Below are 144,179 nucleotides of genomic sequence, written 5' to 3'. Positions count from 1 at the left end.
GAAACTTCTACCGGGAGCCATTTGTTCCACAGCTCCCGCAATCACAGTTCTTCTGTGTTGAAAACCATAAAAAGACACAAAAGGAACAATGCAAACGGCTAACCTTTTGTCTCTCAGTCGCACAGGTCTGGTTTTCACCACTGACGGTGAGGCTATTGCTCTGAACAGCCGAGCAGATTTCCCTATTTAGCTGAAAATATGGATTCCTCATCCACCACCACCCGGGGCTAAACCAATTCCACCAGAGCCGGTCCCCGAGCCGACGGCTGGAATGAAAACAGGGCAGGAGACCAACTCCTATGCCCGCTGCAGGGGCATCCAGCTCCGATCCTGACCTGATATAACCTGCCTGCATGGAGCTCCCCCGAGGCTTTGCTGCATCCTGCTTCACCCACTTTATCAAGACCTAATTTCATTCCGTTATACACACACACACGGTGAGGAGGCCACGCTACGCTTTAAGGGAGGTGAAAGAGGTTTGTTTGTGAGCCAGGAAGCGTCTTCGGGGCATGCTAACGAAACCTCCGGAGGACTGATTTTAAAAGACTTAAATCTATATTTACTCTATGTGGGCTTTGTTTTATTACAGGATCACTTCTGTAAAGAACCTAGAAATTCTTTTTATTTTTCCATGAAGCCAAAGGAAACTCTTCTCAAGCCAGAACAACAAGCTGCAAATACTATTGTATACACGACACATTTTTTTTTTTAATCAATATTTTGATTTGTAGACTTAAGAAATGGGTCTAATGATATTTTTTTTGTTCTTTTCGTCAACAAAAATCAGTGGACGCAGCATCGAGGTCTGAAAAATAAGAGCCGATGCGGAAGTGCCATAAACTGCAATACCCCCGAAGACCACTAGGTGCGGGCTTTAAAAAGTCTACGGCTTCATAGACTGCCATTCAACTTCACTCGTGAAATACAAAGTCAATACATTTTTTTTCCACAAATCCTTTTGGTGTCGTTCTCTAAAGTCACTCCTTCTTATTAGTATTCAGGCTGTCCATATAAAAATAAACCCGTCATTAACTAGATATTAGGCCTCAAATAGAAGTGTTTTTGGGGGCGTGTCTCTTTGATTGACAAGCCGGTGGTGCAATCATGTTTCCGCTTTAGGTGGGCGGACGTAGTTTTCCAAATCAGATGGAGTCTGATCCATCGTTCGCTCCTCCCCAGCTCGCCCAAATATGGTCACTTTCTGGCTCCAAAATAGCAAGATGGCGACGGCCGAGGCTTCAATACAGCAGTTCACAAACCAATGGGTGACGTCACTGTTGGACGTTGCTTGGTCCTACTACTGTAAACACTAGCTAGAGCCCCATACATGTATTTATTCGCAGCTGAAAGTAGTCCCCAACAAAAACAATACTTACTCCCCTTCACTGACTCGGTTTTAGCTGCTTGGCTTCTGGTATCGTTCAATAATATTCATGCAGAGCAGATTCTGACAGCCTTTAATATAAAAAAAATATATATATTGTGTTTTTTTTAACTGTGATGTTTTATACGCGCAAACAATTTACTGCCGTTCCCCGGCACCTTGCTCCATTCCTCCCATAAATTCAGTGTTGTTGTTTGGGACTCGCCTGCGGACAAGCCCATGCCGTGTTTATTTTGTTGGTCTGCTTGGCACGCTGGAACAATAGCAGGTTTATCGGCAGAATTTCCTTCTCTCGTATGATGCAGTTCTGCAGCTGTAGCCACAAATGGCCACGTCCTGTTATAATAACAAGTCTGCTGAGCCGTTCTCTCACATGTCACTGCCATCCTCCCCTCGCCTGTTTTCAGCCTGCTGAGGCGTTTACTGTACATCACTGTCACGCTGAGGCTGGATTCGTCTGTCATTTGGGATGCATCATTCCCATTATGAAATGACCTGATTTTGTTCAGAGCTATGAATACGATTTAAGCTTGTCGACCGCAGGCCTTTTTTTTCTTTTTTTTTTTTTTGTCTTCGTGGTGTTTTTTTAGGGCAAGACAACAATACTGAAGCCTTTATTTCACTTTTTAAAATGTTTTTTTTTCTCCTCCCCGTCTCACCTCAGACTGGAGCTCCCCTCTCTTCTTACTCTTGTTTTTTTTTTGTGCGAGTTGATGGCAGCTGCATTTCATCCTGACAGCTCTGTGGAGGTATGGTACAGTAATACCACCACACCCTGCAGTTAGCTCAGGCCAACACAACAAAAAAAACTCCATTTGGGGATTATACTGTACAGGATGTAGTTGACTCCAAACAACAGGGTTAGTCTTTCACTCTCCGTGTTTGTTTGCCTTTGTAAGTCTCCAGTGAATGAACACAGGGGCAACCTGATTCCTTTTAATGCCCTGATAAATGTCAGTGGATGAATGTTTAAGTGCATCTCAAAGTAATTCTGAGGGAAATGTATGTTTGGATGCTGCGTGTAGAAATGAGATAAAAAAAAAACAGAGAAATCAGTCAGCAGCTTCTTTTACACAAAACACTGAACTGAAAATACAGCAGATCACAAATGTGTCTTTGTTAATAGTGACCCCACATGGAGTATGACATACTGCTATATGAAATGTACTGGTGACTGTACTAGTATAGCATGGTATACTGGTATGGAGAAGAGCATATTTGCACAGCACCAAAAAACACATCCTAACTTTTTTTTGTTTTTTTTTTGTTAAAGTTTGATTGTTTTTGTTTTTTTTGGTGTCCGTTGAAAAATGAATGTGCTGCAGAGAAATCTGGCTGAAGTTCAGGCTGATGACTGACACACAGCTTGAGTTGTCTGTTGCTCTGCCATCTAACGAGGCCCTCCAACTGATGCTACTCATTGAAATACATGGGAAAGCTTTCCGTCTCTGTTTGAATGGTCTTTAGATGAAAATGTACTGTGACTGGTCCAAAATATCACGAGTGGTTATGTTTCTACTTCGAACCGTCTGCTATAATATTTGTTACTCATAAAGCTGTTGGTGAAGTTAACTGTGATTACGAGGAGAGACGTTTTATATAATTAAGGGTACGACCAAGAGGCAACCAACAGTGACGTCATCTTTTGGTTTGACACCAAAATGACTTGTAGAACATTTTTTATTGACTTTGTATTTCACAAGGCAAGGTGAATGGGAGTCTATGGAGCCAGAGCCTTTTTGGAGCTGACCCCTAGTGGCCATTGGTGGTATTGAAGTTTAAAGCACTTCCGCTTTGGCTTCACTTCTCAGACCTGGAAGCTACATCCACTTTTATACACAGTCTATGGGTACGACAGGAGCTTAATTATATCTCTTTCACTGCAGCCATTCTTGTTGTTTTCTTATTCACTCCGTGGCCTCATGTTCAGGTTTCTAACTTCAACCATGTTGATGGATTTGGAATAAATTGGAAAACAATCTAATACACTGAGCTGTATTTGCTTATGTTGCCTATAGTATACAGCCAGTTTAACTTCAGATAGACTAGACATCAGACATCGTAAAGATGAAACCACCTTTGTTCCACGTCTGCTCGGCCCATCTCACCACGTCAAACCCAGATACGAGCTGTTCAAGGAGCAGAGAAATGGGTCATGGCAGCTGCTTCCTAACCAGGCGAGCGCATCTCGGCGAAGCCCAGCCAGACTGCATTCCCACCGGCACGACTACCTCAAGCCTTTTCCACTGCTGCTACATTTAGAGCTCTGACAATGTGATGCCTTTGAAACCTATATCCTCTGCTTTGTCACAGAAAATCAATGAAATATTGGCCAGAGCTTTAACAGGAGGTCTGTTGGGATTCGTACCTGCTGCCCTGCTGTTCACACATCCGTCTCTGTAGAACAGATGCAGCTTTGTTATATTGAGCTGTCAGGATGTCTCCACATGAGACACAAAATGTCAAGGTTTGTTCTTCACTTATTGACTATTTATTCCTGCTATTTTTTTTTTGCCAGCAGGGCATGCCACACCTCATAATTCTTTATGTTTCTTATCATTTTAAAAGTGCACATTTTACCATGTCAAACCAAGCTTGAAATTAACTCGCGTCCCAGCAAACAAAGACGCTCAAATTTTCACCCCGTCCTGTATTCTGGCAGAGACTGTGGTTTCTTTGTGTGGGCAGCAGCTGATTGACAGCAAACACAGTGAAACATAATGAAGTGCACGGACTTAAAAGAGAAACCAAATGGAGGCTTCGTTCCTTATTGTGATGAATGGAAGGGAGGGAATTGATGAGTCCTACTGTGCGGGAATAAATGGTTGGCTGCAACTATTATTTTCAATATCAGTTGATCTGCTGATAGTCTGGTCTGTAAAATGTCCGAAAATAGTGGATAATACGAGCTCATGCAGCCCAAATTAACTCATTAAATGTCTTGTTTAGTCTGAAAACTGCCTAAAACCCAAAGAGGATCATTTTGTTATCACATAAGACAAAGAAAAACAGGAAACTACCAAATTTTGAAACTAGAATCAGGAATTGTTTTGCTTTTTTGTTTGAAAAATAAGTGAAATGTAAAACTAAAATTATAAAAAGACCTTTTATTTGTACAATATCAAATTTACAATCATATAAAAGTGAAACAAATAGGTAATTGCTCTTGGTTAATTTCATCACTGCTACAAAGTAAAGATCAGCCTTTTGTTTCAAATTATTGGGAAACAACTGCAGTTTTGCTTCAACTTGTTGGAGTGATGTCATTGGGTTGGTTTCGGATTCATTCTTGCTCATGCTGTCTAGCCTGTAGACAAAATACGTGTAGTCAACGTAGTCCACTATTGTTTTTTCACTGGGAAATCCCTTGAGCCTCGGGCGAAGGCTTGGCTATTCAGGTGCTTAGTCTTTATTCAGACAACGTAGGTCAATAAACACATTTTTACTTTCAGTCTGTCAACGTACAGGTGATGTGAACTGTGTTTGATGATGCAACATAGTGTTACATCAGTGCCCTCCTTCTGGATCATAAAGATAAATCCTTGGTCCAGTTAATTCAAGGTTCAATGTGTACACAGGAGCAGCTGTCTGTTTACATCTGAACTAAGGCGCCTCTCCAACCTGCGTGTCTTATTTAGGAAACATCCAAAGCTTGTTTCAGTGTAAACGACAGCAGAACAGTTTATGTCTTGCTGCAGTTCACTGATTCAGACCCGATCTTTAAAAGTCCAAAAATTCAAAATAAAATCTTAACAGGTCATGTCAGTGAACATCAGATGTCAGAAATAGATTCGATTAGAGTTGGAAATGAGCAAAATAAACTTTTGTTTTTATTACAAATTTAAACTTCTTGACATAAAAATGTTCCTCGTTATTGTGTCAGTGTAATATTCTAGTAACACCAAGCTTTTTCCTTGAAGACATTATTAAACCACCAAAAAACACTTTATACGAGTGAAATTACAATATAAATAATCCAATCAAACTTGAGCTTCCTTCGCCTCCGATTTCTGTTAACGGCAGCAAATGTGTCACAACTTGTAAACTCTGAGCTTTCTGAAAGTTTGGAGGTTCGGCGGAGTGACATGAAGCTGCGTTCCTAGACTCTTCTCATGAACGGAGAATTTGAATTCGTATTCAAAGTACAAAAAGGAAAACAGTATTTTGCGGCTTATATCAGCGTGTGAACAGTTTGATTCTTTCTGTGCACTTTTGCTCTTTAGTTTTTTTAGCTTTTGAAAGTATAAATACTCTTTACTCTGTAAATAAGATGTTCAGATGACAATGAATTGATATTTTTTTTTATTTATACATTTTGATAACATATTGAAATGTGATTTTAAGGTAGTTTCACGTCATAAAATCACATGAAATTCACTAGTCAGGGGCGACTCTGCTAGGCTAGGCTAGTCAGCTTTTAGCTCGTCAGATTTTCAAAGGACTTTTCTTTCTACTGCATGATTTGAGATTTACAGGAGCTTTTGTCTTTTTTACGTGGTGTAACGTGAATTACCCAGAAATCAGAGTATCGATTATTATTATTTAAAAATTCTACGAAATGAGAAAATGAGAGGTGAATTGATTTGATCTGAATCGCTCACACAGGCTGACAGTTTTGACCAAATGTTTTCCCGTTGTTCTCGCTCTGTACGGTGGTGAGAGTATTAGCCTTAGAAAACTCATACATGTCTGTACTCCCGTTCCCACTGTGAGGAATGTGTTTCATTGACGGGTCGTTTTTTTTACTGCAGAACAAAACCTAAGAAAAAGCCAGCTGGTTTTGTTTTTCGCCCTCTTTTGTCACGTACGAGGAGCCTATAGAAATCCTGCTGTAAGATGAATTAACAAGCTCGTTTCCCATGTTCTCCTCTGCCCTCCCTCCCTGCAGCCCGTTAAGCAAGCACAAGCAGCACTTACAGAGGGAAACCAAGAATCTCGATGTTCATCCAGAACGAGTTCATGCTGGAAACCAGTGTGCCGCTTCGGAGGTAGCGTAGTAATCCACGGCGTGGCTTTGTGCCTGGTGGTGGGGGTGTGTGGTATCGGTGTTTTTGTAGGAGGAAGAAATTATGCGGCGGAGGCTCCGCCGGTTAATTGAAGCCTTTGAATTTTTGATTCGTAGGTATGATGTGCAAAAGATTTCGAGGTATACTTACTGCGCTAGTGCTTATTTTCAATTTTATTCTCAAGATGAACTGATTGTAAAAGTTACGTTTCGGTCTGGTTTTAGTCGATCAGAGGTTACAAAGGAATACAGTTAGGTTGAGCACCACAGCAGTGGAAACTTTGGATGATATAATAGCAAAATTGTAGATTAGGTACACATTAGGGATGGAAATTTCAAACGATTTTCCTAACCGATAATCGGTCATGGAAATTTGGCCGTTTTCTCATATATTTTTTCTTGATAGAATTTGGTTAGAATTACAATTTTGACCTGTTGAAAATGCTGATCGAAAACTCAGGGGATTGCCAAGGTTTATCTGATTGATCCTCAAGAGGAAAGGATTATCTGTTCCAAATTTCATGCCGATTCCATCCAGTGTTTTTCTCGATAGCGCAAGATAGAGGATGCTGGAGGAGAAGGTAGAGGATGAAGTCATTGGGACTCATCCTTTGGTTTGGGTACACTGAATCTCTGTACCAAATTTCATGGCAATTAAAACCAATAGATGTTGAGATATTTCAGTCTGGACTGAAGCGGTGGGCCAACCGACAGACGAACCCCGCCATCCCCAGAGCCATGCTGATAGCGAGGCTAAACATCTGGTGTTTCACAGCTGGTGGGTGTTACCAACAGACTGACTCCACAAGAAGGTCAGTGTCTGTTCAACCTTTTTGTGGAAACCCACTCTGATCTACGACGGTAACTCACTCTCGGCCAGTCACAGTCAGGATGAGTCTTACATGGAGGTGTTAAAGCTTCACTTCCAGAAATCCACTTTCTTAATACTGCCTTGTTTCGGATCTGGTCTCTGGTGTTACAATAGCTAACACCTGTTTGTGTATGTATAAGTACACACACACACACACACACACACACACACACACACACACACACACGCACACGCACACACATACACACACACACAAAACCCACAAAACCCACAAACCAAGACCCTGCATGTCTGCATCTCCACCGGAAAATAAAACATCCCCATTGTGCTGAACTGTAGGATTCCTCCTTTATATCCAGAACCAGACTTTTGGTGCGGTGCCAGAGGGGCTCATTAAGTCCCTCAAAGGTTGTAAATCCACTACATGCATTGTCAGCAATGATATAGGGGGAAATACAGAGGTGGTTAAATTATGACTCAGACTTCTGAACCTCATAAGCCAACTATCCAAATGTAAACCAAAACAAAAATTGCTCAATATCTCGTTTTTCTTATCAGTCTAAAATCGCAGTTAAACTAAAAGGGGTTTGGGTTATGTGGTGCTATGTTCCTGGATGTAGGTTTATGCGTGGCTCTAAATCACTGTCTTCTAGGAGAAAGGAGCATCTCTTAGGTGGAAAAAATATGTCTGTCAGTCGTTGGAGCGCAGTCCTGTCCAACTCCGCCGAAGTTGACAGTGCGTTTCGCAGCAGATGGATGATGAAGCTGAGTGGGTGAAATACTGAGAGAAGCAGCAGCAGCAGCAGCAGCAGCAGCAGCAGCAGTAGTGTTGGCATTGAGACCGAAATGTCTGATGGTAAAAACACCTGTTGAACTCATCTGAACTGAGCTGAAGACCAGCTGTGTGTCAAACAGTAATCCATCCGTTTCACTACATTTTGACAAGGACAGGAATTTGACATATTTTTGACATCTTTGAACGTGATATACATCTGCGCTCACTCAGTGACCCAAAAATGATGAATATATTACTATAGTAACAGGGAAAAACATTTAAGTTATCAAATAATAGTAGGAGCTTGTGAATAGCATCCAAGATGAAGATAAATTATTAATTAACGAACACAAATGTGACTGCCCTCAGATTGGCCTAACAAGACTCTGACCCTTAAAAGTTGAGTATTCCAGTGACCAGCATCTTTGCCACAGTCAAAGTTTTATATATGACATTTATTATTTCGCTCTACTTATTATTAATACATATAATTTTGAGCATTAAAGTTCAATCTACTTTTATAATGGTGGTTTGACATAGAAATTTGAACTTACAAGCTGTTAAGAAGGTTTTCCGGAGCTTTTGACTGTATTTCACTTTCTTCTTCAGCAGATAAACTTTGATAATTTGTTGGAGATATTTCAAATGTCCATAGAGTGTAATACAGTTGTCCTAACCTATCACCTTGACAACTGAAGCATGAGGAATTTGTCCACTGAACACAGCTGTGAGAATAAGCTTATTTTTCAAAATGTATCTGGTTTTATTTGTGTTTCTAATCATTTTTGTTACATGTGATTTCTTTTATTGTCTACATAAATCATACATATTGTATATTCGCACAATAAGCAGTCTGATATCTGCACCGTATTGATGAGTAGTGAGGACGAACGAGGGTTGAATATTGGTGATAAAAACGTAACTGCGCATTTCTGTTTCATCGGCGGGATTACTTCTCTCACTATCTAAAAGTGAGGTGAATTAGATGAAGACCGGTCGGTAAAGGTCACGGATTAAACGACCCGGGCTGCTAAAGCTGCAGCTACTCGTCCAGCATGTGCAGCAGGAAGCTGACAAGCCTGAACCTGATGTGGCCCTTTGCGGTAAACCCGGTGTCAGACGTGGGAGCTGAAAGGTGATCTCCCCGTGTGCTCTGATCCCGTCAGCCGGGATTGAGGACAGGGGAGTGTCCGGTTTCCAGTGTTTCATGCAGGACAGAACGTACCGAGGCCTCTCCGCTCCGAGGTTCTGTGGGAAAACGGGAACAAAATGCAACGGCCTCACCCCCAGCGGAGAGCGCAACCCGAGATTTAACCACTTAAAGCACAAGAGAGATCAGGTGTCCGCCACCTTGTTAAAAGAAGTCCTCGGGGACAGTAGTGGGAACACAATGAGTGAGCATGACATATGCCACTGTGCGCCTCAATGAGATGTTGACTCATGTAGCCACAGGAGAGAAAAGAAGGTTGATCAGGTGGTGAGCAACATGGCCGCGTCCTTTTATGACTCCTATACACAGAGGCATCAAAACTATGGGGCATTGTGATCATAGATGGATTACTGAGCGAGTCCCCGGGGCGTAAATGATCAGGGAGGCCCCTGGGCTTCACCTACAAAAAGGCACTGAGATAAATGCAAAAAGAAAATATGAATACGAAACGGTACAAAAAGTGCACAAAGATACCTTAAACCACCACAACGAGACACAAAAACTATACAAAATGATGTAGAACGACTGCAAAGAGATGCACAAACAACCACAAAGACACCGAAAGCGACTTCAAAGAGACAGAAAACAACCGCAACAGCGATTTAATGCAAAATGACGAGCAAGAGATACCAAACAAGTTGCAAAATGAGTTTGTTTGCAGTCGTTTTGTGTCTCTTTCAGTTTGCGTTCTTGTCGAGTTGTAGAGGGAAGTGGGTCCTTTACGTGTTTAGTCCTCGGCCGTTGGTTTATAATCCAGTTACGATCATAAAAACACAAACAAAACAAAAATCGAATTCTTTCTCAACACTTCCTGACCACAGGGAAAGATATTCTTCAATATGCTTCGGCACAAACAGAAAACAGAACCACGAGAACACTGAAATCATCCGCGAACCAACAACAACAAAAAAAAGTAAAAATATAAATTAAAAAAAAAGTTAAAAAAAAGTAAAACACGTTGACGCGCCGCTCTCCAATTGAATCGGTGGCGTCGTGCGAAGACTTCGGACGGAACGGTTTGAACACGCAGCAAACCGCGCTGTGAAAATCACAGAAAATCCCCCCCCGGCGGGCCCCGCCGACCCGACCCCCCCCCCCCCCCCCCCGACCTCCTCCCACCACCACGACCCCCACACGACCTTTACTCTCAACTCGTATCTCACTCTCGCTCGGTCTTTCGGGACGCTCCCGGAGGATTCGGGCCTCAGACGGTCTGACAGCGCGACGTGTTCTCAGAGCTGCCGAGGGACCGCGAGCCGACAGGAGAGCGTGTTTTCTCAAGGCCACGTCTCCCGTTAGAAAAAACACCACATTTGTTCTTTCTGTGCCTCGGGGGAGTTCGGTCGATGCTTCAGACGAGCAACTCCGGCTCCGACGTCACTCACGTGGTAAATCTGGCACAGCTCTGCGGACGGTGAATGCACTTTGTTTACTCTTGAGATTTGCACCCGGATGAGGTTTAAATCTTTTGTTTTTTTTTAATGTGTCCCGCTGAGAAGTTCACGCCACAACAAGTCGGAGGAAGAGACTGATAGATGGTGTTCGGTAATGCGCTCGCTGCCCTTTTGTTTGATCAGTTCTTCTAATTAAAGGTCAGCATGTTAACGGGCTCATTGAACAAACATTTGTGTTTGCTTTAAAGCTGCACTTCGCATAGCATCGGCCTCGGTGACAAGCGATGATTGCTTTTACCCACAATCGCCAAATCAGCCGCGTTGCAATGCTTTGAGCCGGGGATATAGTTGTTTCTAAAGGACTCGTGGTGAAATGTGATGGGACTTAGATGAGCTACTTTGATGTCTAAGAAAGGAAACTTGAACCAGGAGGCTTAGCTTAGCATAAAGACTGAAAATAGGGAAATATGTCTGTCTAACCATGATCACGTCCGAAGTTAGAAATCCACTCACCTGCAAATGTAAAGGCCTGAACCTGCTCCTCATGAGTACGCCAATCTACACGCCCTACAAACTACCCAAGAGGGATTTCACAATTTGTTGTGTTATGTTGCGCGTCGCCTGGTCAATTGTAAGTGCGATCTGAGCGTCGCAGCTGCCGTTGCTACCGCATTGAAGAGTTGACCTTTTAACAAGGATGTTAACCGGTTCCACGCAGCTTCAACTCAAACGCGCGCACTCTCCATTCAGGCAGGATTTTGACGAATCTTTTATGGCCTTGTATGCTGTTTATTTGCTCACACGCAGGCAGTAAAATGAAACGACAATGTCATCAGGGAGATGAATAAATGCAGCGCTAATTTTTACTCATCGCGTCGTTTCGGTCTCTTCTCTCTGATGTGATGCTTTGGCCGTCGCTCCTTTTCCTACATTAACTTTGCAGACGTGCGTTACCTCAACCTCCAGCGTTCGGTTCACTGCTCGAAGACTGCCACTTACTCCAGCAGACGCTACACATGTGCAGTTCATCATTTGACAGGAGGCGAGCCAGGGCTTCAGTCGGAGATTTACTGGGTCTAGTTTGTAGTCTTCGGGGATTTGATGTGGAGCGGCATGTGCATGGAAACGGCCTGAGAAAGAGCAGCGATCTCAGTGGGGTAACTGTTGGAAATATTCAGTGATGGAGGAGGATCAGGAGATGTCAGAAGAAGAGAAATGGTTATTGAGAGACTCATGTCTTTTCTTTTCCATCTTTCCTGTTGGTTCATCCAACTAAGATGAGTCCAAACACCGACACAATCCAACACAAAAGGAGGCAGCAAAGGAGAAAAAAAAACACAAAGATTCTCAGAGTTGTTATTGTGGAAGATAAAAGATAATTATAAGATAATATTAGCTAATATTCACCATTTGAACCAAATTGAAGCTGTAACTAGTTATTTTATTTTTTTAGCATTTTCATTTTCTGTTGAGCAACTATTAATAAACAAACTATTTCAGCTCTATAATCAATAAGCTTTGACAACATGTCCAAAAATGATTGTTGAAAATGATGCTGATCCTTTTTAGATTATGTCATTATAGTAATTATACATGCATACATGGCGAAGTAAGTGTGTTTCAAATTCTTCTTGTGATTTTGGATTTATAAACAGAATTCACTGAAGCATTACATCCAACATGAATAAATAATAAGAATAAAGTGTCCGAGAATGCTAATTGTTATTATACTCATTTTGATTTAGCGATGTGGAATTCTTTAATCAGCCTGATTTTGACGCATTGCCATTGTTTTTTTTGTGGTTTTTTTATGTCTTTATAAATCGCTCTCCGAATGGAGCAGCAAAAGTGGGAGACGCAGACAAAGAGAATCCGCTGCCTGTCGATTCCCGTCACCTTCGGTCTCTTCGGGTGGAGAGACGGAGAACTTGTTGACCATTGAGACCACCCACGGGCTCGTGTCATCACAGCGCCTCAGGGGATTATCCCAGCGCTCTGTTGTGTTTGCGTGTGTGGGCGAGGGACACAGACAGAAAAAGAAAAGGTGGAGAGGGAGATTTCGGTAAGGGTGTAAAACCAAAACCAAAATGTAGATGACGAGCTGTTACACTCAAAATCCTTTCTGGTTTAATTTACCAAACATTGTTTGATGATGATAATGGTGACGTGGCGAACAAACAACACGAATACGACGTAATGAGAAGAAATTGGGTCTGAATAGCTGCAGCGTCTGCGATGCTGAGCCTCGGTGGGACAGAAGAAGCAGCAGAGGAAGCGGCGTTGGTTCCAGGAGCCGCCGTCTCCGTCTGACCTCAAGGACTGTCTGTGGTTCCACCTGAAAAAGCACAAAAGCAGCCGTTAGGCCTTACAGCCGGACTCCCAGACAGGCCTGTCTAAACACGGACACACACATATGTTGGCTGTATTAGTAAAAGTCGAGACGTAAGTGACCTCAATGATAAACAACAGGAAGTATGATGAACACGCCTCGAGTCAATAACACGTGTTTCTCCTAAAAACCCGGTGAAACCAACTTGTCAGAAAATAATCTCGAATCGATCAGTTGTTGTCGTTACGAGCAGCTCATTTTTGTTGATCTTAATTTAGTCAACATCAGCTTTACTTTCGCCGCAGTAACATCCTTTTGGAAATCAATTATAACTTTCCTCATGTCTTGTTGTCCAACTTTAAATCTCTAAAATGACATCAGGTAAAGTCCCCCCTCGTATGGCGCTGTGATTTATGCGTGATTGCAGTGCCGGCATCTGTTTTGGAGGGAAACGTCTGTGTGGAATTTGAAATCATTATCACACCCGTCTGTTAAAAAACAATGATGTAACTCTCAATTACCGAAGGTTTACTTTGACAAAGACAGCCTAATGACTAGTTAATGAACTTTGCTCTTTGGGAAAACAATTAATTTCTAAAAGAAAATGGAATAAAAAAAATAAAACCAAAATTATGATTTTTTTTTTTTTTTTTTTTTTTTTTTAGATGAATAGAAAATAATGTCCCAAAGTATTTATTCCAGATGATGCTATTAGCAGTGCAAAGTTATAATTATTTCTACCATTTGCATTTCAAATTCAATTCCCTCTCACGGAAGACAGATTACTTTCACCTCCCTTTTCCTTTTCCCTGTCACAGTGGAAGTAATTCCACGTTTCGTTTCACAGACGGAGAGATAATAACATGCAAATTAGTTCCTCAGAGCGGGAGAAGAAAAAAAAACAAAAACATGATGAGGAACAGATAGCAGGAATTTCTTCTTATTAACTCTCCCGATAATTCAGGAGACTGATGAGTTTATTTTTCTGTGGCAGATGGAGACAGAAGAATTATTCTCATCCAAATTGTTTTAATACACAGTTCGGGAATCATTAAGTAAATAATGAAATAGCTGCATGTCAGTATTCTCCAGTGAATTGGTCAAAATTGCATTTAGAAAGATATGTCTGCTTTTTTTAGATAAGGTTTCATGTTTAATTTTAACTTCAAAACCAAATGATAATGTTTATTCTGCTTCAGCAACGGAAAAAGTTTGTCAAATAGATTGTAATCACATTTATTGTACAGTCGTTCTCTCATTTGAGCTTTTTACACCGACGTCAACTGTCTGCTCTCACGTACTGACTGTTTTTCGGTGTTTACATACTGTCATTCAACAGCTGCAGAAAAGGATACATAAACGAACGTATGAATAAATATTAGAAATAATTGTTAATAGATTACGATGAAATCATGGCTATTCATGAATTTGCTCGCCTAATGCGTGAATTTGCTGTGAATTGTTATATATGATATACTTCACATGTAGCTCCAACCTTCCTCTAACTGTCACAGTACAAACTTTCAAAATACATGTTTTTTACAGTTAGACAGGAGTTTATGGATCAATAAATGTTTAGAATTTTCTGTCCTGTCATCAACCAAACTAACTGCTGTGCTTCCTAATTGCGGACATATTTTTTTTTAGGAAATATGCATATTGGAAATAAATTGGAATTAACCTGAAAGTTGAGTTTGTAGCTGCGATTTTCAGCATGAAGTACACTGAATTTTTCTTCAGATAATCTTTCTCATCAAGTTTTTATTTCTTATATTTGCACATTTAAAAATTCATTTTAGATTTTCTCCTACGTAATTTTATATATATTATAAATACATGTATTATGTATTACTTCTTATGTACTCGCATATCAATTTTAAAAGTAAAAAAGTCAAGGACTTTATATTTGATTAATGGCTTTTATTATATTTTACATCCAAATTAAAAAAATAGAGTACATCTGAATGTCCTTTGTGTGTCCCTGTTGAACTGACCATAATCCTCTTGACATCATCCAGATCCAGCTATGATGGACATGATGTGTTGCATGTGTGCCTCAAGACTTCTGGTGGCTTTAGTCTTCGATGCACCGAGCAGAGAAACCCGCACACACTGCTGGGCAGCGCGCTGATGACATCAGGAACGCAGCTGGTTTCAGGTTCAGACAGGAAATAACGCGTTAATGATTGGCCGTAATTGAAAAATTACACCATTTCTAGCAGGGGCACACTCAGGTTAGAGGGTGAATGACGTACGAGCACACGACCCAGTTTTTTCTAACACAAGTCACCTGCTCATCGCGGACTGAAATAGCTCGGGCAGGCAGACTGGGCTGGATAATTAGGCCTGTTTTTAATAAACAGTGACTGAAGATGTCTCTGCTGCCAAGCCTGCTCTACATGGATGAATGTCCTTTTTCCATCTTCTGTAAAGCTCGGGCCCACCAAGACTTACAAGGAACAGTATATGCCCTTCACATCCACCCCAATAACACCCCCCCCATCTCCTCTTTACTTCACTGCCTGCCTCGCCTCTCATCACATCAGCGCCGGGCACTTAGTGAACCGGTTTTAAGGCTTTGCCGTATGTTTATCCAATCATATTTCCCTGCCACGACCACAAAGCCGGGCTCCCTCGCAGTGTCCAGTTTAATTTTCCATGGGGCCATGCTGGTGAAAGCTCTGTGGCTTGGGGTCCAGGAGTGTCATGGAGTTAAGATGTGCTGCCTGGCTGGGGCACCAGGAGGGTGGATCCATCTCTGAATGTGAGGGAGGGGGGCGATTTTCAATGGCAAACCTGTCATTACGGGCATCTGGGTAGATAGTTATTGCTCTGGTGCTGTATTAAACATGACGCTGCTACCGTGTTAAACCTGGTAACTCCAAATTTAAACTTTTTTGTGGACATTTCTCTTCTTTTAATAGATGGGCCGAAGGTTGGAGGTTGTTTTTAATTTATTGTTGTGTTTTTTTGATGGCTTCGGTCGTTAATGTGCGGTGGCTGAGAAAGCGTAACGCCTTTAAAACACCATAGTATGCATATACAAGTGAACGTAGCTGGAAAGTGAAGCCAGTGCGGACTTGCTTTAAACTGCAATACCACCGAGGGCCACTAGGGGTCGGTTCTAAAGAGGCTCCGGCTCTATAGACACCCGTTCAACTTCTCTCATGAAATACAAAGTCAAGAAATTTGTTTCACAAGTTATTATGGCTTCATTTGATAAATTCAGTGAAGTCCATCTGAAAATAATCACATCATTAATTAGATATTAGACCTCAAAAAGCGGTGTGTTTGGGGGCGTGTCTCTTTGCTTGACGGGCCTGTGGTGCAGGCAGGTCTGGAGTGTTTTTGATGCGTGACTGTACGATAGTTAGACCTCTCCTTCAACTCAGGCTTTAAAAAGTACCACCAGGAACCTATAAATGGTGTAACAAGTGCGTATGCTTCTTCTTCTTTGGTCTATAGTCAAGCGCCTTTTCTTAGTGCTTGAAAAGTTGACCTGTGTAAGTGAAAAAAGGGTTTCAGCAGCAGCGATAATGTACAAACTCTCCAAACACACTTCCTGCTTTCTGCTGGCAGCTCCTTCTGAGTAACTGTGCAGGAAGAGATGAGAGCTTGGCCGGCTTCCAGGGAGGCTCCTGGCCCACGTCCCACCAGCTGAGGTCTCGCCCTGTGACGAGGTTCAGAGACCCAAATACTTCATTCCTCAGAACCCGAGTCACTCCCTGATGTCCCGCTCTGGTCGGCCTGACTCAGATGAGGACAAACACAAACATATATGAAGACAAACTCACAGTGAGTCAGTCTCTTTCTCTCTCTCTCTCTCTCTCTGTGGCAGCGTCTTCACCCGACCGGCTGCCATCCACATCAGCTTTTAAGCGTGGTGACCCTGGGATCAGGCCTGCATGCCTTCCCCTTTAGCTCAGCCCAGATCAAGAAAATACTCTGCATTCTGGGGGCTTTGAAATGGGGCAACTCTGCTAAACATATCAGATGTTGAAGCAGGCGTTTTTTTTTTTTTTTTTAAATGCAGAAGACTTTCTCTTTCTCAAACAAAAAAAACCCAACTATTTTCCAACCCCGTTTCAGCCCCTGGTATTCTACCTTCCTGGCCAAACTGGCCCACTGTGCCCAATGAGTGTTTCTAATACTCTCAGAGGGAGACTGTAAAAGCCTGGTATGCCTTGTCCTTTGTGTGTGATCCCATTATGCCTTCAAGTTCTGGCTGAGGTATCCATAGGTGCTTTGTGCTCTTTGCTGACGAAAGACACAGAGGGTCTGTAAGCGAGCGAGCAGCCACCAGAGACACAGGTAGCGCAGATGGAAGAAGCAGCCACCCTTTCCAGGTCTCCCTTCCTCCTCATTTGAAGCTCCACCGCCGAACTGTGACCCATCAAGTCGCTCAGCCGAGATGCACGGTGGCCCCCACCTGGGCTACGACCGCATGCATACAGATAAAGTGCATACAGATAAAGTGCAAACTGAGAAGGGAGCATCTGTTGTACATCTGAACCCTCATGAAATGTTTAAAAGAAAAGTGACGGGGGAAAAAAAAGAAAAAAGAAAAGGAGCTAAAGACATGAATTCACAAAGATCCATTTTCCTCTGGAGGAAGTTATTTTGACTGACAGCAAAATGTGTGCTTGTGCTGTTTAGGTACTATAAACATGTGGAGCTCAGGAGAGCAGATAGGAAATGTTTGGTAAACACAGGATTAAAATGAATCGTCTGCCTTGGATCAAAAAAAGAAGTTAATCTTCTTATTCTCTGAAACAGTAATAAAGACAATATGTCAAGAGAAAAGAACACAGAGCTTCTCAAACCATAAAACCTTAATGATTTGAGGGTTATTCTGTCACAGATTTATCCATCCCTGTCTTTCAGATATTATGTTTCTTTAGAGCTGAATGGCTGCAGCAAATACTCTTTGACGGTAATATGACAGCGACTGACCTATATTTTCTATCAGCAGGATGAGGAAACATATTTGATACTAAACTTAACAATAGTGTGTTTACAGGCAAGGTCGCCAGATTGTTCAGACTTGCACCGGAGTATCCACATGTCATGACTGCGTTATTAGTCAACCTTTTTATTTTTACGGTAAAGATCACGGTCTGTTTTAAAGTCACAATCTCGAACATTTTTGTTTCGTTTCTCTTTGGCGCCCCCTGTGGTGACAAGCGGTAACTGCAGGTGTCCCCAGATATCCAAACAAGTCAGTTGGCAGTTGAGGAAGGAGCCTGTTGCGTTAGCTCCGCCCACCTTTTCTGACAGAGCAACCAACTTCTGGTTGATGGAAACGTTTGTAATACTGTAAATCCAACTTTCACCAGTGTGCCAGAACTACTGTTGTTTACCTCATCCAGCGATACAAAGTGACTTCACAGACGTTTATTTAAATCAATTCACAGTTTAAACCACAATCTTCCTCTAACCTTAACCAGATTTTGTTGCCTAAATCTAATAACAAACAGGACTCTGAAAATGACAGTCATTTGTTTTCGATGCCCTCCATCCACCCCGACCTCCCCCTGCCAACTCCAGTTCATAAATGTAGCGCTTCATTTAAAACCCTGATGATATGGAAAACATCGACCTCGCTAGGTGCGAAGATTGGTTCCTTAGGTTGTGACAAATGAAACTCGGTAGTAGAAATACTGAGTCATGTTGTTGACTACTTGTTCTGCTCATATGTCTTCTAGCATATAAAAAAAAAACACCACATGGACACCACATGTTAACTCTGTGAAAAACCTCATTTTCATTGGAGGCATCTTTAAAGAAGCACACTCATGCAAAGAATACTTAGTACAAGGCCTAACGTCTGTTGAACATCAGGGGATTTGTCCTCATTAAATAGACCTTTGAACAGATTATTTCTCAGCAGTGTTTTGGATTTGTGACTTAAACAATTGAATTTAAAAGGCAGAATTTGCTTAATCACAAATGACCCAAATCACATGTTGAGCTCAGATGCTCCCACACAAAAGGACCCTGACACATGTGTTACTGCTACTCTCCATCTGTTATGAAACACTGGGACTACTATTTATAGTACGGGGCTCATTGCAACTAATAATAGTTCCCAGCATTTGTATAACTTTTTTCATAACCTGAGGACATTGAAAAAAATGTATTATTTTAACTCATCGTACAATAAAGGTTCTCTTAATTTGATCTGCTTGGAGAAAAGAAGCAGGAAATATTTCGGTGTCAACAGATCCAAACCGAGTGATGTTTTGTTGTTTGTCCTCGCTTGTGTATCCATGTTGTTGGCCGTGCCCTGTAATTTGCAGCTGCAGACTGGCACCGCTCGGCACCCAATGACATCAACTCTCTGGCCACGAAACCCGAAGATGTTTACCCGGCAGCGCTCGCTCATTCAGCACCACAAAGACGAGATGTGCTCTTTACTTCTCCCCTCTGACTGTTTGTGCAGGTATTGGGTAATTCTAGGGATAGTTGAGTTACGCAACGAGGCTTGTATAGCAGCCTTATATGGAGGTAACTTGGTGGGGGTGTTTGTCTAGTTCGTACATGCCTCTAGGACGCCTAAAACAGTGCTGAATTGAGATCCAGGTAACAAAAGAGTCTACTGTTGTGAGTTTTTATTATGCCTAAATGTGCACTGGGGTCTCATAAAATACAGACACGACAGTGTAATTTGACCTCAGAAGTAGATACCTTCCTCCAAGACAACAAACAAAATATCCTCAAAAGCATCCATTTACTGCACGGCAGAATAAAAATGTGACTCTCCGTGCTTCATACATTTAGGTTTCTGTTTCTCCAGATTAATGGCGTCACCTCAAATGAAGGCTGAAATAAAAACCCTTCATTGTGACTTTCAGATGAAAGGCAGCATGATTTAGTCTTTATTCTCGAATCTGATTTTTCTACACATTTGTACATTTAGTAACTAGATCTGCACTAGATCATTACTCACATCCACACCTCGCTGCTCCCCTCTGCTCTCTTGACTTGTCTTTAATAATTAACAGGACTGTTTTCTTTGTTCCTGCTTGAGCAAATCCTGTCTCACCTGGAATGAGTCTCTGCCTGCACCTGCCCCGGGACTGACTCTTTGGATCAAACTGTCCAGGCATGAAACAAAATATGATCAGAGGTTTTAACGGGAAATTAAATCATTCGGAGAAATATTTAACTTCCAGCACATCTGTTTCTGTAAAAGCAAATAGTTGTACGTTTCTGAGGAACTGGAGAACGATTTTAAGTACACGAACAAATCCACTCTACACACTAGAAATTCCTCAGACAGAAGAAATGGAGATTTACAGAGTGGTCTAGTCAAAGCTTCAGATTTGAACAACAAGAAATGATTTCTGCTAAAGGGGGCCAATACTGAAGCCAAGGATGTACTCAAAAAATACCACATCTATTGGTGTTTTTGTTATAATTAAATACTTGTACATGTTAATTTGTATGGTGGTTGTGCTCAAGTATATCACCATTTAAAAGAGGATCAAATGTTTGCTTTTCCACATATATATAAAAAAAGCCAACAATTTTGACAGGGCTTATTTTTTCTTTACTTATTTGATCTATTTAGAAGTTATATATAAAAAAAAAAAAAAAAAAAAAAAACATTGCCGTATTGTTTGTGTAATGCAGGAGAGAGTTAAATAATAGGAGTATGTAATGTATGTATATATGATTTGATTGTTAAAATATTTAAAAGCTTATTCATTGTTCTGCTGGACTTTCTCGAGTGTTGCACAAACCAAAATAACGTTAATAATAGTTAATAACTCTGAGACATGAGAATTTTCACGCCAGAATTGTGAATAGCTCGTTTTTACATGAACTATAACGGCGTGCAGAAATGGGTTGCTATGACATTTGGACATGAAGTTATTTCTGTAGGAGGGACATTTGTTATTCTGGCATGCCAACTTTTTTTTTTTTTTTAGCTAACATTAGAGCCAGATAGCACTCAGCTAAATCCATTATTTTTAGACATTTGTTGTGTTTTTTTTTGGTTTATGAAGGTCGTGAAAAACGACACCTCCCCGGAAAGTCTTCACATACTGAGTATTGGCGCTATTAGGCATTTTGTTGCTGGATAAGTTGGTTACGTTTGCGAGGTTTTGACTGGATAATTGCTGTCTGAGGGCTGGGGTCAGCAAACACACCACTATATGTGACTGGGCGTGTTTTTAACTGCGTTTCAGCTGAATTTTATAAGAAACATTTAGGTAAACTGCCTGATTGCATCCATGTGTGATTTGGGAATGAGCAGAGCACATTATGGGAAACACCAAAATGACATCAGCTCTCTGAGGGGAACAAGTTTTATTTTGTCTGCTGAATCTTAAGGATGATTCATCACGGGTTGTTTTTTTGTTTTTTGACTTAATGAATTCGGAGGGATACTTGCAGTACAGCTGAGTATAAATACTTCCATGGAAGTGGTAAGTTGTACTCTGACTAGAGAAGCTGCACACCCACAGCATGAATGACAACTCCTCCTCTTAATAGAAAAGGCAGACCGGACGTTGTCTGACGGAGACTCTCTTCAGGCTTATCTGTGAAGATGACATCTCTGAGACAGCGAGACAGCTGAGGCTTTTATCAAGAGTTGACATTGAATAAAAAAAATAAAAAATAAAAAAAACCACCTTTCGGTGACCTCTCAGTTCAGGAAAAAGACCGTGTATTTATCATTATACCTAAAATATAAGCAAATACAGTCACCGTATGAAGAAAACTATTTAAGTTTCATCTCCACAGTATATTACTGCACACGTGTATTTTATTTTTTTCATGTAGAACAACTATTCGGCTTCGGCTATATTTTTCTTTCTGCTTTTGTTTTCTTTTTGGGATATTGTAGACTATATTTCTCTCCTCTTTATGTGCCATTTACTTTCATTTTAAGGCCATGAACCAACCTTTCTTTAAAAAATTCAACATTAATCAAATTGTGGTATTTTTTCAAATGTTTAAATTACAGTTTGATCTCTAATTATGTCAAATTTACATAATTGGATTAATTTGTTGGACATGAAAAATGTGTATCTCTAGAGATAGTTGTGTTGTTCGTTTGGTCCAGAATGAAATATAGAAACAATTTGCTGTAAAAAAAATTTGTCAGGACATTCATGTTCTCCAAAGGATGAACTGCAATCAGTTGATGTCCAACTCTTTATATCGCACTAGCATTGGATCAAAATTTCACTTGGTCAGTACTTTTGCTTCTGGACTTTTTAAAAAAAAATGGTTATGTGTATCGCAAAACTATAATGTGCCTCTGGAGCCGTAACTGAAAATCTGGAACCACGTGAACCGGTGTTGACCGGAGCTTGTCTTTGTGATGGAGAAATTGAAGTCTTTCAGAGGTACAAATAGAGAGCACAATATCAGGCTACTCACAAAGCCACCTAAGTACCTGTGTTTGTCTAGTGTGCATTGAGTCCATCCAGTTGATAAGAGTGACACATTCTTCGCCGGTGATACGGGTGCCGCTGAGGTATTTGTCGTCTAAATCACGCTCATCTCCTGTCTGAGGCCTCCATAACAAAAAACATGTGGGCTTTTATCTCGGCGTCTTTGTTGATAATTCAAGAGGTTTTTTTTTTTTTTGTCAGAAACTGTAGATGTCTAATCAGCGGAAATTGTAAACGCTTCAGTCATTTGTTGAGGCTGCCGCCGTTAAACCGACACAGGCCACTGCTCTTCATAGCTTACCTGGACTTTGAAAAGAGCTGTGATGGAAACAGGCTAGATTGCCGCAGCGTAATCTTCACAGCGGGTTTATATGGGTCATTGTGTCTCCGGTTCTACGGCAGGATCTGTAAAGCCAGATCCCAGACGCTGATAGGGCTACTGGGACTGGAGGGTTTTTGGCTGCTCGGCTGACTCAAAACGTGCCGGGAACATTTATGCTTCTGGAAAGTATGGTGTTAAGCTTGTCTGCATCACCCACATACCGCTGGCATCCCTCCCTCTGCTCTTTCCCCCTCTCTCCAGACGAGTTATAGTGGCCCTGGGATGGATACAGGCCTCATGGGGGGAGTTAAGTTAAAATAAGTGAAGTTTCAGATTCTGGCTGCTCCGTTGTATGAACGCTGGCTGCACTGCAGTTTACGGCCTGGAAATCAAACATGCTGCATTTGATGCAACATGCTGCTTTTTTTTGTTTTCTGTTTTCAGTTCATATTTTTTTTAATTTATTTTGGTTTGTCGGTTGATCCGGCACTTTGGTCGAGACTGCTTTTTCTACAGATTCATGGTCCCCAGAAGTTAAACCCTCCTGGCTTTTCTGTTGCCACCGTGATGGTTTCATTATTTTGTGTTTAATAATACGCATCAAGAGCTGTTGCAATAGCAACAGCAAATATTTTAAGGCTAAACATCTGCTTATTATCAGTCATTATGAGCGTGTCAGCATTGAGTTCCAGCAACAGCTGATGTTTTTTTTTTACTTCCGCCTAATCAAATCTGCAAATAAGAGAGTAAATAAAAGCCTTATAACAATGAGTCAGTAAGGAATGATGTCACTGAACCTGTTTGAAAAATTCTTAGCTGCTAGTCTACCAAATTGAATGCAACAAAAATGTAATCTATTTTAAACACATCAGTATAAGCAGCCACTTTATTGAATGTGCCACACTTGGCATACCTTAAAAAAAAATGGCAGCAGATGCAGCCTGAACCACATACAGGGACCTCCAGGGTAGGGAAGGTTAAATAAATACACTTTCCTACCAATTATCTTCTATTAATTGTTCAGCTTCTGGCCTCCCGTTAAAATGATTTAAGCAGTTTTTAAGTTGCAACTCCTCCGTTTGCCACCACAACAACGTGTTGTTCTTTTGGCAATAAAAAAAAACATTAAAGCAAAAAGTTATTAATGAGGACAAGTAAATTAAACGTCTCTAGTAGTGATTTACCCCCCCGTCCCCCTCCCCGTCCCCCTCCCACACATTGACCAAAACAGAAAGTCTGTGGCCTGAGGGAGGGTTTCTTCAATGAGAGACCAGATCCGCCCATGTGCTGAACATGAAGCGGCTCGTCACCTCTCATGACTCACCCTGTTAGCTCAACATTTCAAGTCAGTAGTGAATGTTTGGTCGTCTTTCATCAGAACTACAGCGCCTGCAGCTATGTGGAAGTCAGTCCGGGCTTCCCACAGTTGAACAGCCTCATGGTCACTCAACACTTTTTTTTTGTGACCCTTCAAAGAGATGAAATCCCTCTCATCCCGTCCAACCACTCGCCATAATAAATAAACCCTTCTAATACATAGCTGCTAATATATTGTCGTCGTTTTTTTTTGTTATTGTTCTCCAGGATACAAAAGAAACTGAAAACAACATCTTAAAGAGAAAAAAAGGTTATTTTAAAGGATAAGAGCTCCAGTAGCGGCATCACGTCTTCATAAGACTTGAGTTTTCACGGGGAAATAAATCGGGATGAAGTCAGCTGCGTCCTCAGGGCACATTTTGTCAGATGCAGGTGTAGCCTGCTGGTTGCGGTCAAGCGCCGGCTTTCTCAGGTGCAGCTATTTTCATGTAGAGCCAAAGAGAGATCAAAACCCCCTCGTTCGCTCCCCCGATATAACCCGTGCCAACTTCAAACGCAGTCCTTGTTTAAACTGCGATTGTGAACACCTGCTTTTAGAGAGCCATCAAAAGGTGAGATACAATAACTGCGCTTGTGATCCTCTGGGAACTCCTTGTTCGCGCTACAAAGGGGAATCGGAGTGTCTGCCCCAGTGAACTCTGCTTGACTTCACGTTTGTGTACCAAGAGCTGCACCCAACAATAGAGGCTCAGTGTGCTTTCCTTACTCTTGTTTGGTGTGGAGTTGGTACTGCTGGGGATCGGGTTCACACGGACTTTATAAGATAGATGATAGATCCGAAACCGAAAATAAAATCCATCTCACCAAAGCACATAACAGATGTTCACTGTGAACGTGTTGAAATCACCCACGCCTACATTAAATACTGAGATGAAAGATTGAGCAGTCTCTCAACCTAAAATGGAACTTCGGATCAGAGAGTATTGAATATTGAATGCCTCTTTTATTGAAAGTATTTGAACTTGTTTAGTTATTTCCTTAAAAGGACAAGAATCCAAGCTCTGTTAAAGGCTAATTTACGGTTTCCGAAGATTCAGTTTTACAAAAAATACGGACTTGCCGCGTGCTTCTGTACATTTTACAACGTCGTACTCGCACACGCTCGACAGATGCTCGCCATAAACATGATGGCGACTCGCTGGTGGGAGAAGAAGAGCCGCTTTGTTTGTTGTGTTTGGTTTGACAACAGGAAAAATGTCAAAAAGAGAAAACTGTGTGCAACTGCTTAACAAGAACAGGACAGAGGGACTGGAAGAAAAACATCATGACATGCAGATGGGTTTTTTTCTGGCACATTTTCTGTGCAGACATCCTTCACGGTCTTAAATTTCAAACTGCTTGTGAACCCTCTCTGACCTGAGAAGTTTACATCACAAACAAACGGACAAAGAAAACATCACATTTGTCCTTAACTTCAGGTCTGCAAGGATTTTTTGGGGGGGTAATTTGTCACCAAAACGGCCTGAAATGAATCAGTCAACCGACGTCGGGACCTTTTATTTATTATTATTTTAAAGGAATAGTTTGACATTTTGAGTACTTATTTGCTTACTTGCAGTGAATTAGAAATGAAGATCGATACCACCTTCATACGTGTACAGGCGATAGTCAGCTTAGCCTAACGTGATGTCCAGAAACAGGGCTTCAAACAGCTAGCCTGCCTTCAAGCACCCGTAAAGCTCGCTCCTTAACACCTTATATCTCATCTGTACAAAAACCCTGTGTAAAAATGCCGATTCAACATTTTCCAGTGGTTGATGTCAGACAATTCCTCAGGCAGGTGTTTTAGCTTCCAGTAGTCTTCGCCACTTGTTATTTGTATGTTTATTTTATTTTTTTTGTACGTATTAAATGAACCACATCATAATCAGTTCATTTGTGAGCTCTAAATGCCGATAGAAAGATTTCTTGCCTTCAAAAAGAGCCAGGCTAGTTGTTTCCATTTGTTTTCAGTCTTTATGCTAAGCTAAGCTAACCAGCTGCTGGCTCCAACTACAGAGACGGCCTTTATCTGTAATATGTACCACGTTCTTTCCTTTGGGTTTGTTTTTATGCCTGGATGGACTTGCTTCAAATTACCCCCCTGAGGATCTTGGTAAGCAGAATATATATCCACTTAATTTTGATTGTCATTTATTTAAAAAAAAAAAAAAAAAGCAAAACGATGTTCACTTAAAGATGAAGACAGAAACAACTGGAAGACGATTGCACGTCTAATAGTAAAGCAGCAGCACTTTGAGTCATCACGCAGCCGGTTGGTGACAGGGATGTCAGCCAAATGAGGGGACTTTTACCGATGACTCACCTGAGTCAAGGCCATCAGCCCGAGGGAGGCTGAGGAGCAAAGAGAAAAACACGCTGAGAGAAAGGATGGCAGAAAGATGAAAAGGTTCAAGGGGAGGGGGGGGGATGTCTCACCTCGCAGATTCAGTTACACGACAGCAAAAATCAGCACAATGGACTCTATATACGTGAGGTCAAAAAGAAAAGCAACCTTTGGATCTTGGGTCCAAAATGCTGCAGGTCCTCAACAGAACCTCGAGCTGACTGAATGAATCTGACCCGGGATACGGTAACGTCTCATGTTGCCCCCCCCCCCCCCCCCCCCCGCCCCAACGAAAATCCCCACCTGAGACAAAAACATTCGTCAAAGCCTCTCGTGTGAGAAGGGGATTCATGTGGCCTCTCCTCACTTTTCAAAAAGCAGAGACTGCCAGTTCAAACGTACGCAGTGACAGATGTGTGAGAGAATGACAGCTCGTCAAACAGTCTTTTACTAAACTCCTCTCATAAAGCCAAGAAGAGAGAAGTCCAACACTGTGACTTAATGTCCTTCTAACCCACTGACCTTTTGTGAGTTTGTTTAGTACATATCTAAATATGGATATGACTGCTGGAAAAGAAAACCCAGCTCTGTTATGGAAAACTACTCAGTATTATAAAAAAAAAAAAAATGGGGGAAGGAACCCCCCTAGTGGCCAAACGGGGGAATCGTCACACTGATCAAAGCAAGCAGATTTCTAATTGAAATAATATTTCAAAGGAGGGAGATGTTAAACATGACATTTGAATCTGTCTGCTGCCTTATTCTCTGAGGATCATTCATCATGTTTCTGACCTGATTCTGGTTTGACCTTTATTTCAGCATCCAGCCACAGTTCATTAAAATCTACTCGACTGCATTTGATGTGTTAATAGCTTGTTTGTTTCCCACGTGCTCCTCCAGCGTGTTCTCCTGGAGATGAAATTAAAATTATTTTTTATTTTTCACAGCTGGTGTTTGTGGTTATTAGCTGACGGGAAACTAAAAGGCGAAAGCCGCAGAGTCTTTTGTTCTCAGATCCGTGCACGGAGACAGATCACATCAATTCAAAGATGCAGCAAGCTGTGGGGGAGTCAAAGGACTCTTTCATCCCACTGCCATGACCACCGATGCGTCCGCTCCGTCATATCCCCCTCCCACGTGTAGCTCCGCCTCTCTCAGCACGGTTCACTTTACAGGCTGACCCTCCACGGCGGTCGATGGGACCAACAGAAGAGCAGCTTCCAACAATAAGACAAATCCAGATCTCATTTTCCTCCCTGTGTTATGAATATGATATCAATTAAACAAAGAAGCTGTATTTTATATAAAGACAAGACGCGAGATGAAAAAGAGACAAACAAGGACAATCTTCTGCTACTGAGTAAATATGGTGGTTTTTCTTGAGTGAACTTTGCACTGTGCCCACAAACCTGCACATACATTAGTACATTTACTCATTTTCCACCCCGGAGGTCCGTGTTTTTGGATGAAGCTGTGTCTGTAATTAAAATCTGACGCCAGTTTTCAAAGCGTGACATATTTAATGAAAAAGCCTCCTAACATTACTGTGATTAAAATGGATGCTGCGTTTGTTCTCCTTCGTTTCTGTTCCATCAAATTTAGTCGAGCTGCAGTTGATAATTTTTGGAACAGGTTCAATGACGTTCGTGTCACTGACTCATTGTTATTAAGGCTGTTATTTACTTTCCAATTTACAATTTTGATAAGGCAGATAATGAGTTGCCCGTTTTGGTTTGTCAAATCTCCCTCTGGTCTGGAGATAAAGATGAGGATATTTATTTTAATTTTACAAAGTTATCCATTGAGCCCAGTGCAGTTCAATTTATTCACATAGCTGAGCTCCACCCAAACCAGCCGAATAAGCTTCCTTTATGTGATTAATAACAAACTGATACTCTTCACACACATTTTGTATCTCAAAAGCTTAAATTCAACAGCATGTGCATGCTTCTATCTCTATGTATTTCTTGACGTTTTCAATTGAAAGAGCTTAAAGGGTTAAGTGTAAATCTGAGGTACTTTTACTGGAATTATTTTCTTTTCATGCCACTTCATGTTTATACTCCTCCACAGTTCAAATTTTGTACTTCTTTTTTCTGAAAAAAAAAACAGGTGGAAAACTCCATCTGCTGATGAAGACCGTGTGATGTGATCGAAAGCAGGTATTTAATGGACGTTGAGGTGAGAGTTGAGTCAGTTGCTGTTTCTAAATTGAAGAAAAAGCTTTGACTGTGTATTATTTTCTGTTTAATTAGTCATCCCCAGTGGCCATCAGACCTTCAGTGTTAATTTATTCTGTGGATATGATTCATCGGATATTTCACTATACAATCCCAAAGAGCACCAGCACTTTAATTTGAATACTTTAATGCCTGCAGGGACATGTTTTAACATTTGTTATTGGATATGTTTTGGCTGTGAGGTCATTCAGAGAATTATATTTTGTATCTTTCCATTGGTGGAAACTTTAAAATGATCCATCACAACATGTGGACACTATCATGACCAAGACTTCTCTGGTTAAATGAACACTGACAGTGTTGCTGTGAAGCAGCCAAGAGGTAAATAGGTTTTCTGAAGAATTTCATGGTGGGCAATTTCGTGCACTGGTGCTGGATTTTGTTTAAGAAGTCTGGGAAACTACCAGAAGCAAAGGTTGACATTTGCTTTTCAAACCAAACACTGTCTTCAGTGACTCGTTGCTGTCTTGTCTGCCCGTTTCCCCCCAAAGATATTCACGTATATAAGAACTTGATACTGCTTTCTTGGTGGCTTTTACACTTACAGATACATTTCAGTTACATGGAACAACTTATGAGTAACTGATGAGTCACTGAATCACAATATAAAGGAAAGACTTATCATCTCCAATGTGTGATTCATGGTTACAGGAAGGGACATAGCGGCTTCTGGTGACCACAAGGAGAGATGGCTGATACAATAGAGTGAATCCCTAAAAACAACACCAATGTTTTAAAGTCTAAAGAAGTTGTGAGAAAACACGTTTGTTTTTTTTCATCTTTCTAAAACATCACACCTGAACTTTTTTTTTACTCAGACTTGTCAGTGTCTTTCGAGCAGAGTGAGGCAAGAGGATATATAAAAAAAGAACAACAACAAAAAAAAGGCTGTGATAAAACCGGAAGGAAACTAGTGTGAGTATTTCACCAACACTTTGCAGTGGTCTTATGGTGGTGTATTTATCCGAGCATATACAGATGAAACATGCACACATGATTTAAGATCATACCAGTAATCTATCAGGTTTTAACTCAAATCCCGCAGACACCGCAGTGAAACATTCTGCTTTTACCTTCTACGTTTATGAAGATCCATTAGTTTTTTTTTCAACATCCATATTGTATGATATTATATAAGCAGAGGTTTTGAGTGTAATGCATCACAGGGGAATGCAAAGATTATGCAACCCTGCAAAAACCTGATAAAGAAACAGAATCCTATTAAACAGAAATTATGGAAGAAAATGGCTTCCAGGCATGTAGAAAACTTTGTTTAAAAATCTCTTCTATTTCAAAAATGCTAAGCAAAAGCATCAAATGTACAGAAGCCCTTCTGTATTCCCTCTTATTGTCTCTCTACAGCAACAACAGCTGAACACGTGAGAGTGCCTGAATTCCCTCGTGATCCAGCAGTCTATTAAATGGCACTAATTTTTGCATTTAGAGACAAATCCACAGACTCAAAAGGTGTCAAATGTCAGCCGTTTCCTCGCCCGCCTCATACCTCTGAACTGGGACAGTTCTTCTTAAAATACTGCGCTCCTCAGAGAAATGTGCCAGAACATTCAGTGTCTACATAACACCCAGGTTCCCTCCCGGCCTCCCCATATCCAATTTTTTTTTATTATTATTATGTACTTTCTGGCACTGCACCGTGCGAGACAAAGATGTAAGTCTTCACATTATTTAAGATAGATTTGATCTGTTCTCAGATACTGGGCCTGTCAGGGCATCTCACACTGTTTGTCTGTAGTTTTACTGTATTCTCACCCCTATAAATTTAAAAGTTTGGATTTAATTCAATATTTAGTCTTACTATAGTTCAGTTTAGACCTTTGGTAAGTCATGTTATGTCTTTTTTACCCTCTAAATCTGCCACTAATACTCACTACTCCTTTGTTCATACCCTATCATATTATTTATTACATCAGGCGTTTTGGGGTGACGTGGCAGGAGCCAATCAGCGCCACGGAAAGGTCCTGCATCCGTCCGTCGTCTTGGGCAACGCCCGTGTAGTGGCTGTCACTTACCGTCATGTATTTCCAATGTAGATAAAAAAAAAAAAAAATTAAAAAAAATAGTAAAAAAATAAAATAAACATTACATACGTATTTATTCCAATTTTGTGTAAACGTATGTAATGTCATATAATATCTGCAGTCGTGGTCTTCAGTCCTGATTGGCTGAGTTACCCTCGAAAGCTCGTGCCACCCTTTGTCGCCTAGCAACCATGTTGTTTGGTTTCTGATTAGCAGATAACGGTTTACAGTAAAAAAATAAATAAATAAATAAATTAAAAAAAATACAATTAAATCAAGTTTTTTTCTACATCAGCTACAGGTACAAATGTGTTATTTAAGGTAGTACTTTTAAGATACTCGCGTGTTTTGGTGTTTGATTTCATCTCTAAATAATCACTCTGAGTGAGACGTAACGTTGCTACGTAACAGCTCCGTCGTACCCATCCTATCCACTGCGCACATTTTCTGCGCAAACGCCGCCGTCCTGTCTTTTGTTCCCCATTCATGAAGCGACTTGAGGAGCCCGGAGAGGTGTCGCCGTGAACTGTAACACCCTCCTCCTCCACCCTTCTCCACCCACCCTCCACAAAAAGGGGACTGCTGGCCCTTTAAAGGGTTACGCAGCAGGGCCAGCCGATGTAGGACGAGCCGACGACCGCGCGTCTGCCCGCCCGCCTGCCCGCCCGCTGCCATCCCCATCATGGCCTCCGCACAGCCGCCACCGACACCGCCGAGGATGAACCGACCAGCCAGCGGCCCTTCCCTTCCCGGAGCGGAGACGGACGTCAAGCCGAAGCAGAGGCACCGGTAGAGGCGAGCCTGCGCCGGGGGAGAGCCGCCTCACATCCCATGCCACCCCGGTCTCCTCCATGCCTTCGTCTAAAGCCAAGTACAGCTATTCGATAAAGAGGGGCGCGAACCCGGGAGGCGGCGACGGCGGCGGCGGCGGAAACATGACAACGAACAGGGATTATTCTGTCAATCTGTCGGTGCAGCAAGTGCTGAGCCTTTGGGTGCAAGGCACGACGCTGCAGCACTTCACAGGTATGGAGGGAGGGGGCGGGGGGGGGGGGGGGGGATGAAAGGTGTCGTTATTCTGCTGTTTTCATGTGTTCACAGAGAAAAAAAAAAAAAAGTCATCACCATCAGCATGGCATGCCCCCCCCCACCAACCCCCTCTCCCTCCCTCCCCCCTCCCATCGGTAGAGTTGTGCAGCCTGAAACGGCCGCTGTCTCAGGCGCGTCCATTTTAAAGCAGAATAAACCTGGACGTGTGATATTTCTGCTCACATGCAGGATGGGCAGAGCTGGGGGAGGAGGGGAGGGGAGGGGAGGGGAGGAGAGGGAGGGCATCTGTGCCACCCCACACCCCTCCTGCCTCCACAGCCGGTGGATAGATGATGCTGCTGCCCCCCCCCCCCCCACAACCAAAAATGCCCCTCCTCTGTTCAGGCGTGCAGGGGTCAGTGGCTGGCATGAAAAATAATCACAGCATGCGGCTAATTAATCTTTCTGCTGTGTGAATGCGTAGTAAATGAGTGTTGTCCCTCCTTCATCCCTCCTCCTCCTCCTCCCTTTTGTCTTGCAGTCCAGTAATCAAGGGGCAATTAGAGGCAGCATCCTCCGAGCAGGGTGTCTGCCTGGGACGAGCAAGACTAGAAATAGTGAGGATGAAGTTAAACCCGTGTTTTTCTTAATGCACTTTTGAATGGTAGTTTGCGTGCGGGATGCTGTAGACGAGCGGCTGGAGCATCACGATGGGCGGAAAGCTCGCTTGCACTCGGTGTGTTCACTTGCGGATGCAGACGATAGTGCTCGAGCTGTAGATCCGGGCGAAGGCGATGCGCACCTCACGTTGTGAAAGGTCAAAATATGGTCAGTCAAGTTCTCGAACTGAATTTTTGGGAACAAGAAAAAAAAAAGCCCTACGCGGGCACTTTTATCTTTCCCTCTGCAGGCGGGCTGAACTTCCTCAGCAGGAATTTGACACAACAAAATGTATATCTGGCATCAGTAAAAAAAACAAAAAAACAACTGAAAAAAAACAACTAGTGTCATTGTTTTCTTACTGCTAAAAAAAAAATAATTAAATCTCGTGGTGGAACAAAAAGAAGGGTCTACACAGAAACAACAGGATTCGTCTGTTTGCATAAACACAAGATTACAGAAGTTGTTGAATTCCTCCTGAGAGCGAAGCAGAGCCGGACATGTGGCCATAGCCGAGTTGGCACAGACCCGAGAAACACATCAAGCCAGACCGAGGAGAAGAAGAAGAAGAAGAAGAAGAAAAAAAAAAAGAGGTAGTTAATGATGCTGACTCAGCAGGAAGCTGCAGCGCTTGTAGAAGTTTACGGAAGGCGAGCTGCTGCTGCAGCAGCGAGCGTTGAGAGCTGCGAGGGGGCTGGCGCAGAACCGGGTTTGCAGAACTGCCACCGGACCCCGCGGTTCACCAGCCAGGTGAAAAACGCCCTCCTCTGACATTGGAGAAGGTCAGGAGGGGGGGAGGGGGAGGGGGGAGTGTGGGAGCCTCGAACAAGTGCAAGAGACTCCACAAAACAAATGTAAACTTCTAAGATACACCGAGCCCCCGTCTGGCCTTTCTTTCAGGCCCCCCCCCCCCCCGGGGGGGCGGGGGGGGGGGAGTTGCTTAAACAAATGGACTTCCTGTTTATGAGATGTGAGTTTCAGCAGTTTCACTTCAGCCAACTATGAAAAGAACATATTTAAATATGAGTAAGCGGTGTGCAATAGGAAACAGATTTTTTTTTTTATGTGCACGCGTTCTTTATTTTGCACACTTTTGTGGCACCGCCCAGCTACATGTAAGAAAATTGATCGGCGAAATGTATTTGTGGGAACAATATCAACCTGGGTAACACGAGGAGGAGCCAGAAGAAATAACTTGGCCTGAGTCTGGGTGCTGAAACTCAACCAGGTGTGTATCTTGCCCACGTTCAGATCTGTAGTCGGTGTAATTGTGGCTAAATGGACCGTTTCTCTGCCAAAATTCACAACACGAAATAACCCATTTTACTGCCTTTCAGCTCGACATTTTAGGTATTCATAAGAAAATGTTACGTTTCTGTTTAACTCGGCCGCTCCTTATAGCCCGGGAAAAGAATTCAGTTGCTTTAATTAGTTATAAAAAAAAAAAAAAGTACCTTTTAGTACTGTGTTGACATCCTCCATCACAAGTGGAAGTATTATTTCAGTAAAATGCAGTTAAAAGGATCAAAGTGAAAGCATTTATACTGTAGTGTAATGGATATTTATATATATATATATATATATTACATTAAATAGGATTTCACCGTCACTTAGCGGTTTGAAGTCCTTTATATGCAGTTCGGTATTTTAGCTTTGTGGTAGAAGAAACAGGTTTTGCTTCACCTTTCATATTTTTTTTTTTTTTTTTTTGCCGCTTTTGTGACATATTTGGTGATATGGACCTCTTTAAGCCTCAAACGGTTATTTATTGAAACCGCCAGAGAAGTTTAGAGAGGAAAGGTTTCTTTGGTGGAACTGAAAAAAGGAGCCAAAACCATTCTGAAGCACCGGTGAAATCGTTAACAGTGAAATTGAAACACTTATAATGCGCTATGTTATAAAAATGAACGGAGAGGAGCAGCAGCATATAGAGTCAGAAAATGGAAATACCCGACGAGGGTTGGAGTTAGTGGCTGTCGTGTTTGTCTTCGCCGCCGGGCGACGGAGCAGCCCGGGATGTTTCTGGGCGAATCCTCGGTCTCCGTGAACACAAACGCACATTATATGTTCATATATAAATATGTTTTATTACAGAAAAGTCAAAAACAACTATAAATGTTGTCAATAAAAAAATAAAAAAAATCGCTTTTTATTTTGAACGACAATTTTGAGAAAGGGAAAAACAAAAAAAAAGGGGGGAAGATCAGAAAAAAAAAAATCAAGTTGCAGGGATTGTTTTTATTTTTTATTTATCATTCAGACAAAAACACATTTATTTAATTTATAAAAAAAAACAAAAACGTGAATATTTCTGCAGCCTCTGTTGGTGCTGTCGTTGGTCTCATCTCAGGATTCAAATGTATGCACACGGTGAAACTTCGTGGTTCAGTCAACTGTCACCAACCGGGAAACGGGTTCGGGTCAAAGGTCGCCGTCTGGTGGAAAAACCTCCACGAATGATTCACCTGCGCTCCCTTGAGCTCGGGAACGTTCACAATCGACATCACGTCGGCGACTCCGTCGTCACGGTGCAGATTTTGTCGTCGTTCGTTTAACGAGTCGAACCGGGCAAATGTTCATTTTTAGTGAAGTAAGTTTATTGGCGACGTTGTCTTGACGCGTCTGTGGTTTTTATTTCGCCGATACCGCAGACCGCGACGTCGGCGCTCCTCGTCTTCACCAAACCCCGCTGAGAGTAGGTCGGGTCGTCCCAGACGATCACGAACCTCGGATCGGTCTCCCTGTACTTCCTGTACGCCTCCCCGCCGTCTCTCCTGTCCCCCTCGTCCCGTCACACGCAGACCTTCCCTCTTCATCGTCTCGGCAGAAAGACGGCAGCGGGGTGTGACGGTGCGCGAAGACAAAGGGCCGTTGTGTCACGGCGCCGTCGCGTCCCTCTCCGCCCGGATCGATGACAACTCGCGGAACAACCGGGTTGAACGGAGACGGCGAAGAGCTCCCGCTCGGAGCCTCCGGCGACGAGGAAAACGCTCGCGAGCAGAAGTCGGTCTTTCACGTGTTCACGCCACGCGACGATGTCACGTCCCCCCCTTCCCCTCCCCTCCCCTCCCCTCCCCACCCACCCCGTCCGCGTCCGCGTCCCGTCGTCCAAAACAAAGCCGGCTCGGTCCCTCGCTCTGGATCCCCGCGCGCCTTCGGGTCGCTCGTTTCTTCTCTTTCTTCTTGCGGCGGTCTCGCGGCCAGCTGGCTTCTTCTTCTGGCTCCCACGGTGCCGGCGGTTCGAAGAAAGGCCCCCTCGCTGGCACGGGCCGAACCTCCTCACACAATGTCGGCCTGTGGCGAGGAGAGGAAGAGGAAGAGGAGGAGGAGGAGGAGGAGGAAGAGGAGAGGGATTCGGGATGCCGTTTGCTCTTATTGTCTCTTAATTTCCAGTGAGATGAGGTTATTAAGGCGGCGCGGCGCGGCGCGGCACGGCGCGGGCCCTGCAGGATGCTCGACGGGCTTCGGCCGAGATAACGTTCGCGGTCGATGGAAACTAATTAGATGATTTTTAACAGCAGTTTGGTAACTGAGCAATTTCAGCGTCTCCGGTGTTAAAAACTGAGAGAGCGCAGCACGATGCAGCCGCCGCACCTTGTTAACGGCTCCTTTATTTATTTATTTATTTATTTATTTTAATCTCTGCGATCTCATCTTTTCACATCCGGCACCGTTAAAAAAAACAACAACAAAAAAAAAACTGCGATTTATAAAATGACGAATCCGCAGCGCCGGCCGAAGACGCTCACGTCGCCTATCGCTTCGGACGAGGTTTTCCCATCTCCTGCTTTTAATGCGTCGCTCGTCGCGAATGTCGGTCGGGAGCGGCTCCGTACATCTTCGCCTCGGGTCCGTCGCCGCGGTCGGCCGCCTCCCCGACGAGCCCCCGACGGCTCGGGCGACGGCCGCTGTAGATTGAAATCCTCCCTCGCCTCCGTTAGACGTGCGTCTCCGGCGGCGTCTCGGCGGTTTGTGATCAAACACCTGTAGTGTGCACATCTGTAATGTGCACATCTGTAAAATGAAAAAAAAAAAAAAAGGTTTTTTTTTTTTTTTTTTTTTACCCCCCCCCTCCGCTGGTAAAACCTTGACGATGTCATCAGGGATATTCAGGTCGGATCTCCAGCGCCACAGAGGACATTATACAAACCCGGGACTCGTCAATGAGAGAATCAAACATTTATATGCTAGAAATCGCCAGAAATGCTAAAAAAAACAAAAACAACAACCTGTAAATATTCAACCTGCAGGACGGGAGCTGCGTTTGAGGGGTTTGTTTTTTTCCAGGCCGTGTGTGACGGGTTGTCGTGTCTGTCTCCCCCCCGTCAGAGATGTGGTACTGGGTGTTCCTGTGGTGTCTCTTCTCCTCGCTCTTCGTCCACGGGGCGGTGGGGCTGCTCATGTTGGTCATGCTGCAGCGCCACAAGCGAGGCCGCCTCATCACCCTGGTGCTGGTCAGCGTGGGTTTCCTGGCCTCCCTCGCCGGCGGCGTCATCACCAGTAAGTCCGGTTACTCTTCCTTTTGTTTTCTGTTCCATCTTTTTTTTTTTTTTTTTTTTGGTCTGTGTGCCTTTTCAGATTGACTGCAGCAGCATTCAGCGAGCTGGAAGAAGACGGGAGGTGACGGGGGAGGTGGGGGAGGCGGAGGGGGGGGGGGGAGGAGCTGTGTGTTACCTCCTGTCAACCAGAGGAAGACAGGAGCTGACAGACAACACGGAGGAAGGAGACGCGGAACATTTCAGACTTTATTTCTTCACCTTCCCGTTTTGTTTCCGCAGCTTCAGGAAGCGTCGGCGATATTGTTTTTGTGCCTCTGTAGAAAAATCCAATTATGTTCCGACTGTAGGTTCTTTCAGAAAATGTATTCACCCCACGGAAAAAAAAGAACCAGCGAAAGCAGCGTGTGGGCCTACTGACTGCACTCACAGCTGTAACGAAAGCGGCACGACCACTCGGAGACAACATAAATAACCTTCATTATCTGGGAGATGTCACTAAATTTCCATAGTTCTCTCTGGCAAATATAATATCAGAAAAATTAGTCAATTAAATGATTGTAATTAAACATGACCTCTTTTTGGTTTTTTTAAGTTATATTATGTGCTGACAGAGTGAACAGGATTGACGGCAGCACACCGCTGCTGCTATCACAGACTGTTTTATCAGAACAGACGTCGTCTCCGGGTCCGAAGTCGTTCACAGCTTCGGTTTTCTTCACCGCGTGCCTGGACGCGATTCCTCGGCTTGGCGTTCGCTCAGCCGCCCTGAAGGGCCGACCGATCGGCGACCCAGTGTCTGTGGTTGAGCGCGTTCATCCCGCCCCTCCCTCCCTGTAATTGGACAGTTTGATATTAAAAAAAATAAATAAATCAATAAAAGCAGAATAAACGCTCAGTGCGTTTGAATATAAAAGCGCAGCCCCGTTAAAAAAAACGATTTAAAAAAAAAAAAAAAATAAATACGTTGGTGGACACGTGTCTTCAGTAGTTGCAGTGGTGGCTGAGTGTTAAAATGAACCCGAGGTCGACACCCGGTAGGATGCAACGACTGTGAATGATTCCCTGCGGAGCCAGGCTCAGAGGTCCTTTTAAAGGTGCAGTACCACTGCGGGCCACTAGGGGGAGGAAGGGGGTGTCTCCTAAAATCCTCCGGCTGCATTAGAGTCCCATTCAAATGGCATCAACTCCTCCCTGTACGTGTCCCACTGTTTTATAACAGACAAAACACGTCTTTTAAAAACAAACCCTGCAGAAAATGTGGTAAAAACATGGAGGTATTCTGCAGTGATTAGATTTACTTGTTCAATGTTGCCTGCTCTCTGCTCACCTTTTTCTTTTTTTTATTTGTCTTATTTTATTTTTTCATTTTTTTTGAAACCCATTCCCCAGTTGCGGATGCTGCAGGTGTTATTTAAGCCCGAGTGTGATCCCGGGGTCTGTAAATAGAGCTGATCACATCGTAGCGTACGGCAGCAGCTCTCCAGGGCTCGCCGGATGAATCACGCTGCATCACAGATGCGAGCGGGCCCCCCCCCCCCTCACCCCCCTCCAAAAAATAAATAGAAAGACACTTTATTATTAATGTGCAGCAATCAGGGAGAGCAGACTATTGACTGTGTCGCCCTCTGTGTGTACGCCGGCCCGGCTCAAAGTCAGAGCGGGTTTGGAGAGAGCGGAGGCAGCAGTCTCAGCCGAGTAGAGGCGAAGGAAAGGTCATGTAGCGTCGAGGAAAATGTCAACCTCCAAAGCCCCCCCCCGAATACTTCAAGTACGTTTCTGTAACATTAAACATTCATGAGTCACATTTAAAAGACTTGTTTTTTTTTGTTTTTTTTTTAGTTTTTATAATGGGACGCATTTCTTTCTAAAACAGATGTGTGTTCAGATTTGATTGAGTTGATTCAGGGTGTTTTTTTGTTTTTTTTGGGCACAAATTGCAGCGAAGAGTTTCAAAGTGCTTTAATGTCTTTTTACGAGCTGCGTGTGCTGACAGGCGGAACAAAATAATTGTCTATAAATAATTGTCTTCTGTTGAGTTAGCGGCAGAAAATTGCATTTAATTTGGTACAAAGAGAATAAAGAGGGATCTTAATTAAAGAATACAAATTTGACACTTCTTTTTTTCTTTAAAAGAAATGGGAGAACATTTTTTTTTTAAATGGCAGAATTAGAACTGCGCTGTTTTTACTAGAAACGTTTTAAAATGCTGCTAAATCTTTTCCGAATGCTGAATAACCATAAGTGTCCTAAATAAGGCAGGAAATTGCATGTTCACAGGGAGCCATCGGTCCTGATACCCAGGTGCCAGTTTATTAGGTACACTTAGCTAAAACTACTGCAGACTAATGAAACCGCCTGCAATAAATCCTTCTTTTATTTTAGGTTATTATAGTCTGATTAGAAATCCCCCCCTCACCCCCCCCCCCCAAAAAAAAAGTTGCTGTCTGTTTCCATGGCGACGGGCCAAACGGCACACCGTGAGGACGGGAGGTCGGCACAGTACGAGGCGGCGTGGGGACGCGCACCGGGGCTCCTCCGTCTTCTAACATTCACACACAGAAGAATCCTTGTCTGCCGGCGGGACGCTGCGCTGATGGACGTGTTCGTCCTCTCGGCTCCTGACAGCGGTGACGGTGACGGGCCGTGACAGACAGCTCTGTTTGCTCGGTGTGTATTAACGCTGGCAATGTGTGTGTGTGTGTGTGTGTGTGTGTGTTTGTTTTTTCTCCCTCAGGCGCGGCGGTGGCGGGCGTTTACCGCGTGGCCGGGAAGGACATGGCACCGCTGGAGGCTCTGGTGTTCGGCGTGGGCCAGACCACCTTCTCCGTCGTCATATCCTTCTCACGCATCCTCGCAACTCTGTGAGGGGGAAGAAAAAAAACCCAAACCCCTCTCGACGAGGTTGAACGGCAGACGCCGACACGAGAGCGGATGAATCGAGCCAATCAGAGACTTCGAGCCCGCTCGCGGCGGCGGCGGCGGCCCGCGGCTTTTGTGTGGAGGAGAGGAGGCAGAGATGCTCCGGACCTTTGGGGGCTGGATGCAGGACAGAGCGCCCCCCAGTGTCTCTGCACTGTCACTGCCGCAGTCACAGCTCAGAGGGAACTCCATGCGAGGCCGGTTGTCTTGGTGTCAGAGACTCATCCTCAGCTCCTGGACTTGAAAGCCATGTTTCTGCGTTACATCAGTCCTTCGTGCCAAAAGCCTTCTCTGGGACATCCCGACGCCTTCGTGGCCACTGACTCTCGAAGGCTTTCTGTTGCACTCGTGGGGGAAGAGCGGGGAAAAAAAAAAAGTAAAAAAAAAAAAAAAAAAAAATCTATTTTTTTGAAATAGGGAAACAAAAGTGTCGACCTCGTAATCACGACGTGACGACCTGCTTCGGTGATCCGCACCAGAACAAAAGCGGATCGACGGTGGGTGTTTTCGGGAGTCGCGATCCCGACAGCAAAAACAGCTTCTCCGTCAGCATTCGACGGCCGCCTCGCGTCCAGGTCTGCACGCAGATTATCGCCGTCATTCCCTTTTCCTGAAACGGCTGAAAAGCTGCAGCGTCCGACCCGCGAGCGGGACGGAGCTTTTGAATTTTTGCACTTTGTAAAAACGTTGGCTGAAATCAAGTGAAGAAGAAAACGCAAAAACATCAGCGCTGCGTTTGACCTGTCTCCACGAAATGTTGATTTACTGTGTGCCGACGGGATTAGCTTAGCTTAGCATAAAGACTGGAAACAAGGGGAAACGGCTAGCCTGGCTCCGCCCGAAGGTAAAAAAAAAAAACATTAACGAAGCATATTTAACGATCCAGTTCAGATTTTTTTTTGTTTAAATCTATTCTTGATCAGTCCGAGATTAACGAGCGGACAATCTCCCCTCGCTCTGCTTTGCCGGCACACTTTTAGCTCCGCCCCTTTGTGAAACACGCAGATATCAGAGGACAGAAACTGGATTTATTGTGTGCCAACGGGATAAACCAGAGACTCTCACACTGAGCGCAAAAACGACAAACATTTGGTCGGCCAAATACCGCGACTTCACGTTCAAATGAGAAGCCCACCCGGTTTCACGCAGGTTCCACCCGTTCCACGCAGGTTCCACCCGTTCCACGCAGGTTCCACCCGTTCCACGCAGGTTCCACCCGTTTCCGGTCTTTATGCTAAGCTAAGCGAGCCGCCACCACCTGACTCCGGCTTCACATTCACGTCAACCCGCTCGTCTCAACTCTCCGCAAAACTTTCTGCAACAAAAGCCGATCGGTGTTGCGTCGGAAGAGTCCTTTTGAAATCGGACGGAGTGCAGACGGGGGGGTTTAGTTTTCCTCGAGCCGGTTGGATTTCAGGTTTTAAAAAGGACGGTGTTGTTTTTGCTGCTCGAGAATCGGCGCCGACGTGTTTCCGGACAAACTCTTTCCGTGTCTGCGAGTCCTGAAAGTGCAGCTCTGCTGTAGTGACGCCGGGATCGAGGCCTCCTCGGCCTCCTCGGCCCACCGCCGGTCGCTACCCTCGTCTGCACTGCTTACGAGTACAAACCCCCCACCCCACCCACCCCACCCCCCGTGGAGAGACGTCCCTCTTCTCCCCTCGCACCGATTTCTGCTGCTCAGATCGCCATTATTTTTCTATGGCTCCCCTCTTCCTCGCTGTTTTGTTTTATCAACCCGTGTTCCTTAAAGTTTAACTTTGCACGTTGCACCGAATTTAATCTGCCTTGTTTTTAGCGCGGTGTGCGACGACGATACCGCTCCGGTGTGATCCGACGTAAACGCGGTAATTACACGCAGACGTCAGTGAAAACACGCTGAAACTGTGTGAAGAATGTGCTTGAAGCTACTGTATTTACTCTTCACTGATAGGCCCCTTAATTCTTCCCCAAACTTAACCCCGGCGGAGAGGAGTTAGGGTTGAAATGCCAAAGTATCACTCACATCTTTTAGCTTTATTCATCCTTTATTTATTTTTAATTTTTTTTTAATTTAATTGACATTACAGACAGAATTGAGTTGTTTTATTTAGTTTTTTTTTTTTAGGAACATTTGCACTTTGGTATCCAGATAGTTGATGTGAATTTAACAAAAAAAAGAAAAAAAAAAAAAAAAAGAAGAAGAAGCCTTTTTGTGACATTTAGTGTGTGTGTGTGTGTGTGTGTGTGTGTGTGTGTGTGTGTGTGTGTGTGTGTGTGTGTGTTTTGAGGTTTTTAATGGCTCTAAAAATAAATTATGTAATTGACTCAGCTCACCTTCAGTACCAGCTCAGCACACAGGGGGGCGATATTGCACTGAGAAGAAGCGGCAGCAGGAGCCTGAATGCCTGAAAGATGATTGTGGAATTAGGAAATGTTGAAAGTGCTTCGGTTTAACACAGATATGTGACAGAAAGAAGAAAAGAAAAAAAAAAGGTTCGTGTGAAATTGACCATTTAGAAAAGTCACCTGAAGCTCTGCACATCGTCTGCACCGCCCGTTTGAATGTTTTCAGCTCAATTTTTCAGGGACCAAAAAAAAAAAAAAAGAAAAAGAAAATGTGAGTGTTTTCCGATGACTCACCTGCTGTCACGGCGGTGAAATCTCTGTGAAACCGTGTATGTGGGGCAGTTTCTGCATGTTTGTTTGTGCGCGTGACTCATAGGAGACGACGTTGTTGTTGTTGTTGTTGTTTCCGTGTTCGGTGTCGATCTGTGCGGTTGTGTGCATGTGAGTAGGATAACAGGATTTATTTTCTCTCATCATGTTGGGGGCGACGGTGGAGGTGGGGGTGGAGGTGGGGGGGGGGGGGTTCTTTTAAAGTGTCAAAAGGGGACGAGGACCTAATTGTGAGATGGTGTCACATTTATTTGAACTTGACTGGAGTTGTTTGGAGGAGTGCACGCATCCAGAGCTGTATATAGCCACAGTGTTCACACCCAGTGCGCCAAGATATCAGTCATGATGAATATTGTTTTGCGCCCCCCCCCCCCACCTCCCTCCCTCCCTCCCCCACCACCACCCACCTGCTCCAGGTTCCTTGATTCAGCAGCCGTGTGACCGTGAGTGTGCGTGCGCCGCAATATCTGAGGTGACACCCAGCGACTAACAATCCCCTGTAGACTTAAAACAAAATTAAAACAAAATAAAAAAAATACCATCTGCACTGCAGCCAGACGCCCGGCTCAATAATCCCGTCACTTTCATAGGCTCGCGACTGAAGGTGCCTATCAGTCTTAACTGTCGTCCAAATGCCACATACGCCCCCCCCCCCTTCCCCGCGCCCTCCGCCTCACCCCCCCACCCCCACCCCGCCCCTCCTACGGACACATCCCGCTGTGATTGGATGTGCAGTGCAGCTCAAGATAACGTGTGAATGGACTATATACGGACAATCCAACAAGAGACAATGTTGTACAAAAACCCAAAGTGGCACTTGTAGAATAATGTACATGATGTTCTTTTTTTAATTTTGTACCAGCCAAACTGCTGATATTTATAACTATTGCCTATTTATGTACAAACTGTTCTCCTGTACATACTCAAACAGTCGGTTGAAATAAAAAACATCTTTTGCAGTATAAACGCCAAGGGGTGATGTTTCCCGTCTCCAGCGCCCTATCTGCTTTATCTCCCGCTAAACAGCAGCAGCAGCGGGGACTCGTCTGTCTTTTTGAATCCGTCCTTCCCACCAGGAGTCCAAAGGATCCCCCGGTGATGACGAGGAAGACGCTCGTCCCCACGTTCGGCCGGTCCGTCTTCCTCGGTGCCCCTCGTGGTCTCACTCTCCCTCCGGATTTATGGCTTTTCATTCAGATGCTCTTCTTCCTCGCCTCACCTTTTCCATTCATTACCAGAAAACCGTCTTTCAGATATTTTTGTTGTTGTTGTTTTTTCTTTGGAAAGAAATGCACGAACTCCGTAAAGGCTGGAAATACTGCTGTGTAGTGTGGAGCCAATCCGATGTTTAAAATCAGTAACGAAGGTGACCGTGGCTTTTAATCAACCTAAAAGGGAGGAAAGCTGCAGATGTTTTAAACCGCTCATTATTATCATTCTCCATAAACAACTGCATTTTTGGAGGTTTTATCATATTCAAAAACTCATGAAAGTTGGTACACCCGTCTCTCCCGGCAAAAAATGTTGTATTTTAGTGGAGTTGCGAGTGGGCGTGGCCAAATGGCTCGCCAGCGCGCCCCAAACAGATGCCCCTGCGGCTCTATTTACCTACATGCACGAAATTCGGTGGACGCGTGTATCACACTTAGACGTACAAAAAAGTTACATTGCACCATTATGTCAACTCAACAGGAAGTCCGCCATTTTGAATTTAGTCGCCATTTTTGGCGATTCGCACATGTTGTACTTTAACGAACTCCTCCTTCAGATTTTGTCGCACCGACTTGAAATTGAGTCTGTGCCCTCTTAACATGTTTGGAATTAAAAGTTATCAAAATAATTTGTTTTCTTCGATCGGTGTGCCCGTGGCGTGGCGGGCAAAAAGTGACCCAAAAGTCATGCTATGGTATGTTGTTCAAAAAATGACCGGCATTTTCAAAGTCAAAAATGACTTATGACAAAGGGGGGAATCGAACCCCAAACCTTTTACTAAAAGGCAGCAGTGCTAACCACTGTGCCACCAACTTCCCAGGTGATGGGCTGCATTGTGAAAAATCTTTGGCTCACTGCAACCTATAACTCCACCGTCCACAAATATTCATTCAAATGCGACCAAAATTGCCGCAGACATTCTTTAGATAGTAGATATACGTGTTTTCAAGGGGGTCTGCAGTGATATTAAATATCTTCCTGTAATGTGTTGTGATGCAAAACTTTTTCAATTTCTCCAAACATTTCAACTTCACTAAAAGTTGAATCACCATCAACAGGTGAAATCTGAACCATTAATATCAACCTTGGTGAAGTAGAATCTTTTACCTGTTGAGTTAACCAGACTGTCGGTTGAGTCGCTGGAAGCTCTGAGTGAACTCCGTGAAACACTTTCTCCTGCCGCGATTTGTCCTTCGCCACCGAAGATAGTCCAGCGGTCTACGACGCCGACTCCAAGCTGAAAACAACCTCATGAAGACACGGGTTCGAGCCCCGCCGAGGTAACACACGGTTCACGATTTACCCGCCGAGGTAACACGCACGGTTCACGGTTTACCCGCCGAGGTAACATTCACAGTTTACCCGCCGAGGTAACACGCACGGTTCACGGTTTACCCGCCGAGGTAACGTTCACGGTTTACCCGCCGAGGTAACACGCACGGTTCACGGTTTACCCGCCGAGGTAACATTCACGGTTTACCCGCCGAGGTAACACGCACGGTTTACTGTGGGCGAGTCCCCTTAATAAACAGAGAGCGAGTCCCTCTAAGGGTAAGCCACACAGATCTGGGTTTGTACTTGCAGTCATACTAATACCAAACCAAAGGTCAACAACAATGCAAAACAAAAATAGGAGTCCAAAAGTGACTTTTTTTTTTTTTTTTTTTTTTTTTTTTTCATATTTCAGACATGATAGAGTATGACACAGAGGTGTTAGAGCAGTTGCTGCACAGTGAGAAGTAACTTGAGGCATGCATGTCAGCTCAGGAAAAGGTCATACTCCAAAAAGTCATGAAAAGTCATCCAAAATATCCAAAGTATGTCGTCCAAAATATTCAGTCATGTTTGGACAGTTTCGAATGCACTTTTCTGGTACTCAGAGTCCACGGCATGTCACCAAACTCGTCAGCGTGGATGTATTTAAGCACACAAAATAGCAAGTGTCCATCTAATTTAACATGAATATCATTAAATAAAACTGCCACCGTCCACTCTATTTTCAACATCTGAAATTGTGGAATTTAAAATCACACATTTGGGGTTGCTGCTGTGTTTTCCTGCTAACTGTTAAAAAAAAGAAGAAAAAAAAGGAATATGATCCAAAAACAATGTCAATTGCAAGCCAATGCTTAAAATGTTTGTGTCGTTGCTGTACTCTTTAGTTTAACCATTGCAGGACACGCAATCCATATTATTGCCGGAGAACTTTGTCTGAAGCCGGGTCTCGGACCTGCAGTTGCTTCAGCCGTTTCAATGCGAAGAAGAGGCCGAATTGTGCCATGCCCTCACTGATGACGATGACTCAGGTGACGCCCTAAAGGTTTTATGCTTCTTTTTTTTTTCTAAGGATACGTAGAAGTCACGCTGTCCTAAGCAGAGGATGAAGTCAAACTGTTTTAATCTAGACATTCCTGTTTTAGTTTTGGTAGATGTTCCAGCTGCGCATGAATGTTTGAGTCCTTCCCTGTGAAACTACTGGCCCTTTCTAAGGAGAAGAAACCATGCTGTGCAGCTGAGAAGGCCTCCAACAGAGTCAACATTGGACTGGCTTTGAGATGGAGAGCGCTAAGACCTGCTAAAGGACTCCAACTTCATGCGGAACGAGCTTCTGCCCCTTAATTTGTAAGTACATTTACGGGTACACAACATTACATGTCTGTTTTCATTAGTGATCTGCTCGAGTAGGTGATAATGTCAACTAACTTGCTGCTGTTGATATAAATTTGCTAATACAAATGTCTCCATTGCTTGTTAGCTGGCTGCCAGCATTGCCATTGAATATATCACAGCAATGCCAGCATAGTTAATAATTGTGGTTGTACAGTTGTTGTTGTTTTTTTTTACTGGTAAGCTCTCATTTTAAAAGGCTGGTTGTAAATGAACCTGCATTACTGATTTCACAAGCCTCGTCATATTCTTGTCATAATATCCATGCCTTTGGTCAGCTGTTTGTTATATTAAAATGTCAAATTACTAACACTGAGCTATATTGTAAAAACAGGGCAGTAAATGTAAATACTTCCAATACAGTACAGCAAAATGGGCCCAAAAGGTAGCTAAGCATAACTAACACGAGTGACTACTATTGTACAGTTAGAACAAAGGAATGGTGAAAAAGAGGCTGCAGCAATTGCTGCGTGTATTTTCTACTTTCTTCACAATCTGTCAGTGAGCTGCAGCAGGTATTGGTTTGGTTGTGTAGTCGCCTTTTATAGAGCTTGACGAGCATGTTTTCTTTTGACCCAGCATGAGGACCCGCTGCCCAGACTGACCCCTGAAGACTTGGCCCGCTGCCACCCATCCCCTCGGCAAGCCACCGAAGAGCTTGCCAAGAATCAACTCGGAAGAGGTTGATCTGCCTCATTTCATCACGATGTTCTCATCAACAGCTTACGGCTACAACTAAAGACGGAAAAGAACTGTTTTCTGGGAACAACACCCACCTAACCACGTGCGCATGCACGCCTCCATTTTGCACGGACTTGCACACCGGCTTCAAGACAAGCATATTGTAGTAATTGCTGCTCTAAGTGTTATCTTGTTTGAGTAGGGAGTTGTAAACAGGATCCCGGGCAACCATCGTAATGTTTAGTAGAGTTGTGCTTTGTTAAACTATTAACCTCTGACTGTCAAAATCATCACCGACCACATTTTTTACAGAATTTGTTAATAATACCTCAACTTTTATTCCATATGGCGATAAATGCCGTCTGGTCTCGTTCTGCCAAGTTTAATTCCAAGGGTAGAGCTTGTGTTCAAATTTAGCGTTTCACTTCGGTCAGTTCTTTGGGAGGCCTCCCAAGCAGGGGTATTTAATCTTGCCCCTGCAAAGCGTTATCGTTAGGATATAGTTGTCGACTGGTGACAACATTCAGTGACGAGTCGATGTTTTGGTCATTTTCTTACCAGGTGGGAGGGTTTTGGGGGGAGGGTTGGTTCTTAGGAGAGACAACTCGGATAGCTCGAATAATGCTGAAGCAGCTTTTATGACACCCGGTTTTGGGTATATTAATATTCCTTGCAGTGGTGAGAATGACAACAGTAATGATCGTTCATGGTGGATGATATGGCCAAGAATTTGGATCAAGATATTTAAGATTCTGTTTGTTTCATGACATCTTTTTAATATATACTTTTTTTTTTCCTTTTTAGTTTTCTATGCTTCCGTAAAGCACTTTGAACTACCCTGTTTTTATTGTATGCGGCAGATGGCCGCCCACCTCCGAACCGGGTTGGGCCGGAGGTTCCTTTCTCTTCAAAAGGGAGTTTTTCTCTCTCCGCTGTCGCTCATGTGGGAAAATGTTAAATTGTTGAGTTTCTGAGCTGCTGCTTCTGTTTGAGCTACTGGTTGCATTAACTTGATTAAATGACACATTTTGAAGATAATAAGAAAAAAAAAGAAAAAAAAAAAAAAAAAAAAGATCAAGATACAGGATTGGATCCTTCATTATATCCGATCTCGAGGTCCTCCAAAATATTTTGATTTAAAAGGTGGTATTCAATCAGAGTAATACGATCTGAACGGCCGAGTGGTAGGAATGAGGGAGGTTAATTGGGTTCCAACAGCTTCGTTTTTGCATCGAGGGTCCCAAGCAGGTTAATCCAGATGTTTAGTATCTGTCACTAACAGTGTATTTGCTTATCCTTGTAAAATTTTGTTCAATATTATGTTATGTAGATTAATTTTTGACTTCATGTTCCCTCAGTCAGTATTTTAACCTCTGTAGTTTCTTTTCACAGCCGAAGCTTAGTTCACCGTCTCTTCCTGCCTGTTAGTTTTAAGTTGTTTTTAGAACTAAGCTTTCCTGGGTTGGTAAAGATCTGAGCCTTTATTTAATATTAAGAAATAATAGGAAGGTAACATACCAGTCTAAAGTAAAACAACTGATCACAAAGTCGATTTCTGAGATTTTATTAGGATTCAAATAGGGCAACATACATCCATAATAATAATAATAATAATCATAATGTGCTGCTTATTAAAAGGCTGTGTACAGTATGAGGAGGTCATGCTTTGGTGCCCTGTAATGGTAGAAACTCGCTAAGATGAATGGAAATAACTGGCTGCCACTGAGAGGAACGAGCTGAAACCAACTTATTTTTATTAATTTTTTACATCCACAAGAAGGTGGTAATTCAAATGACACCTTGATAACATGAAGTTGTACTTGTTTTCAGCGAGGAAAATCACATTTGGTGAAGAGTGAATAGAGGTTTGTAAAATCAGGCCTCAAAAACTGAACTTATTTGTCGGGGTGACTGTTTACGTTCTCGCTCCGTTTGTGTAATCAGAGGCTGCACCAGGCCGGCGTTGTCAAAGCTTTAATCATCATTGTGTCTTCGGATCTGTCGTCTCCTCGTCTCCTGCTGGCAGATGGAGGTCATCGTTCGCTGTACGTGCCCCTCCTGCAGAAACCATTCTTGGAGAAGCTGAAGTCGTGTTTTGTCTTCCCCGAAGGCTCGAGGAAGTTGGCTGTTTTCATTTGGTGGTATGATACCTAAAAAAAGCTTTCCAGTACGTGATGCCTTGCGGTCGTGCAGACAGAGGCAGCAACTCCTGAAACCTTTAGACTGTAGCCGGGACTCCAACGCACAATAGGGCATTCTCCTATCTGATTTGACATTTGGTTGCTGGTCCAGCCGTGTGATGTGCTTGAAAGTTTTTTTGGGGGGGGGGATTATGTGTCCATACCTCTTCACAGACAGCTGCTGCAGAGTGTAATGTATTTATAATGCTGCGACGAGGAGGAGGAGGAGGAGGAAGAGGAGGAGGAGGAGGAGGAGGGGTATGAATAACTGTGAGGGAATTTAATCAGTGTTCTTGTGGACTCGGAAGGACAAAGGTTTTGAGTTGTTATCACCTTGTTTTTTGTTATTTTATTCTTTAATGGCAGAGAGCAGAGCCTCTGGTTTCCATTCATCAGCAGCTATCTGGACGCTCGTTTTATAACCCGTCAAGGAGAGAAGCTGAGCCGAGCTGATAAGAGGTCAGCGGCCGCTGCGAAGGCAGGAAGTGTTTCATAAGAGGCCAGGGAATGTGGCTTTGGTATTTGAGAGTGTTTGATGGATGTTTGGTAAACTGTGCAGCAGAAACAATGATGTTTACGCTCTTAAACAACCTTAAATCCCATTGAAACACTGTAATTCGTGAATCCTGCATGGATGCATTAGAGTACAAATTTCAGATACTTGATACCCGTTTCCTACTAATTAATACGTCTACATCAGTTTATTTCAGTAAATATGGTAATTACACTTTGATTTTACAAGTATAGCTGCCAGTTACAACAAATTAATATTATACAAAAAAAACAAAAAAACGAGGAGTTTATCAAACCTGATGTTTTCTTATAGACTTTTCACTTGGCAAGAAATTAATCTGCAACAATTCTGTTAAATCTAAAGTCTTTTTTAGTTTTAGTTTTTTCCAATTCTGTGACTGAGTCTACATGTGACCGAGCTTTTCGTATCTGGGGCCGACGCTATATGCAGAACATGATATCACAGTAAAGTTGACCTTTGACCTTTTGGATATAAAACCTCATCACTTCACCATTTTATCCTGTTGGACATTTGTTTGAAACGTTGCCATAATTAGCACATGAATTATTGAGTTATGGCCACAAAGGTGTTTTGCCACCATGGCCTTTGAACTCTGGATTATATTCAGTTCATCCCGGAGTAGAATTGAGTGTTTGTGCCAAATGTGAAAAAAAAAAAAAAAATCCTCCCAAATATTTCCTGAGATTGTGTTTACAAGAATGGGAAAGACTTGAGGTCGCAGTGAAACTCTGACCTTTGACCAACAAAATGTAATCTACGACTTTTTGATGACAAGTGAACATTTGTGCCAGATTTGAAGACATTCCTTCGCTGTGTTCCAGAGATATCGCGCTCACGAGCAAAAGTTAACGTGAGCTGACAAAAGACCTTGACCTTTGACCTCCAACGTTTAATCAGCTCGTCCTTGGGACCAAGTGAACAGTTGTGCCAAATTTGAAAAAAAAAAAAAAAAAAAAAAAAAAAATGACTTCACCTCCAGAGAACGGGACAGACGGATGGGAGAGAGGTGAAGTTACATCTACGGTGACCTTGACCAATGACCCCCAAAATCGAATCAAGTTCATCCAGTTGTCTGCACACAGTGCAATGCAGACACACACGTACCGGTACATAAAGATGACTGTATGTTGTTCATAATTTGCCGCGGCTGCTTCGCATGTCATGTTATTTAATGATGAAACCAAACTGCCTCCTTCATGCCGACCACCGAGCCACTCGCTGCTATTGTCTTATTGTTTCCTCCTCAGGAAATACTCAAGAGTTGAGCGCGAGCCCAGGCGAGGGGATGCATGCACGCTTTGAAAAAAAACAAAAAAAAACACCCCTCCGACAATGGCTGGCTGCGGGCCAAGTCTTTTGACCCGGCGGATCACTTCACATTATTGACCTTGCCTTTGTGCTCGCTGACTTGACTCCAGTTGCTCATAATGTACAGTATATAAAGCGCAGACAGCAGACAAACAGAGAATGAGGTCCGTCTCCATCGGAGGCCCGGCCCGCTGTCAGAGCAGCGCCGGCCGTCTGAGTGGAGCTGTGATCTCTGTCTGGGTTTCCTTCGAGACGGATTCTCCTGGACCGTAATATCCTAAACATGGAACGTATTCCCCTGCAGTGTCAACACAATGAAACCTGCCATGGGGAGTGTTTACAATCAAAGGAATACCAAAAATGTGCTTTACTCCCTCGCAGTTTTCCAGTCGTTCTAAATTTAGGTTTCTTGGTGTAATTTCAAAGAGACGAGTCACAGTTTTTTAGCCTGATAAAGATCCTTTTGATGGATTTATCAGAGCGAAACAGCAGCCGGAGGCTGTAGATGACGGCGATAAAGGTTTTTTTTTCATTTTCTAAATTAAAATGGATGTTTGAGATATTCAAAATAAATAAAATATGGACACAGCTGTATTAGTGCCAGTTCAAACTAATCAAAGATGTCAGTTGAAGCGTTGGCTGAAGCGTAACCACCTACAGCAGCTGGACTAAACTGAAGGGAGCTGAAGTGTCATCTGAGAAAAGACACTCTACTTTTCAGGTTATAAATTGAGTGGAAGAGTCAGTTAAAGTGCAAGTTTGGAAAGGAGTTGACATGCTGATAAAAGAGAAACAGAAATGGGAGTTAAAGCCTCAACTTTTAAATACTGAACGGAGATGACGTGTCGGCTGAAGTGGAAATAACAGATTCTAGAGGCAAAGTAATCTTCAAGTATTTTAAGTAATCAGATTACAGGAAGTTTTCACCTTGTCTTGTCTTTGGGACAGTTTTTCACCCTCCTCTTCTGATTTTATACGAAATGAAAATGATGAGGAGGAGAAGGCTTTTTCTTTGCCTCCATTGTTCAGCAGAGCCCCCCCCCCCCACCTCCCTTCTTCTCCTTTTCGTGACAAACAATGATGGATGCCCCCTCCGCCCCCCCCCTCCTCCACTCCCCCCACCCCCTCCATCCTCCGCTGGGTTTCTCCTTCGTCGATGATTAGGTTCTGATGAGGGACTATTGTCCCGACCAGCAGTGGTCGCGTGCGAGAGACAGAGTGACGAACTTACAGTAACACCCCTGATTCTCTGTCTCCAGCACCAGACAGGAAGGACTCTGAGCTGTGATGAATGACCGGGAAACGCTGAAAATCCCTAAATATGTATATGCTTTTTAAAAATAGAGCAGGGACTTCGTGGACCCAAAGGTCCTCCGTGCCCCGCTGATCTTTGGGCCTTTTACGCCCATTTTAATCCGATTTTCTGAGGAAAGCCTTGTTTCTTTAAGTTTTCACCTGCATGTTGTGACGTGTATGTGAGCAAAAACCGATCTTTATTGCAGCCTGCCATTTAAAAAAACAACAACCCTGTAATCAAAAAAAAAAAAGACTTACTTTGAACTAATCTCAAACCCACAGTGTGTAAATTGGTCTCCAAACTTTATGATGTTAAACTTGACAAAAAAATTCACAATTTTTTTTTTTTATTGAGTGCCAAAAGGTAGCTGAATTGTTAGTAACTAAACTTCCTAAATAACTCGGATAAAAGTAGATAAAGATTAGTAGATTAAAACAAACATGGAGAAAGAATGAATGATTCGACACACTTCCATCAAGTCTATATTGTTCTTGTGCTTCATCGGGTAAAGTTGCTCATCAGCTTTTATGACAAACCAGAGACAACTGGAGACCTTAAGATATATCTCATCATATTTAAACTTCAGTAGCATTAATCTATGGGCTGTATTGACACTAAAAATACAGATTATCACCAGACATCCTTTCAGATTTGTTGGCAACATGCACATTCAGACAATAATAAGACCCTGTTTGACACATCACATGTCATTCTCCGTGAAATCCACCAGAGGGCGGCATCGCTCAGCTCACCGTGCGGCTGCAGGCTGTCCAGCTCCGACTCCAATCACCGGCTGGGATCCCCGCAGCGTTTCATCCTCTGAGCCGCAGGGACTGACGACGGAGTCACAGGAACCTATCACTCATTTAAAGCGGTCAATATCCAATCTGAGCGGCGATTATCCCCTTTAAATCGAGGCATTAGCCCTTTGGCACAGTTGGACGGACGGCTGTTTCCACGTCTGACGTCGCACGGTAAAAAATAAACGGCGGGGCAGGTTCCTGCAGAAGTGGGTCACTGTTTAATGTCATTATTTCGATTTATTTACACTCGTTCACGCCTGTGAGTTTACCTTGTAAAGATGCGTTTCAACATTAAAGTAACGTCCGTGTAAAGCAGAAGGTCTGGCCGCACGCAGCGTGTGACTGACAGGTGATTTATCTGCACCCACTTGTCCTGCGCGGCCCTCCCGAGGGGCTGCTGTCCATCCCGGCTGACGGGTGGAGACAGGCGGAGCACACCTGGACGGGCCCCCCGTCTGTCACGCCTACAGAAATGGAGCCACAGACAGTTCAGAGTCGGCAACTCACCTGAACTGCATGCAACCCCGACAAATCTTCACGGTTCGAAGGCGGACGCCCCAAAATTTGTGTCGCCAATTCGGTTCCCGAGTTACGGTGCTAAATAATGGCCAGGAAAGTGTTTTTGCTGAACGTTGTCATGTCGCAGTGAAGTTGACCTTTTGACCTTTTGAACATGAAATATCCAAAAGGTCCATTTGGTCCAATTGGACAGTTGTGTGAAATGTGGTCATTATTAGCGTATAAATTCTTGACTCATGACCACCAATGTCTTATGTGAGGTTACAGTGACCTTTGACCTTTGACCACCCTTGAACATTTGAGACTTCTTCCAGCATCTATATGCTGTCGTTCGACGCTTCATCTGTTTGTTTGTTTGTTTGTTTGTTTGTGATCAGACTGATGGTTCGATTAGTTGATCAAATTTCTCAGCATCTCTGATCTTTTGGCCTCCTGAGAAAGAAAGAAAAAAAAAAAGCCTGAATCAGATCTGTGCGGATAAATTAAACCAAAAACGAATTTTTTTTACGCGACATCTGCTCAAACAATAAACGGTTTATGCTCCTCTTGTTCTCATACAATACTTTATGGACTCGCTTTCCTCACTGAGCTTTTCCTGTCTGGCAATTGAACCGTCAAACATCCTCCATCTTTAGGATTAAATCTGCCCCGAACGTCTCGTCTCTTGCCGTCTCCGCTTCCTCTCCTCAGATGGACGGAAGCGACTCCGGTGTCGTGATAAGAATCTCCATCAGACGCGACGAGTGTCTTTGAAGGCGACACGTTTTCTCACGGTGCGATGATGAGACGGGGCATGTCTCGCGGCTCGGATGGCATCGTGCTGCACGCCGGGGCGAGCGTGCCGGGGTGCTTCTCGAGATACCGGACACGAAGGGGAGGGGTGTACGGTGTAACGAACATATCACACAAACAACTTTATATGTCGTAATGTGACGTAATGTCAGCACGTAACTGCAATTTACGAGTCTGCAGCCGGAGATTCATTAGCCAGGAGGACACGTGAGAAGACCTCTGACCCCTCCGACATGGCCGTCGCTGTTTTGAGTCTATTTTGCAGTTGTCCTGTCTGTAGTTGTTTTGAGGCCATTTTGTTTTCGCTGATAGTCATTTCAAGCCTCTTTGTCGGCGTTTTTCATGAGCTCTCAGTTGTTTTTACGTCTCTTCGGGTCGATATCTTGTTGTTTTTGTGCCTTTGTGAGGTCACTTTGAGATTTTCGTGGTTTTTTTTACCCTTTCTGGAAATATTATGCTTCTTGTGATCAGTTTGCTGCATCTTCTGGTTGTTTTGTACCTACTTGTTGTTGTTTTGCATCTCTTTGTGGTCATTTCGTGTCTCTGTGTTCATTTGGTGAAATGGTGGTCATTTTGCATTTCCATACAATTGTTTCGCACTTGTGTTGTCTAGTTGCATCCCTTTGTTTTTTTTGTTTTTTTACTTATTTATAGTTGTTTACTTCTCATGGTCATTTTGCATCTCTTTCGGCTCATTCAGCTTCTCTTTCTGGTCATTTTGATACTTGCCTTCAGTTGTTTTGCGTGTCCATCTGGTTGTTCTGCACCTATCGTTTGTCTTTTTGTACCTATTTATAGTCGTTTTGTGTCCCGTGGTCATTTTGCGTCTCTGTGATCTTTCGGTACTTATTTATAGTCGTCTCGCCTCTCTTTCTGGTCATTTTGTGTCTCCGGGGGTCGCCACCCCTTTGACTCCACCTCTGCTGAGAAAAATGCCACTGACGAGTCAGTCCCGTCCTCAAGATGGCGCGGACAATGGTCGGACCCTATCGGACCCCTCCAGACCTGCCCAGCCGGCCCTCAGTCTTCCTGCCAGGCCCGGGCCGTGACATTTTGATTGAGCACACGGGGTCGGTGGCGGTAACCGGCCACCGCTGAGATGTCGCTGCTGATTTGGGCTTTGTCTGCCACCCTGTGACTTTGACTTGGCAAAGGGGAGGGACAGGGGCACTTTCATCCCGGCCATTACTCTCAGTCCACCGACCAGGACGCTGACCTTTCTGCCAGTGTTGGTTTGGAAGTAAATGCCAATTAGCGCAGTTGTACTGAGCAGGAATGTGACAGCGATGTGCTGGCAGGTGCGAGTTGAGCCTGCAGGTTTGCTGAGCTCGGGATGAGAGGGTTTCAGGCAGGTGTAGCGTTACGTAATAAAACATAATGCTGGATTTGTGCTGACTGCAGTCTCTTTAAATAGTGACTCTGCACCACGTCTGATCAGTTGTTGTCAGAGACGGTGAGGGGAGGGAACGGAGTGTCCTGTCATGTGTTCGAGCCACATTTTCTATCAGACAAAACAAGAGTCATTTCACTGCAGAGGAGGAGACAATAATATGTTTACAAGTAAAGGTCGTCGCAGGTGTTTACGCATATTTGTGTAAAATGTACAGGATTCCTGATTCCATTCAAAAATGGTTTAGACTCTGTCCAAGAGAGAACACGCGTGTCAAAAAAGGTTAAATGTCATTCGGCGTTTGTAAACATTTCGATTTATAGTGTCAGAGGAAATAACCCTGACGATGTCGTAATGTTTCCATCAGTTTGGACATTTTTAAGAAAGTTCGAAGCCTAAAAGACTTGTTGAGTTGTTACTTGCTTCTGCATGTAATGAATATTTTCAGGAAAGGTTTAAATAAGATATTGTGCTGCAATACAGGATCTGCAGGATGCATGTTTCAGAACTTATGATTGTTCAAACGTGAGACTGGAACCTCATTAATTTATATCAATATTTGACCTTTATAGAGGAAATTGTGCTCAATTGAAGTGAAGGCAAACTGGAACAAATGCAGGTGAAGAAAAAAAGAGAAAAAAATGTTTAGGCTGCAATTGGCTAAAACTGTTTTAACTATTTGAAGCATTTTTGCCTAAAAAGCCAAACGTGTTTTAGTCTAACTAACTTTCTCAGGCCTGCTTAAAGATACCAATTTGTACAAAAATACATACATTTTATCCAAAGTCTTGTTTATTCTGGAAAAGATCAAAGATGTTCTCTTATTATTCTCATTATTTTACACCGCAGGATTTGTTTATGAGAGAATTTGATCTTACAGGAGGCTGATTAACGTCATGTTTTAATTTATTTTCATCCTCATTCTGCGAGAAAGCGTCCCTGTTGTCACTCAGAAGAAGATGCAGCGATATTATAACAACACGTTACAGTTGGGAAATGTCTGAACTAATACTCTTTTTCTTCTGTTGTTCTTCTTAGAAATGGTTGGTGGGTGGGTGGGCAGATTGTGGGGTAAAAATAAAGAGCAAAGAGAATGAGTCACCGTTCCCTCAATCCCAGTCTGGATATAAATACATCCACATAGACACGCGTACATGCATACGCTGCTCCACGCGTGGCTGACATTACATAAGCTGCAGCGTGGGAGGTGTGATGCGAGGCATGTATAATTCACCGATGTGGGACTGAACTGAGGGGTAGCTCTCGCACCCCGGCGAGCCCCCCCGAACACATCGCCACGGTTTTTTGGGTTGAATTTGACGCTCGATTCTGAGTGGACGAACCTCGGAGCGTTAAATCAGCGTGAACTGACAGACGAGCCGGAGGCTTCAAACGGCCGTTATCAAACATAACTGAAAGTCAGGAGAAGGATCAGATTGTCACAAATGTGGAAACGAGGGCATGTGCTGAGTAATCGTGGAGTAGGAGGAGGATAGTGTTACTTCATTCTGTTATATTCAGTTATAAACCACATGAGCCGATTTTGGTTTTTTTTGAGAGAAGCAGAAATAAACTCAGAGCACGACACCGACATATGATCACATATTAGGTGAATATAGGGAACTTACTTAGCAACAGTGTTCACGTGGAGTCGTGTCCGTGTCCAATAATTACTTTCTTTTTGTTCTGTTTTGGTCTCCGCCAACCCCTGAGGGAAATATCTTCTTTTGCCTCTAAATGCTCTGCAGTCTTCGGTGTGCGCTCGGATGCATAGAGAAATAACAAATGTGCACGTGCTCAGGTGCTGCTGATGATCAAGCGATGAAACGTGAAATACTTAATTGCGAAGTTTTTAGCTTCCACCTGCTTCGTACACGTCACAGTACTGTGACAACAGGAACAGCCTCTGAACTTTGGGATCCCACCTTTGTAAATATAGCCTAAATTGCTTCGAATATATAAAACGTATGTAATGCATATGTAATAACATTCCTTATGAAAAATGATTTCATCCAAACCACGTGGTTTTTGGTGCTTTTTTAAAAAAAAAATAACGACACACACGGCAAATTTCCATTTGATTGGAAGCTGCAGCCATTAAAAGTCTTCAGACATTTCACTTTTCATGTACACTCACTCACCACTCTATTAGGAACACCAATACATAAGCTCTGCCATAAATCCTCCTCTTCATAACTTTACATTTTACAGTTCTGTCAGAAAGTTGGACAGAGCAGCATTTCATTGAAAAGTGTTCCTAATATTTTGCCTCCCACCTCATGTATGTTAATAAAAAGACAAAATATTTGGAGCACTCCATAATATAATGCATTGTGGAACGCCACCACCCATTGGTACCTCAAATATAAAACCTTTCACACAATGTCGTCAAAATCTGAAGATATTTAGTTGAGAGTAGAAGTAGAATTTGTGGCACGGCCGTTGTATCCGATTACACAGGTGTTCCTAATAAAGTGCTCAGTGAGTACATACGATACTTTCACGCAGAGTGAAACGCTGATAAACTGTACCGATGCTTTTGATGCCTTCATGTAAAAATAGCTTTAATTGGTGAATCCGGTGGATCCGGTATTAAACACGCTGGATCGCATGCTGAATCTGGTCTTAACCTATTTAGTTACATGGCAGGGGCTGAAAAACAGGCAGATTCATGTCAAGAACGTACGCAGAGATATTACACAGATTGAAGTAAATGAAAAATAATCTGAGGAGTTTTTGTGCAAAAAGTTAACAGATGTTCCATATTTTCTTTGTAAATAAATTGGGTTATTTTTGCTATAAATTCAACTGACAATCATCTCCTTGTGAGCATTACAAAAAAAAAAATTGAGACATGCTGTTATTATTTATTAATATTAATTCACACAGAAAACTCAGTTGTACAAAGTGCTGGTCTGAGCGTGCTTTTTTTTGTCCACAGGGGGCATGAGAGAGCTGCAGGTCACTCCTTCACAGTAAACTACAGCCCCACACATTACACCGTTTACATGACCCAGGATGTATGTGACACCTTCCTGAGGCAGTTTAAATTTTCACCGAGAAGATCGTGGCAGTTTTTTTTTAAAATTTTTATAACTCGCCTGTCTGTCAAAGAGAAAAAGAGTTGAAAGGCAGAGCCGCTGCCAGCAGTGGTATCCAGAGAGCAGTAAAGACGTGGGAGAGCAGCACCGGGGAAAGCCTCTATTTGATTTTGATTACAGCTAATATCCTTAAACGGCGTTAAGCCCCGTGTTTCCAGTCCTCAGCTTCTCAAAATGTTTGAGTGATTAATTAGCAGTGAAAAATAAAGACTGCAGAAGGAGAGAAAGACGTGTTGCTATACATTCACGGGTGTAAATTTGATGAGGAAACTTTGCACGCAGTTTGATTCCTTTGAAGTAAAACGTGAATAAACAATAGAATTTACCGTAATACAGTTTGACACGAAGGAAAGTATTTTGAGCCTCCTGCGTGACCCTGACATTCAGAATTAACCGACTTTCAACACCCTTTTTGGGGAAATACTTCATTTCATACGGCGCCGACAGACAGTTTTACTTCCTCATTACGAGAATGTAAATGTTAACGTGACGGTGAAAGAGTGAAGGAACAAAATAATGGATCTAAAAACAACTCGACTACATAAAACGAAACAAAACGCGAACACGCAGTAGAGTAGTAGTTTTAGATTCATGATGTCTGCAGTTTGATAAGATTAAAAAAAAAAAAAGAACGAAGCCGGTTTTATGTTGAGCCTTTAGCTTCATATTTCACTTCTGAATCAATCGATTGGAACTCATCGGCTATCGATTTGAAGACGACGGGTTTCTGGGAAAAATGGTCAATATTTTGGGGGGTTCTGGTAAAGCCAGCGGATATATAGACTAAGACTTTCTGTCCCACGCGTAGGTCGTAGTTTACAGTCCGATAAGCATCTTGAGAAACAAGCGTGGAGTTGAGAGGGACCTGTGCAGCGTTTCCAGACTAATAGTCGCAGGCAAGAAAACTGAACCTGGAAGCAACAGTCTGCAAACAACAGACTAAAAATCACGTCCCGTTGGCTCCAGATTTAGATTCTCATGCAGATATCCGTTTATGGGGGATGTATGAATTATTTGTTTACACGACAACAACAGATAATTTACCAACGTTTCCGATGCGCTCACAAACTCACAAAAATATGATCCAAGTTGTAACAAACTGGAATTATCTTTTAATTTGACACACATGTCCAATCTGTGTGGGTCTGTGCGCAAATTGCGTCGCACAAAGATCCGATCTCGGACTCGAGCGGTTTTTCTTTCCGACCCTGAGAACGATTAATGAATCAATAAATTGTATGGTGGAGGTTTCCCTAACACACTGACCCCCGGGTCTCTCTGCTTCAGGTGCCGTAGTGCTTTGATGTTCCCGAGGGCCCACGCTCACAGAGACAGCAGAGGGTCATTAAGCGCTGTGTGTAACCCATAAATCAGCTGATGTACGAGGTACCGGGGGGGGGGGGGGGGGGGACGTATCCGGCTCCCCCTCGCCTCCTCGACTTAATGTCGCATTTTCCGAGCAGACCCAGCGTGTTTCTTTGTTTCCTGCTCTTTTTCTTTTCCAGAGAAGCGTCTAAAAGTAGCCACAGCTAATCCTCATCTTCCTGGAAATGTTTTCCAGCCATTCGGAGGTCGAGCAACGAGCACATGTAGGACTTCAATTTAATAGCCAGTGTGTCAGAAATGTTTGGTACACGATGAAATGTGTCATTAAATATTGAATTCAAAAACGTCGTGGATACGTTTTTCGGAACGTATTTATTTACAAGTGCACGGGGAAAAATGATTTTCAATTGAAAATTGAGAATATGCCGGTTTTTAAATAGCCTTTTTTTTTTTTTTTACTTTCACTTCAGTTTTTCCAGAAGTCACTTTATTTTAGTTAGTTATGTAATTATTTCCTTTAAAAACTATCAGAATCAGTCAAATCCTGCAACAGAGGCATGTTGCGCTCACCCTTCATATATTCAAACCGTTATGTTATAAAGGTTATGAATTAAAATGGGATGATCCACAGAAATGACTTGTCAGGAAATATTTAAATGTAGCCTACAAACTGCTACTCATAACTGCTCAGTCCTGAACAAACTAAACTAGACAGAACTGTAAAAGAAATGGTGAATAGATAACACAAATAACTATTAGATTATATTTCACTGAGCTGATCACCTAATGCTAATAATAATAATAATAGCTCAGTTGGCATAGCCACAATAAGCTGACAACCAATCGGAAAAGCTCATGTCAGCATGTGACCTGTTTTGACTGAGGTGTAAGAAGAAAAAAAAACAGTTGACATATATATTAACTTGAAAAAGTACAGAACGTCTTAAATAATAAGCGACTAAAATTAGAGAAAAACACTAGTTAAAGCACATGCTGGTTCACATTAATGGATATTTCCTCTTTTGAAACAACTTTCTCCACGTGTGAATATAAATAAAACATATTTTAAAGAGAATTGTTGATTTTTTTTTTTTTTTTTTAATTTTACCCATGAACTTCCAGGTGGGATAAAGTTGCATCGCTCTCTGAACCAACTGGCAGAGCTGATGTCACGGCATCGGTTAATTTAGCATGATTCAATATTTGAACTGCTAACTCTGAAACATAAATTTCAGATTTAGTGCAGATATAAATAAAAACAAAGTCATAAAAGTCATACAAATCTCTGCTGTTTTCAAGCATCACTGTTAGAATACAAGTTTGTTTTGGTTCCACGCATCTAATGTAATGCAGCTACTTCCTTTATTTCTTTTCTACTCCCTTACGAATGATTTTTATTTATTTATTTATGTTCCTCTCTCAAAACACTGTATATTTGCTGTCATCTGAGGAGACACTTGAAGCATTTTCCCTCATTAGTCCAGGCCGGCCTTCCCAGCAGCAGCTGGGATTTTTCCGTCCGCGGTAACGGAAATGTTGACACAACACCGGGCTTATCCTGCAAAAACTTTCTGATATTTCAGAATCCAAGATTCCAGTCTGGCCTCCCTTGTCCCTCGTCCCTCGTCCCTCGTCCCTCATCCCTCGTCCCACGTCCAGCCGGGGCGATGCCGTCGAGATGTCGTCACGGCCTCGGCTCGGTGTCGTGCACCGGTCTCCAGGTTCGTGTCTGCAGCTGACTGGAAACTCTGCATGACTGTGGTGATTCACTGGCGGTGATTCAACGGAGGGCAACAAAATCCCAGAGAAGAAGGAGGATGTTGGCCGCGCTTTAAAGACCGGCTTTAAAAACACTTGATTCTTTTTTCCTCTGGACTATATGTGGGTCACAAGGGAACGTTTAAAAAAAAAAAAGGGGGGAATTTATTTTTCCCAAAAGCTCATTTTGTAGGGCACTAAAATGGGGACAAATACAGAGTTTTACCTCGGCGATGCCTCTTCCGAGCAGGTCTGCGTTTAAAGCCGGCGGCGGACGGAGTGACTTTTTCTCACCGGGGATCAGCGCGGGGCGTCAAATCTGCCTCTTGACGCAGCCCGCCGCATCCTTCCGCCTCTTCTCTGCCGATTAAACATCAAATCCAAACACCGCGCGATGCTCAAAGTCAGCCTCGGGAAGGACCTCACCGTGAGTGGATTTTTTTTTTTTTTTTTAAACCAAGATGGTTTACACAAACCCTTAAAAATAGGCCTTCACGTCAGCTGTTTGGTGCTGCTTACGTCTGGAGCTGAAACGACGGCAGACTTTTTTTTTTTTTTGAAGCGTTTCAATCGTCTCCGCCGCCGAGTTTGACACAATATTTGACGTGCGCCCTCTGCTCAAGTTTTTAGGTTCGTGGGGAAAATCGCAAATGAACACTTACAAGTGTTCACCAAAAAAAAAAAAAAAAGGTGCGTAACTCGGATGCTGATTTTGATCGAGTTGCGTAACTTGGGAAACTTTCTCCCAAAGTTGATTGTTTTCTACTCCGTGCATGCCGCCGTGCTTTTATTTGTGCACAACAGGAACAGTCTTGGAAACCTTTTGATTGCCCGCGTGTTTTTTTTGTTTTTTTTTTCCGATTTGAAGGAGCCTTCAGAGGTTTATCCAGCACAACTTGTTGTGACCCCCAAACATGCATATCTTGGTGGCACAACAAGATTTTGTCTCGTCTAAGATAGGCAGTGAGTTACAGACAAACGACAGACAGACAGCACCAAAATGTGCCGGATCATTCGATTTAATGCAACACAATTGTCTTGGGGGGGGGGGGGGGGGGGGGGAGGAGGGGAGGGCAGGGGAGGGCAGGGGAGGGAGGGTCACCAGTTGATTGATCAGTTCGCTGGCAGATGCAGCGGCGGGGTAAGACACTGGACCAGGAAGTGGGTTCGATGAACTGTCAGATGGCGCATGAATGGCGCTTTGAGACGGCGTCGAGAGCTGAGAGAGCACTCAGCGCTGCACCTATCAACACAAAGAGGCAGCTCTTGTGTGGGGAAAGCCTGGTTGTTGTTATTCCACGGCGGTGGAAGGCAGGAGTGCCTCCCTGACCTTGAATTCATCTCATCGAGCTGATTGCTCACACAACGTAATGAAAGTGACTCACGCGGGCTGCCATTCAGTCGCTGACAGCGTGTACATTGTACCGGCTGAGGGCTTACATCACGGTTTATTGTTGCCTGTGCCTCAGACGAAAAGGCATAAACAACGGGATCGTTTCTGCGCGGGTAGTAAAAATGGTAGTCAATGTTTAATTTGCGTATCAAACGACGCCGGGGTGAGCCATCGTCAGCGAAGATGTAGCCCCTCCTGGCGACTGTAAAATATCTCTTTGGAGCAACATTTGTGGCCAGCAGAGAGAAGCCATCTCGTTAACAGTGCGTATCGGGGAGCGTTAAATCAACCGGCCGAGTCATGTGGCCGGAGAACGTCCTGTTGCTTGAGCTGTGTGTGCGTGAGTGTGTGTGTGTGTGTGTGTGTGTGTGTGTGTGTGTGTGTGTGTGTGTGTGTTTGGGGGGCGGTGGTGGTGGGAAGAGGGGGGGAGTCTTGTCGTCGCCACAGCAACAGCCTCAGTTATGTAACATCATATGGTGTGGTGTAAACAAAGCATCCAGCAATGTGTACACCCCGCCTTTTTTTTTTTTTTTTTTTTTTTTTTTTTTTTATCAGAGCTGCAGGAGAATATACGGAAACAGACATTTTGCTCCAACCGGTGCACAGCAGGCTGTTTCTGCCTCTCCGCACCCCGATGGAAAACAAAACATCCTTTATGGACACAAGTTACATTGAGACCACGTTGACATTATTGCCTCATAATTTACCTTTTACAACCATGCAGGGGCAGCTCTAATTGAAAATCCTGAAATATAGTTTGTGAGGGAGGCGGGCGCCTGTTTGCATTCTGCTTCTGGTCTCTGTAACGGTGTTTAAAATGGGAGACCGTCCGATGTGATACGTTAACAAGGCAAAGCTTATCTCCACAGGACAGCTTGGGTGCCAAAACCATTGTACTGTATTTATAAAAGGTGTTTATGGCCGTTTTGTGGCATATCTGCGGCAATAGAAAAAAAAAAAAAAAAGGGGGGGGGGGGGAATGACAGGACGCCGCCCTATAAATACTTCAGCAGCATCAATCTTTACCCAAACGCCTCACTGTGCGCCAAGAGAAATAGGACACTCAGGCATTCCCTCATGAATACTCTCTTTCTTTGGAAGGTCGCGTTAAATAAATATCTATTTTTGATATGAAGGGAAACAATGATAGAAAAACAGCTCAAGGAACCCCATGAACATCGGTTACAGAGGGACACAAACAGCAGTGCCTTCCCTTCACATAAGAGCCTATTGTTCAGGAGGACAGTTCTGCTGGGCAGCTGTGCTTATTTTCTAGAACCACCCCAGGATATTAATAGCTGTGCTGTCATTCACTGCTGTAGGGGTAGTGGAAGAAGTCCCCTTCTTTTAATATGATTAAGCTGCCATCATGCTGCACTGTCAGAGGTCGAACTGATACGGCAGAGTGTGTCAGGAGTCATGAAAAAGACAAAAGATGCATGTTTGACTCTTCAGACCTCCCCGGCGTCTCTGAGCGGACTCTCAGATATACGTTGTAAAAGGGGGTCAAATTATTACAATCAGCTCACTCTTTTCCATCAGACCTTCATTTTGGATTGAGATAAACTCCCCCCAAATAAAGAAAAAGCGAAGGAAAACTCCCAATAATTCAGTTAAAATACTACGAGAAGCATCTTGAAACATTTGAAGGCTTTCGATAAAAGAGAGCTTGAAAACCGAATGTTACTGTTATTAAAGTCTTGGATGAAACAAAAGGAAAAAAGAAAAAAAAAAGAAAGAAAAGAACTCAGGTCTCTGCAACAGCCATGGAAAGAAGGAAAAACATTTTTTATGTTATGTAAATCGAAGAAAAAGGCGTTGGTGATATCTTTAAATGTCAGATCATCAAAATTTGAGTTCACGGAGGTCTTTTTTTTTTTCCACAGCAAAAATTGCAACGGTAAGCTTTTCTTTCTGACTCCCAACAGTATCTTAAGATGTTTCACAATGCAAAAGGCACATCATCGGCTAACTATTTTATCATTAGGAGGAAGAGGTAACACTATTGAGGACAGCCGACCTGTGGAAAAGGTGTATATAAAGTAGTATACTTTACTTTAGAGCAACAATAAGCAGTATCATTAGCTTAAGTTTAGCTGCATAAAATCTGCTAAAGCTCTGCAGACTTTTCAGCTGTTGTTTTGACCAGCAATGATAAACCAGCTTTTCATTACATCTGTTTGACATTTAAGTTTAAGGCCAAACATTTTCACAAGTTTTGATGATAAATCTGCCACCCCACTCACTGCAATATGCGTCACGGCAGCAGTTTTCAGAGGGGTCCTTCTCATTCAACAACAGGGGGAACGTGACCTTTTAAAATGTTCAGTTTGGACGGCCGTAGACGTCGTTAATCTCCGTGTTCAAAGATGTTTGGGCTGTTTGGTTCCTTCCAGTTAGTTATGTAACCGTGGTAACCCAAGTAGCCCATCCCAGCTCAATGCGACACGAAAACACAGTGATTTTGAAAATTCCTACGTTTCACAATTAACCGATTCAAAGTGACTTTCAAGCTGACGTTAGCGGCAGCTTGTGGTCTTCAGCTGTTATTGGCAACTAAGTTATTTTTCTTATCCAGACAATAACACAACAGCGCTGAAATAAGTCCCGAAAAACAGGAGATGAGGAGATTTACTATGAAGGGTCAAAAGTCTGCGAGTGTTAAAGTAATCAATAAATTGGCTCGCTGGCCTGTGTTAGAAAACCACTTCCGCTCATATTTTCTTGTTCAAATATTGCTATGTTGAATCATAAGTGATTTACTGGTAATGACCTCTTTAAATAGAATAACCAGAACACATAAATGCGCTTCTGTGGACATTTGAATAATGAATTTGAACTTTTGAATGCCATGAGATTATGAAACTGTGCCCCCACAGAAAAGCTGAGTATGATGCCACAGTAACCACAGAGCAAACAGTTTCTCAGGTGTGATCATTTGCTGCACTCACGAGAAGCCTACGTTCAGTTGAATATCACCGGCCCGGCAGTGGAAATTAATTCAGGATGTATTATTTGTTGAGGATTTGAATTATTTAGAAAGAATATCCACATCACCTCTCCCTCCCCGCTCAGGCTCCATTACTATAAATCTAAAGACCCTTCCAGAGCAGTACCGCATTTCTGCTGATCCTTCGAGGCACAAATGGGACCGAGTCCAGCGCCGACAACAGAAAACTCTGATTTGATCTGTGCTCTGCGTTGACTTTGGCTGACGGAGGGGCAGCTGAGGGCTCGATTAATAAACAATTGTTCTACTCTTGGCATTACTTTGGCTCAAACCAAACAAGCTGTCTTCTCAGGAAAAATGTGGTTACGCAAACACAGACAAGTTTGAGCAGCTATCCTTGTTTGGGCATTGCATTGACTTCCATTCATTGCGAACAGCCTGACCTTCACCATAAGCAGTTCAGGACCTCGGAGATGACATCTTACCTCATCAGGACCAGGATTTGGTTCCCGTAAGAACTAACGATCCCAACAAGGTCAGTGTATATACCGGAAAAGGTGACACACAGACGCACACACAGACACCCTGCTCTGCAAAAACAAAAAAACATCTCTGTTTTTATGTGGGTGTGCAGACGGCAGTCACAGTTAAAAACAAGAAGAGCTTCTGCAACAACAGCTGCCGTTTTAGGCGAGGTTAATTGCCAAAAGGCCTCGTTGCATTGAAAGAAAGAAACTGGATCATCTTTATTTACATGAAGTCCAAAACAACCCTCATTCACGGAAAATAAATCCCCCAAAAGGACAGAATATCCGCATCGATGTTCAGATCTCTGACTGGGAAAAGACAACAACTCGTTCTTGTTCTTGCACAAAAAAAAAAAAAAAAAAAAAGTTCCACTATTCAAATGTGCCATTTTAAGTTGTTGCAGTTGAAACAGGTGAGTCATAAAGCTCAACTGAGCCAGGAGTCCCACTCTGCAGTCTGCAGGAAGCCTGTGATATGGTGGTGGGCGGCTGTCACACAATAACTTATTAATGGGTAGATTTGCCTCACTGCAGCAAAGTTTCTTCGGGTGACGGCGTGTTTCTCAAAGACAGTTTTGCAGCAACTGCAGCTCCTGACTTGATGTGAAAAATTAGTTCAGGCTGCTGTTTCATTGAAAAAAAAAAAAAAAAAAAAAAAAAAATCCAGCCAAATCTGTTCTAGCAATAGAAACAAACTCCAATGTAAATTAACTGTGTTTATTTTCCTTCAATAAACTGGCAGTGTGACGATTATGAGATGCTTTCGTGCACATCACGTCGTCGTTGCTCCACGAATACATTTCTGCACAGGCAGCTTGGTCGGAGGGTGAAATCTCTCGATTTATTTACACATTTATCTGAGAGCTATTTCTGACTCTGGGGGTAAAAAATAGCATGACCTTTTAAGGTCGGTGATGTGTCATAGCTGGACTGGACCAAGTCAGGCTCACTGTGGTCGTATAGATCCGTGGAATACAGACACGGGATAAAAAACATAAAATAAAAAAAATAACAACCCCGGTGCACCGCTGCACAGCCTTCTGCTGCAGACAACTCAATTAGATCATTAAAATATATCGTTTCAATCAGCCTGATTTGAACCGTTTTTAAAAGCACATCATGTTATGTTACGGGCCTTTTTCTGCAGTTGAGTGGGCTGAGAACCCGATATTGTTTCATGGTATTTTTCACATGCTTATTAAAGGAAACTTAGCATGCAGTAAAAAAAAAAAAAAAAAAAAAAATTCCCCCCATGCTGGCAGCTTTTCTTGTCACTAGTTTTAAGACAACGGCCTGAGTTGTTTGCTGCTACTTGTGGAAAATGTGAGTTAAAGCGGGGGGGAAACTCAAAAGTCAGTGTGACTGTTTAAAGGTCATTTGAAGCACAACCCAGAGTTAACCCTGCATGTGGTTGATACTAAAATAATTTTACCTGTTAAGATGATAGATAGATAGACAGACAGATAGACAGACTTTATTAAACCCTCAAAGGGCCATTTTGTTTTTGCTACAGCAGCATATACAGGTACGAGGCAAAGACATAAAAATGACAGAATAAAAAATAAAAGTAGTAAAAAATATTATGCATAAAAAAAAATAAAAGTTAAAATAGTTGTGATGACAGGATTCACCACAATCCTCTCTGGTCCTGTCAATTTCTGCTGTCCAAAAAAAAAAGCAAAAAATAAAATGCTTTTAAAGCAATTTTAGGATGTTTCAGCCTTTAACGAGCATTTATTAATTTAATCCTCTTTTAGCCTCCGACTGTCTGCAGGCTACCTGCCAGCTGCTCCACAGATTGACAGGTAAGAAAACAAATACAAGATGAACCAACTTTCATACCAACTGTGCTCATGTAATGCTGACGGTTTTAATGGTTTTCAGCATCTGAAATGGCTGTTTTAAAAAAATAATAATAACAATAATTATTATTATTTACAGTTCTTGGGCTTTTAAGATGTTGCTGCAGCTAACTAGTCTAAATTGCTCAGCACTGTTTCACAATGGATGTTGGAACTTTTCAAACAAATACTGAAAATAAGTCCTGGTTTGAGAATAAGATTGAAGGTGACAACTCTTTAGAGATGTTTGTGATCAGTACTCACAGTTACTGCTTTATACAAATGAAGGGGGAAGTTAAATGTTTTGACTTTTATGCAAATTAATTATAGATCACTGGATAATCAATTGCTTGACAGGTGATATATTAGCACATTAACTGGGATTACAAAGTGGGTAAAGAGGACAACTGCTCAGTTTTAACATAGCAGAGTATTTTATATCAGATCTGTTTTTACGCCTCCAGGTCTTGAAGAGGAACATCAGCGGTTTACAGGAGCTCATTGTCTTCGTTTCATCTAGTTGTTTTAAAGTTTTTTGTAATTTTTTTTTAGAGTATCCAGTAACACAGAAAACCTCAGGCAAGCTCGCACTAAAGCACTCTGACTGTTATTATCAGTACATCTGACAGTTGTTTTCTTTGATAATTAAATGATTGTCCAGAGTGCCTGAAAATAGTGAAGTATGCCTATTATTATACCCCAGAGTTCAGATGTTTTACTTCTTAAAGGGAAAAACAGTTGGACATATTTAATTTTAATTCATGTAAACTATTTGTCAAGTGTTTAAGAAGAAAAAAAAAATCACAAAAAGTATAAATTAATATGAAACATAAATAATAGAACTTCCATTTTATTTGACTATAATCGGACATGTTTTATTGTCTCAATGTTTATGATGCTTTTTAAAAATGTTATTGATCTTTTCTTTCTTTTTTTTTGGGGGGGGGGGGGGGTTATGAGATAAATAATATTTCAATTATCAACATTTTATATGTTTACAATGACGAAATGAACCTGATGTCCCACAATTTTAGTGACCTAAATTTTAAAAGGGAGATTTCCCTTGGGAATTATTAAACTATAAGATAATAAAAGCACTCGGATTGTTCCTGGGAAACCTAAATCAGAGTCTGTATACCTTTAAATAGCGTTTTTATTATTTATTAACTTCAGTAATTTAGGACGTGGTGCTTTGGGATGACAAATCCCATAAAAAAAAAAGCCTCTCCCAGGGAGTTGAATTGCACATATTTCAGAGGTTTTTTTTTTTTTTTTTTTTTTGCCTCTGGTGGAGGCCACGGTTCGTCCATCTTTGTTGTTTACCGACACAGGCAGCGGTCCCGGAGCTTGAAGGCCCACTGCAAGGTCTCTGCTGCGGGTTTGTGCATGGGGAAGCCCGGTCTGTAGTGGCGGAGGGGCACAACGTGACCTGACAACAAGGAACCTCCGGGAAAACCGTCAGTCCTAAACTATGTGCAGAGGAGAAGCTAGGTGGGGGTCCCGCAGGGGGGGTTCACGACAACCGACACAACCCGCGCCTCCTCGCCGGGCGACCACAGACGAGTCTTCCGGGGGAGAGCGGAGGGAGGGAGGGGGGGAATTTGAAGCTTAACCGATACGGATCGACACCGGGGTGAGGTTTTAGCTCCGGTGTCGGTGCGAGCAGGCGTCGGGCCTGCGGTAGGTACGCGGCCGTCGGGAGCCCCCCGCCGTCCGGGGAGGACACCCCGTGGCTGGGAGGCGGAGACGGGACCCCCGCTGACGTCAGTGGGCCTGACTGTTTCCTGCAATAGAAAGTGAGAGAGAAGGTGAAGAGAGAAAACAGAGCTGAACCCCCTGCTGACACTGAAAGGTGTGTTACAACCCCTGACACCAGCTGCACCCGCACCTGTGAGTAGCAACACGGACACTCCGCCCGTTTTTTTTGTTTCGCCGCTTGTGTTTACGGCGGACGAAGCGGGTTTCCGTCCCGGTGATATAGGTCGACCTCGGTGGCTGCAGCCGGAGACCGTCGGACATGCTTCTCCCCCCCGTGTGCCGTCCGGGTTTAGCCTGCCGTGAACTTTGAGGGGGTCTCCGAGTGCGTGTTTTGCTCGAGGCGAGCCAGACGTGTTGTGTTTTTTTTTTTTTTTTTTTTTTTTTTTTTTTTTTGGCGCAGTGTTGTTTTTGGACTCCTGCAGCAAACCGGGCTCCGAGGAGCCAACTTGAGCTCCCGGGCAGCTCTTTGTTACTCTTTTGCACCGTAGGTAAGCCAGAAGCCGCCCCGAGCGTGTTCGCGTGTCCCGCTGCCGTCGCTTGATGCTGTTGATAAACGTGCGTGCGTGTGAGGCTGAAGGTTTGGCCGCGGCCGCGTTTTGTTGGATCGGGAGGAGGAGGAGGGAGGGAGGGGGGAAGTGTCCCATTGCGGAGACGGTGAGGGGTTTTCCCTGGCTCCTCCCTCTCTTGCAGGGCGTTCACGTGTTGCAACAGGCACAAAATACGCTATTCCCACGCGTTGTTTTTGCTGACTTCATTGCGCGCAGTTAAATCTGAATCCGGTGCTTAAATTCTCGCTTGCACCTCGCGGGACGTGCAGCGTGGAGCAGGAAGCGGCTCCGCGCCGCTCCGTGTTTATATCTGCCCATGTTTGTCTCGCGAACGCACTCCCGTCAAGTGTGTGTGTGTGTGTGACTGTGCGCATTTCTGCTTTTACATAACACCCGTGGTCTATCCTCAGGTGTGAACGGAAACCATCCCTCATTAGTCACCTGCTGAGGACGCGCTGGTGTTTTTTTTTTTTTTTTACCCCCCTCCTCCTCCTCCTCCTCCTCTCGTGTCAGTATCAGGGTGTTTCCTCAGATATCTGTGCACATACACACACATACATACATACATGCATGCATGCATGCATGCATAGACAAGACGGACTGACAGACGTGCACGTCTCTCTCCTCCGCGCCGTCGACCCCGTGAAGCGGCACCGGCGGCGGCGGCGGCAGGTGAGGAGCTCTTCATGCGTCTGTCGCGCGACTCCACGCCGAGCTGCATACGGTTTTCTATGCGACCCGGTGCGGCGAGCATCCGCCGTGAGATGATGTCATTGCTCCAGCGCCACATGTTACCACCTGTATGGAGACAAATCATCATCCAGTTGTAGTAAGTGTTATGTAATATTGAGGGGGGGGGGGGGACCAAGGCTGGTTCCTGAAGCACTGCTGTTCCTGCAACGTGCATGCTTGTGGCAGGGGCTGGGGGTGTTTTTTTTTTTTTTTTTTTTTTTTTTGGGGGGGGGGGACATGATGGAGATGATGCAAGGGCAAGAAAGCTTAACAATGTCATTAAATCAGTCGGCTCTCGATGGTCTGATTTCCTGTCTGTGCAGAGGTGAGCTGAGGCTTTGCAGTTGTTTGTGCACGTCTGTGGGTTTAACGTTTAACTCCAGAATTTGCATGACGGCAATATTAAGCTGTTAATCTTTAAAAGGGCATCGAAAACGGCGGATGAGGGTTCAGACACGCGTCTCTCTGGCCCTGCCCCGCCATCGAACTCCCAACGGGAAGATTTCGGACAGTTCGTCACCGCCGCACGCGGGACCTCACTGTTTGCATCGTTCGTCATCGCCGCTGACGTTCGTGGTGGGTGGTGGTGGGTGAGGGGGGGGGGGGCACGCACATCTTCACACCTCCTCCCACTGACAGCAGACAGAAGGCCCGAGTCGCCGCCGCCGCCGCGCCGCGCGCTGTTACGCCAGAGGAGGTGGTCTGAAATGAAAAGTGCGGCCGAAGCACCTGTTTGAGGGACAAACTCAATCAGACCGCTCTGTCCCGGACTCTCGGGGACAGCTGCGGAGAGGAGTCCTCGCTGCACAGAGCCTCATTGATCTGTGGCGCTCACGTCGAACCGCTTCAGACTTAATATATACAGTGTTTATATATATATAGATATATATATCTATATCTATATATATATCTATGTGTTTTTCTGTAGATGTACCCAGACTGTGGCTCAAGGAGTCGACTCCTCAAGGTTGAAACCCGCTTTCCCCAAGATGCACCTGTGAACTGAGGCGGAAAGATGCCGCGCACCAAGCAGAACAACCCGAAAAATTTAAAAGGTGAGTCTGCACCCGGCGCTGAAGAGTCCTCAAATGGGTTTTTTTTTTTTTTTTTTTTTTCCCTCTGCTGGCCGGCCGGTCGAAAGTTCAAGAGTTTGATCCGCAGCGCCTGCTTGTTGATCTGTGTAAGACGTGAGACCGGGGTTGAAATAGTGCCGTTATTTCCTTCGCGTGTGTCCTGAAAGAGTCACCGCGGAAAGAAGAAGAAACGGGGAAAGACAGAAGTCGGATAAGAGGAATTATAGCCTTAAAATAACACTGCGACGTTGCAGGATCACGTACAGTGATTCATGGCGACGTCATAAAGTCCTGAAAACTTAGCGGCTCTTAATGTTAAAACGGCTCGATTGTAACTTGTTGTTGTGGTGGAACGGAGGACATGTTGATGTTTACTGTGTTGAACGGTTATTGTCGCCTGGACGAGTCAAAGGCACTGATGTGATTTTCCTCCCAACACGTATAGTTTGTTTCTACCCTCACGTGTTTCCTAAAGTTCCCCTGGTTCGGTTTAGGCACAAAAAAAAAAACCCACTTTTTTTTTCAAAATGATGATTTTTTTTCCGTCAGATTAGCGTCGAGATATTTAAAGGTGACTCTCTCCCACCGTGCGATGGACACTCGGGAGGCGGTGTCCTGTCCGTCCTTCACTGGAGCAGTTTGTTGCAAGCAGATGGATGTTTCTTGAAGCCGGTCTCGTCTCTCGATGCGTGTTCCCCGCGAGCCCCGCCCACCTGAGTGGAAGCCCCGCCCACCGGAGTGGAAGGAAGGGGAGGCCCGTGAAGTCCAGAGGAGAGACGACAAGCCCACGCTGAAGTTTATTAGCAGTGTTTGTCTGTGCTTTGTTCTTGTTGCAGAAGTAGAAGGCGATTTTGTGAGAGCGATTTTTTTTTTGTTGTTGAAAATGACATCATGGCGGTTTTGATGGGACGTTGCTAAGGTAACGCCGCCACCTTGCAGTGGTACGGTCCGTAGTGGAAAAAGGACTCTTAAATATCTATTGGAAATATGTCTTCTTGGTATCGACGGAGGTTATGAAAATAGTGGCAGGCGTTACCAACCACTTTTGCCTGATGGAAACCACCCCCCCTCCCCCCTCCTCCTTCACCCCCCCCCCCAAAAAAAAAAAAAAAAAAAAGAAAAAACCAGACCAGAGTGAGTACTGGAAGTGGAAACAGGGCTTTAGTGTCTTTCTCTCCCACATGACCTTAAAGCTGCTGCAGAATGGAACGTGGCTTTCTGTTTTGATCGAGGTTCACTCGGCAATACAGTCGAATTTTAGAGAAAAATCCCACGCGCAGCTCTCAAAGCAGCGGCCGCTTCGGCGCGTTTCGCCGGCAAGTTTGTTCCGTTTTTGGAACCGACTTCGGTTTTCGACGGCGTGCCCATTCGCGCCGCGGACTTGTGACGGCGGCGCCCTCCTCCCCCCCCCCCCCCCCCCCCCCCCCCCCCGCGACCACGCGGCGGTCGTTCAGTCGGGCTTCTGCTCTCCACTTCGCCGACGGGAAAGACGCCGCTTCGTGCGGCGAGTGTCGGAGTCAATATTGAAGTCGGGAGCATCCTGCCGCGGCGACGCGGAGCCCCGATTGGCTCCGAGGACTCCGTGTTATGTCGCGAATTGACAGATTTGCGTGTCAACAGACGTTTGCGGTTCACAGATCTGCGAATGTGCAGCGTTACATGCTGGGTGTGAAACTGTGCATCACTGCCGTCCCCCAGCAGTCGATCCTCGCAGCACATTTCCTCGCGTCTGTGTGCGGCGAGCCGGAGTCCCTCTGGTTTATTTATCATATAAACACTTCCTGTGTGCAGGTGGTTGTTGTTGGTTTTTTTTAATCGCTCTTAGTTGGCCAAACGACATAAATGATTGGGTTTGAGAACAAGTGCGTTTACTTTGCCCGAGGTGTGATCGGATGGACGATCTTTATGTCGGGAGCGAGGTTAGAAACGTTTCAGTGCGGGGCAGCTGTTTTAAAGAAGAAATGAGAGGGAGGAAAAAAGTCAAACGTGTAAAGATTCAGATTTAAATCCTTTGTTCTCGTCTCTTTGAAGTCAATTTTTGTGTATTTGAAGCCGGGTTTATTTTTGTGTTTTTTTTGTCCTTTTGAAGTTGTTTTGTTTCTTTGTTATAATTGTCTCTTTAAAGTCAGTTTGTACTTTTGTGGTATTTGTTTGTTAATTTGAGGTAATTCAGTGTCGTTGAGGTTGTTTTTCAACCTTTTGACTCTCATGCAGTTGTTTTGTGTGTCTTCGTTATAAGTTTGTGTCTTTTTGAGGTAGTTTTGTGTACTTGTAGTAATTGTTTGCGTCTTTGAAGTTGTCTGATGTGTCCTTGTAGTATTTTTTTATTTATTTTTTTTTTAACTCGCCTTGCGTTGGAAACTTCCAAGCAGTTTGACTTCTGTTTTTTTTTCTGTGACGAAACTTGAACTCAAAACTTGTTGGCACTGAAAAATGGGAACAATGTAAAAGGAGCTGCGACAGAAACATGACTCTTGTGTTGTTTCTTCTTCGTTGGTTTTGCGTGGCTGGTTTTCTCGCGTGTCCTCCGGGAACCACCAGCAGGACGAGAGTTGTCCGTTTTGGTGAAATGTCGACGGAAGTACGGAAACAAAACGGTTACAAGTGTCTTTCTGTCTTCGTAAAATCAGGAGCTCGCACCGTTTTAAACTCGGTAAATAACTTTTAAAGGCAGACGCAGCAACGCTTTTTCATTTCCCCTCGGATACAGCACCGCGTCAGTCGGGCGTGACTTTCCCTCCTCGTTCATGGTTGAATGTGTTGGGTTTGTTGTGGGGTGGACCCACTTCAACGTCCTCATCATTCAGTAACTTGTCGAGGCATTTGTTTGGCTTCTTGTTGTGCCTTTTGACCCAGTTCGTCACCTCTCCGGTCGAGCCTGCGCTCAAGGCATTTCCTCTATCGGGCAGGAACTGCTAATTGCGCGGCGTGCTATCACATGCTTAAACTCTGCTGTGGAGAATGTCTTTTACTGGAAACTCAGAGCAGCGTCCTCAGACTGCCCCGAGGCCGTCACATGACGACACTCAATGCCCAAAACCAGCTTTAAAAAAACAACAAAACAAAAAAAACCACTCGGCTTGAAGCAAAACGAGTCTTCGGCAACTTATTTCCTCCTTTTTTGTAACACACTCGCGGCGATTAATCGAAAGCTTCGCATGGTATTTCATTCAGTTTTCTGGACCCTCCTCTCGGGTCTCTCCTGCCTCGGAGGCCTGATTATAAAAGAAAAGAACCACACCAACGTTTTCCCTCCAGTCGGCTGAAATCTGACTCGATGCACTTCATCCTGTCAGAGGACAAAGAATATATTATTTTATTGACACCCCGGCTGCACAGCTCGCAACCGATCGCCGTTTTCATGGTGAATATTTTACATACTTCTGTTTCTTCAATGTCAGTTTATTGTTTTAAACCTCCGCTTACAAAAATACTATAAAACAACCCTGCAGTGAATTTTTACTTCCATTTTATAGTAAAAAAAAGAAAAAGTAATAAAACGTGTGTTTGAAGTCCTGGTTAGTAGAGCTAAAACAATTTATATGCAAGTCCTTGTTTGCTTTTTTTAATTCAGTTGAGGGCAGATTTATTGTTTAAGTACATGATCTTCTCTTGTCTGTTATCTTGAGGCCATGTGCAAATACAAAACTAAACTCACAACAAACACACACACACACACACACACACACACACACACACACACACACACACAGCGGCTCAGCATGAAGAGCTGCAGCGAGCAAACAAACAAAGGAAATTATGCCGATGCAACATACAAGACATTGTTCAAATGTCAGAAAAATAAATAAAAATACACGTCATAAATACCTCACAGCCCAAAAATCATGTATTTTCTTATCTCATTTTCACCTCACGTCGCATCTTCATTTTACGGCAGCAATCTGAGATTTTTTTTTTTTTTGCAATTGCAATTGCAAAGTTTCTGTCGATCAGCAAATGAATCGACTCGATTCTTTCGGCCCAAAAAAACATGAAATGGTATTTTGCATTACTTCAAACCGTAAATGTCAAACAAATAAATGATTATTCATGGTTCACGTACACATTGTAGTGACTAGTTTTTGTTGTCACTGTGGCAAAGAGGTGTGAAATGAACTCGTTTCAAACAGGGGGACTGAATATTATACTGTTTTTACAGGAATCAATACTTGTAAAGATGAAAAAAAAAAGTGTGTAAAATCACATATGATTAATAAATAATCCTACTGTGACCACAACACCTCCATTTATGTAAAACAAATTGTGATGCAGAAAATCCTCTCCACATTATGAGCCTGATTTAAAAAGTCTGTAAATAAGATTGCATAATTGCAGAAACTCCAGGAAGCACAAGTGTATCTAATAAACTGGTGACTGCAGAAATGAACAGGAAACACGCAGATGAGGGAAGAAGTGTGTGTTTGTTTTGCTTTGGAGGAATCCGACGCTGTAAACGCAGAAACAAGAAGAACCGTTTGCTGTTTTACTTTTTCTTTTCTTTTCTTTTCTTTTGGTAAAGAAGGAAAACCCTGTTCTCGGGCGATCCGTGAATCATTTCCCCCCTCGCGGGACCCCGACCGTGAGATTCATTCGCGAAACTCGACAACACACCAACATTTTTTTGTTAATTTTTACTGGCAACCCTCCTCGAGGCTCATGCAGCTTAATAGCGCTGCTCTTGTGCACCGTCAGGAACGATCTTGTGACGCAGTTTGCGGGCGGCAGTGGAGGAAGTCAGGAACTCCTCTTCCTCCTCCTCTGAGTCTTTGTTTACTTTTGTCAAACAGCTGGTCTCCAAGCAGCTCCGGTGCAGCGGTTCCCCTTCAAAGAAACACACTCGCTCTCCGTGGACACCGGCAGGAACAGACGCAACACTGGAAGACCTAAAATCATCAAATATTCAGCCTAGTTGGTTTAAGGAAAATAAACCGTATAATTACAGACACTTTGGTTTTTAGTGTCGTTAATGTCTTTCAGTGGTTTAAAGTTTAAACGCTCACCGGACTAGATCACGTGACACCTTTTTGTGGCTGCACGGCTTTTTACCGCATTACGGGTAAAAGGATCTGCGGGTTGTAGGTGAAATATATTTCACCATTTCTCACACAAGTTTAGAAACTGCGATTTTTTTAGGTTGTTTTTACGGCCCACCTGGCGTCACACCAAACTGCAACGATAAGTCCCGGCCTCGGACACCGGCCGTCCAGGTGGAAGTTCTGCGTTTGTTTCATCCGACCTCTGGGTGACCCCCTCCCTTCTTCAGATTTGATCTTTTTTTTTTTCGTCCTTCGTTACGCAGCCGTCTTCCACCCCGGTCATACACGCGTGTGCTTTTCACGCCTGGGCGAGGCAAAGCGTGACAATGACACGGTATCCTCTAAATGGCCGGACGGGCGCATTACACGCTTTGGTGTGATACTGCGTTAGTGTAGCAGAGGCGTGTGAGGCCGAAATATTAAAACCTCAGAAGAGGCAGCAGATTTTTCACGTTCTTTTTCACGACTGCAAACATTTCAAAACAGTGATTTAAGTTTTCAAATGTCAGAATTATATCAAAAGTAGCTGGAAGTAATTTTTGATGGCAGAAACTTGGACCTGAAAGATCTTTTAAAGCTCACGTTTCAACTGGAAAAAAAAAAAAAAGTCTGGAGTCGCCCATTTATAGTCAAACTCTTCCCACGGAACAAGGAAGTTGGATTCTCAACACCATCTGTGACAAAAAGGTAAGAGATATTTACGATTTTTTTTTTTTTTTTTTTTTTTTTTTTTTGCAGCAAATTAAAAAAGAACACCAGCTTGTATAAAGAGAGACTCTGGTGCCGTCACGTTTTAGCCAGTGAAACCCGAGACACAAATATTTGACGATTGTAAGAAAATAAAAGCTCGTTTTTTGTGTGTGTGTGTGTGTGTGTAATTTTCAACAAAGAATGAGGACCATTAATAGACTGAATAGTATTATGATGAAATAATAACACATGGGTTGTGTAGAGTTTGTCTTGAGACTATTATCAACATGCTCTGGGCGCGAATGCTTTCTGTTACATAACTTGGAAGATGCGTTGCAGTTCAAAGTTGGTCATAAGTCATCGTTCTGAGTTGCAGGCGGCGTCTCGCCGCGAGGACGCCGGCATCGACCGCTTCGTCCCGGCTGGTCCGTTCCTCCAGACCCGGTGAGGAAGAAGCGTCAGCTCGGAGGTCGACGGCCTCGTGATGAAAGTGACGAAGGAAGCCCAGCATCCTCTTCAGCAACATGATGATGTTTTTTTGGCTTCGCGCGAGTCCCTCCAAACAATGTGACGACCCCAAATCTCAAAACCCCGTTCGCAGACTTTAGGTAAATCCGGTGGAAAAAAATACAACTAAGAAACCTGTCGTTACATTTCCGTGTGCGTCTTTTGACTTTAGAGTCATCGGTGTTGGTTAAAGAGCAATTTCATATTCCTTATTTAAAAACGGCCCTTTATCAGTATCGGCCTTCAAAATCTGAGTGTTGTTTGAACTGTTTTATCTTTACTGTGCATCTGAGCTCGTGCTGTTGTGGGACTTCAGTTTCTCTGTGTGCGATCAATAAAGTTGATCTCAACTTATAAAGCATAAATATATGTTGCGGCACAAAATGTAAATATATTTTAAACCCTTCTCTGCAGCGCCTCCTTTTTTGTATGTACTCCGGTGTCTACAGGTTGTTGGTTTTTTTACATGTGAAACAAGTGTTTTGTAGGATAACTGTAAGACGAAATAAAAAAAAAAATAAAAGCAAAATGAATTGACTAAAAAGAAAATTGTGTCTTCGATGCCCTACATTTTCATGAAAATATAGTGTTATTTTCAGTTTGAGCCATTAATTGCTCAGATTTTTACATGCAAAATTATTAAGCATTAAATATAAGTTCGTAAAATAACTTTTTTTCAATTTTACAATTGAAGAAACACCTTGTCAGTGTTGTTTGGTGAACTACAAGGTTACACAGACACGCTACATGCAATAATCTCTTTAGTCGAGTGTACTGTATATATTATAAATGACCTACTATATAAAAGTGTAGCACAAAAAAAAACAAAAAAACTCCATAAATAAAGAAAGGTGCCAACATGAAAAGTATAAACTGAGATTTTGCAAATTGTAATCGATCAAATCCGAGTTAATTTTAAAAAGTTAATTTCATAAACAAATTTAACAAATTTATTTTCCCATCACTTTCCTCAAGCATATTTCAGTCATTATGAGGCTTTTTTTTTTTTTTTTTTTTTTTTTTTTTAATGTTTGGTAAAGTGATTTGGTTTCGATTTATGCTGCTGCCCCCCCCCCCCCCCCCCCCCCCCCCCCCCCGTTTCCCAGCTAACGCAGAATAATGAAATCTTAAATGAAACTTCAACAAGTGTTTCTTGTCTTGCTGCAACTCTGTGGACGAACTCCATCTCCCCCCGCACGGTGTTTGTAACGGTGGTAAAAAAACACAAGAGAGTGCCGTGCTGCTGGATGCAGGATGTGTGGCTCAGTCGACGGAAAAATGTGACCCCGAGGTTGAAACCCACTGATTCAGAAAAGAGCAGCAGTTTTTTTTCAACCTCTCGCTGCAGCGACGCCGAGCTGCCGTCCGCCGTCGCTCCTTCGTCTGCGTTTGGTGCCCGTCGCCCGTCGGCGTGCCGTTTCCTCGGCGTGCCCCTGAAAGTGCCCAGACTTGTTAGCAGCGCCAGTGTTTATTGAACTGACGCTGCATTCCTCTTGTCTTATAAAATAAAAAAAAATAAATTAAAAAAAAGGCTCCTCTCGCCGAAGCCCAACAGGTCTGGTTTCCCCCCCCCTCCCCCCCCCCCCACCGCCCCCCGGCCTTCGGCGGACAACACGCTGCGTGATAAATGGTGAACAACTGCAGTGAAAAAGCGGGTACTTTTAACAAGCTGGAAAATGTTTAGCTCATAAAGCCCAAAGCAGGGAGACCGAGTTTCCCCATCCCTCCTCCGGGCCTCACTTGTGCTGACACGGATGTTTATGCACAGAAATAAAGTTTGTGTATCTTATTACGCTAACCTGGTGGCTGATTAATGTGTAATTTGCGTTGATGGTGGATTTACTAGAACCTTAAAACAGGTGCAGAATCGTCTCTGCGAGCCAAAACCCTGGATTTGATTTGTCTCTGGGCTCAGGTTGTTTTTCACTGCCTCGGTAATTTGCAACAAACTGACATCGGTTTCCTGTTAATGATCAACCGTGTTTCTGACCTCAGCGCTGACTGCGGTTAAATATCCGGGGCCAGAATCAACTGCAGCAGCAAGCGGCCCGCGCTAAACCAGAGTTACACGCTAACGGACGCACGGCCGAGCGCGGGACACACACAAGAGTTGTTTGTTTATTTGATTTAAAGCTGCAAGCCTTCCCCGGGCCCGGGGCCGGCGTCGCGTTCGAGAGAGCCGAACCCCGTTTAAAGCGCTTCGCGACGCCTCTTTTGCTCCGATCTCCTGCGTCGGCCTCTCTTCCAGTTGCCGGGTCGGAACTGAGCAGATCGACCGCTTACGTCGTCGAGCCTCTTTTGTTTTTTGTTGATTTTGTGTAACGTTTGGAATCGCTGCGATTACCCAACGAGAGGGAACTCTCGGCGTCTCTCCTCTGTGCGTAAAAAAAAAAAAAAAAAACGGCGCGAGAACGCGACGAACCCGACTCGGCTGTCGGCTCCGTTCCGCTTGACGAGACCTTCGCAGCGAGTTTCTGCTCATTGTTTAGCTTGGCGGCGACAACGCTACTGTTCTGGTTCATTGTCAGCGCTCTCACAGCTTTTTCTCCGGCTTTAAAAAAAAAACAACAAAAAAAACCCCTCTGTAAACAACCTGCAAAGCACTAAACCGTCAACAGATGCAGTGACTCGCTGGCGAACCGAGTGGAGCCTTTCAGCGGCTCGGGAGTGTTTCCCTTCGGAGCCGGTAGAGACCAAAAAACAGAGCTGAAAAGAGACAAATACTGGACTTGGACTCACCAGGTGGCCAGAAACTCAACTCCAAATCAATTATAATATCGCTCTGTCGCTGCTGTATTGTGCTCGCAAGCAAGTTTCCTGCATCGCATAATGAAATGCAATACTTCAAGGTCATATTATGACCACCGGTTGATGATATTTCAGCTTTAAAATCGAGACGTCTTGCTTCCTCCCTGTATCGGCGGACAGCAAAAAAAAAAAAAAAATCTGGATAAGTTTTCCTGGCAACGGTGTGTTTTCTGCCTCGACACACTCGTCTTCCACTTGTGGGTGCGCGAACGCACACTTGAGTGCTTAAGAGCGCGAGCGCGAGCGCCGAGACGGAACCGCGCCGACGATGGTCGGACGCGGCGCCGAGCGCGCGGGGGGCATTCGGCGAACCGGCACAACATCCGGGAGCGCGCCGACGTCAGTGAGCGAGAAGGCCGAACGACCTTCAGCCTTTTTTTTTTTTTTTTTTCCCCCGAGCACAAACTAAGCAGCCCGACGGCTCCTCCTGGCTGTTGGACGCTGAAATACAGACCTCTTCCAATTCATAACCGTTCACAATCAGAGGTACGGCGGAGGGGGGAAAACTCGGTCCATCTGATAGTCGGAGGGGGGAAAACTCGAATCGCGTCCCAAAACACTCCCGAGTCTCTTGTTAAAAGCGGAGACGGCGTTCAAATCCGTCTTGTTTAAACGTGCCGTGCGGTAACGAGCACCCGGCCTTCTCGCCGCTGACAAAAGAGGCGCACAGAAAGAGTTAAACATCCTGGCCCGAGCAAATGGATTTTTACATGTTGTGTCATGCTTAGGCAGCCAAACCAGTGTTTCCGTACGGTCCCTTCAAATTACAGTGCGCGACTGCAGCGAGATTCACACAAAGGGAACTTCTCTCCCAGAGGCAGGAATAAACCGGGGTTTTAGCAACAGTAACTACAACAGACAGGCTGAAACTAGTTCAGGGATGTCTGTTGGACTCGGTGGTAACCTCAGAGAAGGTTTCACTTCGACAGGGAGGGACCGGGCGGCGGGGAATTTTTATGGCCACATTTTGTGTGAATGAAATTGAATCTGGCGAAAGAGGGAAGGCTTCCCTCTGCCATCCTGAAATGTGGGTTAATGTCTATTCCTTGTTTTTAACCGAAGAGTAAAAGCTTATATTTGAGTCCTTTTTCACAGCGTGCGGTCTTTAATGGCAGGGCTTCCACTCGAGAGTTCAGACACTGCGCAAAAGGAATTTTTGATGATGGAAAATGATGATGATTATCGGAGAACGGGGGACTCGCGCCCGCTTTTTATTTATTTTTCCCCCCATTTTGTGTGAGCTCTAATTGAGAGTCGTACCTCACAACCGGCCGCGGTTTTAATCACCCCGGGTGTCTTGCTCGGCGAAGGGCGGTTCCTCCCTGACAAATCGTCCCTCGGGGCAAACGACGCGGCGGAGGCCAAGAGGGGAAACCTCCCCAACACCTGGCAACATCTGGTTTTGAGGAAACCGATTTGTCAGTTCGCTAATTTTTCGAGGACTTCAGACGGCAGACCGTTTCTGTAATTTGTTCTTTTATTATTTTTGGACACGCTTTTCAAGCTGCGCGTTAACCACGCCGACGGTCTAAAATTCACTCAAATAAGAAATCATAATCATTGCCTGCGAGTAAATGTCCGCAACTGTTTTATTTCATTTGAAATTGCTTTCATTTACACCTTGTTTTTATTTTCCAATAAATGCTGCGAATCTCAGCTGCAGTTCGTTAACGGTCGTCTTTGAGCCGATGTTTCGACGCCTCACTTTATTAGAAGTTGGGGGAGTTTTTCCTTCCAGCTGTGGCTCTTGTGGGAATTGTTGAATTGTGGGTTTCTCTCCATAATGTTTTCAGGACTTTACTACTTTAACGGCCCCGAGATGACGCATGTTGTGATTTGGTGCTAGATAAATAAAACTGGATTAAACATCTTTGGGTTATGGACAATATCTCAGGAGCTTACTCATATTTGGCATAAAAGCTTCACTTGCTCTCACGGACGTACAATAAGACTTTGGGGGTCAAAGGTCAAAGGTCACCGTGACCTCACGACACACATTTGGGGGCCGTAACTCAAAGAATTCATACTTTAATTATGCCAACATTTTACACAATAGGATACAATTATGAAGTGAGGACCTTTTATATCCGAAAGGTCAATTTAACTGTGAAATCGCAATGTTCTGCAAAAAAATTCACAACTGTTGGGTTTATTGGCCAAGTACATTTTTGAAATTTAATTTAATTTAACCAGGAAAGGTCCTGTTAAAATGTTTTTTTTAAATCTCTCACCTAAGGGCCTTTGCCAAGACGGGCAGATTAAAACAATTCAAACCGAATTTTAAGATATAACTGAAGTATATAAACGCTCGCAATTAATTTACACACTAATCAGACATGCGGCAGAACAAGAAACAAGTCAAATAAACTTTAAAAACTCATCCCCGCTGTAAATCACAACGTAAGAGGCTTTGAATTGAACAATGCTCGATCGGGTCGATGACTGGAAGTGTCCGGTGGCTCGTAGTGGAAGTCGTCACCGTGGCCTTCGCTTTCATTCGCGAGTGTTTCTCCCTCCGCCGCCTCGCGTTGTTTTCTCCCCGGCTTCGCCCCGAACGAGAACCGCTGCCCAATCAGTCAAATTATTGGGCTTTCACTTTCCAGACCGAAGCGTCGGTGAAGGGCTCAGGCGGGCCGAGTCAAATTGGAGCTAACGAACGGTGACCTCCTCGCACTCGCCGGGCGAGTGTGCGCGTCCCTCCACAGGTGAGCTCCCGCGGCCTGCCGAGACACTTCCTGGAAACTCGGTGGAGCGGCATTGATGTTGGCAACTCGGAAAGGTGAGCGTCGGCGTCGGAGCGGGGATGAAAAACGGGGCGGGGGGGGGTGGCAGGATTTAACCCCCTCCCCCTTTGCTCAACATCAGCGCGGGGACCCACAATAGTGGAAAGAAATTGTCCCTGCGGTGGTGAAAAAAACAAAACAAAAACGGGGCCGATGGCGAGGCCGCGTGTCGCATCATTTGGGAATGTGCTCGTGACACACTGAGGAGGCGGCGAGCTCTTGTACGCACCGAGGACGTACAGCATGTCGTCTGCCGAGAAGTGCCCCGACAAAACCTGCCCCTGTTCGGCGGGCTGCCGTCTCCCAGGGGGGTCGTTTTTTTTTATGATTGTGGGGAAAATGTGAGGCGAGTTAAGCTGCTGGAGTTAAAGTAAATAAATAATAAAAAAAATAAATAATAAGAAAAGCTTTGGAAAAACTGCTCAAATAAAAAAAAAAAAAAAAAAAAGGAGCCAACGTCTGCCAGCCGGAAACCCTTAAAAGGGAGGTTGTGTGGGGGCGCCTTTCTGTGTGTGTGTGTGTGTGTGTGTGTGTGTGTGTGTGTGTGTGTGTGTGCAGCTGTGTGTGTGTGTGTGTGTGTGTGTATGCAGAGCTGGCATTGCTTAATGGTTTGCACAAGCAAAGCCCAATGTAGGGGTTGCCAGGGAAACAGAGCAGCATGAGTCTCGGTCTGCAGGTGCTGTTCTTGTGTCCTACTGCTGGAACCTCCTACGAATGCGGAGGGAGGCGAGAGGGGCGCAAAAAAGACGAAGGAGGGCAGAAAAGGGAAGGCGGGGGGGGGGGGGGGGGGGGTGGAGGGGGGGGGGGGAAACTAAAGGAGGAATGCACATCAAATGGTAAAAAGCAGGGTGAGATAGGATAATTACGGCGGTAACACGGGACGACAGCGGGGTCAATGGACAGAGCGGAGCACGAGGGACGCCACAGAGGAAGTCTTTCACTCCGAAAGTCTCTGCCGGAGACGCAGCTCGTTAAAGTTAATCTGATCAGCAATTTAACTTCAGGTAAAAGACACCGCGGCGATCTCACAAAGTCCGAATCGAACGGCATCAGATTAACTTAAAGGCTGCAGCTGCAACGACACAAATCAGACGCAGGGACCAAATCGCCGGACGTCACCTCTTACACACCGAGACGTTGTTGGGATTCTTCTTATGTCAGATCAGTTTATAAAAAAAATGATTTGACCTTGAATATTTAGTCACTAACTGACAGAAAAAAAGAATTGCCATTTTGATATTAACTGATTTCACTGTTTATTTTCAGTCTTCATATATTGCTGTAGACTGAAAGTCTTGGAGTTTTTTGAAACAAATGTTTGCTCCGAGAAGTTTTACATCTGACCTTTCGTAGACTAAACCATGAATAACTTCATAACGGGGAAACAATCATCACATGAATCGTTAATTAAAGTGATCAATGGTTTCAGCCCTCGCAGCACAACTGAGGAAAAAGAGGTCAAAAGACCGTCAGAAGACCACGGCCATAGTTTGACTGACTCCTTCCTCTCCACATGTTAAATTATCATCAGTGCAAGCCGGTGAAGAAACTTAGATTCGGTAAAGTGCTTTAGTTGAGTGAGATTTTGTTTGTCTTAAGAATGCTGAAATTGTTGTGAAATTCTCTCTGTAGATTCACAATTAAGAAACTCTTTAATTATAGCCTCAAACTACAAAATAATTCATCTCCAAAGCAGCTTACTTGCTTTTTGAAAAAGACTTTTAACTCGCTGCCGTCGGTTCTCGTTCCACTCCGCTGCCGTATCTTTCTTTCAGCTCTTATATATATATGTATATATGTATATATGTATATATATATAATCTTCCTCTCTCCTCGTCATCGTTTTTTTCCCCCTCGCCCGGTCCAGTCAGGCACGCGCTCACGTCATGCATCGATCTGCTGATCTGCATTATACATGTTTCTGAACGTAGCCACTCTGCCGTCAGTGTTAACGGTGAGCAGTTCGCTGCGGCGACACCGTAGCTCACCGCGTAATTAATTCGACGTCAGCGACCGCGCACGTTGAGATCGACCCGTACGCGACGTTCCTGTTCAGAGGCGACGAGGGCCCCTCCGCCGCTGTGAGGATCCGGATGTTGAGGCGCAGTCGAGGGCAGAAGCGGGCAGACGCGTGAGAAAGGCGGAGGTTGGCTGTGTGGTTTCCTTAAAGTCGGGCCGTGGGCCGTACTTATCAACACCGACACTCGCTGTTTTCTCCGCTGCTCGCGTGGGACGTCTGCCGTCGTCGCTGCCGGCCAATCAGAGCGCGGCTGCTTGCTTCTGCTTCTCAGGAGTCACATGCGCCACCAGGCAGAGGAGTGACTGAGTACCAGGCCTGGAGGGAACGGAAGCTGTTGCTTTGCTTACGAGCGACAAATACGCCCACCCCCCATACCCCCCCCCCTTTTCCCCTACCACCCCACACACACACACAACACACAACACATTAAAACCCTGTCAGACAACTCCACACAACAGTCCTCTGCTCCATTACAGATGATCCCATCGCCTCACTGGGCCTTTTCAAGTATTGATTTTTGCTGTTGTTGTTGTTGTTGTTTTTGTCCGCCCCCCTCGCCGCCCCCCCCCCAACCCCCCCCCCCCCCAACCCCCACTTCTGTGGCGTGAAGAAACTCAAAAGGGAAATTTTAAGAAGGTGCTGCATTTAGCAGCACAACAAGTAATTTGGAAATGATTAGAGAAAATCGCAGCAAGCTTTTTGTGATGAGCCGTGATGGATGTTCCGCTGTGTGTGTTTGTTGACACGACGCTGCCGAGACAATAGACGCTCGCGGCAACGCTGCTCAAACGGCGTCGGCTTTTTCGTGAAAACGTGATTTGTGTTTTCACCCAAAAAATTTTTTTTTAAAAGCCTTTTGATTTTTCTTTTTCTTTCACGGTCAAAACAACCAAAAGCGACAAACCTGAAAAATCTGCAAATCAAATTTGACTGTTTTTGCATGACTTCTTACATAATCGGTTCGTTCATAGTTAAAGAATTCTCTGTTTCATAAATGTTTTAACTGAAATAAGCATATTTTCCTACAAAACACGAAGTAGCCCGATTTGTTAAACGCAAGCAGTCGCACTGAAACGTTCCCTGAAAGAAATCTTAAAAATAGCTCAATTTGAAATTAAATTGTGACCTCTGTATGTGAAGAAGCAGCAGTAAACGTGACCACATGTCCCTTCTGGGTTTTTTTTTGGCAGTTTCTTGCTGTGAACGAGCTGGAAACCGGCCCTGGTTCACCGCGTGGCCTCGGTTTGCTGCTCTATAAGTTACATCTCAGTAAAAAAAAAAAAAAAAACACACACACTCGGTATTCGCCAGTCAGCAGAAAGCAGGACGCTGAATAATGGAGCTTGAGAGCTCCACATCACCAGACTGTGGGTGTTTTATAGGAATCGGTGGACCCTTCGCATGTCAGCAAACAAGTTCTCCCTGCAGGGCCTCTTTAAAAGAAAACACGGGCCCCGCCTCGTATCACGCTGCTTGTTCATTCATAAACTCTGCTCTTTGTTTTGATCGTTTCCGCGCTGCGTGTGCAGGCCAGTTGCCATGAGCAGGAAATATGTTGTTTCATCGGTGCGGTTTTAGTGTGTTTGCGAGGTATCGACTCAGCCAGGAGGCGGAGGAGAAGGAGGAGGAGGAGGGGGAGGAGGAGGTGGTGGAGGAGTGGGAGGAAGTGAGCGTTGTGCGCCCTGAAGGGTCTTGTTGGTGTCGGGGGGGGGGGGGGGGAGGAGAGGGGGTGGGGGGGGGGGGTGTGAGGGGTGAGGGAGGGCGGTTGTCCTCGGTTGCCCGGACCCCAGAGGAGTCCAGCGGGTCGATGGTGAAAGATTGAAAGGCCCCCGAACACAGCGCGAGTCATGAGGACGGCTGAGCGAGGTCAGGTCAATATTTTAAAGACGTGCACGCAGACTGTACTGTACGCACACGCACACACGCGCACACACACACACACACACACACACACACACACACACACACACACACACACACACACACACACACACAGCACTGACTCTGTAAGGTCACATGGTGAACTCAGGCTTCAGGCGGTGCCTTATCGTATTGTTCATGGTAATATTGGTCTCATTTCGGATGGTAAAATGGTATGAAAATCCATATTCAGGGGTAATAGTCGGTGTTTTGACTTGACATTATGACATCAGGCGCTTTCGCAGCGTAACGCTTTGACCCACGTTGCATTCGGGGGCGCGGCGCTCTGTGTTGAGGCGCACCTGCGGCGAGCGCACGGTTACGTCGTGGTTCATTTCTTAAAGTTGCGTAACCGCAGAGGCGATGAGTTTACGAACAGTAGTTGATAATGCGGCCGACTTATTGTATTCGCTTCACTTTGATAATGTCGACAATATCATCTTTCCATTTTCAACTGTTGCTCATCTGAAGGGTTGTTGTTGTTATTTTAGTCACCACACGGTCCTGCAACTTTCAAAATAAATGTCTCGTTAAGAAATGAAGGGTTTCTGTCAAATAAAACACCGCGGGGGCTTTTAATTTGAAAAGGATATGGGAAGTACTGGGTTTGTATCAGCGCGCAATGCGATCACTTTCATGGGGCAAACGGCAGCGGATCAAAACGAGGCTTCGAGTCGATAAGTCACAAGTCCGTCGATTTAACAGCATAGATTCAAATTCAAGTTACAAAAGTTTTAGATTAATTGCAAACTGTCACTTCTGCTCGCTCGCTCCTCAAAATGGGTGCAAGAAAAACTACCACCCATCAATTCACTCGACCTCTCATCTGTTTGTAATCACTTATATCATCAGGGAGTACTGTTATTCACAGCTGTTAGGCACAGAGAAAATGTCAGATGATAATAAATAAATCTCGCTCCTGCTTTCCCATCGCACCCTGGTATTAAAAAGGTGTTAAAAAAAAGTCTTAAGTTTGCGGTGTCAAACGGTCACATTGAGCCTCCGGGCGATTGTGTCAAGCCGCCTATCAGGTCAGTTGAGCGTAGAAATAGCTTCTTCTTCTTCTTTTTTTTTTTTTTCTTAAAAAAAGAAAAATGGAAAGTCGCTCAGCCGTGCAGCAGCAGCAGCAGCAGCAGCAGCAGCAGCCTGGAGTTTCTGCAGCCGTGGACAAAGATAAATGGCACCAACAAGAGGGCGAAAAGGAGGATGGAAAAGGGGGCGAAGCAGCAGTTGAGAGAGAGGAAGAGGAGGACGGCATCGTGCCAGAGGGAAGAGCGTGAAGAAGAGTGTGAAAGAGCGGGAGAAGGATGTCTGGTTAAAGAGAGCAACAGGGACAAATGTAAAGAGGGTTAATAAGGAGGCTGCGAAAATATGTGTGAGGAGGAGGAGGAGGAGGAGGAGGAAGGGGTGCTGCCTGCTGGCAAAGCTTCATCCTCTTGCGTAACACGGGCCGTCTCTTCCTTTAGCTGCTGTTGCCATGGGGAGGGATGTTGGTGGTGGAGAAGGGGAGGTGCGGGGGGCGAAGGGGGGGGGGGGGCATTTCTAAGCTCCCGATGCCTCTCGGGTGGGAGAGTCTCGGGGGAGGAACTCTGAGCTCCGCGACGATCCCCGACTTCCCTCCTCTCCGCGGCGCTCGCCGAGGAGGAGCTGGAGGCCCCATCGGTCGTATTTTTAGACCTTGTAGTCTGGATGGTTTCAGTCAAAGCACCACAAGTGAAGCTGTTGCCCTCCCTCCCCCCTCCCCACCCGCCTCCCCCCCTCCCTCCCTCCCTCCCACCTCTATCTAAAAAAAATAAACAAAAAAAGCAGAATAAAAACAAGGAAGTTGCCGCGTGAAGGTGCGCGAGAGCCGTTGAGAAGTCGCGCTTTGAGGCTTCGAGGCTTCGAGGCTTCGAGGCTTCGAGGCTTCGAGGCGTCGACGCGCGACTCGGCGCTCGGGTTCAGCTGCGCCTCGTAAAACGAGACCCAGGCTTTGTTTATGAGCGCGCGGTCGTTTTTCCACGTGCACGGCGTGACTAACGGTGAGTCTCAGGCAGCGAGAGCAGGTGCTCCCGCAGCCGGCGATCACGGGAGAAACCTCGTCCGGAGGAAAGCCGCGCGCCCTCCGGCCGAGAGCGCCGGAACGAGCCGTTAATACAGCGTGAGAAAAAGTTCATTAATCCACGGCGAGCTGGGGTAATTGCTGCTCGGCGGAGTCCAGCGGTACGTGGCAGCAGATGGTGAGAAGATTGCTCAGCGTAGCACGAAGACTGGAAGCAGGCGGGAACGTCCAGCTAGTTAAAAAGTTTAAAAAAACAAAACACTAAAGCCCTTTAAAAGCTAATAAACGAACATATTTGAGTTTGTTTCATCTCTCCAACAGGACACGTGTTTGTTCAAATGACCTGATGACTAGATTTCTCTTCATTTCTCAGACTGTATATCAAGTTAGACTGACTGACGTGGAAGTGCCTTAAATTGCAATACCGCTGAGGGCCACTAGGGGCTGGCTCCAAAAAAAGGCTCCGGCTCCGTAGACTCCCATTCAACTTCTCTCATGAGGTACAAAAGTCGAAACGTGTTTTTTTTTCCACAAATATTAAACGCGAAGTTAAGCACGAACGAGCACCGGCCTCAAAGCTGCTTCGTCGTCCAGGTGGAACATGCGGAGTTATTTAGAAAGACAGGATTCAGTCCTTTCATGGAGTTAATTCGACTTGTTTTCCACAAATCCAACATTTTGAAAGGATAGAAAAATATGCAGAATTGTCGTTCGCACGACGACGCTAACTGTTTTGTTCACGTTGTCTTTGTTGAAGAATCGGTTCACCGGCAAAACTGTTGCCGCTCTGATTCGCGCAATTCACCGGGTTCCCCAACCGCGCCGCGACTGGGCGTCTGGCGGGGCCCGCCGGCGGGTCCGGGTTAAACCCGCCTGTCGCGCACCTCTGGATTATTTGGTCTCTCAGCTTCTCCTGCTGAGCGTCTTCATTAGTTTCTGCACACAATGGATCAATGCACCGAAGGGATAGATGAGTATTTATAGCCTCTGCGGGGGCACAGGAGGTTGTGCGCCACAAGTAGGTTAGCGGCTAATCTGATGTTGACGGTGCGCACTTGAGCTCGGAGGAATTAGGGGACCTGCTCTGTTTAAAATAAATAAAAAAAACAAATATTTAGAGCCTCCATCCTGTTTTGTTTTGCTTATTATTATTATTTATTTTTTTTTTCTAAAGGAAGAGAGAGGACGGGGAAGTCAGTGCTCAGGCAGGGAGGGCTTTCCCAGATTTAGAGAAGGGATTAGAAAAAAAAAAAAAAAGAAGAAAGAGAGGAGGGAGGAGGAGGGGGGGAGAGAAGGAACACGAAGTGCAGGCAGGGAGGAGAAAGAAGCGTGGTTGCTCCACTGTGAGCGGAGGAACCAGGCAGAAGTGAGAAGTGAAAGCACAGAGACACAGCTGTGTGTCGGTGGGTGAGGACAGACGGCAGCCAGACGCTCGGCTTTCCGCTCGGCTTCAGTCTTCCTCCTCTGCGGGGTTTTTTTTTTTGTTTTTGTTGTTGTTGTTTTTTTTTTGGTTTTGTTTCCCCTTCCTCTCTGCTCTCTGGGAGACGGGAAAGAGGCGCAGGAATGTCAGCGGTTATTGGTTTGGGAAAGTGTCTGTCTGGGTCGGGAATGTCAGGTGTTTCGCCGTAAGCGTGTCTGACTCCGGGAGGGGAAACCAACCAACCAACCGACCGACCAGCCGACCGACCGACCAGCCAGCCGAGCCGAGCCGAGCCGAGCCGGCAGCAGCAGTCACCCGGCTGCTCTCTGAGAAAAGTGTCGACTTTCTACCAGGTACCGTTGCGGCGCTGCCGGAGCTTCGTCTTTGTGCGGATCAGTTTGTGTTTTATTCCGCGTTTTGTTTCAGTGTGGTGCCGCTTCATTGTCTCTCCACATCTTCCTCCTTCATTTTCTCTCGTCTCATTACATTATTATTATTATTTATTTATTTTATTTTTTTCAGTCTTCCTCGTTTTGGCTGAAGTTTGTTATCTCGCTTGTTTTGTGGGTGGTTTTTGTTTGTTTTTGGTCGTTAATTCGTTTCACATTCACTTGTATTTTCTCACTTATTTTGAGAGCTGTCGCCGTTATCCTTAAATCTGCTGGTTAATTTATTAACATAAATTGTAAAAAAAAAAAAAAAAAAAAAAGAAGCTCACCAGAAACCTTCCACAGCTCAAAGTGACGCGTTGTTTTTTTTCTTTCCTGATCCACAATCCATGAGATCAACAAGTGTTTCATATAGTTTTAGTTTTTTTTTTAAAGTTTCTTAAAGAGCTTCCTGTCAGTGAAATATGACCCATCATCTTTGTTGTTGTCTGAGTAACAAGTAACTAAGTGCCCCCACCCTCCTCCTCCTCCTCCCCTCCCCGCCCCACGGCAGCGATAACCCGGCTCAGTGGCTCCGGCGCTGCGTCTCCAGCGTGTTTCGTCCCCGCCGGTCGTCCGGCAGCAGCTGACGCACGACATCAGCGGGAGGACGGGATAAGCCCGGGCGCTGCAGCCGGGGATGAGCTGGAGGCGTTATGCAACAGCTCGTCCAGAGATAGAGCAGAGCTGAACTTTCTGGGTTTTTTTTTTCTTCAACATACCGTGAGATCATCACTGACCCCCTCCCCTTACCCCCCCCCCCCTCCCAATCCCCACTGCTGGGCGGCTTCGTGTAAGAATAGATACCAGAGTTATGAGCGTTGGTTCGTGCTCCCCTCACTGACTGTTTTTTTTTTGTTTTGTTGCAACATCGTCTTCTTGACGATTTTCTGCTGTATTTTATTTTATTTTTTTTGTTGGAATGGATCTCGCGAGCTCCTTCTGCAAGCGTTCACCTCGGCTGCGGTCGGTCCTCCCCAGTGTTGCAGGGTTTTCTGGGTTTCCACATTAAACTCACTCTGTTTCCATCCACCTGTTTAAATGCACACATTTTAAACATCTGTAAATCAAACTGTTCTTATTTGGCTGAAGTGGAAAAGCACAAACAAAATGAGATGGAACCAAAGGAAATAAAGGTGTGACTTTATCGTCGACTAAAATATCGTCAGATGGAAACCTCAGATCTGCGTGGACTTAAATTAATACATGAAACTCGTATAAGAGACGGATTCCCATCGTGATTTTGCTGGTTTGAAGTTTGCCTGCAGTGTTTCAGTGACGTCATCTTGCGGCGTTCATTTGAAACTCTACTTTTTGTCCGGGAGAAAAAGGTTGCTGCAATAATGAGCTGATAGACGGATAATTAAATCTGTGATAATCGATTCGCCGTTTATGGTATTTATCAAAATAAATGTCAGACATCGAAGAGTTTCAGCTTCTCGGAGGTGAGAATCTGCTGCGTTTGTTTGTCTTCCACCTCTCAGGAACATGTTGGCTGCTTTTGAACTTTATAATTAAATCCTAACAAACAGAAACTCTACGGAAGCTTCTCTACTTTGAGCATCTTTTGTGTCGAGCGATAATTAGAGCCGAAAACCGATGGATGAGTTGGATGTAAATGTGATGGTGGTGGAGACGGAAGGAGGACGGGAGGACAAACTGAGGACTGGGAGAACGAGACGAGGAGGAGGAGGAGGAGGAAGAAAGATAAAAAGACAGCGAGGGAACGCCGTGTCTCTCGCGCTCACTGCGGTTACGTAACGTTGCCTCCTGCCCACTGCTGATGGTGGAGGAAAGCACAGAGTAACAGCGGTGAACAGGGTGGAGGTAGTGGAGGTGGAGGTAGAGGAGGTGGAGGTGGTGGAGGTAGAGGAGGAGAAAGTGGAGGTGGTGGAGGTGGAGGTAGAGGAGGTGAAGGGGGAGGTGGTGGAGGAGAAGGTGGAGGTGGTGGAGGTGAAGGGGGAGGTGGTGGAGGAGAAGGGGGAGGTGGTGGAGGTGAAGGGGGAGGTGGTGGAGGTGGAGGTGGTGGAGGAGAAGGGGGAGGTGGTGGAGGTGAAGGGGGAGGTGGTGGAGGTGGAGGTGGTGGAGGAGAAGGGGGAGGTGGTGGAGGTGGAGATGTGCGGCAACATCAACATCACTGAGGCAGAAGGCAGCGGCGGAAAGGTCGTTTCCCAGAATTCACCTGGGAGCGTCTCCAAGAATCCCAAAGCAGAAGTAACGTCAGATCGATCGGTCGATTGATAGAAAATTCATTCTTGGTTTTGGATTGTTGGTCGAACAAATGTTGTTTTAAAGCTGCAGAGTTTCTGGATTTTGAGGATTTGCAGTTGTTTTTTTTTTTTCAACTTCGTAAATCCATCATTTTTGGTGTTGTTGGACTGAATGGATATAAACACGCCATGTTCAACATTTACCGGCATTTTATAAACAAAAACAATCGTGTTTTTCTCCAAACAGCCCGAACCGTTATCAATAAGTCGACCTGTAATCGTTTCTCAAGACTTTTTCTTGTTCCAGCTTTTTCAATTTAATATTTCTTTCTTTACTTTTCCTTTCTTTCCTCTCTGAATATCTTCAGACTGGCTGAACAAACTTTCAGACATTTAAAGACATCATCTCAAGCTTCGGGTATTTTTTTTTTTTTAGAAATTGTTTATATCATTTTATCGTCAAAAACTAATCGATTTAAGAGATATGAGAGTGCGAAGTTTTGACATCTGTAAGATGACAACATTTAAAAAAAAAAAAAATAATAATTAAAAAAAAAAAAAAAAAAAAAAAAAGCCTCTCCTGCAGTTTGTGAGCCTCGCGGGTCGCCGCGTTCATGAAAAGAAAAAAAAAACAACAAAAAAAACCTGAAACAACGTTTGTTGGCGTGTCGAACATCTGCGAGGTCGACCCGCGTCACCGACGCCTCGCCCGGTCGACGTGCTCGCGGGGCGGCCGCGTGCCGAGACGCGTCCCGCCGTGTTTACATGCGGGAGCAGCCACGTATGCGCCGGCCGGCGACGTTTTTTTTTTTGCGAGCTCCGAAAGCAGATGGTTGTCTGGCGGCATCCGCTACAGAGGGAGGGAGAGAGAAACCAGAGAGGCTCGGAGCAGCTGCGCGGAAAAGCCCCGTGGGAGTCCGCGGGGGAGACGGCCGCCGGGGGGGAGGGGGGGGAGCCGGCGGTGACGGCGAGCTGCAGCCCTTTTTTTTTGGGATTTCGGCGCCCGGATACGTTCTAGAAGACCTTTATCGACTCGTCTCACGGCTTCGCGATCACTGTTCGCGTCGTGCCAGAAGCCTCCGGTCGCCGTGACGTCACGCGCGTTCATCCGCCATTCCTCAAACTGACCCCGAGTGTAACCGGGTTGCTCTCGGCGGCCGCCCGACGCCTCCGAGCCGCGTCGCTTCCGCCGCTGTTTACGAGTTCTGCTTCTCAAAAAGCCGCGGTTTGTGTTTTCTCCGTCAGCTGTGCGACGCGTTCGGACGTCGTCGTCGTCGTGATGCCGTCGGGGGGGGCGAGACTCGGCTTCCGGCGGGAAGTCTGCGTCACAGACTGGGGGTGATGCGGAGTCCGATGGAAGCTGGCAGGTTGCATTATGGGAAATGTAGGCTCTGGTGTTTGTTTGTTTTTTTTGGGGGGGGGGGGGGGGTGGCCCAGTAAAAGTCATTGTAGCTCGGCTTTTTAGTACTTAAATTTGAACTTATTTGACTGTTGCTCATAAATCCTTAAACTTTATAAAAACAAATAAAATAAATAGGTCGAGCAGTATTTGAACAGGTTTTGTTCGGCTGTTTTAGTTATCATGAAAATATCCTGCAGTTCACCGTGTTTCGGTCTCCTTAACCTTCACCAGGCATCGTGGTATAAACCACATCGCATCTGTGTATAGATATCTACACATAGCTGCTGGTTAAAATACACAATGTCCTCCAGAAAGCTTTTTTTTTTTAAATTTCCTCTCAAAAGATTAAGAAAGGATCTTCAAATAGCAAAAAAGTAAATGCAGTAAATCTGAATATTATTGTTAAATCGCTGAGCGAAAATACCCAAAAGAGGTTTGTTGTCGCTGGACGAAGTGACAAGTTTGAGTTCATCGCTCTCGTTTCAGTACGTTTACGACGGACAGTCACTGAGCCCTCTGGTTCACGACGACCAGATACCAACTCTTTAAACTTGCAGAGAACCGTGATGGTTGTTTCACTTGAGTGTCAGAAAATGTGGAAAAGCCTCAAAGTTCTCAAAAGTGACGCCCAAAATCTGAAGATCTCTGGGTTCCTGTGATATAAAACAGAGAAAAAAAAAAATCTCTCCGAGAGGAATGTCTGGCGTCTCTTCTCGAGCTAAACGATTACAGCCTGACTAATCGAGTAAACATTTGAGCCCCTCGCCGCTCGGCCTGAAATAAGATTTGTTCTTAATCTACAGTCGAGAGAAGGAAAAAAAAAAACAACAACAAAAAACAAAAACAAAAAAAAACAACAACGGAGATTTGTTCAAATTGAATCGCGATGGGTTTTTCGCGCCACGCGTCTCGCGTTCCCGCGTCACGTCTGGCCTCGTCGACGCGTTGGACGGACGGACGGAGGGACGGAGGGACGGACGGAGAGCGCGGACGCTTTTTCGAGACCGGTCGAGAGGGGGGGGGGGAGGAAGACGAGCGGAGCCTGAGGAAGATCCCTCTGCTCTTCAGTAACGTGATCAATGACCTGGCACACCTCGCGTCCTGATTTTCCACCCAGGCTCCCCCTCCCTCCCCCTCCCTCTCCCTCCCCCACCCCCCCCCCCTCCCCCCTCTCCGTCTTTCGCTGCTGTCGCTGCCTCTCACTGCACTCGGCCTCATAAGCTCCAGATCTAATTAAGACCTGTCTCTTTTCCTAGAAGGCTTGGCGGCCGTGATAGTCTCTCCTCCCGCAGCGAGGATGGCACCGTGATTAGATTCAGAGATACGGGAGCAACAGCTGCCAGCTGGATGAAACTTATCGGCCCGGGTCGCGTCGGATTCCTCCGATTTGGAACCGCGACTGCGTCAGAGTCATAAATGTGGCTGTTTTCAAGCTCCTCTGGAAGTTTGTTTTTTTCCCTTCGCCGTTTTCACCGAAGGTGGCTCTGAGAGGGGGCGGAAACGTACCCGGCTGCTTCACCGAGGCAGAAGTACCGCAGGAAAATCCTCCTTTCAGCGCTCAAATATGATCAGGAAAATGGACTCAAAACATCAAAGTACAAGTATTCATTCTGGAGGTCAAATATCTCATTGGACTGATTATTATTATTATTATTATTATTATTATTATTATATATGACTTAATACGAGTAAATAAATGGACAAGCAGCGTTTTGCTTCTGCATCTGGTCGAGTTTAAAGATGGATTCAATTTCTGATCTGTCCAAACTGACGTTTGATAGCAGGTGTCAATGTGAAACCAACAAGTTCTTTTTTTTTTTTTTTTTTCTAATTTCTTCTTTTAGTACTTGTTTCACTTTTCATAACGAACAACCGAACACGACACTGTCGTTCTCTGAGGAGTTTCTCTGAACATTTAGAAACGCGGCAGCCGTTGGGATCGACTCTAAACTAATTCTGATAGGCCGTAACTCGTCCTGTAAGTGTCCCGTTTGGTAGTTTAGTCCAGTGGTTCCCAACCTGGGGATCGGGCTTCCCAAGGAGTCGCAAGATGAATGGGAAGGGTCCTGATCCTGCAGGTCATTAAAGAGATAAAAAAAAATAAAAATAAAAATAAAGTATTATTTCTTAGACCGTTCTCTAGTTTTTCCACGTTTCATGAAATATTTAAAGATTCTAAATCATTTAAAAGGTGGAAATATTTTTTTGAATGGAACTGCCAACAATGAATCCAAGACACCTGAACCACGACCGGAGATCACAAGTCGACACTGATGCTTAAAAGTGTGACGCGTCAGAAGCTTCTCTTTCGGCGTAAAACGCATCGTATCTGCCTCGGTGATGTTGCGGAGCGGAAATACGATGGAGAATAAAATGTAAACGTCAACGTTCCTCAAAACCTGAGTTTGTTTCCGCCGCTGCGACCGTTGGTTTGAAACTGCGGCAAGATTTTTTTTTTTTTTTTTTTTTTTTGGGGGGCGACGGGGGAAATATTTGGCAGGTTAATACACGTAACCGTCGTCGGGCAGAACGACTGAGAGGGAACCTGGTTGTGTTGCGTGTTTGGCAGCCATCTTTAACCTAATGGACACACACAGGGACGGTATTAGAGGTCACTAGCTGGATTAGGTTAGGTTAGGTTAGGTTAGGTAGTTACTTTATTAATCCCCGAGGGGAATATTTTTTCGCTACAGCAGCATACAGAAGCAATAAGATAATAATAGAATAATAGAAAAGCAATAAAATAGCAGTAAATAGCAGTAAAAAAATATATAAAATGCACAGTATATACAGTATATACAGTACAGTATATATCTATATATATTATATACTTCATCCAGGTTCTGTTGCATTATCACCAGCTCAGCTGTCATTAAATCAGATGTTCCCACAGAAATGAGGCGCGGTGTCCTCCTCCTCCTCCTCCACCCCCTGACCTCCCCCTCCTCCCATCGCTCTCTCTCTCTGCCAACACACACATGTACACAAAAACACACACTTCCCTGGGTCAGCGTTTGCAGGGAGATGCCTCCTTTAGGTCACATTTGAGGACGGTAGAGATTGAGCGCTGAGCCGTCTCAGTGAGTCACCGCTTTATTTTTTGCTTTCAACCTGCCAGCACCAACTTTGTTCTGCAGCTTTAGCCGACCTAATTACAGTCCGCGATGTTGATCCTGGAGTTTTGCCTGTGAAGTATTTATCTTCTTTACCCCGGCGGTGACACTGCGAAAAGTGCCCTGGTCACCCCGCTTGTTGTCTCTGGCCCGGGTAAATATTTATCTGCTTTTCTGAACCTCTTTTTGCGGCCAAATTGTAAAAGCCTCAGAATTCCCCATAATGACTAATCCAGAAATAAAGCCGAGGGAGCTTCCTCTTCTCTGCAGACGACAGTGCGGGTGGTGGTGTTGGTGGTGGTGGTGGTGGGGGAGGGGAGGTGTTGGATGTGCAGGCCTGCGTCACTCGGGGGAGATGTTTTTGTCGTGTAACGACTCGTCGCGTTTATGTAACGCCGAGCGCTTGTTGTTTGTCTGCTCTGAGCGGGAAGGGTGAGTCGTCGTTTCTCTCCCTCCTCCTCCCCTCCACCCCCACCTTCCTTTAAATATCGACCCCGGTCCATTTAAAAGCTCCCGGTGACCTGCAGGTTCACCTCAGCCTGTCAGTGTCAGTCAGTCAGTCAGTCAGTCAACGTTCACCGGCCGGCTCTTTTAAACGGCTTCAACAACCGACTGGCACAATTTTAGTGCTGACAAACTTCTCACAAAACCCCGCAGCTTTCACGGCCTCGTCCAGACTCCGGCTTTTGCGCCCACACGCAGCCTTGAATGTCTCTTTTTCTTTTTTTTTTGTGGGGGGTGAGAATAACAATGTTGCTGCTGGGTGTCTCTGTTTTCCAGCTAAAGAACTGCAGCGGTTTGCTGTTTTTAAGGCAAAGCAAAGTAAACTTTATTTATAGAAGGGACGCTTTATACAAATCTGTCCAAACAGTTGCTTCAATTGGATGTTTGAGACCAGAAAGCTCTTTTTACAGTGAGAACGTTCCTCTGCTGTCACCTCGTATCTCTGCGTGAGACGTGAATGCACCAGCATGATTTCTGGAGGCCAATCGCAGTCCAGTTTAAAACCAGCTCGGGGTTATTTCCAGAGTCGTTTAACCTGCTGATTATTCTCTCGATTGTTTTGACGATAAAACATTAACAACAAAAAAACAAAAAAAAAAATTGCAAAAACTTTTTAATTCCCAGAACCCAAAATCAAATCTTCAAATGACTTTTTCTCCCGAGTATCAGTTTAAAGATATTGAGTTCGCTATGTTACTGTTTGTGAGAAGAAAAGCACAAGTTGAAAAGTTGCAACTCGAAATCATTTTTTGCTAAAGTTAACTGTCAGGTTGTTTTAGGTCGACAACTTGAAGCTACTGCGATGTGGAAAATTTAAATCACGAGATGTTTTGTGTCCAGACCAAAAGTATATTTTGGATTTTCCAATGAGGGCGAAAAAAAGACATCGAATTTTAACAACTCCTGATCCGTGCTTTTTAATTGAGTATTTCTGTCTTAAAACACGTCTGAAGAGGCTCTTTAAATAATAAAGGTCGCCTTCGCACGTTTGCTTGACATGCTAAAAAAAAAAATTCCCCAATAAGAATGTAAATGAAATCCTCCTACAAAAATGAAACGAGCACTTTGTTTCCGTTAAGCGCACACAAACAAGCAAAAAAACAACAACAACGAATCTACGCAGCTGCCGACATGCAATCTCATTATCAAACAGGAACTGAAAGAGAGGATCAGAAGTGAGGTTAAAGAAACAAGGTCTTCCTCTGGTAAACACCTCGGAGTCGTCCTCGCCCTGTGACTGAGCTGTTGGGCAATCAGCACTTGGCAGGAGGCATTCAATTCCTCCCCCTCTGACACACTCACAGGGAGGGAGGGGGGAGGGAAGGAGGGAAGGAGGGAGGGAAGGCGGCCTGCCGAGAGGAGGATCCCCTGGAGGGTGCCAAAGCCGGTTTTAGTGATGTCACTCGGCCCGCTCTGTTTGGCCTCCCCTCCTCTTCCCCCCGCCCTCCTCCTCCTCCCTCCCCCCTCCCCCCTCTCTTCGCGGGCCTTACAGGAATTCCCCTCCTCGTCATCGTCACATTATTCAGAGGAAACCGCCGGCAACGCCCCGCACCGCTGCAGAGCCACAGCTGATAGGGCGGAAACGCAGACCTGTGACTGCTTGCTTGTGTTGACACACTTGCACTTGTTCGTCGCTTTGTCGCTTTTTTTTGTTCTCCCGACTAAAAGGCGTCCTGCAGTCGAGAGCGAGAAGTGAACATTTTGTCCCGTAGCGTGAAAAAAAAAACAAAAAAAAAACAACCAACAACCCGACTGACAGTTGCAGAGAGAGACACTCGGAGAGACAGCAACAGGAAACAACGCTGAGCTCAGATCAGCTCCCGTTTGGTTTTTCTGGTCTGTGAAGATTCTGACTCGTGCTAAAAGACGCCGTCCGCAGCGACACCTCCGCTCTCGTCTCAGTCAACGAACGCAGGCAGGAAGCAGTCAGTGCGCTGTCAGTCAAATGGGCCGCCACGGTAACCAACAGCGAGTGCGGCAGTGGGACGGTCGAGCGTGAGCGAACCACGTCGCGTCTGAGGCTGTTTTTGTGTCTGATCTCGGTCTGCTGTCGGACACGTCTTTGGACCGAAAGCGCCGCTGCTTCCAGTTTAGATCTGTCCGGGACCCTGCGGGACTCCAGCGGCTCTGCAGACGACCGGCCGATGTAAGTCCTGTTTGTGATGAACTTCACTGTGAAACCTCTTTAAAAATCAACGGCATATCTACCCAGGTGCTTCACTCTGATGCATCGAAGCAAATGAACCGGGGCCAAGTACGTGTTCATACAAATCTGGGCTGCGACTAACAATCGCTTTTGTTGTTTCATAATCGTACTTTCTCATCGATTCAATTCGGTTTTCTCAGAACTCGTTTGCAAGGGATAGTTTGACATTTTGGGAAAAACGCTTGTTTTGTTTTTTTGGTTGTTGACAGTTGCATATGTGTAGTAAACGCACACCTGAAGCCAGCGGACGCTGAGCAGCACCTTTAAAACTAATTCACGAACACGTTTGATTAATCTGTACAGAAGCGAAAGCTAAATAATCAAAGTTTGTCGTTATTACGTGTCAGACCTCTTCCTGTAACTTCCTGGAGTTTCTGCAGGTTGCCAGGCAACAAGCCCCAGGCAAAAGATACTCTGCCAAGAAAATAAAATATAACTTTAATTAGCATTAGAGGTGCTCGTGTTTTTTTTTCCTCTCTCTCTCTCTCTCTCCTCAGAGCGAGGCCGGCTGTTTCCAGCCTTTATGCTAAGCTAAGCTGGTTGTCTGCAGGCTGTAGCTTCAGATTCACTGCACAGATGTGAGAGTGATGTTTTATCACCGAGCTGCCGCAAGAAAACTGAACTTCACAAAAATGTCAAGCTATTCCTTAAAAACTGCTTTTTTAAAAAAAAAAATTGACAAATGATCTTTGAACAGTTAGACATCATTATAATTAAATTACACGGTGTTTTTTTTTTTTTTTTAACCTGGTTAGTAAACACCTTAAAGGTTTTTTTTAACGTCTGAGCTGCATGTGAACCCCCCCCTCCACACACACACACACAGACATCACTGTATGTATGCAAAATTTGTTTACAGGCTGCAGTCAATGAAACATGCTTCCTCTCCCATCAGTCGCCGAGCTCAGTAGAGTTGAACCGCTGCCGTGTTTCTACTTGTGTCACAGCCCTCACAGGGGGGGGAGTATGGGGCGGGGGGGAGATACTCATGACGCTGACTTTGACGTGCGGCTTGTCTTCACTTCCAGTTTTGTTTTTTTTTTCTTTTTTTCTTTTAAGCCTCCGCAAAGACAGAAGTGGGTGTTTGTGTACAGCGGAGAGCTCGCCGCTGAATTTCAGTGGCCGCTTCACGTCTCATCTGAAACGGTTTTTAGGCTCAAAACGCAGACAGAAATCGAAACGGAGAAGTTGCTCTCGAGTTCAGTTTGGATTTCTTTTTATAGAACGGGAGCCGCTGCGTGTGATCTGAACCAATTAGGCGAGAAATTAATGGACGACAGCTTTTAAGTTGAATAATCATTTCAGTCAAGTTTCTAAACAAAACGGCCAAACATGCTGTAAATGTCAGGATCGGTGGCTGAAAAGCAATCGAGGACTTTACTTCAGGCAACATCTTAGGTCCCATTTTCTGCTTCTATGTGACATTTAAGATGAACATATTGGACTTTTTCAGCGGTTTCTTCACAATTATTATTTTTTTAAATCTCACAAGGAAATTATATGAAAAGCCATCTGTATGAACACATGCTTAAGTCCTTCTGCGTCGCTGCTGTTTGTAAAACGCTGGATAAATTGGGGCATAAATAAAAGAAAAGACGTCACAACCTTCGTGAAATGACTCATTTCACTCTCCGAATACGATCCGTCGGGTTCAATAACATTTGGAAAGTTGTTTCAACTTAGCATAGGGCTAAACTGGAAGTTGTGCCGTAGCGTGCTCAGTAGGCGTTCATCCGGCTGGTGTGGGAGTGTCTCACCAGACACCACATTTAAAAACTCTGCTCTGAAATACAAAGACATTCACCTGGCAGGGAAAGTTTAATCGGCGCTTTGTGAGTTTAATATTCTGTCAATCATCTCAAGACCCTCTCTGCGGTGAATAATTAGTAGATTAATTTGAGAAAAAGGATCAAGAGATTAATCAATTAAAAAAAAAATAAAAAAAAACATTGTTAGTAATCATTTCTTGTCTTAATTTTCCTGAACAGCTTTGTTTTTTTTTTCCGCTTCTCACCTTCCCTGATTTACAGCTGCGAGGGAAAGAAGTCGTTATTCACCGCGTCTTGGCTCTGTGTCTCTGTATTGTGTTTGGAGGTCTGGCTCCATCTCAGGCAGATTTTTTTTGGGGAGGAGGAGGGGGGGGTTAAATCTGTGTGTGTGTGTGTGTGTGTGTGTGTGTGTGTGTGTGTGTGGTCTGAAAGAGATGGAAGAGGTAATATTCACATTCACCTTCTTCATCTCCGCCCGCACCATTAAAAAAAAAAAAAAAACACACACGAACACAAATACACACACTTCTACCCACCCGGTGGATTTCTCGTTATATCAATTTTTCACGAGGGTGCCCACGCAGTCCCAATAATCAGTGGCCTCCAGTCTGCTGCTTCTTCCACCTACAGTTTCCTGCGGGGGCAGCGCTACTGTACGGATACCGCAGCCAACCTCTGTCTTTGTCTGCGTGGAGGGAGCGAGGGAGGGAGGGGGGCGAGAGAGGGAGAGGTGGTGGTGGTGGAGGGGGGGGGGGGGGCGTGATCAATATTTCATTTGTTGACTGGGTGTTTGCAGCTTCATCAGGAGATATTGGGAAGATGGAGCTGTAACTTTCACCTCCTATTATTATTATTATTATTATTATTATTATTATTATTATTACTATTATCTGTCTTACCTCAGACATGTAAATCCTCTTCGCTGTGTTCTGTGTGTGCGTTCCTTGCTTGGCGCGTCCGGCCCGTCTTTACAGCGTTACATTATTAAAAGGTTTCCTGCCCGGAGCTCCAGGTGATGCCGTGTTAACTCGTACCTGCCTCGGCCTCCGTCGCCTCCGTCCCCCCCTCCCCCCCCCCCCCCCCCCACACACACACATCCACAGCGCTGCTTCCACCTCGTCGCCCCCGAGTCGTGGGATGTTTAGCAGTCAGCAGCTGATCTCCAGGCTGCCGAGAGAGAGAGCAGGACTCACTTCACTGCTTTGTTTTATGCCGAGTGTTTCAGAAAAAAAAAAAACTCTTTCTGCTCTCGCTGCCTCTCATCTCTACCTAATGCGCTGATTCACTTTTTACTTTTTTTTTAATTTATTTTGGTGCACATTTCACGCGCAGCTTTCTGTACTTGTATCAAAAATGACGCTGAAACATGTTTTTCCTATACATCTTGTCCTTTTGTCTCAACAAAACAAACCAAATTTTGAAATTATGAATGTTTTAAACACAAAATAGACAAACTAAACAACTAAACATGAATATAACTCTTATTATTATTATTATTATTATTATTAATGGCATAATTTTGATTGAAATCAGAAGCTACAGATCAAAGAAAAGGTCAATAAAATCAGTGCTTATTGTTTATCTTTTCAAACAAAAATGCCCAAAAACTGCTGTTTAATATCATTTTAAACTGTAATCATTTTTGGGCTGTTTTGTCAGACAAAGATTTTAAAGACATTCAGAGGAATTTTTCAGAAACTAATCAGCTAGTGGTTATTTTATAGCCCTAAAAAAAACAACAACAAGGTTCATAAACGTCGAATGTAACTGGCTGAATTTTTTTTTTATTTGAATAATGAATCCTTTAAACACTAAATTCCAGGTTGAGTTTAGATTCAGGAGATTCCCTTTTCAAACATTTACAACATAAACAGCAAATCCTCACATCGGAGAAAGTACCACCTCTGGATGTTTATATCTCTCCACCTTCTGTTTGTCAATCTTTCATCCTCCCATCGCTCTCTCTGTTAGAGCTGGTAGAGTGAGCTGATGTGAGGAGGGAGCGCGGGCGGGTGGAGGAGGAGGAGGAGGAGGAGGAGGAGGGAGGGGTGGTCACTGACTGATGATGAGAGACTGCGAGGTAATGGGACACCCTCCGGATGGCGGGGATTCCTCCGCTCCGCATCACGCTCCGTCCGCGGCGGGCCCGAGGGAGGGAGAGCGCCGGCGTACTTCCTTTGTTCGGCCTCAGCTCGGCTTTCAGGCCGGCTCGCCTCCCCCGGAGGCCGCCGGGCGCTCTCTTTGTTCGGGCGCGCCCGTGAAGATAAAGAATGCGTCAGACGCTGACAGTGACCCTTACGACCACTTATTGCATCGGTCAGCTGCTGAGGGCTGCAGAAAAACTTCTCCTCCTCCGCGGGTGGAGAGGGAGGAGGGGCGGGGGAGGGAGGGGGGGTGCAACAGGAAGAAAGCCGAGATACCGTCAGCAGACTTCCTCCTAAAGGTGACAGTGATTTCTGTCGAGCTCATACATCTGCCAGCTGTTGTTATGACGGTTACAGCAGGAGATGTCCTTCGTGAATAACGGCCTCATTGTCTTGCGGAGCCTTTCAGCAACTGGTCGGGACGCCGGTCAAAGAAAAGGGAATGTTATTGCGTCTACTATCTGTTATATAAAAAAAAATGTAATTGCACGAAATAACTAATTCTGTGTTTATCGAAGTTGCCACAGCTCAGTTTTGGCTTTTTCTCTCCTACAGCTGGTGAAACTGGCAACATGTCAAGCTTTTCCGTCTGCTTATCCTCCAGTGATCCGAGCTAACAAAATTAAAACACGCTTCGGACAAACCGTGTTCGGTCGGGGCTGCAACCGATGATTGTTTTCGTTATTCTGCCGAATACTTTGTTGATTAATCAATTATTTTGTCGAAAAGATGAATGAAAGTGAATCACAAGATGTTTGCAGATTGCTTGTTTTGCCCGAAAAACAACTTCAAAAACTCTAAAAATTGACTATAAAACCTGATGAATTAAAGCAGATGAAAGAAGTTAGAGCAAGCAGGTGTTTAATTGTTCTCATAACTAATAACACACAGGACACATTTTATGTTAATTAGTTAATTAACAGGCTGTTCACAGTTCAACCAACATCTCAGTCCCTGTTTTGTCTCTTATTGGCTTGAAACTTTGTTTTTATTTTTTTATCGTCGACTGAATCTGCCAAATATTGTTTGGTTGTATGTTCCCTGATGTGACGTCACGATGAACATTCGCGGTTTAGTTTTGGTATAAAATAATGAATAGTCCGAACAATGTGAATCTAAACAATTGTCATAAGCAGCCGATTACTCGACTGGCTGCTATAGATCTAATGTAGTTTATTATCAATCAATGCGCCGGTTGTTTTCTCGATTGCGTCACGGTTGGTCTATAAAATGTGAGAAAATTGCGAGGTGGCTTCTTCAGCCGACGTTCAGTTCACGCAGGATAAAGAAAAAGCAGCTGGAACCAGGAAATCTGTGGCATTGTTCCTTTAAAATGACTAAAAATCCCAAATACTGTATTTGTTGATTCACTCTGTGTTGATGAACTAATGGATGAACTGATTAATCATCGTCTATTGTCCGATTTTGTTGAGCTGGAAACCGTCCTTGGTAGCGAGTGGATGCATCAGCCAGTGTGAGGGTGTGTTTGATGTGTGTGTGTGTTTGCACACAGCCGGGTGGGTACAGCAGGCTGGTGGAGGTGCAAGAGTTACATAATCTCCCATCTCCCTCCCGCACAGTGACAGCGAAGAAGGGGGCAGCTGCCGACTCCCATCTCGTCATCTTCGGCCCGCTGAGGCATCTCCTCTTCCTCTCCTCCATTTTTTTTTCTCCTCTTCCTCTCTTTTTGCTTCTTTCCTTTCCCCGTAGTCTGTCCCCCTTCTGCTCTTCCTTTCCTCCTCCATCCCTTTTTCCTTCTACTCTCTTCATTTTTTCCCCCTCTCCTCTCCTCTCCTCTCCTCTCCCCTCCTCTAACACTTACAGTACTATATATTTCGTGAAGGAGTGTCAGCTCTTGCGTCTGCCTCATCACACTGTGGTCCGGCCGCATTGTTCAGGCTTGTTGCCGGTGCGGCGTCGTGCACGCTGATGACACTTTTGCAAACTCCCCCCCCACACACACACACCCCCCCTCGAAAAAAAAAACAACAACCCCCAAAAAAAACAAAAGCCCGCACATCTCTGATGCTAACAGAGGAAGCTGAAGCCCGTTTTTCGTCCATCCGAGACACGTGTATGCCGTGCATATGGCTGCCATGAAGAGCCGCCATTTGGCATGGCGAGGCGCAGCAGGGCAGGCTGTTGGGTAAAACATGGCAGCGTGACGGGAGGAGGAGGGTGCGCGCGGGGGGGGGGGGGCTGCTGGGTATTCGTTGGCCCGATCGGGCAGAGGGGCTCTCGGCGGGCGTCCGGTGCCGGGGAGCTTGCGGTTGGGGTGCTGCTCCGTGCGGGTCGATGTGAGCTCTCGTGTGATGTTGTCATTCGTCAGACCGGCGGGGGTTCGAAGTTTCACGCGCAGGATTTCTTCTGTTTCCGGGGGGGGGTGCATTAAAAGATTCGTGGTTGTCATGACAGCGAGCAGCGAGGAGACTCTGACTCCCTCGCCCACAAACTCCTGCTGCCTAATTGACATGCACCCGCCCACTCTGGCCCCTCCCATCCCGCACGTCCTCGCAGATCAAACATCGTGAGGTGGCCACCTTGAGACGGGGGGGGGGCGACCCTCATCTGTGTTTCCCTGCCGTTGTAATTTTTTTATTTATTTATTTTTTTCTGCTCGGAGGCCTTCGTTCGCGGGGCTGTTGCGAGGCAGCGCTGCATCATGGGAGTTTAGAGGGGAGGTCCGGTCGATAAAGGAGAGAAAGATGACTAAACGGTATACAAACAGTACGTCGCGTTAAGAGGAGTAGAACGACCTCTTATGGGGGTTTAAATGAGCTGAAATATCACCTGTTTCAGTTACAGTAAAGCGTACTGATTTATATTCCAGTAGATTATTAAAGCCTGTCAGAGACTTCACCTTCATCTGCTTACTATACAATCTACTCAAGCTCACCAAGCCCTTCAGGCAAGCAGTTAACTGGGCTTTGAAAAGCCTCTGTGATATTTTTGTGTCATTTATTGGTTAACTCTGGCAAGAAGAATTACAGAGCGACTTGCCGACAAGCATGTACAGCGAAGTATTATTAAGGAGTTTGAGCATCCTACAAATCATTTTCTGTGTTTCTGTTTAAAACCACACTTGTAAACAGTTTAGCCATAAGTGGGTCGTTGTGAGTTTCGGTGTCCTCCGACTGTGTTTTCTCCGGCTGCACCTCACATTTTGTGGGCTCGAGCCACGATGTGCTCTGGTTTTCATCACCGGCAACATTTGTGTGGATTCCTCGTGTTGTTTTCCCCGTGGTTACAGGGCTATTACGCCGATTTCAGATGGCACGACGACTATGCAGCCGTCACCCAGACCACCTCGGCAACCCTCAACAGCCATAATGAAGGAAACATAAACGAGCCTGTAATCGTCCCCTGCTGGTTTAATAATTCGCTGCGCTGTGGATGGAATATTTTTTTTTTTTTTTTTTTTGTCAAGGGTTAACGCTGCCATGTCCTTTTCCACTCGCTCGACCTGGCGTTTCCTGCTCTTTTCCACACTTCGGAGCTCGACTTCATGGGTGTCATTCAGCATGAGGGGACTGTGGCTTGTTATGCAAGAGGAGGAATCTGATCTATAACAGCTTACGCTCCGCTCTCCTACCGTACACAACCGCTAATACGATTTTTTATTTTTTGGGTGGGCAGTAATCACTCGTGCCTCGGTTTGCCAGTGCGGTCCAATATAAGACACATGCAGAAAGCTGTGCAAACAATGAAAAACAAAACAACAACAAAAAAATCCACCTCCAAATCTTCTAACCACTAAAACAAGTATTTATTATCTCCAATTGGTTTGCAGTAACACAGGCGTTTACTGGAGGAAGCTGCGAGGTTGAGCCGCGGCGGCTGTGACTCCGAAAGAAGCTTCGGGATCCTCTCTGTTTGGATAAACACCAAGCTGGCTCCGTTGCCAGGAAAACACAGCGATTCCTTTGTCGGATGCCAAGGGCGTTCACATGGTCATTTATATGTAAATAGAGCAGACACACCAACACATACCTCTCTCTTCTCTCTACCTTGCTGCACACAAACAAACACTCTGCCCTCTCCTTGTTTGCCTCGGTTGCCGTGTTTTCTGCTGGCAGGGTGCCTTTGTTTTGCTCCACGGCAGCGCAGGGGTGGGGTGGGGACGCATTATGTAATCCGTGGCGTGTGCCTGGGATGTAGAGAAAGATACAGAAAGAGGAAGAGAAAGATGGAGAAGGGTGCGACTATAGTGACACACACACACACACACACACACACACACACACACACACACACACACACACGATGACATAATCCACTGACCTCGTCTGTGGCCCGCTCATCTCCGCCCCTCCTGCGAGTATTCCCGGCATTGCGCTGTGAATTTGGGAACCACAGAAGAAAATCCTCTTTCATCCTCCATCAGCAGTTGCGCAATCGAGGACAAAATTGCTGCCACCGGTCCTCGAGGACCGGCCTTGCACTCTTAATGTCATACGCAGGGCACAGAGGCCTCGGCGGGCTCGTTTTTCCATCCAGTGTTTTTTTTTCCGCGGTCGGAGGAGGCAGGAACACTTTTACGCGCACTTTTATCTGCACTCGTCCAAGGAACCCGCTCGCCGGAGGTCACAGCAAAACGAAGGTGTCAAAAGGGCTCCGAATCTTCTGCGTGAGAGAGACAGGGATCAGGAGAAAGAAAGAAAAAAATCTGCTCCTCAAAGTAAAAGTTAAACTAGACTTTGCTCTTTTTTCTTATGTTTCACCTTTCAGCTGCTGTTTTTAGTTTAAACTAAATTTTTGTAAAAACTAAAAAAAACAAAGAACGAGCGCCGAATACGTACTTCTGCGTGCTTCGTCCCTCCTGCAGCCACAGCGGTAAAAAAACAAACAAAAAAAAACATCCAGGAGCAGAAAACCTCGGGGTTCACCTCCTCCCTCTGCCTCCATACCAACGTATACAAACCATTCACACCACACTGAGCCCGCGTGTATAATTAATATTGATTACAGTAACACGCCGTCCGTTACGGCGCCACCTCCCAACCGGTTTACACCAAAACAGGTTCCTCACCTGCTGCACCCTGGGAGACGACTGTGACCCATAAAAGGCCTGAATGGAGGGAATTCTTCGAGGAATAGAATATGTAAATCGATCTGCGTAAATTCCCGACAATGAAAATGAACTCAGCACATTGACGGGTCTGCAGGCTTTTTTTGTTTTTAGTTTTTTTTTTTTTTCAGACACAAGCTCCTGTTCCTAGAAGTGGGTGTTCCTGTATGATTGTGTTTTTGAGCGCACTCCCTTCTTCATGATGACAGTAGTTTCCATAATGGAATAGTTCGCTCGCTCTGCTGTGGAAGAATGTCTGTTTTTCATTTGAAAGACCTTCATCCTGCTGCTGCTGCTGCTGCTGCTGTGTGGGAAGCATCCCCAGTATCATTAGTTACATTCTGCACTGCCGAGCGCGGCTCTCCATGCTAAAAATGCTCTGTTCTTGCGTTGCAGATAAAATAGAAGAGGCACAGAAAGAGCTGAAAGACCCCAAAGCCTCCCAGAAAGGTAAGAGAATCTTTCGTCAAGACTTTGGTCATTTATGAAACGTTAGTTTTTAAACACATAATGTGTCGAATGTTTTTAATTTTTCATTTCGGGCGAGTTTGCTTTGTAGAATTTGTTGATTTAACACCTGCTTGTTAAAAGGGAATGACAGGGATCAGTTTTTCACTCTAAGCACCAAATAAAGGTAACTTTTTTTTTAGTGGTGCAAACAATATCTATTATATGGTCACTGCAGTAGTAGTTCATGTTTACTTGTAATTTTATTGAACACTATTGATATATTTGAGGAATGCTGCATTAACATGTTAGTGCAGTTATAGTGCTGGCAGATTTTTGGAGCCATCACACCTCTGCTTCAGTAAAACTACCTGCAGTATATATAATAAAAAGTTGATCTGGCTTCTCCATTTGTGGGTGAATCCTTTATAATTGCAGAATTTTAGATTAGTGGTTTGATAAAGACTGTCTTTAATTCCTTTGGCCCTATTTCAGTAGTGACCTGCCATAATAATTTTGTTACTCTGAAGTTTTAATGGTTGCTAAATATTTACAGTTAGTTGTCGTGTATATTCTGTGTGCATGCAGTAATCTTTGCATGTAGAGAAAAGTGCGATGTGGCATGACTAAACACAGGAGGTCCAGTGTCTGTTTTCGAAATGGGTTGTTATGTAACTGCATTCAAATAGAAAGCCAGTTTGGTTAAGATGTGCCTGAGAGTTAACCTCATCTATGCAATACTGCCCAATCAAAATACAGCAGGTAGTGATGTCACTGCCTGCGCATGGTAATCCCTTCAGTAGGAAGAAGTTCTTCCTGTCAACAGCTTATTCAACCTGGATCACTAATGGCTGGCCTTTATTTTACATAAAGATTAGACTGCATGTTCATACTGTGAAGGGGAAATGATGGATTTCGAGTGGAGGAAAAGGACATCAAGCTGGTTGACAAAATGTGCCGATGAGATGACTTTTATTTTTGGTTTGAAAACAGCCTAAACTGGTTTTTTTTCTATCTCGCAGACAGACCGACATTAAACTAGTGTTTGTTTATTAACTACTTTTTATGATGGAAAACTTGTGAGGTCATGGAATCTCCTTTGCAGACTTGTTTGAGTAGTGAGGGGGGGGGGAATAATCCTTTTCCCATGTCTTTCAGCAGCAGCTCTTATAAATGCTGCCTTGTTAAGGCGATTTCTGTTTTTTGAGTGGGCTATTTAAACAACAAAAATCACAGGGATTTTTTTTTAAGAGACCCTGTTATATTCGTTGTGTGTGTTTTAAAACCCTCTCTGCTTGCATGTTTCCGTGGAGAGTGGATTAACTTATGTAAGGACAAGGCGTTCCTCAATCTAATTATGCCAGAGGCTTTGAAGGAACCGTGACCTCATCTTGGGAAATACCTATATAAGCCAGGAAACTGTGACAGGGCACTGCTAATCTTATGCAACATGTCCTCAAAACTCTTTGCCTGACTCCTTATTGCGGGGCCAACCGGACAAATTACGGGGCACCGCGGTTCGGGTGCGCCCTTTTAAAAAGCAGCGTAACCATTATTGTAGGAGTGCAGTTTTGCAAGCATGGAAATGCAGTGTGTGTGTGTGTGTGTGTGTGTGTGTGTGTGTGTGTGTGTGTGTGTGTGTGTGTGTGTATAGTGTTTATATGGAGTAAATATTCTGATCAGCCAGGTCGGAAAAACAGGAAGAAATCATTGTTTGCTTATGTAATGAAGCAGCGGCCTCGGTGGTATTAGTCACACAGAGAATCAGTAACAGTTTGGGCGATGAGTCTAGAGTGTGGTATGTATCACCATCTCACTCAAACAAAAGAGGTTATTGATAACCTGGTGAAAATACAAAGTCAAATCTTTTCATTACAACTCTTGAATATTTTTTTTCAGTACAAGATTTTGTTATATAGATTTTGTAATTAAACATATGTGACAGATAATACTGCTCCGTAACAAAGCAGTTAAAAACTAAAGGTCGTAGAGTTTGCACAGATTTTACAGTGCAGTACAGTAAACATAGTCAGGCTTTCACAACAGTGAGTAGTAACATAAAGGTAGTATAATAAGGACATACTACCGTAATAATTCTAAATACTGTAGTATTTTAAGCAGCACTGGGAAGAAACATAATGTCAAGTCTCGATTTTGTCCTGAATGTCTGTGTTTCCAGAAAACGGTTCAAAAAGCAACCGTGACTTCTAAATAACAAACACAGTCATTAGAACTGATGATTGATTAGTTGCTGCCCATCAATAGATGCTGAGACACAATTAGACTTTTTTATTTTTTTTTTATTTTAGGAAGACTTTGTTGTTTTCTTTAACGTGCTGAACTTTTTATACAAATATGATTTTTTAATTCTCTTAAATATTACTGCGTAAATGTAAAACAAACAAACAAAAACAAAGTGAAATGCAATATGTACCAAACGGCTAAATGTCGAAAAAGTTTGATCCCCTAACCAAATATAAAATGCTGCATCAGAATTATGTGAGCTGTTTGATATAGCTTAAATAAAAATTTGTTTCATAAGCCAGTCAGAACATTTCAACTTTTCAGCTTGGCAAATAGAACGGATTTTCTCATTAGTGACGTTAGTGTTTCTCTGTCAGATGAGAAGTTGTAACAAGATGGTTTTATTGCACCCACTTTTCTTGGTTTCTCATTGTTGTCTCTTCTTCCACAGGGATATCCGAAAGCAGTCGAAGAAATGCGGACAACATAAAGGGCCTGAAGAGGAAAAAGGTTGTTGCAGAGAATCAGCTCAAGAAAATTCCCAAATCTCCTGTGAAGAAGCCCCTGCAATCGAAAACATCTGAAAAGACTCTCCGCGGATTGTCGTCCAAGGAAACTACACCTTCGTGCTCCTCCTCCTCCAACAGTCCTTCCCACGACCCTTCAACGTCACCCGGTGGGGAGAGAGACCCGCAGTATGACCAACAAGTTGCAGCATCCCCTGACGAGGGGTCGTTTTCCACCGATGCTGAAAGGTTGAAGCAGGAGAAACCATCCTCGAGGCCGCCATCACTGGAGCCCACAGATGGTGAGGAGGGCTCTTTGATTACTGCGAAAGTGACTCAGTCCAAAGACAGCAAAGACCCCGGCTTTGAGGGCGACTCTTACCACAGCAGTGCTCCACTTGATGTCCTACTCAGGGCCATGGAGCCCGACTTCAGCACACTGGCTGAGAGGAAAACTTCCCTGCAGGTCGCAGCCATCGGCAAACATGCCGCCACCCTTCATACTCAATGCAGCGGTGAAGTAACAACAATGCAGGCGGTCAATGTTGGCCTCCACACCCAACCATCCCATATGCAGACCTATTATATTGACAAACAAGGCAACTTCATTAGCATTGGAGCACCACTGCAGGGAAATGTGCAGACATCCACGCAGAGTAGCTCTCCGCTCGCTGCACCGCATTTTATGCCCATTTCTTCCAATCCGGAAAAGCCGAGCTTGCACATGAACTTTAATACTGGACCATCCACCATAACTCACGCACCTGTTCCCTCGGGCTCCAACGCTCTGCCGCAAAGCCAACCGCCAGTTGTGCACACATGCCAGTCCCTCTCGGCGAGTGTTCCCAGCACCATTCAGGTCCCGGTTACACCCGGCAGCAACCAAGTTCAGATGACCACCGTGATGAACTACGGCGTTGAGCAGGTTTCCAAGGACCAAAAGCCTAAAAAGCCAGGAAAGTACGTTTGCGAGTACTGCAAACGGGCGTGTGCAAAACCCAGCGTGCTGCTCAAACACATCAGGTCTCACACGGGAGAACGGCCATACCCCTGCGTCACCTGTGGCTTCTCTTTCAAAACTAAGAGCAACCTGTACAAGCACAAGAAATCCCACGCTCACGCTATAAAACTGGGTCTCATCGCGCGCTCTGAATCCGGAGGTGGATCGCTTTCTCAAGAATCCGACAAAGGCCCCGGCACGCTTTCGGAAGCCGAGGATAGCGGCGACAGCGACGAGGAAGGCAGCACCGCGGACTTAGACCCCGACTCGTCGCAGAGCAGCGTGGCGGCTTCGTCGGAAAACAGTTTACCGAGTGCAGGTACGACGCAGGCGTGCCACGCGGAAGCGGACTCATCCGGTGCGTTTGAGTCGGTCAAACCATCGGCAGGTCAGAGGGCTCATGAGCCCAAAGTGACGGCCGCGCTTCCGAAAGTTGTCGTCTATCCAGTTAACGTCTCCCCTCTAAGGGCGGACAGTCCGAGAGTTACGGGAGCGGCGCCCGAACAAGCTGCCGCTCAACGGCAACGAGAGTTCCAGACTGCCAATCTGAGATCGAGCATCACAGTCATGTCATCTCTGAAGGAGGTGGACGGTACGAGCCCCTCGCTAGACACCGTGAGCGAGGATGAGGACCAACAGTGCAAGTCTCCGCTGTTTGGCGGACACGCTCAGCTTCAGCGGCAACAAGCGACGGATTTTTCCCAGCAGCAGCAGCAGAAGTGTCTCCTGAGTCCTCGAAGTCTGGGAAGTACGGACTCGGGCTACTTCTCACGGTCTGAAAGTGCTGATCAGGCCATGAGTCCGCCGAGTCCGTTTGTGAAGATAACTCCACCGGTCGATGTCGACATCGCCAAGAACACTCTTCCCAATCTCCCTCCTGTGGTTGCCACGGTGATGCATGTAGCAGTGGAGCACAGGTCACGGGCCACGGACGGGCAGATGCGTCCACCATTAGAAACCAGCGCACGCTCTCTGGAAGAACGAATTTCAAAGCTGATATCTGATAACGAGGCAGTAGTTGACAACAAGCAGCTGGACAGCGTAAAGCCGAGGAGGACCTCTCTCTCCAGGAGAGGCAGCATAGACTCCCCCAAATCCTACATATTTAAAGACTCTTTTCAGTTTGATCTGAAACCGATGGGAAGAAGGTCGAGTTCCAGCTCGGACATCCCCAAGTCTCCGTTCACTCCCACAGATAAATCGAAGCCAGTGTTTCTTCTCTCGGTACCGTCTCAATACCCGCCAATGGATTGTTTGCCAATAACAAGAAGTAACTCTATGCCCACGACGCCGGGACATTCAGCTCTCCCCCTTAATGTTGCTCCCCTCCCCCACCCTCTGCGAATTTGTCAGTCATTCGACGACAAAATTAGTTCATTCAGTGATGATGTGTTTTCATCGGCCCCCTCAACCCCAAATCCTGCAATACACTCTCGTACTTTAGTCAGACAAGAAGCAGTGGAGGACTTTTCCACCAGCGAGGGGCACGGCCTGCCCACCGTTCGCTCCATGGACGAGGGCTACCACGGTGCGAGCAGCTCCATCGAACTGATGCAGAGAAGCCGATCTTTTGAGAACAGTCAGGACAGAAACAGAAAGCCTCTGCAGAACAAAGGCACCATGTACGAGTGTGAAACCTGTCGCAACCGGTACAGAAAGCTGGAGAATTTTGAAACTCACAAAAAATTCTATTGCTCTGAGCTTCACGGTCCAAAAAACAAGCCGATGGCTGTTAAAGAAACGGATCAAGATGTGTTTCATGTCAGCGTGCAGCCGCCCATAGTCGCCAGATCGACGAGTGGCTCTGGAGTACTTGATCAACAGACATCAATTAGGAAGAGAAGGAAAATGAAAAGCGTCGGTGATGAGGATGATCAATCTCCGACGGACACTATTCCACCTTGCTCTGTTAGTTTTGAGCTCCCGACAGTTCTGGCGAACAGGAATTTTTCTCAGCATCCTCTATTAGTAGACGTACAGCCCAAAAACAACCAGTCGAAGCTACCTCAGATTCAGCTTGTAGCAAGAGGTATTAATACTTCAGATTCCAGACTGTCGCCAATACGAGAGACCCAGATCAGCACTTCTACTAAAGGAGATTTACAAAGACAAGGCAGCGGTACGTCAGTCATTAGACACACCAACTCTCTCAGCAGACCCAATTCCTTCGAAACAGAGTCTGTTGACAGGGTCTCTCCTGTTGATAGTATGGAGAAGGATCCCCTGAATAAACCCAAATCAGATGTAACGGCAAGTGTCTCAACTGTTAGCTACCACGAAAACATATCCAAACCCAAGAGCGTTGACTACGGAAAACAAAGGAAGGAGCAGAGCACCGAAGGTACGACGGCGGCAGTCGGTGAAAACTCCACTCCTGTCCATCAGTCTCGCCTCGTTCGTCAGAACAACATTCAAGTCCCCGAGATTCTGGTCACAGAGGAGCCCGACAGAGAACATGAAACGCAGACTACTGAGCCGGCAGACAAACCCGCAGATCAGTTCAACTGGCCTCAGAGAAGCGAGAGTTTGTCGAAGGTACCGGCAGAAAAACTCCCTCCTAAAAAGAAGAGAATTCGTCTGGCTCAGATGGACCACTCCTCTGGTGAATCCAGTTTTGAGTCCAGCCTCTCGCGAAGCCTCAGCAGGGACAGCAGTCTTTCTCGTTGTTCCAGCATCTCGGCCTCTTTCGACAGAGACGAGCCATGTAGGTCGGAGAGTCCTTCTCGAGGGGAGTGTGTTGGCAAGGTTCCAGAGCCTCAGTGTTTGCCAGTAGCCTTCAACACTCTTGGCGTGCCTGGAATGATGAGGCGTGCCGCATCTGAACAGATCACTTGTAGTCAACCCTCGGTGGAGATTTCATGTGACTACCGTAGCAAGTCCTTTGACTGCGGTAATGTATCTCCCAGTAGATCTCTGTCACCTGTTGGCCAGCCAAAAACTGGACAACTCTCCCAAGTAGCTCAGGTTCCACTTATTGAAAGGAGGCGGGGGCCATTGGTTCGGCAGATGTCCTTGAAGATAAACCCAGAGAGTCAGCAGCCTGTCCGGAAAGTTGTCGTACCTCTAGATAAACCTCTCATTACTAATGTTAGCTCTTTCACTCAGAGTAGATCCCAGCAGATTCACATTGCCAACAGGCGCACCGTGGCTCCGCCTTTTATCCTGCACACTGGAGAACCATCACTGCAAAAGAATGAACAAATGGTGCAAAGCATTCATTTGGGTAGCCCAACTCAGCAGCCTCAAGTCCACGGCCTTCCGCACCCTTGGCATCAAACGTCAAAGGTTCAAATTTGCCAAAAGATACAACAACCGCTCAGCCAGATCTTAGTTTGTCGCGAGAACATTCAAAACAAACCTGCCGACTCTAAAGAAAAGCTGTGCTTTGTGCCCAAATACCAGCTACAGTGTCCGACTCTGAGAGCGAGCCAAACGTTTTCATTCTCCAGCACACAGGGAACTCAGATAGCCTTGCCAGTTTTAACAATACCTATTGCCAATCCGATTCTGAACATTTCCAAATCATCGGATGTGATCCAAAATGTATATGTTGGTCAAACCAATCAACAGGCCTCTGAGATTAAGAAACAGACTGTTGTTTTGTCCGGTGAACAGAAAAGGGAGCCGTTTGATCAGATCCAAACAGGTGCTATACCACTGCCACAGATCCTCATAACTCACGAGCAGATGCACCCTGCTTCCTCTATGTCCAATAAAAATAGCCTGTTGTCCAATCATAGTGTAGAAAGTGATGCTGGAACAACTACAAAGAAGGACAGGACTCCGACAGCAGGCACTTATCATACTGGAGAAAAAGCACCATCTCTTGGGTCTTTGCACTGCACACAGAAGCTGGCGTCGGTAACACTATGTCCCCAGCAGGAACCCACTGCTTCCAGTAAACGAATGCTGTCACCTGCCAACAGCCTGGACATCTACATGGAAAAGCACCAGAAGCGGGCAAAGGACGAGCACGGAGTCGCCTGTCTAACAGATGGCAGGTCCGTCAACTATCTTAATGCCAAGATGTCAGATGTGACCCGACAACGGAAGCTAACACTTGTCAGGCAGGTTTGCACGACTGAACCGGTGGACAGTCCCATTGAGACCGAGGCGCCGCCTCTGCCTCAGGTTAAATCTGATGGGGAGAAGGACTCGGAGGCAACGGACGATGTTAAACCTATGTCACCTGATGCTGCTGGGCTGGATAAAGACACAACTGTTATCCCCGAGGAGGCAGGCCCTGCCCTGAATACCACCCTCAGCAGCAAGGGTACCTTTGCGCCAACTAACAACATTTTGAAATCTCAAGACAGAGTTGAGGAACAGAGGTGGACACCTGCCAAATCTCCCATCAGGCCATCGAGCTTCCACGGCGGTCAGATGAAACTGAACACGTCTGTGTCTGTGGTCAACACCAAAGACAGCCAGCGTCTGTCTTTCCCCAGCCTGAAGACCGCCACCACCTTCACCTGGTGTTTCCTGATGAAGAGGAAACCTCTTCATGTTCCACAGACTGACCTGAAGACTTCAGCGTACGCTGCCTGGACGGTCAGCCCCAACAATCCCAACCCGCTGGGGTTGCCCACCAAGGTGGTCATGTCTCTGTTCGACTCCAAGCAGAGCTCCAAGAAAATAAACTACACCTCCGCCATCAAAACGACCGGGAAGTCAGATATCTTGTCTTACTCAGGCAAGCTGAAAGACATCATGCTCAAGGTAAGAAGGAACTTTCTGCAAAGTTTGGAAAATATTGCCGTTATATAGTTGCCTTGTTTCTTGAATCAGATCGATAAACACATCAATGACTTCTTCTTCCTGCAGCTGCCAATAACCCAGAAGTCTGTATCCGTTGAAACCAGAAGTAAAGTGCAACCAGAAACTCAGGCGAGCAACGATTCAGACAAGGACATGGCATCTACAGCGGAACCGAGGCGGGTCAAGATATTTGACGGCGGGTACGATCCAAACCAATGAATTTATTGGATTCCCGTTAGAAACATTACCCTTTTGGTTTTCCATGTTCGCCTTCAATCACGTGTGTCCTTCACCCACAGATTCAAATCTAACGAAGAGTACGTTTACGTGCGTGGGCGCGGACGGGGTAAATATATCTGCGAGGAATGTGGGATTCGCTGTAAGAAGCCCAGCATGTTGCGCAAACACATCCGCACCCACTCTGACGTCCGGCCGTACCACTGTGTCCACTGCAACTTCTCGTTCAAGACAAAAGGTGAGTGTCAAATCTATAAATCTAAAGATACCGCTCCCGTGCTCGTGTGCAAATGTCACGACGAACGTCAGTTTCAAATTATACAACCCTGTCTATAAAAGTATACGCAGTGCATTTATTAAACCAGATCCACCATGAGGACTGTAGTCCTATGAATTGAATATAATACTGTAATTGCAGAACATTACAGCTTACAGCCGGACATACAGTTTGAGACTGTATATTTGTAACTGGACGTGTTTTTTTCTGTTCCTTTTACAAGCATCTGAAATTAAAGCTGTTGTTTCACCTTCTCTTAAACCAAGACAGTATGATTCACCGTTCTTTATCGAACTTCCCTTCCCACGCGACACTGCAGAACAGTACTTGGTGTCAGCAGCCCACGTTCATTTAAAAATGTCTTCATCAGTTACTCACCCTTTACATACAGCCTGCCCAAAGACCGCGTACTCTTACGTAAACTCCTTCTGCGCTATTGTTCGAGCTCTACCCACCCATGTGACCTTGTTGCCTCTCCTGTTTTGCAGGGAATCTGACCAAGCACATGAAATCCAAGGCCCACAGTAAGAAGTGCATGGAGATGGGGGTGCCTGAGGGTCTCATCGAGGATCAGGACGCAGAGGACTCTGGTACAGTGATTTAATGCTCAGGTTTAATAAGCCTTGAGGGAAATACAGGAGGGTCGTGACAAAACATTTCCCTGTAAATTCAGGGCTTTATTTACAGCATATAGTTCCATATACTTAATGCCTTATGACTTAATGCTGACTTGTTCACACCGTCTGCTTTGGCTTCAAACAGCTGGATTGCCCTTCTTTTAATAGTTCTCCTGTTAATGGCGTGAGATATAAAACACGGATTGTCCCCACTTGTGCCTTGTTGCTATGTCGATCAATTGCTTCGCTGTGGTCTAATTAGAAATTCTAAATGCAGCTTCTTCCTCTGTTAACTCACAGCGCATGTGGGCGGCATGCACAGCGTTTAGAAAGAGGAAATTGCTGCGTCTAATTTTAGAAAAAAAAAAGAGAGAGAGAGAGGGAAGCTGCCTGAAAGCATTCGATGGTCCAAGTCTCTGAGAGCATATTTGTTTTTCCTCCTCTGCCTGTGATGGAGCTCAGGGGCATATGGTGGTCTGGGGTGTGAAACGCTGCAGCAGCAGCAGCACAAACATCCCTGAATAGGATTCTTAGTCGTGGAATTCTTCACTTTGAGAAAGAAATCTAGACGATAATAGGAACTCCTTAATGAGTCAAAGTGGTTAAATGCTACAAAAGAGACGATCTTTTTTTTTTTTTTCCATATGAGCTCAGTTCATGTGTTGTGCAGAAGATTAGACCTGCTCCTCACCTGTTCTCTCACCTGCAGGCGACCGCAGTCAGGTGGGCAGCGCCGACCGTCAGGACTCCGACGGAGACGACTCAGACGGCCCCGACGATGAGGAGAACGACGACAACGAGGAGGAAGAGGAGGACAGCCAGGCGGAGTCGGGACTGTCCACCAACCCGTCCGTCTCCGCCAGCCCGCAGCACATCCCTTCCAAAGAGGCCGAGGTGCCTCCCAGCGCGCTCCTCGCCCAGATGTCCATCAGCTCCTTGTCTTTCCCTCCGTCCCAGCCTCCTGCTACCGTGTCCCACATGTCCTACACAGATTGTGTCCCCATGATGAGCCCCGTGTACCTGACCAAGCAGATATCCGTCTCCGGGTCCTGTTTCAGTTCAATGCCCTTCCCCAACTCCCCTCCCCCCGTTGCCATCACATCTGACTCGTACACCTCAGACACAGAGTCGGTGCACATGATGAGTCCAGTGTCACCATGCAGGCAGATGTCCATCGACTACCCTGACTTTGATGTCCCCCCTAGTCCCCCAGTGCCATGCAAAGCCTCCAAACTTGGCCAGGTGAGACCTAAATATTCTCATTGTGTCTCTCCATCCCTCCCTGTCTGCTTCCCTTCTTTCCTATCCGTATCCTTACTTTGAATCCTGCATGCGAAGCACCTCCACAAAGCTGCTGTGAATTGTCTGCCAAAAGGTGAATAGTCTTGCAGGCTTGGTGGATTTCTTAACCATTTCAAACCGTAAGAGATTTTGCAACAATCAAGTCATGAAGTAAGAATATTTCTCTCTTTTACAGGAGAGCTCTGCCAGTCAGGCCGTGGCGACCAGTGAATCCAGCATCCCAGTGGACCGGAGCACCCAGACTTCCTCGTACGCTTCTCAAGCTCCAATGCACTTTCCCCTACAGGGTGTGTCCCAAACACCCGGACCAGACCCCCAGACCCACCTGTTCAGTCACCTGCCCCTGCACTCCCAGCAGCCATCTCGCTCCTCCTACAGCATGGTCCCTGTCGGGGGGATCCAGCTGGTGCCTGCTGGCCTGGCAGCGTACTCCACCTTCGTACCGATCCAGGCCGGACCCGTCCAGCTCACCATCCCGGCCGTCAGCGTCATCCACCGGAACACGAGCCCGTTACCGGCTCCCCACACACCGCCCCGACAGGACAGCTTGCACAGCCAGCCGCTTGTGGTCCAGGAGCCGATCAGCAGCGTCTTACCCTGCTTCCCTCTCGGACAGGTCACCGGCCTGCAGGCTCAAACATTACAGCCGTTGGGTCTGGAGACGCTTAACCTCATGAGTCTGACCAACACAGGCCTGGCATCCACACAGCTGCTCCCCCAGCAGGGCCTCACCCTCAACGCCACGCTCGGGCTGCAGGTTTTAGCTGCTAACCCCACCTCGCAAAGCAGCACGGGCCCCCAGACTCATGTCCCCTCCCTGCAAATACTGAACATCGCCCTGCCTGCCATTATTCCCTCTCTCAGCCCTCTGTCCACCCTCAGTCCCCTCCCCGGGTCCTCCGAGAGGCAGGGCAGCCCCGAAGCTCCGGGAGCACAGCCAGCTCAACACGAACATTGGCTCGGTTCTTCGCGGAGTTGCATGGCTGCCTCACCGCCCACAGCTTTGAAGGTCAGCAGCTCCCCAGAGCGGCGCTCGGGCAGCAGGTGCAGCCCTGGAGGTAGCAGTGGAACAGAGCTCGCACCGACCGCGGAGAAGGAAGAAGCGGATACATCCCCTCAGCGGCGTCCATCACCAGCTCCGGAGAGTCGAGCGGACAGTCCGAGACAGTCGAGAGTTGAGCGAGCGAGTGATGCTGCGCCTCTCAGACCACCGCCAGTGACCAGATGGCATAAGACAATCGATGACTATAATGAGGTATCCAGTGACGATGAAGACAGACTGGTCATTGCCACCTGAAAACCCCCAGTGGGAAGCTCTTCTTGTTCTCTTTTTGTAATTCTTGTCACTTTGTAAGACTGAAAACACTTTTCGGGGGTTTGTTTCTTTGCAAATCACCTTTCAAAGCACAGATGCTGACATTCATATTGTATGTGCAATCATATGATAATTATAATGATGACCAATCATTTTATTTTTACTTTTTTGTCAGCTCCAGACAGTTTTGGTTTTTTTTGTACATGTTGTATAGACAATTGTGCCTTTATGGAGTTTCTTGTTTAGGAACCTGTACATAATTCCTTATAAATTCAGTAGTTGCTTGTGTTTATTTCACAGAAATTGAAGTACAGAGAGGCATAATGATGCATATCGAGTTTATTTTGGAGGATTTGTCATTCGTAAATATATGGAATTATAAATGTTGTACTTGTATATGTACATTTCTATGGATTATGGGGCAATGTTTCTGTGTACAGATGTTGTGTTCAACTATTTATTATAATCCATCTAGTGCCCATTATGATTCATAAGTCCATAGGTATGTGCATTATGGTAGCTTTACATTGCTGTATCAATATTCTTAACTGTATCAGTAAAAATTTGTTTATAAACCTTTAAGATGTGTTTGATTTTTGTTTTGATTGATATAGATTGTCACTACAGATGTTTGGTGGACTTGTGAAATGATTACAGGTGACGTATTCATTTACAGACTATTTATTCTAACAATGAACAAATTGCGAGTGTTAAAAAAATGGGGCAGTGGCATGAAACGGTTTTTGCTATAAATAAGTCGATGGCCTGCTTTGCTACTGAGTATTTTTGACGTTTAATATTGTATGTAGCACGTGTTTAATTTCGAAGCCGAAATAGACCTGCAGTGTTCAGCTGATTCGTCGATCGGTTTTAGATTTTTAAATATGAATATTTTATTGGTTTTTTTTTTTGTGTTTGTAATGATACACAGAATTCTTCTGAGTTTCATCCTGTTGGTCAAGCAAACCACGGTGAAAAAAAAACTGTTCTAGGTATTTTTGTTTCCAATTTGCTGAAATTTTTATCGACCAAACTATTCATTTTGAATTCAAAGAAAAATTCTCAGTAGAAAAATGATGCAAGAATCTTGCACAACAAAACAATTCAATCTCCTTCAACAGGCCACCAACTCTGACCAGTTAGAGTTAATCCTCCGGTGACAAACGTTCCTTCAATATCACAGTTTGCAAATTAAATGAGTGGTCCTTGATTTATTCATTTTATTTTACACCTACGAGAAGAGTCATAATAAGAGCTCTCGGAGGACTGGGACCAAACATAGCAATCTAGCCTCAATGAAAGGAACTGCCCTCTCCTCTTGAGAGGCTTTCAGTGATAACCTCCTTGTTCCACCCCATTCAGAAGGTGACTCATCCATCCACAGCAGAGACCCCTCATCCTAGGCCTCCTCCTCCCTCAAAGCTCACTGAAACCTGTGGCTGAAGCCATAGCAAAGCAAACAGAGACCCCTACAGGTCAGTATCTACCAGTGCAGGGAAGATGAAGTGAAGAGCCCAACTTGCACAGTCAGAACAAAAGTGGGCTTTTTCTCACATCGTATACAACATAATATCACCACAACATCCCAGCAGCTGCATGGGCTCATTGGCAAAACCTGATTGCCAAAGTTTTAACCTAACCATTATAAATCTGCTTCTGATCCTGCTCTACTGAGTTGATTGTGTCCTGGAAAAACTCTTTCCCCGGGCAGTGGAAACTCTTAACACCAGCTTCTGATTAGGCGCCTCAAAGCTGCAGCATGTCAGGATACTTTACCTAAGACTTTTCCACTTTGTGCATGCATGCACACGTGTGCACACCAATACACACACAAACAAGGTCAATTTTCCACCGCTGCCCAAAGCAACTGTGTGTCTGAAAATCTGATTTGGGGAAATGAACTACCGGCTTGGTTTCCACAGTTTATTACAACTGGCGATGGAGGGAAACCATTACATTAACAGGCCCATAAAAATGTCACACTATAGTATGTCCTCCAAAATGTCATAAAAAAGTCATATGATAGTATGTGGTCCTAAATTTGATATACCGTACAGTTACTGAGAAAATCGAAGGCAAAGTTCACTTTTTTCGCATTTTGACATCGAAATTTCCTAATTTAAAATATTCATTAAAAATAATCCGTAATAGCTGGCGAAAAACTTTGACTGGATTCCTGTTCAGGAGAATCTCGACTATGACCCTGAGAAATATCAAAAGTTTGACTTTATTTTTTTTTTTTTCATATTTTCAACTTTTTTCACGTTTTGGTCGACATGACTTTTTTTGTTCTTATTTTGGACAAAATGCTATAGTATGACTTTTTTCCCATGTTTTGGACGAGATACATACACTAAATATCGCTGATAGACAGCAATATGTCTGTATTGTGGACGTTAGGCTTCATAGCCACACTCTCACATCGCTCTGTTCAAAGCCACCAGACTCAACTCTTGTGTTCTGTACATTAAAATGACTGTTTTTATGAATGGAGTCTGGTGGCTTCGAGCAGAGCGATGTTACAGCTGTTTTCTGATTAAACAAAAAGGTCTAACGTAAAGGAATCCTTTCCGTAACACTGTCAGACACTTAGAATTACACTTTGAACCTGCCAGTAGCAAAACAGGCACTTTAGTTAGTGGACTTTAGGCCGGCGCTGGTTAGCTCACTGAGCTAAAAGTCTATAAAGTGTGCATTGTGAAGTTGGTAGCAGTCAGCTGAGATGTTGGTTATTATTGCCTCGTCTACGAAGCCGTTACATGTTCAGGTATTTGTTACTTACTGTGTAAAATGACCATGGGCCCAACCAAGTGTACAATTGGGAGGGGGGATTCCCACAATTAGGATTTCCCTCACAATAGGAAATATATTGAAAATAAACAGCAAATAATAAGACACAGATGTACTGACGGTGTTCATAAAAGGAGAATGTATTTAACATATTTTATACTCAATATTTGGGGGGCAGATTGGTATTTTCTCAGTAGTGTGTGTGTGTGGGGGGGGGGGGGACGTGGTTGCGTCCATGTCTATAAGGCTGGAATATCCAATTAGAGAATGTGATTAAGTGGATTCACAATGTTCAATACTTTGCACTTTTTCATAAACGTTTTAAATCTATTTTTGATTAAGTAGATATTGACATATGTATTAAAGTAAATGAAGAAAAATAAGATGCTGAGGTCATATCAGGTGGGTATCTCATTTCAATTTGCTTTTAAATCTTTTTTTTCTTCATAGAACAATGTCAAAAATTTTCCATAAAAAACCCCCCCAACCTTTCCTCATCTGAGGAAATCACTCCGTTTGCAACAGATTGGTGACTGGCTGTGTTTATGTGGAGAGATTTATAGTCAGCATTTCACAATACATTTCTGACTGTTCCTGAACAGATATACTAATTTTTTTTAAATTTACTCATTTATTTCATTGTACAGTGTACATGCATCACATATGTAGAGTGTGGTTCTGGTTTTGCTGAAGGCTTGACTGTCAAATTATGTTATTAACATTATTTATGGATTGTTATTGCATCTTGTCTCTCACCCATCTCCCCCAGGCGTCCTCGTCTCATTTGAAAGATGAAAATCAAGAAATCAGGTATCACTGGCCACAGTAAAGACAAGAGGAAATCTGATGGAAAATCAATCCTAAATTCATTTAATCTAATTTGCTAATCACTGCTCTTGACTTTATTGTTATTTATTTGATTTATTATTATTATTATTATTATTATTATTATTATTATTATTATTTTTACATTTTATGTTGCTGTCTTGGACAAGTCTTCACTACAAAATAGGTTTCCAATGTTGGTTAAACAGATATGTAATAAAAAAATAAAAAAAAACATTTATTCGACTTCAAATTGTAGATTATCACCGTGATTAAGAAAGTGCTTAATCTACCAATCTAGTTTTTACTAAGATTGTTTTCAGTAATAATACCTGCGCATAGTTCAAGTCACGTAACAATACTTGTACTTTCTGCACTGCTTCATATCCTTAAATATACTTTTTTTTTTTCTCCAAATAAATGGAGTGTCTCCTCCTTCCCCACTAACAGCTCTGAATAAACTGCCAAATGACGAATGCTGTCCTTAGACTGCCACCTGCTGTCTAATACGTGCAACAACACGTGAGTGTGGCACAGGTCGCATTAAAAACCAACCCCGGCGTCTCCTGAATTCCCAAACTCCACACTTGAGACATCTGACGATCCTCAGCTTGGCCTGCACGGCTCCTTATCGGGGAACAACTACTAACAAACATCCTTGTCTGGGTACAAGCCAAAGGACAAAAACTGTAACGGCGCTGCAGGAGGAGGAGGAGGAGGAGGGGATGGGAGGAGATGGGGTGGGGGGGTGGTGGTGGGGGGGGGGGGAATTGTATAAAGTGAAAGGGCTTGCACATGTGGGGCCACATTGACAAGAGAGACTGTAGACTGTCGCCTCTGCTCTCCTGCGTGAATCTCCGAGGACTCAAACATTTTACGAAGGAGGGATACAAGATTGTGGTTGTTGTTTTTTCCCCCCCCCCCACTTCTGAAGGATTATTAATTTTCCTGAGCGCTAATTTTGTTTAAGAAGAAAGTACAAAAATGGATATATATATTTTGATTTCCGTGTTATCAGTGATGTACTCCTGGATTTTCTGCACAGGTAACTTTTGCCAGTTTTTTTTTTTGTTGTTTTTTTTTCCAACAGCGACTGAACTAATTATAGCCACTCAATTAAATCATAAAACAAATCAGATTCGAGCGAATAATAGAAGTGACGATGGGACTGTTTGCGTGTTTAAGCAGACTACTTTAAATTTGAATTTTGATGAGGCAAAACTAAATCTTCACTCTGCAATTATGCAGATTAGCCTAACGCTTCCCTCGACATATAACACTAGTTTAATAGCTTGCGGATTGTGTTTTGATAAAGATGTTTTAATTACAGCGCTGTCGGCTCCTGCTGGAGGGACACCCACCGCCTCCGCCGTCACCCAGGGGCGTCATGTGCGGAACAAGCGCTGCTCCTGCGCAACTTTCCTGGACAAGGAGTGCGTCTACTTCTGCCACCTGGACATCATATGGGTCAACACACCTGAGTAAGTAATGCAACGATAGAGCGGCGTTACATATTTTTTTTTTTACTTTCGCAAGGACAGTAAAACAAACAAGTTTAAACGGATTTGGCCGTCTAATTCGCAGTGTTTTTTAAAAAAATTTATTTATTTTTTTATTATTTTTAAGCGTAATGTCCCATCCGTCAATTGCAGCTGTTTGATTCGAGCTTGTCACTTGTTCCTCCCAGGCGCGTGGTCTCCTACGGACTGGGCAACGCTCCCAGGACGAAGCGCGCGGTCGCGGACTCCATGGCAACCAGCGGCGGACCTCGCTGCGAGTGCCTCCGTGAAAACGACAACACGTGCAGGAAGTTCTGCCGGCTGGAAAACAATCTCAGGTGTGTAGTTGGCTTTTTTTTGTATTATTATTATTTATTTATTTTATTATCGCTGCTTGAAAACATCCTGTAAAACAGACGGTATCAACGCGGAGCTAAAAAAAAAAAAAAAAAAAAAAAAAATCGTAATTACTGTCAGTGAAAGTTGCCACAGTCATTCATTTCTATGTTGTTTGTGGGGGGGGGGGGGACACGTTTTGCTTCTGAAATGGCACCAAAAGTGTGTCGAGCAACTGAAAAAGTGATCCTGCGCTCATCGTGTGTTTCTGTTCTCCCTGTTAGGTATGAGGCGGACACGGTGATCCGCTCCCCCGAGGGCGACGGTTGTGCTGAGGCAGAGTGCAAACACAAGCTGGCAACCGACCCGGGCGAGATTAATAGGTAAAACAACCCGCTCAGACTAAAACACGCTGCATTCCTGAGAGCGCGTTTGCAAAAATAAATGGATTTGGCAATTGCAACCTCACGCAACACCGAGGTCTTTTGTAGGGCAAAATATCTCAGGGCACATCATTTTGTGTATGAGTAAAACCCTGTAAAGCCTGAAAGATAAAAAAACAACAACAACAACAACAACAAAAAACAGCCAGCACGTGTTTTAGAGGCAGAAATTTCAAGATTAACCCGAGGAATTCCTTATAAATTATGAAATTGTCACTTTTGGAGCTGCTCTCTGCCACAGATGCATTCATGTACCGTCATGTTTTCAAACAAAAAAAAACCCTCAAAGTTTGTGGCGCCTCATGTCTGCGCTTTCTGACGTACTAATAATTGCAAACGTAAAGCTCAATAAGCTCGAGCGCCTCCAACCACCTCAAAAGTGTGTTTCTGCATGACACCTGGTTTGAAATTGAGTGACTGGGATCCACCCAGCTATGGGATTACCTTTTTACATAACCCGAGAGATGAGTGACTCAGGCGTCTTGATTGTTTTCTCTTTTTTTGTTTACAGCGTGAAGAAGAGCAAACGGGTGTCGCCTGTAGCGCTCCGGGCTGCACTGAAAACCCGCCTGCTGCTGGAGAAGTGGAGGGTGAGACGGCGCCACAGGGCGAGAGCATGGGAGGGCGAGAGCGTCGCCTCCTAAAGACGACAGATCGCCTCCACACCTAGTCACGCAGAGGCGGAGGGAGTTTTTTTTTTAGAACCGCGAGCCTTTCTCCGAAGCCGGCGGGGGACCTCTGCGCATCAGCAGCCCCCCCCCCCCCCCCCCCCCCCCCAAGAGATCCAGCCAAGAGATCATTTACAACTCGGCGGCTTGCACTTCTTCGGGCAGACGAACGAGGTCATAGTCGACACACGGAGTTCAGGTGGAAGGAGATAAGAAGAGGACTCGCCCCCCCCCCCCCCCGGTCTGCTAAATCAAGGACACTCTTTGATCTTTTCAGATGTCACGGTCAAGACTCGAGAACTCTTTTGGACTCCCAAAGAAAAAAAAAAAAAAAAAAAAACTCACCCAGTAGCATTTCAACGACTTGACATTACTGGGAGGAACTCGTATAAGCCCTTCCGTTGCCGCCGTTAAATGGAAGAGGCTCTTCTACTACTTTTATATTTCAAAACGCCATTATTTTTCTCGCACACAAGTTGCAAAAACAGATCATTTGTCGGTAAAGTAAAAAAGGTTTACGTGCCTTGTGTCGCTGTTTCACTGACTGAGTCTATTTACTGCATTTACATTACAGGTCGTCTCCTGTATTCAGCTGCTGGGAGTTTTCCTTACTCGTGTTGCCACAGATTACTCGGCATTTATCTTAATTTATGTTTTCACGACATGTGTGCGTTGTTGCTTATATGTGCTGTGCTCTATTTATTTATTGTTTTTTACACGTTGTAATTTGATGGCCATATTGGCCCGTCGTGTGATTGGTTTGTCATTTCCGTGAAATGGTTTGTCACTAAAGTGCCAAATTCTGGCCAAATTTAAATAAATCTTACTTATTTAAAGCTAATCCTTTCTTCTTATTGACATGCTTTAATTTTTGCATCAACTACAAAGCGGGGGGGGGGGAATTCACTTGGAATAAAGGAACTGTTAAAGAATCGTCTGTGAACAGAGTTTTACGAATCAGAGGAGGAACAGAAGCAGTCTGAGTTCAGTGTCGGAGGGTTTTAGGTTGGTAAGTAAAACGGGGAAAGCAAAAGTGAAAGATAATACAAGAGAGACGTGCTGATGTGGAGGACAACAAGAGGCAATCAGCTAACCCCGCCCTTTCATCTGTGTGTACACTGCAGTTTCTACATCAGCTGAAAGAGGATTTAAGGTTTGTTTCAGCAGCTTGGATTTCAAAGACACATCCAGCACCTTTGTTTGTTTTCAACCCTGTAATGATCTTCTTTAGTTTTCAAGCTATCCTCCTTCCAACCCTGAGCTTTTCCCAAGTTTTGCTGAAAAGTGACTCAGCGAAATTCCATCGGAGACCCTCTGATTGTTGTTGTCATAACGACGGGCCCCGGCCTCTCCTCTCACCTCTGATGATTATTGCAGATAAGGGCCATTATGTACAGCTGCTGTCCCTTAATCACGTTTTAACCCCCCCCCCCCCCCCCCCTCCGTCCTCGCGGGCCTCACATCTGTTCCCCTTCCCCGCAAGAGCTCCAAACGTCTGTCACTTCCGTTTAGATCTTTAGTTTCATCTCAGCTCATGAATCAACTTCATTTCATTTAAGTAAATCACTCATCCAGCTAATATCACCGCTGTGAAAAGAAAAACCCGTGTTATCACGGAAATTCCAACTTCGCAGGAACTGTATCGTTGAGACGATCAAATTGGATTGAAAACAGTATGAGCGAAAGAATCTGAACCTACAGATAAAAACTTTTCTTCCAATAAGACTCACTCAGCTTAGAAAATCAGGCACAACCGTCAATTAACGCGTCTAAAATCTTGCAGGTGCGACGATCCTCAGGCACGTGTTTTCTAAAAATTTTGCAGAGCGGAGATTAAAGCAGCGCTAATCTGCTGCATTAATCTGTCAAATTTGTCCCTCCTATAAAATGGTTGTCATACAAGTTGTTCTTGGGTTCGGTTCAAACACTGGCAGGCCTAAATCTTTTGTTGCCATCGTCAGAGAGCTGCTTGAACTGGCAGCGGAAAACAATCCAACGCAAATTGGTTGAAAAGTCTTATCTCCGCAGCCCATTTAGAAAACAAATCCGCGGTGGAGTCTGAGCCTCGGGGCGTCAAGTAAGAGCCGCTGTGGTGTCCTCATGCGTGCAGAGTTCAATCATAATAATACCGATGTCATATTTTTCACAAAGACCAAAAAAGAAAAACAATTTGAAGGCATGTCTGCTGCAGGAGACAGTCAGCACTGAGGATACAGACAATAGAGAGGAAGATTAGATGGCATTTAATAATCTGGGTTTAATCCCACGCTGCAGGTAAAGTTGTCTTCACATGGTGGGACTTCTGCTGATATATTTATATTTTAAAAGATTTGAAATGTCAGCATGAATCTTGATCGACTCAGTTCTTTGTTCAGCAAAGCGTTGAAGAGTAACTGAATACATTTACTCAGCTACTGTACTACTTGAGTATTTTTAATTTGAACCTGCTTTATACTTCTTCTTCACCACGTCAGAGTCAAATATTGTGTTTTTTAATCCAATAATAAAAGTAACTAATCTACAGCTAAAGTTCCGTGTCATTTTGAAGATGAAGTAGACTTTGTTGTATTTAAGATTATAAATGCATGAGTAGGAGAGTACTTTTAAAATTGCAATTAAAGCTAAATATTCAATCCACCAGTGAAAAGGAACAATAATTACAGTGCTTTTGCTTTTAATAGCTCCATTACAGCATTCTTCGACATGCTCACTCAGGTTTTTTGAATAAAACCCGTGACATAAAAGGAGATGCATAACATATTTGAGACCCATGTTTGGAAGTGGCAACACCAGATTGTGAAAGTGCCCCATTACAAGTAAAAGAACTGTGTTCAACACTCTTTGCGGTTACACAAGAGTCTTCGCCACTTTGAGGCCGATGCAATTTTCCCGTCCGGCGCCCATGTTGTTGAAATAGTAAATGTATTTGCACTCATCTGAGCGCCCGTGGGCGTGCTGGTCTTAAAATGAGGTGTGGTCAGGAGCATTGTTGGCACGTCGCTATCTTGAGACAGCTGAAAGTGATTGACCAACAAAAACCTGGTCTAAAGTCAATGGCACAGTGTTTTACTGTTATTTTAAGGGTGTATTGCTATAGTAACATGCGCCTACATATAAGCAGGTGCTCAACGTGCTTAAACACGGGGACATGTAGCCGCGCACAAACGTGCAAAAGCTTAAAAAATAAACAGATTACTGCGTGAACGGTTATTATAGCGTACATCAATCTGCACGTGAGCAGATGTGCTTCCACTGCAGAGAAGTGTTGTTTCCTACTACTTAGCAAATCCTCTGTTATACTGTAATAACAATCTGCCAAGGTGCACCTGGCTTTTAGAGGGAATGAGGGGAGACACTGATTGGTTTATTTGATGTTATGGCCAAAACACACTTAATGATCAATCGGGGCTACTTTGAGCTCAGATTATCTGTCGTTAAACGAGCAAAAGTGGATCTGGACTCACCCTATAGGTCGGGGGTCTCCGACCTCTTTTCCTCTGAGAGCTACTTCAACTAAATTGCAGGTTCCGAGGGCTACTTGTGTAGCTCTCAGATACTGTATCATTCATCCACATAGCTGAACTCCACCAAAGCAGCTGAATAAGCTTCTTATATGTAAGCAATAACAAATTGATATCCAACACACACATATTTAACGAGCAGCTGGCCTCAGTTATGCTACACACTAAGCTTTTAGATCGTTAAAACTGTGCCCCTAATTCTTAAACATTATCAATGAAATGTACTTAAATTAACTAGTACAAGTACTCATGATGGCACAGAATGGTACCAGTCATTGTTATACTAACTTGTAAGCAAAGTGGAACTACTTTATCGTACTGGGTAGTTTTTAACTACCTCTGTAAGCTTGATTTGTTCATATCAATTTTTAATCTGGAAAGCTACAACTTGTGGAATAAAAATGGAAATACTTTAGTACAGGTACCTCAAAATTTACCTCAAGAAAAGTGCTTAATAAATCCATTCTTTTTTCCGCCACTGACAATATTATGAATATAATTCACACACTTCTACTGAAAACTCACATCACTGCGACCCTGTTACCAAACTGACTGCACAGCTTGTCGTCAGATTGCCTTCATCAAAACAATTTCTGCACGTTTACTTATTGACTTCACTCTTATCTTCCCAGTCATCACAGACCCTCTACGTCACGAGTCAGCACGGCTTTATTAAGCTTCAGGCCTGCGGGATCATTACTTAGAGGAGATGCCTCAGTGTACGCACACTAAAGAGGTTAACATCACATTGATGGGCCCTGGAACCAACACAATGGCAGCTACTCTCTGCTATGCAGCTCTATGCAAAGAACTCTCCTGAGACATTAGCTTTTGGCATAACTCATTAGTCTATTGAATAGAGTGAGCGGGAACATAATAGGTCATTACGCAGCAAAGAATCTCCTCGACTCTACAGGAATTCTCGAGCTCAGGAGCCGAACAATAGGACTCTGTGCGAGGAACGTCTGGGCGGGGCCCGCTGGCCTCGGTTTCTGACGTCTGACCAACGCCTGGCTATACCTTCACACGCCCTGTTTTTCCAACCAACACTCCCAGGTGTGCCGAAGCATCTCACGAAACCCTGCTGCAGCCCAACCGGAGGGGATTAATTGCTGTCTGAGTGAAACTCAGGATTTGACTGAAAAAGGTCATCAAGAGTCAGCCGGATGACGAAGCGCCACAAGAAACCTGTCGAGGAGGTTTGCTTGAGGGGTGGGGTTAGCGGGGGAGACGTGTCGCCCTGTCAGTGTCTGCTTCGCAAAAGAAAGTCAGACTGGCAACTGGTGACCTTGAGTGATTCTAGATATGTCGTCAACATCATGCCGAGGAGGGCTGGCACACTTGTCAGAGGGCTGATTATGAGAATCTGCATAGTTATCTCTCAGCACTCTGTCTGCCAGTAATCCACCTCTCAGACTCACCTGACTGAGCTACTCCATCCCTCCCTGCCAGGAGTACGACAAATTACAGGAACATCCCAGAGATATCCAAAATATGCTCCGCTCCCAGACAGGATTGCGAAGATGAGTTGTGTCTGCATGTTCGGCCCCTGCACTTGGCTTTATTTTAACTTCACTGTGCCTGTCTCCCTTCGCTCACGTACACATTTGGAGGGAATGTTCAGAATGCAAAGAATTATACACCAAACTTCACGAACCCGTTGCAGTTTCAACTCTGGAGTCTATAATTGACTCTAAGCCAGGGATGATGAAAAACACATACGCCACGCATTATAAATATATACATGTTACATAACACACACACACACACACACACACACACACACACACACACACACACACACACACACACACACACACACACACACACACACACACACACACACACACGCGTCCTGCATATACGTAATGAATATGCATTTATTTGGCACTTGAAGTAAGTATTTGCATTTTTGTTGCAGAGGCTAACAGGTGTTGGACTCAGAGGATTCCAGATGGAGTAATTGACCCTGCTGAACCATTATCAACGTCCAACGAGGAAAAGCCTGGGGTGAGCTATCTAGAGGCTCCGTTTGACCTTAATTAAAGCTTTAGAAAAGCAGAATGAACTTCAAAGAGCCTCATTTTCAGTTGTTTACCAGCAGAGTTGCTTCAGGAAATGCAACCTCAGTCGGTCGGTTCACCACTTTGATGTAGACTGAAATATCTGTTGCACAGATTGCCATTAAACTTGGTCGTTAATGGACCCCAGAGGATAAATCCTACTGGTGATCACGTAACTTGTGTCTAGTGCCACTGTAACTTGGTTTACGTTTGTAGTCCAGACAACAGCTGGATGGATTGGCACGAATGTTTTTTTTTTTTTCATGGTGTCCAGAGGATGAACCCTAATGACTTTGTTAATACTTAAGAGTTTTCCTCTGGCACCATCATCATGTCAAGGTTTTCACCAGTTCAGTAAAGAGAGCATAATTGAGTCTTGGTGCATTTTCTCCAAAGCTTAATTTCACGTGGACTTAAACTGGTTCAGGTTTATCTTACTTTAAAAAACTAAAATGTTAAGAAATTGTTCCTTGAGTAAACATTACACTACCAGAGAAAAGTCAAACTCTGCAAACAGATATCGATTTGATTTCAGTTTCCAAAGATAATAAACACATAAAGAAACGGGGACACTCACTTACAGTTAGATGTCTGGTAACGTGTTATAAATAGCATCTGTGTTGCTGTTTGTTTTGCTCTCCTTTGTCACTCTGTTTGTTTACATTGCTAGGCAGATGGAGATGAAGTTCTTATTCTGTCATTTTCTTTTTTTCTTCCCCCGTCTCTCTCGACACATGAAGAAAATCCCTTGTGAAGGATGCAGAAGGTAAATGTTGATAGATACTGATGGTGTGTACGAAGCAGTTAAGACTTTTCTTTTGTGCGTAAATCGCTTCACAAAAGACATTTCACCAGCGATTAATACCATTATCTCAGTTTTCATTTGTTAATACGTGGAAAATATCGAAGCTTTAGAATGAATGGGTTTTAAACAGCAACACCCATTTTGTTTCAAACGTTATGAACTATTTGTATTTAGAGCCACAACAAAAAGTCTACACGAACACTTTTTGACTACACTATTTTGGTATAGGTTTTGGATCTTATAGGATGTCCAACATGTTAATGAGTAACTGACATTATCCATAAAGTTTAATGAATTTTAAAAACACACAAGACCACATTTAATCCCGTTGCAGAGGATGTGACGACTGAAACTGAAACTGAAATCCAAATGTAAAAATCCACCAGAATCCGAGTTCCCGAACTGATTATGGCAACTCAAAATACAACAGTATAGTTGTTTTATAAGAATAGTTTAAAATTAAAAGTGTAAGCATTCATATGCGGGCCCTCGCACGCTGCATGTCGGGGAGCCAGCGGGTCTGGGCCATAGGATCTGTAGGAGGAGTTCATTAAAACACAACACGTTCGATTGGCCAAAAATGGTGACTAAATTAAAAATGGTGGACTTCCTGTTAAATTGGGCTGCAGTTTAGGGGGCGCTAGTGAGCCATTTTGCCACCCCCATGAGCAAAACACATCAGATGTATCATCTCACCCCTCCGGATGTATGTGCCATGTTTGGTGAGATTCCTTTCCTGCATCCTTTGACCTGAAACATCTACTTCTTCCTGTATTACCATACAGATCTCTTCAGGGCCGGACTGTTATCATACATGTTAAGTTTGGATAAGATTTATAGCAACTTGTAGTTTCATGGCGAGACAGTCAAAATGGCCGCCACGCCACTGGCACAAAAACAAATTCTTTTAACAACTTTTAATCCCAAATATGTTAAGAGTGCACTGACAAAATTTCAAGACGGTCCAACAAAATGTGTAGGAGGAGTTTGTTAAAGTAGAACATGTGGGAATCGCTAAAAATCGCAACTAAATTCAAAATTGAGGTCATGTTGAGGTTGAGGTCATCGAACGTTTTTGTACATCTAGGTGTGATACACATGTCCACCGAATTTGCATTTTCTTCCCAAAAGATTTTTGACCTGAAAGAAAATGAATCATTAGAAATTTAATCACAATGATTAAGAGTTACATATTTAAATTCATTGTAGTGATGAGATGAGATAAGCAGGAATTCAGTTGTAAAGTTGAATTTTTATTTGATTATTTTCTTGAATTATTTGGATTATTATTATCGGCCAATTTAAAAACTGCTCATACAACCATTTTTACTGATAATGTAGATGTTTTTAAAAAAAAAAAAAAAATTGTATTAACATGGCAATTAATCACCAGAAATGTAAGATAAATATTTACATTTACTCTAACAGCAGATGGGATGAGAAGAAATTCAACTGGGTTTTTGCTATTTTCAGTAGATTACTTATTATTTTGAATATTCTGTGCGGTCAGTTTAGGGAGGGTAATTGTGTTGTTGTTGTTATTGTGTTGTGCGTGACATAATAGTCTTCAAAATAAGCATAATTTGCATTATGGGCGGGGCTTGGCAAGTTGACAGCAGGTTGCTCAGCAACAGCCACACCCAAAAGGGGCGGGGCATACGGAACGCCTGTTCATCACAATCAAAGGGGCGTGGTCTTTGGAATTGTGAATTTGTCACACTCAAAGGGGGCGGGGCATTTGGAACCTCCCTTCTGACAGGGACGCTTCAGTTTGTGAAAACTTCACCAATTTCTTGCAATGCATTACATCAACATTTGAGAATCGCAGAACAACGCACACAGCAATGGACAGAAAAAGCTTTTTTCAGAAAGAGATCATGGAAGTTACAGTGGAGACATTTTGCCTACTGTACAAATCTTTCTTTGACAACATCACGTCACAACAGATGATACTTTTGACTACAGGTAAACCCGATGACGACACCAAACAGTTGATGCCGCAGCTCGTGTCCGATGCCATCGAAGTCATTTCAAAATCCCTGGTGGCCAAAATGAGCACAACAAAAGTAGCTGAGGCTGACATTGATCAGTCTGAAGACAAGGACAATCTGAGTTTTCACAGCTGCTTTTCTGATATAGTATTCAGCCCATCGGACACAATTGAACCACAAGTCCCAAATTTGACAGAGCAAGAATCTGACTTTCCTCTGCTGACCAAAGTAGCTGAGGCTGACCTGGATCAATCTGAAGACGAGGACACTCTGAGTTTTCACAGCTGCTTTTTAGATATAGTATTCAGCCCATCGGACACAATTGAACCACAAGTCCCAAATTTGACAGAGCAAGAATCTGACTTTCCTCTGCGGACCAAAGTAGCTGAGGCTGACCCGGGTCGGTCTGAAGACGAGGACACTCTGAGTTTTCACAGCTGCTTTTCAGATATAGTATTCGGCCCATCACCAGATGTTCCCGAGGTCGGGGTCATCGCGCCTCTGACAACTGAGGCAGAAGCTTCTTCTACATCTGTGGACAAAGATGAACAGAAATCACCAGCGGAGACAGAGCAATTCAAAAACTCTGTGAGGGGTCTTGTTAGGATGCTGGTTCAGCGGGCCGCTAGCAGGAACCTCACTAATACAGAAATCGATGACATCAGTGCACGACGGTTCGTCAAAGTCTGGCTGGCTCTTCAGAGAGAAAATCTTAATTTTTCCCTAAACAAGCCCGTTGACACTTCCTTTCCCATTGTTCGTTTAATCTATGATCACGTGAAGAAGGCAAAATTGGAAGAACAGTACGAAATGTCCGTGAAGGTTGTTATGGACCAACTGATTGAGAAAATCGTTAGAGAAGCAGGCTCGACACTCAGCTCGGATAAAATCAATGCCATTATTTCGAGGCTCGTTAGCAAACTCTTAGCAAAAAACGAGAGAAGAGATCTTTATATCGCCCCAAACAAGTTTGAAAAGCTCAACCAGACCATTTACCAGGACCTTAAAATTAATTTTACCTCCCCAGAAATGATTCTGCGTTTATTGTACGTTAACGGTCCAGCAATTGAAGAGATGATCGATATTATTATCAGACGGCTCCTGAATGCCCACCGAAAGAAACCTGGTTCCGTCCGGAGATTGTTCTTGGCTATGGGGGAAGCCATCCGCAAGCCCTTCGGCCGCATGGCTGGGGACGGCGTGCGGTAGGATAACTGTTGCTTTCAAACGAAGGCAACGAAGAGCTCAAGCGGGAGGTTACCTCCATGTGGGGATACTTCCTCCTCCTTGACCTGTCTTTGATTTTTTTTTTTTCTTCTGCTCCACTGGTTTCTACAGAACAGAGACCGGCGGAGCAGAACTTGAATCTGGATACGGGTCAGGATTTGAGCTCTCAGAGTCATCTCAGTGGACAGCAGTGCTGTCTACTTTGGTGACGGTGGTTTTTCTCCGGGTTCTCCGGTTTCCTCCCCTCTTTAAAGTAACCACTCATAATAATATAGGAATTTAGAATAGTCAAATAAATATTAAACTTTATAACTGAATTTATGCTCATCTGTTTATTAAAATCTCTGATGAGTTGTTTTCTTTCAGGTCAAACTCTTGCATTAAAAAAAATGCCAAGAATAGACAGTTGTTTGCAGTTCTTTTACAGCAGTGATTACTCCTGTTGATATAAAAAAAAAAACATCTTGATTGGCAGTAAAGATGAATTTATAACTCAGATGTATCACCCTTTTCATTTTTACAAAGCCACAAAAACCCTCTCAAGCTCCCTTTCTCCAATATAATGTCTTTATTTGTCACATATCACAATAAAATGAAAAAATAAAAATTACGTTTAACAAGTTTCAATTTCAATGTTTTTGTTCTGTTGCTTTTGCTTATACCCAAAAATATTGCTGATAGTTTCCCAGTTAACCTCACAACATGTGTTACTTTAACCATTACGCAACTTTTACAGAGTTTTGTTGGACCTTCTCTCATATTTGGGATAACATATTACGGCATGTTATGGTAAGACTTTTTCATATTTTGGACAACATGCTATGATATGACTTTTGTTTCATAAATTGGACGACATAATATAAACTGACTTTTTTGTTTATTTTTTCACATGCAGAGTGGTAAAGAGGTTAACGTTGTGGCCTCTCAGGCAGGAGGTCATGGTTTTGATTCCCGCTTGAGATATATATCTCAAGTCATAATATAGTGCAACTTTTTTGTCATAATATGGAAGACATGCTATAGTATGACTTTTTTGTCATAATTTGGACGACAAACTATATTGTGACTTTTTTAATTTATTTCATATGACGTGCAATAGTATGACTTTTTTGTTATAATTTGGAAGACATGCTATAGTATGACTTTTTTGTCATAATTTGGAGGATTAGCTATAGAATGACTTTTTTTAATGTATTTTGGACGACATGCTATAGTATGACTTTTTTAATTTATTTCATACGACATGCTATAGTATGACTTTTTTAATTTATTTCATACGACATGCTATAGTATGACTTTTTTGTCATAATATGAAAAACATGCTATAGTATGGCTTTTTTGTCATAATTTGGAAGACATGCTATAGTATGACTTTTTTGTCATAATTTGGAAGACATGCAAAAGAATGGCTTTTTTGTCATAATATGGAAGACATGCTATAGTATGACTTTTTTGTCATAATATAGAAGACATACTATAGTATGACTTTTTTGCCATAATTTGGAAGACATGTTATAGTATGACTTTTTTGTCATAATTTGGAAGACATGCAAAAGAATGGCATTTTTGTCATAATATGGAAGACATGCTATAGTATGACTTTTTTGTCATAATATAGAAGACATGCTATAGTATGACTTTTTTGTCATAATTTGGAAGACATGCAAAAGAATGACTTTTTTGTCATAATTTGGAAGACATGCTATAGTATGACTTTTTTGTCATAATATAGAAGACATGCTATAGTATGACTTTTTTGTCATAATTTGGTAGACATGCAAAAGAATGGCTTTTTTGTCATAATTTGGAAGACATGCTATAGTATGACTTTTTTGTCATAATTTGGAAGACATGCAAAAGAATGGCTTTTTTGTCATAATATGGAAGACATGCTATAGTATGACTTTTTTGTCATAATATGGAAGACATGCTATAGTATGACTTTTTTGTCATAATTTGGAAGACATGCTATAGTATGACTTTTTTGTCATAATTTGGTAGACATGCAAAAGAATGGCTTTTTTGTCATAATATGGAAGACATGCTATAGTATGACTTTTTTGTCATAATATGGAAGACATGCTATAGTATGACTTTTTTGTCATATTATGGAAGACATGCTATAGTATGACTTTTTTAATGTATTGTGGACGACATGCTATGGTATGACTTTATTAATTTCTTTCATACGACATGCTATAGTATGACTTTTTTGTCATAATATGGAAGACATGCTATAGTATGACTTTTTTTTAATTTATTTCATACGACATGCTATGGTGTGACTTTTTTTTTTGCAATTTGGACGATTAGCTATGTTATGACTTGTTTTAATGTATTTTGGAAGACATGCTATAGTATGACTTTTTTAATTTATTTCATACGACATGCTATAGTATGACTTTTTTGTCATAATATGGAAGACATGCTATAGTATGACTTTTTTTTAATTTATTTCATACGACATGCTATAGTATGACTTTTTTAAATTTATTTCATACGACATGCTATAGTATGACTTTTTTGTCATAATATGGAAGACATGCTATAGTATGACTTTTTTTTAATTTCTTTCATACGACATGCTATAGTGTGACTTTTTTTTGTAATTTGGACGATTAGCTATGTTATGACTTGTTTTAATGTATTTTGGACGACATGTTTTAGTATGGCTTTCTTGTGTTAATTTGGAAGACATGCTATAGTATGACTTTTTTTTTAATGTATTTTGGACGACATGCTATAGTGTGACTTTTTTGTCATAATTTGGAAGACATGCTATAGTATGACTTTTTTTAATTTATTTCATTCGACATGCTATAGTATGACTTTTTTAATTTATTTCATACGACATGCTATAGTATGACTTTTTTTTCGTAATTTGGACGATTAGCTATGTTATGACTTTTTTCATGTATTTTGGACGACATGTTTTAGTATGGCTTTCTTGTGTTAATTTGGAAGACATGCTATAGTATGACTTTTTTTTTAATGTATTTTGGACGACATGCTATAGTGTGACTTTTTTGTCATAATTTGGAAGACATGCTATAGTATGACTTTTTTGTCATGATTTGGAAGACATGCTGTAGTATTACTTTTTTGTCATAATTTGGAGGACATGATATAGTATGACTTTTTTAATTTATTTCATACGACATGCTATAGTATGGCTTTTTTGTCGTAATTTGGAAGACATGCTATAGTCTGACTTTTTTGTCATAATTTGTAAGACATGCTAGAATATGACTTTTTTGTCATAATTTGCAAGACATGCTATAGTATGACTTTTTTGTCATAATTTTTAAGACATGCTATAGTATGACTTTTTTGTTATAATTTGGAAGACATGCTATAGTATGACTTTTTTGTCATAATTTGGAGGATTAGCTATAGAATGACTTTTTTTAATGTATTTTGGACGACATGCTATAGTATGACTTTTTTAATTTATTTCATACGACATGCTATAGTATGACTTTTCTAATTTATTTCATACGACATGCTATAGTATGACTTTTTTGTCATAATATGAAAAACATGCTATAGTATGACTTTTTTGTCATAATTTGGAAGACATGCAAAAGAATGGCTTTTTTGTCATAATATGGAAGACATGCTATAGTATGACTTTTTTGTCATAATATAGAAGACATACTATAGTATGACTTTTTTGCCATAATTTGGAAGACATGTTATAGTATGACTTTTTTGTCATAATATGGAAGACATGCTATAGTATGACTTTTTTGTCATAATATAGAAGACATGCTATAGTATGACTTTTTTGTCATAATTTGGAAGACATGCAAAAGAATGACTTTTTTGTCATAATTTGGAAGACATGCTATAGTATGACTTTTTTGTCATAATATAGAAGACATGCTATAATATGACTTTTTTGTCATAATTTGGAAGACATGCTATAGTATGACTTTTTTGTCATAATTTGGAAGACATGCAAAAGAATGGCTTTTTTGTCATAATTTGGAAGACATGCTATAGTATGACTTTTTTGTCATAATTTGGAAGACATGCAAAAGAATGGCTTTTTTGTCATAATATGGAAGACATGCTATAGTATGACTTTTTTGTCATATTATGGAAGACATGCTATAGTATGGCTTTCTTGTATTAATTTGGAAGACATGCTATAGTATGACTTTTTTAATGTATTGTGGACGACATGCTATGGTATGACTTTATTAATTTCTTTCATACGACATGCTATAGTATGACTTTTTTGTCATAATATGGAAGACATGCTATAGTATGACTTTTTTTTAATTTATTTCATACGACATGCTATGGTGTGACTTTTTTTTTTTAATTTGGACGATTAGCTATGTTATGACTTGTTTTAATGTATTTTGGAAGACATGCTATAGTATGACTTTTTTAATTTATTTCATACGACATGCTATGGTATGACTTTTTTGTCAT

General features: G+C 44.1%; 3 protein-coding genes across 6 annotated transcripts; all 3 read left to right on the top strand.

Moving 5' to 3' along the window:
* The first annotated feature begins 31,110 nt into the window (after positions 1-31,110).
* On the top strand, positions 31,111-44,186 carry tmem170b (transmembrane protein 170B). The gene is made up of 3 exons (XM_069175949.1): positions 31,111-31,669; positions 36,662-36,832; positions 39,566-44,186. Exons 1-3 carry the CDS (start codon positions 31,495-31,497, stop codon positions 39,694-39,696), a joined length of 477 nt encoding a protein of 158 aa, XP_069032050.1. The 5' UTR covers positions 31,111-31,494; the 3' UTR covers positions 39,697-44,186.
* A 26,279-nt stretch (positions 44,187-70,465) lies between these two features.
* hivep1 (HIVEP zinc finger 1) lies at positions 70,466-124,150 on the top strand. 4 transcript variants are annotated; one of them, XM_069176701.1, is made up of 9 exons: positions 70,466-70,537; positions 72,652-72,778; positions 111,262-111,315; positions 114,008-119,781; positions 119,887-120,020; positions 120,120-120,295; positions 120,823-120,924; positions 121,661-122,193; positions 122,429-124,150. In XM_069176701.1, the coding sequence occupies exons 2-9, from the start codon at positions 72,739-72,741 to the stop codon at positions 123,548-123,550; spliced, it is 7,935 nt and encodes a 2,644-aa protein (XP_069032802.1). In that variant the 5' UTR covers positions 70,466-70,537; positions 72,652-72,738; the 3' UTR covers positions 123,551-124,150. The 4 variants fall into 4 exon arrangements, with proteins under 4 accessions (XP_069032802.1, XP_069032799.1, XP_069032800.1 ...); XM_069176698.1 differs by having other exon boundaries at positions 70,466-70,575; XM_069176699.1 differs by having other exon boundaries at positions 70,466-70,575; positions 72,606-72,778.
* A 3,820-nt stretch (positions 124,151-127,970) lies between these two features.
* Positions 127,971-130,225, top strand: edn1 (endothelin 1). The gene is made up of 5 exons (XM_069176213.1): positions 127,971-128,228; positions 128,514-128,664; positions 128,871-129,020; positions 129,303-129,401; positions 129,973-130,225. The coding sequence occupies exons 1-5, from the start codon at positions 128,168-128,170 to the stop codon at positions 130,103-130,105; spliced, it is 594 nt and encodes a 197-aa protein (XP_069032314.1). The 5' UTR covers positions 127,971-128,167; the 3' UTR covers positions 130,106-130,225.
* The last annotated feature ends 13,954 nt before the right edge of the window (positions 130,226-144,179 follow it).

Source organism: Embiotoca jacksoni, unplaced genomic scaffold, assembly GCF_022577435.1.
Source record: "Embiotoca jacksoni isolate LCO1_2020_lvr unplaced genomic scaffold, fEmbJac1.0.p SCAF_7, whole genome shotgun sequence".
In the NCBI taxonomy this organism is placed as follows: Eukaryota; Metazoa; Chordata; class Actinopteri; family Embiotocidae; genus Embiotoca; species Embiotoca jacksoni.
Note: the sequence above shows the minus strand (reverse complement) of the source record. Positions and strands in the feature narration are given on the sequence as shown.

Bases quoted from the DNA above. Each gene is read 5' to 3' on its own strand.
- edn1 (XM_069176213.1), top strand. From the start codon at position 128,168: ATGGATATATATATTTTGATTTCCGTGTTATCAGTGATGTACTCCTGG. The intron at 128,229-128,513 runs GTAACTTTTGCC...TTTTAATTACAG, and splicing joins CTCCTGGATTTTCTGCACAG to CGCTGTCGGCTCCTGCTGGA. The intron at 129,021-129,302 runs GTGTGTAGTTGG...TCTCCCTGTTAG, and splicing joins CGGCTGGAAAACAATCTCAG to GTATGAGGCGGACACGGTGA.
- hivep1 (XM_069176701.1), top strand. From the start codon at position 72,739: ATGCCGCGCACCAAGCAGAACAACCCGAAAAATTTAAAAG. The intron at 120,021-120,119 runs GTACGATCCAAA...CTTCACCCACAG, and splicing joins GTCAAGATATTTGACGGCGG to ATTCAAATCTAACGAAGAGT. The intron at 120,296-120,822 runs GTGAGTGTCAAA...CCTGTTTTGCAG, and splicing joins CTTCTCGTTCAAGACAAAAG to GGAATCTGACCAAGCACATG.
- tmem170b (XM_069175949.1), top strand. From the start codon at position 31,495: ATGCCTTCGTCTAAAGCCAAGTACAGCTATTCGATAAAGAGGGGCGCG. The intron at 31,670-36,661 runs GTATGGAGGGAG...CCCCCCCGTCAG, and splicing joins GACGCTGCAGCACTTCACAG to AGATGTGGTACTGGGTGTTC. The intron at 36,833-39,565 runs GTAAGTCCGGTT...TTTCTCCCTCAG, and splicing joins CGCCGGCGGCGTCATCACCA to GCGCGGCGGTGGCGGGCGTT.